Source organism: Echeneis naucrates, chromosome 20 (genome assembly GCF_900963305.1).
Source record: "Echeneis naucrates chromosome 20, fEcheNa1.1, whole genome shotgun sequence".
Lineage (NCBI taxonomy): Eukaryota > Metazoa > Chordata > Actinopteri > Carangiformes > Echeneidae > Echeneis > Echeneis naucrates.
Window position 1 is genome coordinate 11,180,294 of NC_042530.1, and position 142,990 is coordinate 11,323,283.

General features: G+C 41.0%; 8 protein-coding genes across 12 annotated transcripts; 3 read left to right on the forward strand and 5 right to left on the reverse strand.

Annotated features, from left to right (window-relative positions):
• Positions 1–2,226: 2,226 nt before the first annotated feature.
• Positions 2,227–2,877, forward strand: pkia (cAMP-dependent protein kinase inhibitor alpha). The gene is made up of 3 exons (XM_029529671.1): positions 2,227–2,422; positions 2,630–2,692; positions 2,834–2,877. The coding sequence occupies exons 1-3, from the start codon at positions 2,272–2,274 to the stop codon at positions 2,875–2,877; spliced, it is 258 nt and encodes an 85-aa protein (XP_029385531.1). The 5' UTR covers positions 2,227–2,271.
• bco1 (beta-carotene oxygenase 1) lies at positions 2,820–14,615 on the reverse strand. Its single transcript, XM_029529249.1, has 11 exons — positions 11,762–14,615; positions 11,540–11,668; positions 11,265–11,394; positions 10,780–10,927; positions 10,546–10,696; positions 10,213–10,433; positions 9,836–10,093; positions 9,641–9,746; positions 9,411–9,505; positions 7,885–7,996; positions 2,820–7,623 (listed from the first exon to the last, which is right to left on the reverse strand). Exons 1-11 carry the CDS (start codon positions 11,910–11,912, stop codon positions 7,469–7,471), a joined length of 1,656 nt encoding a protein of 551 aa, XP_029385109.1. The 5' UTR covers positions 11,913–14,615; the 3' UTR covers positions 2,820–7,468.
• A 216-nt stretch (positions 14,616–14,831) lies between these two features.
• On the reverse strand, positions 14,832–33,737 carry tlcd4a (TLC domain containing 4a). Its single transcript, XM_029529179.1, has 7 exons — positions 33,403–33,737; positions 27,616–27,785; positions 25,072–25,161; positions 24,170–24,228; positions 23,812–23,906; positions 19,164–19,237; positions 14,832–18,926 (listed from the first exon to the last, which is right to left on the reverse strand). The coding sequence occupies exons 2-7, from the start codon at positions 27,774–27,776 to the stop codon at positions 18,608–18,610; spliced, it is 798 nt and encodes a 265-aa protein (XP_029385039.1). The 5' UTR covers positions 27,777–27,785; positions 33,403–33,737; the 3' UTR covers positions 14,832–18,607.
• A 1,448-nt stretch (positions 33,738–35,185) lies between these two features.
• phldb2b (pleckstrin homology-like domain, family B, member 2b) lies at positions 35,186–70,107 on the reverse strand. Its single transcript, XM_029528874.1, has 24 exons — positions 70,092–70,107; positions 66,000–66,099; positions 64,573–64,629; positions 64,375–64,498; positions 62,570–62,668; positions 61,924–62,007; positions 55,934–56,053; positions 53,863–54,047; positions 52,390–53,595; positions 49,853–50,233; positions 48,823–48,984; positions 48,517–48,654; positions 45,574–45,729; positions 45,139–45,249; positions 44,939–45,013; positions 43,378–43,530; positions 42,430–42,573; positions 42,138–42,237; positions 40,713–40,863; positions 38,468–38,558; positions 38,185–38,331; positions 37,505–37,724; positions 37,236–37,321; positions 35,186–37,049 (listed from the first exon to the last, which is right to left on the reverse strand). The coding sequence occupies exons 2-24, from the start codon at positions 66,081–66,083 to the stop codon at positions 36,909–36,911; spliced, it is 4,215 nt and encodes a 1,404-aa protein (XP_029384734.1). The 5' UTR covers positions 66,084–66,099; positions 70,092–70,107; the 3' UTR covers positions 35,186–36,908.
• A 5,571-nt stretch (positions 70,108–75,678) lies between these two features.
• On the reverse strand, positions 75,679–80,765 carry plcxd2 (phosphatidylinositol-specific phospholipase C, X domain containing 2). Its single transcript, XM_029529469.1, has 8 exons — positions 80,663–80,765; positions 80,288–80,424; positions 80,064–80,183; positions 79,465–79,518; positions 79,231–79,386; positions 77,771–77,881; positions 77,420–77,550; positions 75,679–75,838 (listed from the first exon to the last, which is right to left on the reverse strand). The coding sequence occupies exons 1-8, from the start codon at positions 80,763–80,765 to the stop codon at positions 75,679–75,681; spliced, it is 972 nt and encodes a 323-aa protein (XP_029385329.1).
• A 3,255-nt stretch (positions 80,766–84,020) lies between these two features.
• Positions 84,021–95,177, forward strand: mak (male germ cell-associated kinase). The gene is made up of 15 exons (XM_029529399.1): positions 84,021–84,371; positions 85,611–85,665; positions 86,053–86,174; positions 87,184–87,266; positions 87,946–88,078; positions 88,164–88,335; positions 89,112–89,279; positions 89,599–89,874; positions 90,046–90,254; positions 90,779–90,918; positions 92,344–92,490; positions 93,269–93,367; positions 94,137–94,256; positions 94,481–94,573; positions 94,766–95,177. Exons 1-15 carry the CDS (start codon positions 84,268–84,270, stop codon positions 94,921–94,923), a joined length of 2,079 nt encoding a protein of 692 aa, XP_029385259.1. The 5' UTR covers positions 84,021–84,267; the 3' UTR covers positions 94,924–95,177.
• Positions 95,178–95,589: 412 nt separating this feature from the next.
• On the reverse strand, positions 95,590–97,518 carry tmem14ca (transmembrane protein 14Ca). 2 transcript variants are annotated; one of them, XM_029529328.1, is made up of 5 exons: positions 97,444–97,518; positions 96,948–97,032; positions 96,676–96,777; positions 96,476–96,563; positions 95,590–95,763 (listed from the first exon to the last, which is right to left on the reverse strand). In XM_029529328.1, the coding sequence occupies exons 2-5, from the start codon at positions 97,021–97,023 to the stop codon at positions 95,706–95,708; spliced, it is 324 nt and encodes a 107-aa protein (XP_029385188.1). In that variant the 5' UTR covers positions 97,024–97,032; positions 97,444–97,518; the 3' UTR covers positions 95,590–95,705. The 2 variants fall into 2 exon arrangements, with proteins under 2 accessions (XP_029385188.1, XP_029385187.1); XM_029529327.1 differs by lacking the exon at positions 97,444–97,518 and adding an exon at positions 97,122–97,437.
• Positions 97,519–101,220: 3,702 nt separating this feature from the next.
• Positions 101,221–115,715, forward strand: tfap2a (transcription factor AP-2 alpha). 4 transcript variants are annotated; one of them, XM_029529326.1, is made up of 7 exons: positions 101,221–101,253; positions 105,925–106,344; positions 107,564–107,615; positions 109,340–109,565; positions 110,477–110,595; positions 112,556–112,697; positions 114,042–115,715. In XM_029529326.1, the coding sequence occupies exons 1-7, from the start codon at positions 101,221–101,223 to the stop codon at positions 114,328–114,330; spliced, it is 1,281 nt and encodes a 426-aa protein (XP_029385186.1). In that variant the 3' UTR covers positions 114,331–115,715. The 4 variants fall into 4 exon arrangements, with proteins under 4 accessions (XP_029385186.1, XP_029385184.1, XP_029385183.1 ...); XM_029529324.1 differs by lacking the exon at positions 101,221–101,253 and adding an exon at positions 103,096–103,177; XM_029529323.1 differs by lacking the exon at positions 101,221–101,253 and adding an exon at positions 103,881–104,412.
• Positions 115,716–142,990: the final 27,275 nt, after the last annotated feature.

Here is a 142,990-nt window from a genome sequence, read left to right on the forward strand (position 1 = left end):
TACAATAAATTCCGTGTCTTGTTGACATCCTGGCATCTGACAATTTGCAAATTTGATATACTAAACTCTTTGAACAGTGACAATCTGACTAATATATCATATCATATGGTTTTGTAAGGGAAATTAGATTTATTTATTTTGACTTATTACAGTAAAATCCTGTCATTTTTGTTTATTCTTACAATAGTATATACAATGAAACAGTTTTGGATTTTTGTTTTACTGGTCTAGCCTGTTTTGGATTTTGACTCGTGGCTGAATAAAAGGTAAACATCAGACAGTTTGCAAGTTAGAGTTTTATTTTGAAGTAACACCCGGAAGTAGTAGTATAATGACAGTGGCTTGATGCCGGGAGATCCACGTTATGGAGCGGAATGAAAGAGGTGTAGTTATATTCAAGCTTATGTGATTGACCTCTGCGATTGTTTGGGAATCCCTCTAAGATAAACAGGTACCTGCTGATAAAAATAATGTGTGTAGGAGTGGAGAGTGGCTGGCGTCGTATTTCCATGCGCTACGTTAATATTCGTGCAGGCTGCGTTTACTGAACTCTGTGGGGGTCTTTGTCCTCAGAGAGACATACAGGTGTTGAGTTACTATCAGATTTTTTGGGCATGACCAACCTGCATCATCAACGGCACGTCTTAATGTAAAGGCTGGGTCTAAACTATGTCAACAATGTAAGTGATTTATTACAGGCATTATATGGTCTCTCATCACAGTGCAAGACTAGATTTGATGAGCAGCAGCGCATCCACTAAACCATTAATAGATGATAAATGTTGGAAGACCTTCATTATTGAGAAGATGCACTCATAATGGACTTCAATGGACTTAAGACAATTCAGGGCAAGGGCAGGGTCACATAGTGCATTACTTAACTAATCCTGTCATAATCCTATCCTACACACAAAATGGGATACTGTAGTGAGAAAAAACACAGAAAAGAACATTTTAAGCTTTCATTGATAGAGAGTTGGGATTCCACTGATATAATATTTAGGATTAAAATTTGTATAGTTATTATTTTTGTTTGTGTGTATGAGAGAGAGCGAGGGAAAGAGACAGTCAGGCATCAGTTGTATCCCCCCCTCAGTCACCTAGAATAACATTGACAGAAGTTTTTGGGACTCTTATTACTGCACTGCTCTCATTACCCTAAATGTTCTGTTTGGCAGTGAGACAAATCTAAGGGTTGCAGAGCAACAGCTGCCAGAAATGTTTATTAATTTATTTACTTTTTTTTTTTAAATACAATTTTTAGTCAGTGACAAAGAGGGCAGAGTGGCCTTTTGTATTATTAAATGACTACATTATCTGAATCAATGCTCAATATATTGATATTCAAATGACATTTGCACACATACACAAACACACTGCTGAACTGCTGATGTTCTACTGGGTGAAAAAGTGTGACTAAATAATGTAAGCTGACTGTTAATATTTTATTGAATATGAGCAAAAGAAACAGATTTTCTGCTCCATGTAAAATCATCCCTTCAGTAACAACATATCTACACTCAGCTACAGTTGTCATTGACCTAAATTAAATATTGGTAACAAGAAAGCAGTCAGCATTTGAGCTACACAATTAGCTATGTTATCAATGTAAAAAAAATGTTGGAACATAGTCATAGTCTTGAAAGTCTTGCTTCCCCCTTGTTGACACAGTTGCCTGCCAGTTGTAGATGGACAACATCTGTTGGGTCTTTCCCATCCTAACACAATTTTTAGAATGACAGTTGAGCGGGAGAGTGCTCGGGTGATGACAGAGGAAGCATCCAACAATAGCCCCAGTCAATCACAGCTTGTGTGGCTCTCACAGTAGCCACGAATGGGCATGGGAGCGCATTTCGTTGCCCCCCCCCCCACAGTTTCTCTGGCTCAACTCTCCTCCAGAGTTCAACCCTTGAAAGGGCTCATATTCAAAATTGAGTGGGTTAAAAATCTCAGGAGGACAGATTTTAATTTGTGGGAAGAGGTCAGGGAAGCCAGAGCCCAGTCAGTGAAGGGCAGATTGATAAAGAGTATTAGAATGACAGCACAGGGGTTTAACCTAAATCTCTGTGGCAATACAACTCACATCATGCTCCATTATTATTCCAACAAGGAAGTCATTTGAATACAGAGCTGTCCTTTATACCATGATTACTTCTCTGAGTGCGTGTTTTTCGTTGCTGTGTTGCAATAGTTCAAGAAAACCCTTATTTGTGTTGCCCAGTGGTAAGCTACTGCGTGTGCCAGGTCCTGCTATGGTGAGGTGTGTCAGCAATGACGGATGTGGAGGTGACCTACGAGGAATTCATTGCCTCTCAAAGGTCTGGTCGCAGGAATGCCATCCATGAAATCCCAGCAAACCCTGGAGTACAGGGACCCACTGATCTGTCACAGGGTCTGGCACACGTTAATATAAACAAATCAGGTAAGAAACATCACTGCAAACAAAGTTTTTTTTCCTCATTGAAAACACTTTTATGGATGAATTGAATCCATGCTCAGCCTACCGTGCTAACTTAAATTCACACATTTTTTTCATGCTGACTTTTCACATCAGTGATTTCACAAGTCATATTTTATGCATGAAGTTTCCTGTCTGTCTGTTTCTGGCTTCATCCACTCCGTCTCCCAGGTGATGAAGGAGAGAACTCTGAAAAAAGCCAAGACACTCCAGCTAAAGAAGATGAGATTCAAAGTGAGGGAAACTGAACAACAAGGAGTTGCAGACATTTATGGACTCAAATAATCACTTGTTTTTGTTTGCATCATTCCTGTATGCTAGGCCTCTACCCTAACCCCAACCCCAACCCTCCTCACCCCCACTGCCATGCATCAGTCACAACACAACACTTCCAGGGAATCCAGCACTTTGCATCATGACTGTCCCGCAGCTGCACTGCAAAATAAATTATATATATACTGCATTTTCTATTTGTCATGGGTAGACAATACTGACTTAATTTTCAAGGAAGGTGGTTAAATATTTTTATAGTCCGGCATTTCAACATCGATCATTCTGACAGGGCCAGCTCTATTCAGCTCTAAACAGTTGGAAAGTGGTCAAAGCATAAATTGTGTTGTGTTCCAGTGGCTGATGGTGCTTTTTTTGTTTTGTTGTTTTTTCCCCCCTCACATACCGACCCACAATCTGTGCTGGCTCTTTTAGCGTACACTGCCAGGCCTTGCTGTCTGCAGATAATATATATTCCTCCTGGAGTAAAAAATGTTGTTGCCAAAGCAAGCCATCTAAACAATTACTTACTGATTTTTATATATTCAAAAAATTTTAGAGTTCTTTTTGCTCAAGGTCTTTACATGGCAAATAATTTTCTAATATTCACCATTTTAAAAATTCATCATACAAATGATTTTCCTTACAATGATTTACAATGTGAACATTTTGTAACTTTGTATGTGTTTGAGTTTTATTACTGGAGTATTTCAGATGGTTTTCTAAAAAATCTATTACCATACATCTTAAGTGAAACCAAATGTTTGGTTAGTAAATTGTTAACTCTTTCATTTCATTGTCTGTGGAAAACATAGTAAAGTACACGATGGCAATGGAGGCATCAGTTAGTCATGTAAAAAGTTAGCATTCTTCATACAAATGTCTATTTTAATGCTGTACCTTTGTTAAACCAACATTAGATAAATGCACTGCACTCCATTAAGCATATCCAAATGTATGTCTATGACTGTTTATGATGGTGTGTTTTTTAAATATTTTTTGTTCATGGTGAATGTTAAGACATAATTTATTTGCTGGAGATTAGAAAAAAAAAAAATCACAATACCAATTGCACTGAAGTCCATTAGTGTGCTATTTATAATTATTATACTTTATCATAGAATTGATGCATGTGTGTACATACATCATGTCCTGTGGATTGTAAGGTGTCTGTTAGAATGATTAATGTTGGGACTGTACCGATGATTGAGTAATTCTATTTTTCAATTTCCAATTGTGTATGGTCTCATAGTGACAGAGCTACCATTTTCAAGACGACAGTGATAGTTATGGTACACTGACTTTTTTGTTAAACCAATCAAAATATGCACTCTAAAATGCCTCTTCTATTCATACTGCATAACAAACACATATATGGCAATTTATTTTAAGCCAGTAACATTATCTGTTAATTTTATTGGCGAATTTGTCTTTTGAGAAATATTACTCATTATAAAATTTGACTAAATCAAAAATTAAATGATATTTTTACTATGATGATTTCTACATTTCGTAACATAAGTACTTTGTAATGTGATTTACCAACCAGCACTGTAGGTGACAGAAAGCATCCAGGCCCTTTTGAGATTCTTTGTACTCTTATTATTTCCTGGCATTCATTCATGAGTCATATTACTGTGCCGTCACAAAAATTGTTGTATAATCCCACCATGTATAACATTAACTTTGTTAGTTTTGATGTACAATTAAAACTTCCTGGTGATAAATGGACTATTCTAAATAAGAATTTTGTGATGTCTGGTCCACTGATAAGATGGCTGAGTAAACTAGGTCTTTTTCTCCCTCTAGTGGTCTTTTTTTTTTTAATAAGTTGTAAAACGGAGGGGTATGGCCCGTAGCATAGATCCTGTGTTGGAATCCAGATCACTGATAGGATGGCAGCCACACAAACCACTCAACCTCCTATGCTGCCAATTTTTGTTCTGTTAATGATAAAGTTCTGTACAGCACTAGTTACTTTGCCTGTTATTTTGTAACTGTGAATGCCTTAAACTGTGATTTTAGGTGATACAATAGATTTTTCTGATGTTGATCCATTTGCTAAAGGGCAATTATAGGCATTTATTTAATCCACCAAAGATTCTTATTGGGTTGGTGTTGATGATTACACATTGATCAAGGTCATGCTAGTCATTAAAAAATATGATTATAGTTTAGAGTGTAGGCATACGTCAAAACCACGACATCAGATACAGTGTGCTTTTTCTTTAATAGTACAACACTGTTGAAAGCAACACAATTAAGCATTTCGTGAATAGACCTCAAATGCAATACAGTACTGTTAGTAGAACTCTTCGAGTAAAAGGTGAAATGCCAAAGAGCTGCTGGTTGGGCCTCAGATCGGTAGCAATCTCTTCAGGGCTTGCATATTTTGTCATGAGATTTTTTCCTCATCAGTTCAATTCTTGTTAGTGGCTTCAGAAAAAAACAATTATTCAGGAATGTACATGAGTAATCGGAGATGAACCCAATTTGGCCAAATTTTGCGCAGCTTGGCGGATTTTCTTTTAAATCAGTGGTGAAATCATCTCATATTATGAAACTCCATATTCCGGTCCGGTAGGTGGCGGTATGCACCAGAAATAAACCCAGGCTACCTCTGTTTATAATGTGCACCAGTGATTGTTTACCAGGTCACACATCAAATTACGCAATCCCCTCTGCGCTCTGTCAGGCTGCAGCCAACCCGGGGTCGGGGTCCACACAGGTGCTGTGTTGCCAGGTTCGTCTGTTATAAGCCATGTTAGGCTTGTTGTTCTGTAAATTCTCGTCAAATATAGTCTTTTGTGAGTTTTTGGGCTTGTTTTCTAAAGTGTAGTTGCTTATTTGATGATCCCCCCCCCTCCCCGATTCTCCACAATAAAGCAAACCGCAGTAGTTTGTCCTTTTCCAGGTGTGCTCTGTCTACAACCGCGGTTCATTGGTTACCGCACACCGGAAGCGAAAAGTGCCAAAACAAACAAACAAACAAACAAGCAAAAAAACTCGACAGCTCTCAGCTTAAAGGGACATCAGTGTCACTATGTTAAAACAACGTGAGCTGAAGGTAGCCTGTCACACATCCATCAGTGCTGTGGATTATCTCGGTGAATTGACTGGGTCAGCCTCGACCGATGAAATGCCAAAAGCAGTAACCGAAGAAATGATGTTCAGAGACCCCATGAGTGATACTGGAGGTGTCCCTGTTTGCATCCCCCTGTTATAGTTGAGGTGTATTTACTGTCAATTTTCTGTTGTCTATTCAAACTACATATATATTTTACCTAATGTGCTGGGTTTGGACCCCAAGTTGGGCTTTGTTTTTGTTTGTTGTGTTTTTGTTTTTGTTTTTTTTTTTTGAGAAGTTTTTTTCCTTTTTTCCATGGACCTTATTGCTTGTTTCTGTCGCGAGATCTGGCAACACAGGCCAGGTAGCCGGTCCGCCATTAGAGACAAACTGCCGTTCACACCCACAATCACACTGATAATGGACTCACCAACTCACCTAAAAGCGCACATCAGAGCACCTGGACGGGATGAAGTGAGAGCGCTCACCACTGGGCCACCATGCCGGTTCTACGTCACCCGCCATGTACGAAGGCATTTGTCATCACGCCCGCGCGGCTTTGCGTCGCACGTCATCATTTTAGTGCGTACCCGAACACGGAAGTAATATAAACTAGTTCCGGTCATGGCCGCTTGGGGCCGGTTCCGAAACCAACAGTATTTACATAAAATCCCTACCATAAAGTATACAAATTCTCAGGTGAGATTTCTGTTGTCAATTTATCCTTAAAAATAGCTTTTAGGCATTTTTTTTCAAATGAGTTTTAAAATGGCTTCAAGTCATGTGTATGATCTAATGGTTGCTTTTAGTGAAAGGTGAGAGCCATCACAGTTGGCTAGCTGCTAGCTGTGCTCTGCCTAGTCTATTTAATGAGTTTTTGGTAATATGTTTGTTTTTTATGCCAGTATCAGCTCGGGATATCTGGCCAACTAGCTCAGCAGCTTAATTAGTGTAGTTGGTGGCTTACTTCAGTGTTCTTCTGCATATCTACTGATTTCACCAAGGTACACCAGATCATATAATCTTTCATCACATAGATCACTAAACTGTGACACAAGAAGGCAACACCCTGGAGATGATTGTGTCTTCAAGCAAACGTTTAACTCATATACCTTTCTTTCATAAAAAGGAAAAACTTTTAAGTTGTTAACTTGGCATTCTAATACAGGACCAGCTAGTTCATATCGATAGATTTTACTTTCAGAAACTTGGTGTATGTAGAAACAAAATGTAGAAAATATAACCACAACAGCTCCCTGTTGATTCCTTATTCTCGTTCAACAAAGGCTGGGCATACATATGAAAACATTATGGGTTTCCATTTTTGTGAGTATACATTTGAAAGTCAAGTTCAACGACGTTCAAAACTGTGCTATGGAGTAATGTCAACCACATAAGAAACACGGCTACATTCTCACGTAATGTTCCATACAAAATTATCTGCACATTTCATAGAAAACGCAGAGTGAAAAAGAAATGTGTTTTCACACAATCCATAAAATTTCACAGAGATGAGGGAGTCCATGAATCTATGTGGATCCTCAACACACTCTAATCAGCTCTAAAACATGATAATATTCAAAAGTATGTTTTCCATTGTTCAGATTCCTGTGCCAAACTATTTCAGAATAATTTGTTTCAGGGCTTTTTCAAAGGCACATGTACACAAATGCCTAATTTCCTTGTGGAATAAAAAATCCATGTACATCCTTGTGGAGCTCAGTGTTTACATATGCTCGAGCTACTTCCTTGAAGGTCTTGCCGTCAAGAACCAGCATGAAACAAGATTGGCCTGGATTGGAGTTCAAAACTGACACCAAAACCACACCTGCAAATAAAAAAGAAGGGATGCAATGTAAAGACAAAGCACCAAAACTCTAAGGTACCACATCAGATGATGGAAGGTTTGTCTAATTTACCTTTGCTTTAAAATTTACAGTAGACAATTAATATGCTACCATTAACGGATCGTGTATTTTTAGGTGGGTATTCTTTTCCATGTGTGCCCAAACTGATGCTGTATGTAACAGCATATATGATATACCATACGTACTGCATATGCACCATACATATTACACAGTATTCTCACCATCATCCTCTGACTCTCCATTTGGCCTGGGAACAAACACTGGCTCCGATGGCCAGCAGTTGTCTTCACTCCAGTAGATCACTTCCTTGGTTTCTGTGTCAAACTTGGCAATCTTCAATAAATAAATAGATTAAGAAAAATAAGTATTACTAAAGTTTATGAAATTTACTTTGTTTAATGTTAAATTGTTTTGGAGCTTTGAGTATAATATTATAAAAAAAAAAAAAACATGATCTGCACGTCTTGTATTTGGCATATTGTGTTGTCACTGCTTGTCTGTTATACTAAGGAGAATTGGGGCTGGTTTAAATGATTTTATTATGCACTAAATAAAATCCTGCGTTATTATGTAGAGGCTCACTTATCACTTAGACAACACTTTTGTGGTAAAAGAAAAACCACTCACACTCTTATCTGTCTCGACATTATCTGAAAAGAATTGATTGCACTTAGAAACTTTGATCACAGAATTGTGTAACTGTTTGGCCAACACAAAAATGATTAAAGGGCAGCTTTTTAAGACCAAATATATGTTGATATAAAATATGCAATTTCCGATCAATTGTTCATTTATGAAATTATTTCTCACTCTTTTCACTGACGTTCCAGGTCTCTTTATGTTGAATAAGGGAAATCCATCTATTAGATAAGCACTGTGCCATCATAGTACTTTGTCCCAGCTAAAGGCCATGCAAAAAGCAATAAAGTTGTCAAATAATAATTCCAGCTCTATATGTAAAGAGCCTTGATGTAACTTTGTTATGATTTGGCGCTATACAAATAAATCTGATTTGATTTGAATTCTGGGAATAGAAGGAATAAAGGAAAATCGGCAGCAACTACTTCTCACATGGTTAGCTGGGTTAACAGGTCAGTGTGATTCTTCATTAACTGACGCAATAAACCTCAAGTTGTCATGGACTTTGAGAATATGTGTACATATTTAGGTCAACGAAAACATTGTCTGAACTCATCATCACAAGATTTGCTTTAACTGTTGCTTTTTTCCTTTTTTGTTCATTTCCATCCTGTATTACATATTAAGTGGAAATGAATAAAAACACAATTGTCCAAATCAGGATGTTTCCTTTGGTACATTCCCCTTTGCGCACATTATACCTTTGGACTGTATGTGCAGTGGGACACAAGGGAATCTTGTTTGATCTATAAGACCTTGCTTGATAGTTTGAAACTTTATTGTTTCTTTCCGCTGTTTCTGGTTCCTTGCACAAGTATGCCCAATGGAGAGGATGTGCGTATTATGGCCAGAACCATTATGTGGTTTGGTCTTTGTTTGGTGCAAGTAGTGATTCCCACTTTAACAGTGCTTCCTATTTCCTATTGTGCCAGGTGGTAATTATCAGCTGGGCAATGTGCTTCCTAACTCTGTAATAACAATGCTTTCAGGACATCCATTTCCCATAAGCTTTGCTTGTAAAAGCTCTATTCTTCAACAGTTCGATAAGGCAGATGTATCCAATACTTTTGCTCTGTAATGGCTAATTTATAAACAATTGGAATGTTACCTGTCTGGATAGTGCAGACTCCTCCACGCAGTTCCCATAGACAAACTGCTGCTTCTTGCCATTGAAGTTGTAATTAATTCTGGGTAATTCAAGGCCTGGTGGAAATACAATGAGAGTTTTCCTTTTTGCACGGACTAACGTTGTTTTCCTTAAAGTGCAACAGTTGCAGTTGAATTTAACTTGAACTATTATAATATGATGTGTGTCTATGAGACGGGTTCTGGTTTTACCTTCATAGAGCACTTCTGCCTGGCAGGTGAGTTTGCCTTCTTTCTCCTTAACAGCATTTGCTGTTGTGTATTTGAGTTTCACCAGGTCCTCTCCCACTGCGATACCCTGCAAAACCCAGTCAAAAAACAAATTCTCAGTGTCCCAAGAACATCTTCCCCAAGCCGTCGGATGAAATGATCATTTAAATATCTCACCTTGTCCGAATGGACGGGAATCACAAATCTTTTGTAACTTGGTTTAGAGTAGTTTTCGTCGGGGAACCCGGTGTTTTCCTTCAGTTTGCTCAGGTAGAACATATCATAAAGGCTGGTGTCTTTGTAGGCGATGACATCAAAAACCACATGGCCGTCATCCTCAAAAGCATTCACATGATGGTAGACAACCATTGCGCCTGTGTAGAACTTTGTCTCAACTTCTTTGCCAGTCTTTCTGTCTATCAGATGGATCAGAGTCTGAGAAAGAAATAATTATTGGGAAAGAGATTACCCACCATAATGACATCTTAAATACATTATATTCAGAGCTAGACTCAATCCCACATTGCTTTATATAGACAGAAATGGTCCCTTACATTTTCCTCAGGGCAGAACTTCAGGCAACTCGCCCAGTTGACTCCCCTCATGTATGCAGTGGCCATCTTGAGGATGTCCAGTTTAAAAGGCTGCTCAATGAAGATGAAGTAATTGTCCGTCATGCCAAAGCTGTGGTAGTAGCTGGGTGTGAGCATGGAGCGGCAGGGAACTGTGCAGATCACCTCTGTTTTCTTCAGAACAGGGACATTCTTGCCTCTGTCTGAAAGACCAAAAACCCAAAGACACAAAGAAAACAAACGCACTGATTAAACAAGCTGCTCAACATTTATGCATTAAATGGGGTCCAAACACGCATCTCTTGTGAGATTCACCTCTCTCTGATACTGCGGGGACTTTAAACAGAATGTATTTGGTCTTGCCCTTCTCTGCTATTGAAGTTCCCATGTTGTAAGCGTTTCCCTCCTTATCATAGTGCACATGGGATGAGGCCATGTTTACAGGCAGGTACTTCATGTAGTCCACCTGTGTGTGACAGAAATATGTGAGTTTTTACACATGTATTTCATTGTGCCTTACCAGTGGTTAGCATCAGCGGATGGGTTTACCTTCTCCTGAGTTTCCAAGGTCTCGGGATCAATCTTTCGAATGTAGTTAGTTTCAGAGGTGGCGTAGTAGTCATTCCCATATTTGATGAAATTGCTTGCGCCGTTGTCCGTAAAGTCAGGAACTGTGTGGTTGAGAAAGGTAATTGCCCTGTGGAGTGAAAGAAATTATTGTTTAAAATCGCAGTGAACAGAATTTAGGTGGATTATGAAGTAGACCTAATTTCCTCGCCGTATGTAAGGAAAAATGTAGGTTATTTGTATCTCAGCAAAATCAAAAGACTTGCTATCCTCATATTGCAGATCCTTTAGAAAATGACTTGTTAACGAATTAGAAATGTTGCAAAAGAACTACATACAGCCCTCACACTGAACTGAAGGATGAACTGGGAGGCCTAATAAACACTGCAATGAAATGGGAAGTTTGTAATGAAGTCCAATAAGCCTAATAATGAATAAATAATGAAATTGTGTTTGAGCATACTTACTTCACAATGAAGTTCTTGCTTGGGTCTGGATAGGCCATTGTCCCCATTTCAGACACAACTATCCTGTTTGCATCCATGTTAGCTGTATAGGTGTCACTTCTGAGGAATCTGCTTCTGTGGGTCATTTCACCTGTGAGAAAAAAGAAGAATTTACACTTGTGGCCTTTGTGCATATTGACAAAAAAAAAAAAAAATAGTGCAGTCAGATCTTTTCATCAGCTGCAATATTTCTAACTACACCTGAATTCATTAAAGATAGGAATTGCAAGACCGACCGTCTTTAAAGGTAAAGCTGTGCATAATGGCCATCCCATCAAACCAGTGGTTATAGCTGGTGTCCCCCACAGAAAAGATGCCCGGGCCATTGCGAAGCAGTATGCCTTGAAGCCAGCTGGGAATGGTCCCTATTAAAAGGGAGCAAAAAGCCACAAAGCCCTCAGAGATGTGATTTCAATCAGTATTCCTGTTGGTTTATGTCGTGCAAGAGCTTGACCTACCTTTTACTTCTGCCTTGAAGGGCTCCGGCTTCTCCACTGCATTCTTTGAGAAGTCTGTGGCCATTTCTGCTAACAGAACAGTGAGAAGCACTTGGAGGTGTCTGAATATATGTTGGCCAACTCCAAACATACCATGAAAACCACTCCCCATGTCTTTCTTGGGATTTCTCAAAGGACATATTATCTTATCGCTTGCGTGCAGATCACTGCCCTCTGTAAAGCCTTTGAGAGCTCAGATCAGAGAAATGCTCCACTAGGAAAGTGTTGATGAAGTTGCAGTTTTTCTCTTCCTGCACATTTGGTATTCTCTCCATTGACTGCATTATTTCAAATGAATTTTTATTGAATGCCACATTTTTTTTAAATTTTACTTCTTTTTGGATTCAGACTGTTGATTACGATACTGGGCAGCTGGAATAGTTAACTTTTTCCAACAGGGAGTTTTAATGTGATTTGAGAATGATCTGGGTGAGTGATGCTGCTAATAGTACTTTATGGACTTTATTTGACAATTATCACATAAATACATGTATTGTTTTTGTTTTCTAATAGAGGGTTGTGTAGCAATTCCAGAAAAAAAAAACTTACTAATGGTGAATTACTATTTCAAGCTGCATGACTGTTTGTTTTTTCTCAATCTCCATTTGTATGGTCCGGGTTCTGGATTACTTGTCCAGTAATCCCTTGATTACTTGACCTTTAGCTCAGAAAGAGATAATGACCCATATCACATTCTGAGCAAAAAAAAAAAAAAAAAAAAACAGCTTTATTCTTTTATTGCATTCCTGTGTTTGTTTCTGAGAACAGCTTACTGCTGACATGTCTGTCCTGAGGTGGAGGGTGCTGGAGGGCAGGAGCAGCTTCTTATCTCTGCTGTATGGGTAATCAGTGGATTCCATTTAATGTACACAGAACAGAACATATTTTCAACTCCTTCATCACAATACATTGGTCAGATTTCTATGAAAGATTCACTTCTTCCATTCCCATTGACAGTTCGTTTCACAAGAGATTCTTCCGTGTTTCGTTCTGCTTTTCTTCTTTTTTTCGAGCAGCATTGGTTCATGTTTTTTTTGGAGACTGGGTCTATTTTTACATTATTCGGTTTCAAATGATTACGATCATTTAATTAAGAAGCGAAATTCAGTTTGAGAGGAGGCGTTTTCTGTTTCCAAACACACGAAGGGGAGAAACTGAAACGAAACTCTTATGAGTCAGAGGAAAGATGTGACATGTTTTGTTTTCTTCTTTTGAAATTTTTTTTTTTTAGTTTGACAACACCCAATGATGACTAAAGGGTTCGTACTCACATAACACTATTGCATAAAAAAAAAACATCAGCGTTTGAAATGAATGAATTGACATTTATATTTCCTTTCAAACTTAAAGGATACTTAAACTTACCACTTTGCAAGAGTAAATCCAAAGTACAGACCTGGCAGCGTCCCCACACCGGACAGGCACACCGGGCAGGCGGAGAAGGATCATTGGAGGCTCTCACAGTTTAACGGAATGCGCCTTGTGTGCCGGAGGTCGGAGATTCAGCTGGTGGTCTGCTGGGTGTCCACACAGGCACACTGTATTTTTCCCACCTCCCCCAGAGTCCCAAACACACTAAAGCTGTCAAGTACCAATGTCACCAAAGGTGCGCCAAGTCTATTTCCTGACATTATTTCATTTGCTCATAAGGCGCTCTGAGACAATTGCGGGGTCGTCTCATTTTAGCGTTTAACCACAGAAAGTCTAATTTCTTAGTTATCCGGCTGTCTGTTTTCAACAAGGCTAACATGTTCTTTTGTTTACTTTTCAGCCTTAACGTGAACTTCCAGGGTTTGTGTTTTCTGTGCTAACAAACTGCTTCAGTTAGCAGTATTGATCTGTTTACTGTTTCAATCCAAAATAATCAGATACCCTGCAAAGTCAATGTTCAGGTGAACAATACCATTCATTCAGTTGATGGAGTCATGTTTATGCTGAATTATGTCAGTTTTACAAGCATGACAATAAAACGTGCCTTTGACTTTCTGGCTATGACTTTTTTGGGACTACTGTGGGCATTTAAGCTTTCCAGTTTGCTCTTCCCAAAGTGAGTTTCTTAACCACAAAATTTTCTTTTCTTTTTTTTTCTTTTTTTTTTTTTTGTCCCATTTAACCCCACACGTGAGCTAGAAAAGTGTGACACACTATGTTGCAGTGTGGTACAGCAGTTGTACATGGTCTCTGGCAAGTTAGGCAAAACAGAATGTAGCCCCATTAGTGACATTACTCATTGTTGATTCAGCCGCTGCCTGCCTACAGATTTGCCAAAGAGAGTCCACAGAGCAGAAACGCAGGACAACTGTGATCTGATAGCTCTGGTAAGACATTACTGAATGTGAGACTGAGCCATTCATTGAGATTCATACAGTCGATCATTATCATGATAAGAATATTTGATCAATATAAATATTAAAAGGCTTATCTTGAGCATTTGCACATTCTATGGCATAAATAAAAAACCTGAAAGTGAAGCAGCCGTTGTTGCTGGCAGTGTGTAACTACACTACTAACATTATAGACTGGAATAAAATAAGGCAGCAGATGGAAATGTGTGTGCCTCGCTTTTACCAGCAGGGGGCACAAATTATTTACTGTTTTATTGGGTCTGGACATTTTCTTGCAATTTGAAAAACAAATTGAAATTGATGGACATGAACTACATCATAAGACCTAGATGTGCGTTGGTCATCTGCAGTTCCCTTCAAATATGTAACAACTATTCAGTGTGATAGCTTCCAGGAGAACAAATAAAACTAACAATGAAATGTTTTGATGGCTTTCTTTCTTGAAATGGTATTTCATGTGAGCGAAAAAAAACAAAACAAAACAACACCACAAAGTGTGAAATAATATCGTGTTTATAGTGTTTAAGACTGATTAGCCTCTCATGTCAACACGTCCTGCCGAGATAGAATAACTTTGATCACGTTTTTTGCAGCACAAAAAAAAAAAAAAAAAAAAAATCCATATAAAATATTCAGGGCTCAAATGCAGCAACTAACCTTTTTTTCCCTTCATTAATATACATCACACCAGTTAATTTTGTATTTATTGTAATAAACAAATGAAAATTTAAGTGACAAATATTTTCTCATCTCCGATACATTCATAGAATGTCACTTAACACTTCACCTACTCAGCTATCTCCTCCATATAACATTCAGAGCAACAACCCTTAACTAGCTGATAGCAGCTGTGTTACCATGACATCTGCTGTGTTTCACTTTTACTTTCCTGGGTTTAATAAAGTAAAAGTCAATGGTACCCAGAAGATGCAAAACGCTCAAAGTGTTCATGTGTATTTGCACTTGCCATGTTAGAAACTGCGCTGATTAGTTTTCAAGTATTTCCTTAGTCATCACATCTCTGCTGGATACTGTACTAAATATTTGCTTTATGATGTTGTCTTCACATCACCAACTTCGTTATCATCTGTGGATTACATTATGCTGCACAGTACAAGAATAATGTTTAATTAAACATTATGTTCATGTACTAAGAAAAAAAAAAAAAACAAAAACAAAAAAACTAAACCAAAGAACAAAACTTGTCTTGCAAATGTATAGAATATTTTGTTTATAGTGCAGTCCTCATGCAATACTACATGCAGTTATAGAGGGTGCATGAAGATGACCATATTGACCATGCATGACTTTACATATAGAGCAGTAGTCTGCTGCTGTCCTCAATCCCTTGCCTGGATTCCAATTGCTTCCAGTGAAACACTGGCAGGCTCGACATCCTGGCTCCTTACTGAGATGTGAGATAGTGATATTTTTTTGTAATGTAATTGTCAAACACGCATAAATCATCTGTCAAGTCCGTTGTGTTCCCAACACACTGGTCTGATGGCATAACTGAGAAAGGTTTTACCAAAGCAAGCTAATCATCATTACTATTGTGACTATCCACAGCATGCATTGTGAACAGAACTGATGGGATGTATTGAATCATAATTGCAAATTGGCAATCAAGGATTAAAATCCTCACGGGGGGTGGGAAGAAGAAAGAAACCACCATCATCTTATGACAACATTTTTCACCATGGAGACGTAATGACTCAAGTATTGGCACAAAAACTTTTTTTTTTTTTGTTTTGAGAGTTTAAATAACAAAAAGCAAAAGCCCCCAAAACAACTAGCCTGACCAAGCTTTCAATCACGTTAGATGGGCATCAGACATGGAAAACACAAATAAATCACAGTGTTTTGAGGAGTTGGACAAAACATATTCACTGTGCAATCAAAATTTGCTGTAAAAAAAAAGGCAACAAAATCAAATTATGAAAGATGAAAGGCAAAATGTATAAACTAGCAGTCCCTTCTGAATCGCAAAGATTTGGCAGCGTTTGTTTTCCAGCTTGGAAAAACAGAAATTTTACATGAGAATTCAAGTAAACGTTGACTAATTTTAACTTTTAATTTGAACAAATGATACATTTGCCTGAAATTGCTTCGAGCTGAGTTTGTCCGGGTGATCAGTTTCATGAGATGATTAGCAGAAAAGAAAATTTAAGGGCACAATAATAAAATGGGACTCTAAACAGCCTTTCTGTAAAATCATACCCACTAAAAAAAAAACATAATCTTTGTAAACATCTGGGGAATATGTCAGCATACAATGTGTTTAAAAGATAACTGGGAAACAATTGTTTCTCAGATGAGCTTAAAACAATAATAAAAAAATAATAATAAAAACCCAAACCTTTTTGACATGATTTTTAGCAATTTGAAAACATAGATAGTTCTTTGCCTGTAAAAATAAAATCTGCCAGAATAATTCATTCATATTAGAAATTTATGTAGTAAAATGATCTATTGGATAGAATTTCCAGGCTTAACCCCTCAACTCGCCCTTCATGGAAAACATAGAGCAGCATGCATTTCGTTGGCAAATGTTAAACAGGGTTTGTGTCTCAAAAGATATCATAAGTGAACGTGTGAATATTAGATCAAACTCAGATCAACCCATAATGAGGGAAAAACTGTAAGAGCGTCAGAATCCCGCGATCATCTCCATTCAGATCTCTTAAGACATGCAGAGCAGTCTGTTTTTATGACACTGCCTTTGTCTCAGTTTAAACCCTGAACATGCAATGCACAATGTGAAATAAATATGCTGTTGACTCACACATAATAATGTCAACAAAATATTTGTTTGTACTGTGAAACTTTGTTTGCATTCTGTGAATATCGGGTTATACACACGTTATACTGAGTATTCTTTTGTTGCTTTATGTCAAAATAAAAACACATATTAACATTTAGTTTCCCTTTTAGCACCTCTGTACTGACGTATCCTGTACATCAGTACAAAAAACCTGTCGTGCATTCAGAAAGTACTCAGACCGCTTCACTTTGATTTGCAAAAATAAATTAAATTATCAATCTACAGTGGAAACTGACACACAAATCCAATTGGATGGGCTTTAACAGACACACACTCACAAAGGATAAGTGATGGCTTGGCGTGAACTGCTTGTAGAGCTCTGAGACAGGATTGCATCAATGCACAGATGTTGGAAAAGCTCAAACTTTCAGGACAGCTATTACTGAAGCACTGATCTTCATGGCCCAATGGAAGTGTCTCCAGTGAGAGACATATCAAAGTCACTCAGCGCTAGCGAAAAAAAAAAAAAAAAAAAAAAAAAACCTAAAGGACTGTCAGCTTGTGGTAAGGAAACGGAAACCAAAATTGCACAGTTTGCCCTTAATTCCAAGTCTCATGTCCGGAAGAAAACAGGCACCTCTCACCTCATCACCTGACAGGGAAGCTTCAAGCTGCTTGGCTGTTTTGTCGCGGCAGGGACAAAAAGGCTGGTCAGGGTTGAGGGGAAAGCTGAACAGAGGTCAAGAAGTACAGTCATATACTGAAGGGAAATTTAAGTATGAAGACCTGAGCTGCCAAAGGCGCTGAGTAAAGGATCTGGACTCTTGCGGCAAGAAGACATTATAGATTTTCCTTTTTAATAAACCTCAAATAGTAGAATTATCAAAGTCAAGCAAAACAACGTGCAGCATCAAAGGAAAGGTCTGAATATTTGCCGAATGCACTTGATTCTTTCCAGCGCTTCATTATTCAAACTAAGCACTCTGATGTAAACGCAAAAAAGACCAATACACGTCTTGTCACGTTTTTAAATGCATCTCGAAGGGCAGTGGATGAACAATGAGCTGAGTCATACATGCTATTCTGTGATCACACATTTTCAGATCTGATCGTTATTCAATTGAGTCCCTGCAAATTTATCTGAAGAACGAGGAAAAAAGACAGTTGACCTTTCTCCCTCGACAGGCATTTGACTGTGATTTGATGGCACTGACCACTGCAATGAAATCAATAAATGTTTCCCTCAAACCATTGCTTCATCATCAATATGAATTACATTTTCCGGTCGTTCGTTGACCAATAAGTATGTAAAGAACAGTAAACTTTTTGACAATTGTTGGGCGCACAGTCCACTGTTCCAGGCCAAACTCTTTTGTGTTGTGGTAAATTGTTCAACAGAAAAAAACTGACCATGCAAACAGGGTATTGCTAAGACGTCATTTCATGGCTTAGGGATGGCCAATTAAATGGTCCATCAGTACATCTCAGTGACCGCCGCCTCTTGCCAAGAAGGGGGAAAAAAAAAAAAAGGCTCAGTTTCCCTCATTCCATCTGTCCTGTAATGTCATAAATCCCGGTTGTGCTACTACCAAAGCAGCTCAACATGTAAGGGTCCAAAGCGCTGCTCACCAAACACACCGAGAGTAACGTCACTTTGTCCTGTTGTGGCGTTTCCTCGCCACTGACACCCTGGTTTCCTTAATCCGTCTTTCCGTTCTCCTGAGGTGTGCCAGCTTTGCTCTGCTGCGCCGAGCGCAGCACCTTGTAGCAGCCGCGGGCAATCTTGTGCATCCACATAACGTTCATGATGTCCAGGCAGATACTGGAGAAGATCCAAGCCATGCGGCCACCGCAGGGCACAAGGTAGAAGGCCTCAGTGCCATAGACTGCATACATACGGCTATAGTAGACTGGCATGACAGCGATGCGGACCATGAAAAAGACTACTGCCATGGCAACGCCATTTGCCATGTTGGGCCGGGAGGACTTGGGATAACCTAGTACCTCAAAGAACCAGCTGAAACACAACACATGATACTTAAAACCTACACAAAAATAAAATGCTCGTATTTGTTTCAGCCTGGATCTGGATAAATGGTTTCAGGAGAGCCATCTTAATACAAAGAACACACAACCAGCAGTGGATTTCCTCAATATGATTAAAATTCCGACACAGTCTTAGATATAATCTGCAGAAAAGCTGTAGAGTTGCAACCATAAACCTGTCCGTGTACATTAGTGAGCAGGTACGTACCGCTGGTTCACACACGGTGTAGAAAACTCAGCGAGCAGACGGAAGTTAGCAAAATAAGGCAACATTCCTTGGCCCTGGAAGAACAAGGCAAGAACAGGAAGACAACAAAACATGAAAGGTACAAAAACAAGACATTGAGTCATTCGGATCAGCATGCATAAAGCCGATGCACCGTCTGCTCATCAGGGTAACACAAAGACAGTTTCTTATCAATGTCGTAGAACAACAGCGGTCACACTTCCTATAACAGCAAAGATGAAAAAAAAAAATATATATATATATATAATCATAATACTATCCAGACGCATATCTACTATTTGTAGGCTTTTAAGGTCCTAATCACACAATATTTCAGCATTTCAAAATGCAGTTCACAAATTTAAAAAATACTTTCTTAGCATGGGGAATACAGGTCTAAAATTAGATGCAGCCCCCTCCAAATTTAGACCTATTTGGCAGCTCTAACAAAGTACTGTTCTCTGTCAGGGCACATAATTATTCCTTCAAGTTTTTGCAAGCCAAAATTAGACTGTCGTCTCCAATTTCCTTTCCTGATGATTCATTCTCTTCATTTATTGTGAGCAGAAACTCATCCTACACTCACGGGGGCGTCGAGAACATGCAATGTACCAAATGATACACATCTTCGGAGGAAGCAGATATGAAAGCAAAACAGGAAGGTCTGACAGTCCAACTCTGGCCTTGCTTCTAATGAGCCCACAAATGGTTTTGCCTCAGTGGTTCTCGACTTTTTCCAACTCATGCCCCACTTAAAAATCTCAAAACCTTATAACAATTCAGAGATAAACAAAAAGTTTGCCTTTAGCTATAAGAAACAAACAAAAAAACAAACAAAAAAAAACAAGGTTTCTTGCACTGGCTTATTGTTATCTGTATATTTTAAAGGTTTGCAAAGATTTGTTTTTAAAGCGCATTCTGTCCATCTTAAAAGATTTAATAACGCCGAAAAATAGCAACTACCTGTTTATCATCATCTAACCTTTAAAAACAACCCAACATGCACACATGATCAGATAAAAGCATGAAGGTATTTTCACATTTTACTAACGTAGTCATCACCAGCGCCTCCTTACAGCAAACTATAAGTCAACTACTGCTAGACCTTTCACCCTGAGAGCAGAAAAACACTGTTAGGACCTCACAACAAGGTGATTCATACACATGAAATGCCAACTATAAAACAGTTTGGAACACAAATCAACACAGCTCAGGCTTTGATACATACTGTGCAACCATACGTACATTTATTCAGCCAGCCACGAGTTAAGGGAGCAACCAAAAGCCATGCGGAGTAGAAAGCAGTATGTTTTCACTGCCGAACATCTCACTGTTTAGAGGATCAGAGCCTGAAGTCTACAGTCTTAGTTGTGAAAATAAGCCATGATATCTGATTCTAAAATGTGCAGACAGTGGTTTGCCACTATGAGGCCTACAATAAGTTATACTGCTATAAAATTATTTATTTCCACTGCACAATCCCCAGCGGCTGCTAAATACGAAGATTAAAGGAAGGATGATTTGAAACCAAGATGCTTTCAGGAGATCTGATCCTAAACACTGTTGCTCTTTTCCTAACCTTCTATATCAACATCGAACACTCAGAGTCAAAAGATGCTGGTAAAACAGTGCCATTAGCCAAGTGGTCTCAATAACATGGCGCAATCCAGAGTGAGTGTTGTCATTTGTATTTTGTATTTGAGTTTGCCTCAGGTGTTCTGAGCCAAATCTAACAAAAGTCAAACACCCACAGAACACAGAACACATTGTTACTTGGCTTGTGGCCCGATTAATAGAGCACATAAAGGAAGACTTACCGTCAGGGCTGAAACAAAAGCTGGTTATCGAAACATACTTACTATGTGACACAAACGTGGTACATCTGGATTATTTTTCATTTCATTTCATATGATGTGAACTTTCCACCCAGCATGGGCATGCTAGTACCTCTAGGAACTGGTAAGTCCATACTGTGACTGGGCATCACATCTGCTCAGTGCAACACAACAGCAATAACAGCAGACAAGACAGGAATAAGGAGGTCCCCATCTAGATCAAGACCTGTTCTGGGTTTTGCAACGATACACAACCATTTTGGTAGTTTTTGCATGAACGGGGATGACACAACCCAAACTTTTGCTGGTAGTTTTTTTGCATACTGGGTTTAAAGAGGGGCAATTTATGTTAAAGTCAGCAGAGGACACAGAGACAGACAGACAAATACATTAGAAGAAAATCAAAAAGAAAAAGAAAAAAAAATAAAATACACAAAACAAAGATGCCACCACATTTGGAAGTAAATAAGAAGCAACACCTACAACACAGAGTAGAACGCATGCATCTAATGTTCCTTTTTTATTTTTTTTAGTAAACTGCACTTGACTGTCAAAATCGACACAAAAAAACAGATTAAGCTACTATTTGCAAATAACTTGAACACTATTTTGACCAAGATATCAATGGCCAACCAATCAATAATCAAAATATACCAACAAGCTCAGGGAATTATTTCTTTTTTTGTTGTTGTTGGTTTGTTTTTGTTTTTTTTTTTTTATACTTTTTTCCCAATTCCAACTTCAGCATTTTACTGCATTTTACTGCATGTCTCATGGGTTGATACTGACAGCATATCATTTTCTTTGTAAATTTGACGTTTACACTTCCACAAAAAGAGACTCAACACATTAATTAATAAGACTAAGACAACATATGACAAAGTTGACTGGGTACAAAACTAAAGAAAATGAAAATCAAATCAAGGATTAGCCAATTCTATTATGGTTTTTACTGCAAAAACGCTACAGTAATAACATCTAAGATTTTTCTTTCAGTCACAGTCAAATAATCGCAGAGCATTCATTCTGTTATCCCACATGAATTTCAGATCTAGCCTGAGGTAACAGTCATGAGTGTCCAGTAACAGTATGGCCTACTTCATCTCTTTTAGGTGCTTGCTCTGTTTCTCCAGGTGAATGGCTGGATTTATATTCAACAATAAATGATAATGTGACACTGTTAAAAACACAGCGTGTCAAAGTAATAATCCATATTAAATATGGACTGAAAGATGCAAACAAGATGAGTGTCACATTTAAGAAGAAATCTGTGAAACCAGCCAGAGCCTGGACTATTCAAAGGGACAGGATGCAAATTTCACTGCAGCATTTAAACTAAAACTGTGGTTGAAACCAAATGCATGTATTGCTTTAGTTCTTTTAATACCAAATTTTCTTCTTGCCAATGGTAGCATAAAACCAGAAACAGAGCATAAGCAATGTTGGAAAAAGGGGCAACAAATGTAAATCCCCCTTAAGGCTGTTTAACTAAAATAAAGTGGGAACAGTTGAAAAGAAAATTTGACTTTTAAGAGCGGTGACAACAGTAATTCCATAAGATACATCTTACACGGTACATTCAACAAGGTTAACACAGCCTCAGCTATTTGGTGACGCTCTGTATCATCTGGATGACATTTTTTTGAGTGGCTTTTTCAGTTTTCCCTCATCAGGGAGTCTGAGGAGGCGTGTGAGGAAGAGAAAGCGGAGGCAGAACTAGGCTCTGTCACAAAAACAGACAGGATGAAGGTACTGTAGATAGGCAGGTAATTAATTAGGAGTGTTAAAGACTGTTTGTTGGCATGCACAGTAACAAGAAAGGAACCCTGTCTGTAGAAAACGCTTCAGAACTGCCAGCATGCACACAGTAGTTACACTTCAGCATTTGGCTGCGCTAAGCTCAGAATGGCTTGGTTTTACGTCACATTCACACAACATTAAGAGGGGTCAGTAAAACAAACAGAAAGCACAGATATTGTAAGGGCAAGGTGAAGGGAGGGGGGGGGGGGGGGGGGGGGGGGGGGGGGGGGGGGGGGGGGGCATCAGCCAGTACCATTATTGAGCATTCCATGCAAAAAATACCATAGTCATTCATCTCTATGATAATAATGCAATAGATCCTGGCCACCTAGAGGGTTTCAGATTGAACCAAGAGTGAACAGCATGACTCATAAATGTCAAGTACACTTAATCTCTGTGTCTAGATAAGACCACCAATAAAATTGCAATGCAGGAATAACCAATGAGTTACTAATTCATATTTTAGATGCATTACTCATAGCTGATGTTGCGAAATTCTGTAAAATGGCACACCAAATAACCAATCTGGTGTATTATGAGGGTCAACCACTGTGTTGTTTGGCAACAGGGCTTTTACAATGCAGGTCACCTAACTTCTGAAAATATCGAAATGTCAAACTAACTCGACACCTATGATTATCGCTGTTGCCACAAACCTGACAACACAGTTTAAACTATTTCTTTTTAAAGTCAGACATTTCCATGTAGACCACAGAAGAAGTACCAAACTTCTTAATCCAAATCTTAAAAGTCAGGACAGAAGGATTTTCTCCATATATTTAGTTGTACACCTTTTGCACAGTGACTGACTGTGCTGACCTTACCTTGTACACGTTTCACTAAGCTTTGAGAGCTTCAGGTTAGGACTAGGACAAACACGAACACTTAATGTATAATGGTTAAACAGAGAGCTTAACAAGACAGAGCTGTTCACCCTTGGTTGTCTCCTTCCCATCTTGCCTGCACGTTCTGCTATTGGACAATAGGGCACTCACCAGTACATAGTAGTAAGCATACAATGCTGCCAGATGGTGAACTACAAAAAACTTGTCGCCTATCGCCTTCCAATAGTAAAATATTAGCAGCAGATCTGAAAAACAAAAGTACAAAGGAGAGAGAGACAACACATTCTTAGTAAAATCAGAGCATTTAAAGTACAAAATAAAGAGGCTGCCAATGTTTCATGATTAATTTCAAAATGACCAATGCATCTTTATTTCTGATTAGCGACTAGCACACAACTTCACGGGGTGATCTGAGCAGTAGGTTCATTGCATTTACTGACAATTACGTGCATGTTTTGGATCTTACTTTTACAACTATTACCTGGGTTAAACAGCATGTTTCTCTTACCAGATATGAGGTAGCCTGTTGTGATGGCAACATTAGTCTTCACCAGTGTAGGATCTCCCCTATTGGAAATACACATTTGTTTTCACTGGGTTTGTGGAATGAAACTTTTACAGGGCTATTTGTACGTTTTATTCAATTGGTTTCCTGCCAGGAGTGGGTGGAGGTGGTGATTGTTGCCTGGCAGGACATTTAGCCATTGTTGTTGTAGACAGACAGGAGGCTACACCGACTCTGTATTGGAAAGTGATGAGATGTTCCAGAGCTAGCTGTGTGAGCATGCTAAAAGAAGCAGTAGAAATGATATTGATGATGCTGGGCTCGTAGCGTTCCCTCTGCTAACACCAGCTATGTAGCACCGGCAAAACCCACTAATAGCTCCTGTGCTGCTGTTGAAAATGTCTGACTCTACCAAAAAAATGAAAAAGTCTTAAAGGCAGCACCTAGAGATTTAAAATATAAATCATTCCATTATAGCACAAGGAAGTTGTTACAAAAGTTTAAATTATTGATGGCAGAAGATTAAACATTTTTCTTTTGGGGTTTCCCCTCTTTCTGGTTCTGGACAAAGAAGTGAACAAAAACATCTCATAATTATTCAAGATAAATTATTTTATAACTGGAATAATGTCAAAAAGATCTTAAATATTATATTAACATTTTTTACTACATTATTTATTACATTATTGATATAGTGACAAGAAGTTAGTTCCAATATTGTACTCCAAATTAAAAAACATTATCAAAACACAACATACAGATCGATTTTAGGGGCGAATCAAAAAGAAACACCAACTTCAAAGCTCTTTGTACATATATAACCCTACAAACTGATTCGACGTGTGCAAAAAACTTAGTATGGAGAATGCTGGTTGGCAAAAAGTGATTCACAGCCAAACTCTCACCAGACCGGGTCTTCATTGACAGCGTCGTCAAAGAACAAGATGTACAGACAGAATATTCCCACCAACAGTGCGTGAAACGTTGACACTGTCCTGAAAAGAAAAACAAGACACACACACCCAACTGTGACTTCTGTCTTGAAACGTGTCCGAGATGATCTATTCAATAAGCTGATCAGAGGAATGGTGCATATTTATCTTCATTCATGAATAGAGCCTTTGAGCTGCTTTGTGGTGCTTTGCGCTGAACTTTTAGTATTCACTATGGATCAGCTGATCCCCTGTCAGAGCAGCACAGATTCAGACCAATTAGACTCAGAGATTAAGCACTGCTGAAGGGTCAGGCACAGTGGCGGCACGCAGTCCCAGTCAATCATGCCAGCAGTGCAACAGTTCTCAGCAATCAGTCAGTAAGACAGAATGACAGCCTGACAGTAAGACATTTTTATCCCCACAGCATAAATCCATCTCACTGAATCATAAATATTTATTTACTCATAATAAACCAGGTGACTGTATCAATTTCACAAGTGCTGTCATAGTAAGCAGATTATGCAAGAAGATGAAAAAGAATGATTCATGCAAGTTGGACCAGGCTGATGCCCTCAGAGACACTATGATCATCCTGGACATCCACTTTCCTTCAATCTACTGGCGCACTTTCATTGTTTTCAAAATGCTCTTAGATCAGATCTGCCTGTGTGTCTGTCTCCTTCTTTGGGCAAACCGCTCCATTCTTTTATTCCAATCAAGCTTTTCTAGCCCACATCTGCAATGTTCCCATTGCTAGAGTGCAGACAAAACAAAGCAACATGTCCAATCAAACGGTGCATTCATCAGTACGACCACGGCAGCCCTGAAGCATTTCTACTTGTCTGTTCGTTTTAACTCAACTGTGAAGATAAAATAGTTAATATTGATTAAATGTGATAAGCATGATCTGACTGGAGGAAAATTATACTTCATTCTAAATTTTAGGGCCCTCATTTATTAAATTATTGCTTCAGTCTGACGTGATGTCCACAATGAAATCTATCAACACCTGAAACTTAAAATGGATGGAAATTCCACTTAAAATCATCTAATGCGCATTAAAATTGAGACTTCTACTGTACATAATCTGGCTAAAAATCAATGAATAGGACACCTCATAAAGATGGTCGAAGTTGCACAAGCATCAACAGGCTTTGATTATGAACTGGTTCAGCAGTGTTAGGAGGTACAGAAGAGCCAGCGATCAATAGCATAATCTTTGACAAATAATACAGCGCAGAATGCACTATTTACATATCCTCACATTAAAAAAATGGGTAAGTGCCTCTCATTTGGAAACAGGATTATCCGTGGTAAATTTTGCTTCAGTGATGGTCTGACAGTACAAAGGGCTCTGCATGAAGTCAGCCTCAGTGGAAAGCATCCAAGAGCAAAACAATTGCTCAACAAATAAAAAAAGATTAAACTACAGATTAAACTTTAAAGTAATAAAGCAAAGTGTAAACTATGACCTGGCCATGTCCAACAACTTCAACTTTTGATGTATTTAAAAGCAGAAGGTAGGACAAAAGGAAAAAAATCCTTCCAGCGAACTGCAGCTGAAATGAATCATCAGCGCAGAGTGAGAGATTTCTCCACAGATTTGATGGGTTGAATCCGTCATTAAAAGAAATGTAATTATCCATCCATCCATCCTCTACCGCTTCTCAGTTTTCAGGTCACAGGGGGTGCTGGAGCCAATAACAGCCCACACTGGGCGAGGGCGGAGTACACCCTGGACAGGTCGGCAATCCATCACAGGGCCAACTCACAGAGACAGACAGAGACAAACAACCACTCACACCAGTTAACCCAAACATGATGTCTTTGGACGGTGGGAGGAAACCGGAGTACACAGACACGGGGACAACATGCAAACTCCACACAGAGAGGCCCCGGGCTGGGGACCAAACCTGTGACCTTCTTATTGTGGGGCAACAACGCTAACCACTTCTGAAATGTAAATATAATTAATTTAATTATAATTAATTATATTAAACTATTACAGAATGGAATACCACTAAGAAGTGAGGAACTGCCCTCTGCTGCAGTTGGTTTATAAATAGAACACAGTGCCATAATGAATAGGTGACAACGAGCATTAAAAATATAAAGAGATGCAAATATGGTTTCTCTTCTTTGAGAAATATAAATATTCTAGTTACATGCTCCAGGTTTTTTATGTTTTTCGATTTAAAAAATAAGCTTTTACTGTGTAAGTCAGAGATGCACAAAAATGTTGCACAGCAGACAATAGGATGAATAAAAAGGACACTCAGAAAAGCATTGCGTTGACTGCACCATGCTCCCAGCACCTTGAAACTGTGCCATTTAGCGCAAACATTGCAAGATACACGATGATTCCTACGTGTGAGTCAGATGGGTTGACTGTCAGTGGTTATCTTTGGACTGAGCTAAAACAAATCCCCTCTGGCTAAAATCTGAGTTCAGCTCTCGGTGCCTGATGCACCCAGTGTGCAAATAATCAGACTGAACAAAATCAATTCAGGTCACCTTGAGTTCCATTCCACCTTCTGCTTGTCACTGAGGCCCAGGAAGCTGGGGCTGATGCGCATCGACATCCATGGGCTGACTTTGTGGAAGAGCCACTGGAAGGTGAGGAAACTGGTCACCGAGATGACGAAGATGAGCTGGCTGAATGGGTCCATGGCCATCCAACCCCACTGTAGGAGGAGCAATGGGAAGCAGGCAAAGGTTAGAAAGAACACTTGGCGAGTTGACTTAAACCTTTTTTCTCTCTGAAGAAAATGCAAATGACCAAACAAATACGTATTAGTCATGTGTTTTAGCTTCAGGTTGGACAAATCACAGCTGGTGTAACAATAACAATACATCTGGATCATTCTTGTGCTGTTGGCTTGTTTATGTCATAAGAACCTAAATTAGAATGCCTATGAAGACATGTTGGCCGAAAGAGTGTAGCTGCAGCACACAAGGTTTCTAAACTTTCTGTCCTTGGAAGCTGTACAACAGTAAGACTCAAGAACGTGCAATTGAACCCACCTCGGACTTGTATAAATGCTTTCGACCAATCAGCACAATCACTGTTTCCCAGAGTACTACTACAATGTGTGTGCACTGTAATTACATCCTGAGTGACATAAAACAATTTTACCTTAATATTACAGGGCAGAGTACATTCACATTAACAGCACATATCTCCACTGTTAGTGAGTGACAATTTAAGAGACCTTATCAGAGCTACTTATAAAGCACCTCTTAAATCTTGAACAAAATAAATATAATCTAGCCAGCGGTCACAGTCATTATGTCATGCTGACACTGGAGGGAAATAAAGAGGATGATTAATGTGAGCGGTAGTAATGTTAATAGGGGTGTGGCAAAAAATTGCTTCATATAAGAATCGCGATTCTCATTTACTATTATTCAGAATCAATTAAAAAAAAAAAAAAGCTAAAACAAATCTGCAAGCTGTCTGCCTCCATTTTGTATGTGGGACATACTGACGTCACCACAGAGCCGGTTCTGGAACATACTCATGTGCGGTAAGGACCAAAAAAGGAAGAAACTACAACAATAATGGAGGAAAGAGAGATTCAACCGGCCCCCTCCTTGTTGAAGGCAAAGATTTGGACTCATTTTAGTTCTTACATTTTTCCCATATTCGTTTTTCCAGTTTTTCTATGGAGGGGTCTGGTCTAGTCTCTACTCTCTGTAGGCATCCAGTCTCTAGTCTATTCAGGTCTGGTCTAGGCTCCAGTCTCTGGAGGGGTCCGGTCTCTGCAGGAGTCTGGTCTAGGCTGCAGTCTCTGGAGGGGTCCGGTCTCTGCAGGAGTCTGGTCTAGTCTCCAGTCTCTGGAGGGGTCCGGTCTCTGCAGGAGTCTGGTCTAGTCTCCAGTCTCTGGAGGGGTCCGGTCTCTGCAGGAGTCTGGTCTAGGCTCCAGTCTCTGGAGGGGTCCGGTCTCTGCAGGAGTCTGGTCTAGTCTCCAGTCTCTGGAGGGGTCCGGTCTCTGCAGGAGTCTGGTCTAGGCTGCAGTCTCTGGAGGGGTCCGGTCTCTGCAGGAGTCTGGTCTAGTCTCCAGTCTCTGGAGGGGTCCGGTCTCTGCAGGAGTCTGGTCTAGGCTGCAGTCTCTGGAGGGGTCCGGTCTCTGCAGGAGTCTGGTCTAGGCTGCAGTCTCTGGAGGGGTCCGGTCTCTGCAGAGGTCCGGTCTCTGCAGGAGTCTGGTCTAGGCTCCAGTCTCTGGAGGGGTCCGGTCTCTGCAGGAGTCTGGTCTAGGCTGCGGTCTCTGGAGGGGTCCGGTCTCTGCAGGGGTCTGGTCTAGGCTGCAGTCTCTGGAGGGGTCCGGTCTCTGCAGGAGTCTGGTCTAGGCTGCAGTCTCTGGAGGGGTCCGGTCTCTGGTGTAGTCTCTACTCCTTGCTATTCCTGGTCTACGGTGGCTGTGACAACACGATAACGGAGGCTACAGATGGTGCATGTAACCGACGCTTTCTCATACAGTTGGACTGGCTGTGAATGTCACTGAGTCACTGTCAAGAGACTCGCATTAACACACGTCTAAAGGGAAAAGGCTCGAGGGTGTGCTGGCAAGGTCAGCTTCGAACGGATTCTGTCGTGCTCTTTCACATCACGTCACTCATGGATTACTTTTTTTATGTTGTTAAAGAATAATAATATACAGGTTACAGAGTAAAAAATGTGACTCTGTTTCGGTTCAATGATGACTCGATGAGCTCCATGTGCTGTTGTATGAACGGGCCTCTGGATTCCTTGAGGCAGCACAGCAGCAATAAAGAAATCTGATGCGGGACACTTTAATAGTTGCTTCAGGCTTTGCGGTGGCACCCAAACTGGCAACAGTGTTCTAACCCATTGTGGGTGGGGCTGCGTGACACCAGCAGACACAGCCAATAAGATGCTAATAAGAAAGATGGCATCCAAAATAACAGATACCAAGGAGGAAAAAAAAAAAGTAAACCTCAATCCACATAAATATTATGACAAAGAGCAAAAATCGCACAAGGACAGGACGTTGGTAAGAGTTTCTGCATCTGCCCTGCTGAATAACAAGCTTCTCTTTTGATTTAAGTCTGAGCATGAGTTCGTCATTATTTACCAACATGTAGGCGTCAAGCACATGCTTAGTGCTGTGCTGAGTGTACAGAAGCTATCTTATAGTTGGGCCTGCATGAAAAATGTAATAATACATAGACCCATATTTGTCATTGTCACTAAAGCTGCTCCATTATTTACTCTGCATTACTTCCAAAGTACAGAGAATTTTTACAGAAACAAATAGGCCTACTGTTACATTTTCAGAGGATTTTAGTAATGCAGGTTGAGGCTGAGTCACACTGTTAAAATATTATGATACGGTGCACAGAAAGTTGGCAGCCCCCTTCAATTTTCTTTTTCCATTTTTAATTAATGTTGCAGCCTTACATTAATCATCACACCGTAATGACAAAGCAAGTTTTAAACAAATTTATTAAACATCTAAAAATAAGATGTCACGTTGCCATAAGTCTTCACTGTGGCAATTCGAAACAGGATAATCAGAGGAAAGAGGTGGCCAACAACCTGCTTGTCACCCTGGCTGGGCTCCAGAAATCTTCCGTCAAGATGGGAGAAACTTTCAGAAGAAAAACAAAGTGTCACGTCTGGTTCCCTTCAAATTTGACACATCAAACTGCGGCCAAACAGTTCACTCTCAGTTTCATCACACCACCAGAGATTCTCACAGTCAGAAAGTCCTTTAGGTGCTTTTTTTTTTTTTTTTTTTGTACATAGAGGGTTTCATCTGGCCACTCTGTCGCATAGTTCAGACTAGCAGAGTGCTGCAGTGATGGTGGCTCATCCGAACGTTTCTCCCATCTCCACGTAAGATCTCAGGTTCTTGGTCATCTCTCTTTTCAGAGCCCTTCACCCCGATCACTCATTTTGACTGGGGGGGGGGGTAAAAGTTCCTCTATTTCAGAGCTGATCAGCCAGTGTGGGAACTTTCAGTTAAGCAGAAATGTTTCTGATCCTTTCCCAGATCTTGGCCTGACCACAGCCCCCCTCTTGAGCTCCACAGGCAGCTGGTTTCCTGTCTGAGCTTGGTTTTTGCCTCTGATGTGCAATCTAAGCTGCGAGACTCTGGACAGGTGCCCAAATCCTTTGATCTGACCACAGGTACAAGGTGCAGACACGTTTCAAGGATGGTCGCGAGAAATGGGTGGCACTTCAGCTAAGTTTTCAAAGCAGTGTATAAATACTTGCGGTATTTCAGTTTTCCCTTTTGCAAAACAAAAAAAAAACAAAAAAAACAAACAAAAAAACCCCTTCTTTTTTTTTTTATTTTACTATCACGCAAGATGAAAAAACTAAAGATCTTTCTGTATACACTGTGCATCACCATAAAGCTAGAATATTTGCATCACAATGAGTTTTGAAGAAATGTTCTTTAAAATCTTTTCACCCCATCTATATAAAAAAAAAAAAAAAAGTGTGCACGAGCTGCCGTGTGTGTGTGTGTTCTTGAAGGAGTGTGAGTGTGTGTGCATGTATGTGTGTGGTGGGAAGTGGTTTTTAACTGTAAAGCGCTGTGTTGTATCTTATGGATGAAAATTGCCATATAAATAAAGTTTGATTGATTGATTGATATATTTGGATCAAAAGTGAGTGCCCTCGATAAGAAAACACAAAGATCCAGAATTAGCAGCTCCAAACGCATCCAGTAAATGTATGTCAGTGACGGAGGTCCAGTGCGAGTCCACACAACTGAACAGTTTTATGAGCATTGCACTGAGCTATTTGCATCGGGCTAATTTGACTGTTCCAGCCTTTGGCACAAAGTCAAGCCTGTTAACTTCCAAGACATATTTACATCTCCCAAAGTAAGAGGACACAGTTTCTTCCAAAACAGGCACATATACAAAAAACAAACAAACAAACAACAACAACAACAACAAAAAAAAAAAAAACCTGCTGGTCCCTGGAGCTCTGGCCTTGTTGATTTTATACCTGCCTCTGTTCCCGCATTATGCCTAAGAAATGCTTGAGGACTAACAGAGTCCCTCATGGGAACATGGTAAACAAGAGGAAGTCACCAGAGAAATTGAAAGGCCAGTTCCACAGAGCCCTCTCCTCCTGCCTGTCTGTAATGCGTTAGTGAGCTCCAGTACTTAAATGAAACATGCTGAGAGGCAGAGATGCTGTTTTGTTTTTTGTTTTTTTTGTTATTGTTATTATTGGGGACACATTAAGAAACCCTCAGGTCATTTCAAGCCAGGAAACATCTCACTAATGCTTCCCTCTGTCATACCGACAAACCACGTGGGTTTTGGGTACACACATGCATGTTTGTGTCGCACACATTACACTGCTGCCAAGGGCAAACAGTTGAAAAGCTTGGCTGAAGGATAAACTACAGCTTAAAAGCCACAGAGGTCTAGGCATGGTGAGCGCACAGGGCCCCACTTAGTGAAAGAAATCAGTAATGTTTGGGGGGCTTCTGTTGCAAAAGATTTAGCAGATCAAGGCAGCACAGAATTGACTGTGCATGGAGTTAAAATGATAAACCAGTATAAGAATGTGGTTTCGAGGGGGAAATCACATTTTTTTTTTTATATTTTCATCTAAAGGAAACCAACCTGCTGGGGCACTTCCTGACACATTGGTGTAGCTCTGAGCCAGTTTTCACTGTCACCAACTCAAAATGCCCTGCTGAGAATCGATTATAAAAAAAATTATTTTTCTTTGCCATAGCTCATAATGCATTAAAGCAGCTGTAACAAGGTGGGGGAAGATGAATTAGCCCAAAACTCCCTGGATGGCTTCAGGAAAATGTGACTCTGACACAGACTGATTTATTGCTATCCCAGGGGATGGAGAATGGTGTGTTTGGTCCCAGGATGAATAATGTGGACATTTTTTTTTTCCTCATGGAAATGAAACAGGTTACTTCCTTGAGGACTGTTGTTGTCAACCTCGCATGTTCCGACAACGACTTGGTATGTCTGCTTAATGCGCCTGCGTCTAACGGATGGACCCTTTTTCATTTAAGGGGGAAACGAGAGCGTTTGTTAGAAAATAACATCAACCATGACGCCGTGCCCACAGATCGGAGGAAATTCTGGGTTTATTCCGCCTATTTCTTTATTTCAAAGGGGCCGTGAAGGAGGAAAAGGGGGCGCACACATGAGGCCAATTCACGCCGCATTGCCTTGTCGGCTGCTGGGATGTGTTGAGGGGAAATGATAATAAAATGAAATAAAGAAAGACACCGGAGGTTGTGTTTCGTTTACAGCCAACAGATGTGACAAGACACGATCACTCACCTTGTGGCTTTCATGAAGATGATCTCGGCCCCGCTCGGCTCTCTCAACTGCTTCTGGTTTCCTGGGTTGCTCGCCGAGCCGTGCGTGCCGAGTCCGAGTCCGAGTCCGAGCCAAACCGAGTCATCTTTGGTAAACAACGCGGTCCGCTTCCCTCCTCCCCTCTCACACACGGCTACTACAAACCTGCGGGGGCTGCCGCTGCTGCTGCTGCTGCTGCTGCTGAAGAGGGGCGGCCGCCGGTCCGAGCCTCCGCAGCCTTTGCGGTGTTTACAGTCAGTCCCGTCCGACGACGGGTAACGTGCATTATTGCGGAGGCGCAGATCGGAGAGCTCGACGCTCGATTATATGAACAGGGAGAGAGAGGGGGGGCGGGGGGGCGGGGTGAAGGTGTTGAGAGGGGAGCTCTCTCTCTCTCTCTCTCTCTCTCTCTCTCTCTCTCTCTCTCTCTCTCTCTCTCTCTCCCCCTTTCTCTCCCCACATGGAGATCAAATTTCAACTGAATTCTTAAAGACACACACACACACACATCTTACCATCAGGGTACCAGTCATGGCCGCTCGGAGTCTATTTATAGCCGAGGTTTGTTGGAGCGATCCGGGCTACTTCTGAACTCAGAGTCCGCTGCTCCTCATGGCAACGAATCCACCCACTTTATTATGCCCTGCACACTTCAGACACTTTAAACTGTGGTGACAACAGCCGGTTTGATTGTTTGATTGGATGCACTCCACCCCCCAGGCTCATTAAATAATAATAATAATAATAATAATCAAATCAAAACAGATCATAAAAAATGGGAGTGTCAGACAGCATCAGCAACTGCAGCTCCCGATGTTAAAGCACAGCTAGTTACGGGCAGCGTGCTTCCCCAGCACATCATCCTTCACCTGATTTACTGTGGTGCAAGCACCCTTTGCTTCATGAGCCCCCTTCCACTCAACCAAAGCAAATGCTGTGTGCTCTCTGAGCAGGATGAATGGACTATTTTCATAACATTATGACCACCTGCCGAATATTGTGTTACTGCCAAAACCGCCCTGATGGTGCTGTGGAGTCTAGTCCCAGCAGATCATTGAAGTCCTTTAAGTGAATTGGGGCCTCCATGGATTGGACTTGTTGGTCCCACACAGATGAAGGATTGGATTGATATCTGGGAATTTGGAGGCCTACACCTCAACCTCACTGTTGTGCTCTTCAAACCATTCCTGAACCATTTTTGCTTTGTGTTAGGAACGCTATCCTGCTGAGAAGCCACAGTCATCAGGGAATACAATTTTCCACGAGGTGTCACAATACTGAGGTCGGTGGCTCAGCAGTTATGGAGATGGTTCGACCCAGTCCTCTACCCATCAGCATTTTGGTCCTTTTTCAACTTTGAGTACAAAATGTTCATTTGCTGCCTCATATATCCTACTGAAAGGAACCATGATGAAGAGCGAATTAGCCATTTACTTCAACCGTCAGTGATCAGAATGTCATATCTGATCGGTGTGTGTGTATGATTCCTCGGGGGGGGGGGGAGTGCATTTCTTGTCTTATTTCATGGTCTTGATTTACACTGCACTTAGATTAAAATAGAAGAACTTTAAGCAGCCACTCAAATCGCACACAGAAAATTTCCATGATATTCCAAATGGGAATAACAATCTGTTTGGTGGTATTTTTCATTGGTTAATGTGCAAAGTTTGCTCTCATCTAGTGTTGAAGAGATAGTTAAACATTTGACAATTTCAAGCTCGCATTACAACACCTGAGATACGCTGCTGTCAGAGTCAAAGAGGTCTCAACTCTCGCCGTAGTTTATTTTGGGAGCTAAGCAGGCAGTGTAGTTAGAGTATGGACAATATGAAAGGTGACATTTTTTAATAGTCATATAGAAATACAAAAGATACATGCACTGGTATTTACATAAATATAGTAGTATAGTCACCATTAAAAAATAATTATCAAAAAACAGAAAAAATGGAGCTCATTGAACTTCCACTCAAACAGCTTCTTTTGTTAGAAAAGAACACATGCTCAGAGAAAAGTTTATCTACAGATACAGGTTTGATCTTACTGCATTTAAGAGAAGTAAAAGCAAAGACAGCAAAGATATATTGTACTACAAGTACATGTACTTTGGCCAATAAAACAAAAAAGACAAAATGATCAATACCCTAATGAAACAGCTGAATCTTTTGAGTATGAGACATTTAAAAGCAGCTTTAGTATTTAATATGGCATAGACTGTTTAACCAATACATTAATTCAATAGTGATAAAAACAATGCAATGAAAGCTGATGGACCAAAGCAGCACAACTTTCAGTCTGTTTTGATTAAGCAATGCTTATTACATGAGCATGTGTACCACAGATCTCATCTTCCTGAAAGCTTGAAAAAATAAAAGAAAAATAAAAAAATAAAAAGCAACTTTACCCTAAAAAGTCCACTCAGGACCATGCTTCAAGAACTGCACGTTTTCTCACCTCACAGTTTGGCATTTAGTAGATACATGTAGCTCTTAAAAAAAAATCTAGAAAATACTACCACACAAAATATGAGTTTTAAAAAGGCACAAGTTGATAACAGATCATGAACTATCATAACAATTTTAAACTGAACTACAACTTGAACACAAAATGTACAAATACAACAATTTGTTGTCTTACTACTGGAAAATAATGAGTTGGCATCAACTCGCAACATATTTTAACAGTCAGTAATCCATTTTAAAAAGGACTGGTTATAACTTCAACTTATTTTAGAGCTTCACCCAAACTAAAATCTGTTGTGGCTTGGGCTATTAGTATCATTCATGATGTAAAAATAGCACCTGAAAGCGTCATTAGATATGTACATCAAGTATGTGCATCGAGCAGGCACTTCTTTAGCACACACGTTTATGAAGTCACATGTTCATGCGCCATAAAATGTACACATGAACATCCATGGACAGTCAAGATATGAGAATGTGGCAGTTAATGATGCATGAAATTAGATGAAAGATGAAGATGAAAAAAAAAAAAGAAATTTAAAAGACATTTACTCAACTTCCTTTACTAAATTATATTGCATTATTTATTCTGTAGACATGAAATTGAATAAAACGTGATACTGAAACAGGTGGCATTGACCATAAGCCATCACACTATTCAGTTTTTCCATAATTTAGGCAATTAAAATTCTTCTGGTACTTTCTGGTAATTTCTGAACCTCAGCTACTGGTTTCATTGTTTTGGCTTCCTGGTTGGTTTTGGGAGATGATGTGTTGATGTGGAAATAACAGAGCTCAAACCAGTTGGTCAAACAGAACCAGCTACCGAGTCACAATCTGCTCCTCTCATAAGAAAATGGGCTGCAATGAGCTCAGTGAAGTCAGGTCAACATTTTTAACGTTAACACAAACATGTTACTTAAGGCTGCTGTCAGCAGAATCTGTTTTTCACCCCTCAGTAAAAACTCTTTAAAAAAGGCACAAAGAACCATAACATGTTGCCGTATCCTGTGGCAGTAACCCACTTTGCTACACCATGAACTGGGTGTATCCCTCGGCACCTGTGACGATGACATCCATCCAGATCCTCATGGCCTCAGGAGAGGGAGCCACCATGTAGTACACTCTGTCGTGAGTCTTCACACTGAAGGTGAGCGAGGGGTTTGGACTCTGAGGCAGACAAAGAGGACAACATGTGGATGAGAGAAAAGTGAGGGGGGAGGAAAATGACGAGTGGGAGACAAGAATTTACAGGTGAGGACACAAAATTACTCCTTCATAAAGTATGTTTCAAGACTGAAGTAGCTTGCATGCATAGCTTTAGTAGTAATACACAGTATTTACACATGCACATACCTTATGGGCATTCTTTAAGTGGTCATAATACACTTCTTCAATAGCTTGGAAATAGACGACTCCTTTCAGCTTGACTTCATGCTTGTCTATAACAAAATAAGTATTTTATTCAGAATTAAAATTAATATAAAATATACAAATGACAAAATACAGCATATATATATATATATAAAGTTCTTACTCTGACATTATGTGCGACAGCCATGTGATTACCAATGCTTTGTGCTCAAATTCTGCACTATGTGACTCATGGGAACTGAGTGTCCTACCTGCATAGTAGGAGAGTGTGCGGCGGTTGCGGTCAAAGACAAACCACCGTTTCTTCCAGGTTTTGATTTTGCCTCCCATCTTGACCAAGTAGCCTCGACAGGTCTTTTCAGAAATGGACAAGTGGAAACACGTGTCTGCACTGTGGCCTGCTGACTCAATGTGAGCACGCAGGTCAAAATCGTCCTTCCTCACTGGCAAGTATCGTGTTAACGGCCGGGACTGGATGGAAGAGTGGGTGAAATTATTAAAAAATAATAACAATGATCAAATAATGATGACGATGTTTCAATAATCTCTGTTATACAACTCGGGCAGATGTATGCAATATGGTGAAATTCTTTCTTCTGCTGCCAGGAGCCGATGGACCAGGCAAAACATGACAGATGATACTAAACTAAAAACAGTCATGGACATGATTGAAACCACACATTAAGAAAATATGCAAATATTGGCTACAGAAACAAGATGGAGAGATTTATCGAAGGAACAAGAAGTTAACTCTTTAAAGACGTAGACTTCATGTTCCAAATTATGTTTAGGCCAAAAAAAAACCAACAAAAAAACAAAAACATTCTGTATAAAAGAATAATCTCATTCTAATAAATATTGCTGTCATTTTCCAGTCCTAAATGAACTTTCCATGGGGTCAGAGAGCTTTCGTGTTGTATATCTGTCTCACCTGGGCTCTTTGTTTCTCTCGTAGTTTCACCTCACGGTCAATGAGTTTTTGCCGTCTGCTCGTCTCTTCCTGTAACCTTTTCTCCAGCTCCTCCCTTCTTTTCTTCTCCTCCTCCAGTGCCTGTTTTCGCACTTCCATCTCTCGCTCCTGAGGAACATTTTTTATAATCTTTAGGTTTGGGATTTACTACAAGGGCAAGTTTGATATTGGATTTACATATTAGCCCTGTTTCTTATGCACCAATTGAATAATTGCAAATATGTTTTTTTCCCCCCATAGTGACCTTGTGTTCGAGAAGCCGGTTCTTTTCTGCTTGAGCCTCTCTCAGCAGACGCTCCATCTCTTCTAACTTGGCCACATTTGATGTACTGGCACTGCAAAACACATCAGAAAAAGAGTGGACATCTATTTATTTTGTACAATCAACCATTTGCTGTACCGTCATAGAAAAACAAACACTGGATTTCATGTTGCTGAGCCTGAAGTACATTGAAAATGTGTTGCTGTTGAATCAACCTTGATGTTGTTACATGACTGAAACATTTTGACTTTTTCATACTTTGCTATTCTGGGGTCAGATAGATCTTCAGAAATACTCAGCCTTGCACTAATAGTGTTACTGAGATGGCAATGCAATACATATGTATATCTGAGAAAATAAGATGACCTACAACGTTTACCTTTCACATAATATCGCAAATGCAAAAACTTCTGCGTAAATGATCCTGAGGAAACTACTGATTATGAACAAATTATATATTATTGGTGTAATCAAATATATTAGGAAAGGAAGCCTGGATGGCAATGATTCCAGCCAGTCCGCTCTGTCTGTCATTAACCCCAAGCTGCAGGTCCCCTGACTTCAGATGGATATAAAATCATACATTTTTGACCAATGCCAACGCCACAGGAGTAGGATTTGTGTGCATTTTGTAATTTCAAAACAGTATTTTCTCTCCCTCTGACACACACTGCAAACAGACACACATGCGCGGCCGCTCTTATCCGTAGCCAGAAGGAAATGGATACCCAGTCTTGATTATATCACAACATTGTTAAGATGAATGCTAGACATTAGGCTCAGTCTAAACAAATCAGGAAGAGAGAGAAGGAGAGGAGAATATGGAGAGCTGAAGTAACAGAGAACAGAAAAAGAGGATTCGTGGGGAAAATCAGTTTAGGAGTTTAATACAAGAGCAAGTCTGAAAAGAAAATTTTTGTTCTCCAGTTATTTTTCATAGTACCTTAAGCAGTTTCCTTTTGGAAGTCACAACACCACAGCTCTGACTCTGGTCTTAGTTTTACCACCAGCAGATACATACTACTTGATTTTGAATGTGAACATTACATGAATGTTACATCTTTTGAATCATTTTCACCATAAAATGACTCAGGTGGAGATGACCATCAGAATGTCATCCGTTTTAAGATATATTATACTTCACTAAATGAGCGCTTTGTCTGCTGACGCTTCCCATTAAGATTCAATAGTAGCAAAACTTGTCGACAACATCATTCAGACATCCATCAGTTCATCTTTTCCTCACGTAGCCTTTGCTGTTCTCTTACCTTAGTCGATGAAAGGGAATTGCACTCATAGTCATCGTAGACTAGTCCAGTTATAAACTCTTTATACATATACTTGGTCACTTATAACTCCAGAACATGGGAGTCACTGACAAGATGATAGCTATCTAGTCCAATAGTGATCCAGGTTTCACTAAAACACAAACTTATATCGATTCTGGTACAACGCCATCCACAAGGATCACAGAGGCTGCTTATTCCAGGAGAATTTACAACGCAGGCAGATCAATCTGCAAGTAGTTTAGGACTGCAAAATCTATCTGCAGAAACAAGACCATACCGGAGAAACAAGAGAAAGGGAGACAAAAGACAGATGCAGCCACTGTAAGAATGAGAGAGGGAAAGCGAGCACACATGGTTTTAGTCCAAACAGGGGGCTGAACCCCCAAATGCACCTCCACAGTTATACTAGTTTGCTCAGTTCATTTGAACCTGAGGGGGTTGACTGTGACCACACACACCTTCAAGTTTTCCCTCTTCCGTAACCTGACCCCAACAACACTAATCAAGAGTTCCCCTTACCTCTAACACACACACCCACCCCCATGGAGGCACCACGAGAGGCGGGAAAAGTTTCCACACACTCTTTGCATTAATTCATGTTCTATTCTTCATGTCCTTTCCTGCCGCTCGTTCCCTTTTCAAGCACTGATGTTTCACATTATGAACACAAGGGGACATTTTTGTGTTCTTTGATATTCCTTTTGCCTGTCTTGTGTGATATTTAAATCTCTTTGTCTTCTCTTTCAGAGGCCACCCCCCCCGCCACCCCCGCCACCCCCCCCCCCCCCCCCCCCCCCCACAGCTCTTATTTCAAATCACTCTAAAGAGTTATGTCCAACAACATATCTGACAACAGACACATACAGACTACAAAAGGTTTACACTTGACCTACTCTGTCTACAGCAATACAGTGAGCACACACTGCAGAGACACTTACCTGGAGACATTGTCAGGAGAGCAAGCAGAGATGCTGGTTTCAATAGAGTCAGTACTGTCCACACTCATTGTGTCAAAGGCTTGGTTGTCACGGTACCCAAAGGCATCGAGGTAGACGTTTGTCTGGGACGCAGCTCTGGAGCCAGGCTGACCTGTAAACACAAGCACACAGAGCAGATAAAAAAATATCACACCAAGTTTAGTACCATCCAATGTTAGTTACTCCCCTCAGGCACAAACTCTGTGCTGTACCTGTCTGTGCCACATCCTCTGAGACAACAGTTTGCTCAGACAGCTTCAATGTTGGATCACGATGCCCCGCCACTGTGAACCACACTCATACGAGCTCAGTGAAAAATATCCACACCTTGGCGGTGCAACTACTCTATTGTGTCCAAACAACAGAGCTTAGTACGTGTAGTGAGAGGGCTCTTAAAAGTAGTTTAGTCAGACCAAATATGTCCAGGAAGAAAATTAGACATCTTCAAAATTACAAGGATAAATGTTGATACAATTCCAGCCCAGACACTCAGAGAAAATACTAACTCAATGTCTGGGTACAGGAAGAAACACACAAAAAGCCTGATACCATCTGCTCCAAGCAGCAGACCCACCCATCTGATGAGCAAGATCAAGGGACCAAAGGGACCAAAGGGACTGAGGGACCAAATACACCAGGGGGAAAACAAAGCAGCACGATAGCAACGCATGGCACACAGTATCCTTAAAACAAATATATTTTAAAGCCACTAACAATTTTTTTCTGGATCAGGTCAAACCTCACCCAATTTCCTTCAGGTAATAGATCATCCTTCATCTTTCAGCAAAATCTGGGTTCAGAAGCACATATGAGCACAGAGGCCAAAGGTATAGTACTATAATACAAGTGAACAGCAAGTTGTTTTTTTTATGATGTGAAACGGCAGGATGTGGGTTTATATCAACTTCCAAGAGTTTTCTCAACGTTACAGTATATTGCTAATTCAAATAAAACACTTATATCAGCTAATATGTGCTCATACTCAAACCAGCACATTGATAAAATGTTCTTTAGTCCTTCACTGAACAGTCTCACACATAGACACTACTCTACATCATATGATGCCTCTGCCTCCTACATTCCTCTGCTATCTTTACCAACAGATAAACAAATGAAAAAAACACAATGAGGTACAGCGGTATACACCCACACCTCCAATGGGGATACTGTTACCATATAAGGCATATTCTTGTGTTACAACCCAGATATGTGTTAGTTTGTGTGAGACACAGGCACGAAGTGGAAGGGAAAGATAAAGAATCTATGTAGGTGAAGTTGTATGTGTTGTTCCTGCCTACATGCTCCATTTTTGTCCCAATGTTTGCTTTTTACATAAGGCTGTTAGTGATGTGTGAGGAATGGGTGTTCTGGTGTGTGTGTTTGCACCTTTATGCAGACGTCGGGATTCTGTTTCCTTGTTGGACAATGACAGCATTCTTGGAAGAATACTACCACAACTTGCACTCTGAACCAGGGGCTGATGGGACTGTGAAGATCCAAGAGGAGACAAATGGCTTTCACTTCCGTTTAGAACAGGACATGTAACTTCATATTATGTTTAATAAATGATAGTTATATAACAGATTTAAGAAAACTAACTGCAAATAGATCAAAGTAACAACAACATATGGTTTCTACGTCTTTGTGTCATTAATCCATAAATGATCAATATTTGTACCTTGGTAGGGAAATTACGTCCGAGGGTTGCACATGTGAACTGGCGTGTCATGGTGGGAGTGACTTTCTTTCTCGGTAAGGTGTCACTTAAATGGGACCCCGTGTCTTTCTCAGACCTTTTCCTCTCCTCCAGTAAGCGGAAATGCTAAGATTACACACACACACACACACACACACACACACACACACACACACACACACACACACACACACACACACACACACACACACACACACACACACACACACACACACACACACACACACACAGAAAAGGGAAGAGATGTACACAGTTAATTTATTACTGTTTATTTATCATCAACATTCAACTGAGATGGAATTAGATGACACTGATCTCTAAATTTGATTGAGGCCATGTAACACTGCCCCATTTTTTAAATAGGTGCTGATTGGGCTGTAACATTTCTTTGGTGACATCTGGTGGTATGTTGAACAAAATGAACAAAACAAAGTAATGTCAGTCAAAATAAAATATATACATCTTTATACATTTATATTGATTATCCGTATCGATAAATGCATTCATTATCATTTCTAATTGTGCACTACAACTGACCTGAACAATTAAAATGCATTTATATTTATAATACACTTTACCTGCCTGTGTCGGTGATGGTGTTTTTTGACAGGAAGGGGAGGAGGGGGAGAATCAGGGACTGGTGAGGGGTCTCGATACGACACCATATTCTCTGGCCAATGCACAGAGGGTGTTTTAGGGATGGGACAGGGATTTAGATGGGAGGAAGAAGAAGAGGAAGAAGAGGAGTGACAGTCGGCAGATGAGGAAGAATAATAAAGCTTTGAAAAGAAGAAAGGAACATGTCAGAAAACTGAAAGAGTGCAAATAAGGGAGGGAAAGTCATGACGCACATTTACACTCAGAGTGTGCTGAACTAAACACACCAGCCCTTTTCACCACAACACACACCTCATCCTCTGGTGGTTTGGGGTTGTTGTCCTCAGGGGAGGCGTTTGCCTCAGACTCAGGGGAGGCATTGGCCACAGCAGGGGCAGGGGCAGATTTAGGATCCCCCTTAAGCTGTGAGTAAAGCTCATTGATTTCACTGACTGTGACATAGCCCTGGAAGGTATCATGGGGATATGGGGAAGAGAGAAGGGGTGAGGCATAGCATGAAGTGAGTCAGCCATATTAATATGTTATGGTAAAATTAGTTGTTAGAATGATGCAGACTTTGGTGGCAATTTTAGCACTTTCAAGGCAAAAATGGAGCAAAAACATGTTACATAGACACAGACTGTAAACAATGAATGAGTGGAGTACAATAAACATTTTTATTAATATATGAGAATACATAGTGCATAGAAATGGCTACATAAATTTTAAAGCTTAAATATCTGTAACTGCTTCTCTTCCTGTGTTGTAGCAACCAAGCAGGTACAGTGCTGTAACCCAAGAAACAAAAAGGAGACAAAGAAAACAACCAAGAGGAGAGGAGGAACAGAATGGAATAGAGATGGCCTGAACCACAGGGACCAGGATCAGGCATAATTTAAGCTATTTGTAATGAAAAGGTGTCAACTAACACAAAATGCACCAAAATATAAAAGATGCTTCAGTTAAAATTCAAGAGACCTGAGCACTACAGTGCTGTATAAATCTGCATGAACCAGTAAGAATTAGTGTGATTGACTAAATGGGGATTCTTATTTGGATGCAGTGATGATTTACTCTGAGTTCTGGATAGGGTCATCAATTTCCTATGCTGAGGCTCATCAGCACAGCAGTGCAGAAAGCATTCAGCTATCAGCTTTTCCATTTTAGTCAGTGCTCAGCATATCATGACCTGTATATCTTGAACATATTAGCTGTCACTAATTAAGGTGAGTAATCTGATGCAGGTCTTAATAAAACTTGTCTTCAGTTGAACTTTCATCTATATTATTATTATTATTATTATTATTATTATTATTATTATTATTATTATTATCATCATTAATAATAATAATAATAATAATATAATGATTTGAACTTGGAACACTTTTCAAACCATTTCAGTGGCAGTGAAATGCACATAATAGGTTATTTAAACAACAAGTAACATGAATACAAGTATAGAATCGAACTTTGAGTGAGTAGATTGGGATCAAAGCCAGAAAATGGCTCACCCGAAATTGGAAGAAAGGATCAGATGACTTTAAACAGACAATCTGGACAAAGAGGAAAAGAGAAAGGGATAAATTCGTAGAATAACAAAAAGCTACCTTAGCATTCCCAAGAAAAACAGGAAAACAGGGAAGAGGAGTTTGCAACTTGATTGAAATGGGAAAAATTGAGGCAGTGGTGGCTTCTTGCCAATCAGTGCTAATGGATGCACATCAGCCAAAAAAGTCAATTTCCAAGCAAGCAGAGAAGGAAACCCTAGTCAATTGAAATAATGGAGGACCCTGCAGACTTTAAGAATCTTACCAGATGCAAAGAGAGAGCTACTTATCAGTCATCTTGTCCAACGGCCACCAATTTAACCTACCTCTCTTAATGTGAAACCTCGGCCACCAGTGAGGTCAGCATGTTTTCCTTCCAGTGTGGAAAGGTTTTCTCTCTCCTAACAGACAGTAACGGAGAGCATAAGATGTTAAAAAATAATAAATAAATAAATAAATATTGATAGTTTTTTGTGTTTATTGACAGAGAGGTGAAAAAAGTTGGTATGCACTGATCTCCTCATACCCTTTGCAGCATTGACTCAAGGTTGCGTCTCTCTTTCAAGAAGCTTTCCTTCTCTCGCTCAGCCTGCTGGGTAATCTGTGCTGCCTGCTTCTTCAGAGTCAACAATCGTTCCTGAAAGAAAAGGAAAATAAGCTTATGCCATTTTCATTCATCATTCCATATGATTTACGTAACCTATTTATATTTTACATGCTTTATTTATCCTTTGTGCATATGTCTGGGATTTGACCAAGACTTAATTTAGTGTTGATTCTATTAAGCTTTTTAATGGTACCATGTCTATTCTAGTCTATTCTTCTTATTTATTTTCAAATTTTTAGGTAACAATTCAACTTAATAAGTACTTCAAATATAATTAGTTATTTTCCCCAAAAAATTTTCCTTTTTCTTTTTTTTTTTACAGCATTTGATATATGAAAAACAGGCAGTGGTTACCTTGCGAGTGACTGTGCTGCGCTGGTAATCTGCAATCTCCCGCAGAAGCTGCTGAGTATGGGTCTCCTTCTCCTCATCCTGCCGGCTCTCTCTCTCCAGCTGCTGAAATTCCAGGTCCTCAAAACGCTTTGTCTCTGCTTCAAGCACCTCACAGTCCTGACACAGACCGAGAAAATAAAAATATACTTGTACACAGAAAAAAAAAAAAAAAAAAAATCATCCGGCACACACTTCTGAAGGACAATGTGCATGCAAGTGGCAATAAACAATTTCAAGATAAATACTGAACCCCTTTTTTATTTGCTCAGTGTCACCTGAAAAGGCTGGAATGACAATTTTTCCATTTTGCTTTTCAACTGCTCAGGGACAGGAGAAAAAAAACAAGTCTGCATACAAACAAGCATCTTCGCATCTCCAAGTACACCAACACACAAAGCGCAAACCTGATTCACAGATCTGTGAGGTTTCATCTTGACAATCATGGCATGAAACAGTGTGTTCAACATGCAACTAGCATTTCCCCAAAATACAGATAAGTGAAAGAGTAAGAAATACGTTTTTGCCTTTGTTGGGATAGTAAAATTGGAGACACAGGTAAAGCAGGGGACACAGACAGGAGATGACATGCGGCATACAGCCCAGGGTAGATTAGATCCTAGGTCACCACAACAAGAACTCAACCTTAAGGCATGGAACTGCTTAACTAGAAGAGCTACTGGTACACCCAGAAAACTTCTGAAACAACAGCTTATGTCTGCATTTTACTGTCAGATTGGCTTTCCATTGAAGTAATTTATAGTCTTACAGACCCAAGATTTTAAATTAAATAAAGAGCTGTTTTGACAGACACCTAAAGCAATAGACATTGAGAGGGAAACGTGGACCACGTTAACATCCCAGGTGGAATGCAAGTTAGTGCAGGAAAGAAAATGTGTGGAAGTTCACATGTTCAAGAGGTTCAAGAAGGCAAGCACTTGGTCTTTTTCTAAAAGACTAACGCTGTTCATGCAAACATCTGTTGTTTCATTCATATGGTTCAGTTTGTATAAATATGTTCACATTTGTGCAGAAATATGTTCTTTAATTCAGATTTTCTACTATCTACTACTCGAGCTGCTCGTATGCTTTTGCTTCCTCCATGTGTGTGCGTGAGGTGTGAGTGTGTACTGACCCTGGCTAGTTGCTCCTGCAGGGGGTCCTTGGTGGCCTCAGGGCAGCTGTCCAGCTGGGAGCGCTGCTCACACACAATCTGAGCCAACCTCTCTACTCTGCCCCTTTCTGCCTGCAGCAACTCACACGCCTGGCATACGCACACATAAAATGCACACATGCCCGCACAGGGACACATATACCATGTACACATTTGTTTATGTGTACAAATAAAAAGAACGTCACGTACACACACACGCAGGACAGAGAGAGGATGGCGGCGTTAGTTGGACTAGGGAGCCAACGTTAATTACTATGGTGACCAGGTCAGCAACATCAGTCAAGAGGGAGGGGAGGGAGGGAAAGCTGGGAAAAAAAAATATCTACCAAAGGGATGTTAAAGAACATTAGGAATTAAGGCAAAAGGTATGGATATTATGAATTCTTGCCAGTTTTTTCTCTTTAATTAAATGGAAATGACTGAGGTGAGGACTGATGAGTACAGGAGAAGCGCAATTGCATGGGATGTCTCAGCAGAGGATTAATTAACACATGAATGGTTTTCTCTAAAGATACCATACATATACAGACATACACAGGCACCAAAAATCTGGACAAACAACTCAACTTCACTTACTAACACCAACATCTATCTAATTGTTTTGTTCTTTCACTGTCCATCACACTGTATCTGTGATGAAACCCTGTCACGATAGTATCCACTGCCTGCGGGGTGCGTGGGAATTCACAGGAGGACTCCAACAGAAGGGAGAGGAGAATGTCACGGTGCCAAACCCAAGCATATGCACATAAACACACACATACATCTTCAGAATTTGCCATTCCCTGAGAGTGGCTTCCTTTCAGTCTCTATGATAAAATGATATGATAAAACATGATAAAAATGGCACTCCCATTTCAAGTTCTGTTAAACTGGCTGGTTGGGTTATTGGTTGCCTCCCTGACAAACAGCAGACTTTCCATAACAACTTTCCATAACTGTTGAGTAACTGAGTTCCAATGAACACCCAAAACTTCAGAAATGGTTTAATGTCAGAGCCCTGGTCTAAGCTTTTATACACGTATGATAGATGCCTACAGAAAGTAGTTGGATTTAACAACATGGTTGGGATCAGATTGCATCTCCAATCACCACTTGTCATTAGACTTCACTTACCTGATTCATACACAGATATGCACATGTATATATTGTTGTTTTACAAATCAACCTTGTGAACCTGTGCTGGGAGTACTTAGACAGTGGCAGAAGAATTTAATTCAATCAGCAGTCCTTAAATTTGGCTCAGGACACATTTGGTGTAGGATCTGGCCACATGTCAGCCAGAACAACTCTGAATGTAGTAATAAACGGTTGTTTGAATGGGCAGAAATGGCCATTTTAATAATTTACAACACAATCAAGTGTGCAAAAAGTGAGTGGTTCTATATACTTTCTTTAGTCACAGTAAATTCAGCCACAGCCACATGTGCACTTCCCCCCTAAAGCAGTATGTGTAAGATGGGATCACTTGCTGACCAGTATACCCTGGGCAGTATTAGTGTATATATATTTGGACGTGAGACAGTGTGAGAAGGATTAACACCTATGAGTAAGTCCTATGACCCCTCAATGTATGACTGTCTTTGAGTAGCCTATGTGCTCTCAATATCACCAACACACATGCACTTTGGAAAGGGAAATGTGTGCTGCTGGTTAAAACCCATATTTAGTGTGAGTACCTCAGAGGCATGCTGCTCACTTTTATTGTTTTAGAATGGAGTCTATTAAATTACCTTTTCTTTTTCCTGCTGGGACTTGGTTTCTAGGTCAGCCATCTTGTTGTGAAGTGCTTCCAGAGCCTCTTTCTCATGCTGCAGAGCAGCTTCCTCTGACTCCTGCTCAGCCTCCACCAAAGCTTGTTCAACCTCCACCTATAATAAACACAGACCAATTAGTTAGCCATATGTTTTGATTCTCTAGATTTCATTTATATCAACAGAATTGACAGAACTTTAAGTCCTGGATCATCTGTACTTCTACCAAAACCTATAATAATGTAAATTTTTAACATAAAATATCAGTCTGTTCTCTCTCTATACCTCTCGGGCAGATTCCTCAATTTGATTGTCCAGTTCTTTGATCTTTCTTTCCAACTCTTCTATGTTGTTCAGCACCTGGATCCTCTCTTCCTCCACTTGCCTCACCTCCTCCTCTGAGGGCCTTGTGTCCTGTCGACAGCGGCGAGCGCCATCATTTATAGCCTGGCATCATTGACAGAGTCACAGATTAGTAATTGTTAATACAAGAGACAAACAGAGCCCACTTTATTCAAACCAATATTGGAGATTCATGGTAATTTGTTGTGGTATTAATCACTGACAAATCATTAAATCATGTAGAATGCTGCAGGTGTGCATCAGTGTTCATAATTGTTATAAATTATGATAGCCCTCTGCTGGTGGACATGGTAACAAAAAACAAAACAATAGCAATATCATAAAATAATACAAGTAATAATATAATAAAATAATTAATTTAATTGTTCTTAATTGCTGTTTTGGTGAAGCATAACTTTTACTGGGCAAAGAAAATTTTACAGTAAAACAAATATGAGTGGACAACAGTGGACTAACCCCCATCGACACAAATGAGCAAGCACACACACGTGCCCCAATTAGCTGTCAATTTTAGATGGAAACTCTTAGCCTGGTCTAATCTAATAAATGGGCTGGAAATATCCACAGCTGTGTGTAGATGACAGATGTGTATGTTGAGACTTTCCAGGTATTAAGAGGAGTGATCCTTGTCACTCATGTTTTTTTTAAAGAAAATTAATCACAATTAATCCTGATTAATTTTTTAAGAGGCTGACCAAAGTCAAGGGCGCTCTTCTTGCAAGCTTGTAGCCCACTTGAACCGATGTAGCAGAGATTATCATTAATGGCAGGTGATAAGTTGACTGGTATGTTTTTATGCACCTGTGTAAATTTAAATGTGATCAAGTAACTCAGACATAACATACCGGTGTTTGGTTTGTGAATTCAGGTATGATTCTCCCAATTCAATTGTCATTGCCTTCTATGCTACTATGCTCTATGAAGCATCCCAGCAGATATGCTATTTTTATACCTCATTGGTCCTGTGCATACGTGGAGAAGGTGAGGGGGCAAAGCTTCGCAGACTGATGGTGGGAGATGCCGCCCTGTTGTCACAGTGACCGCTTCTGCGCCTTTGGCGTAACAGTGGCTCATCGTCGTAGTAACCATTCTGCGATGCAGGGGCCATTATTTGTCCATTCCCTGTTGTTTCAATAACAGCTGAGAAGTCTGAAAAGACAGATGGCGTGTCATCGTCATCATCGTTCAGTTGGAGCTTCTCCAGCTCCTGGTTGATCTTTTGGAGGTCTGCCACAGCTGAAGTGGTACTTGTAGTAGCTGTGGCACCCTCATCCCTGTCCACCTGGCCCAGCTCAGAGCATAGAGAGAGTATGGTCTCGAGCCGCTGGCGCTCCTGTGGGAGAATCACACAAACACAAGCATGAGTTAATGCATTCATACCAATTCCAACCGTTTCTTTATGTTAATTCTAAAATTAACACACAAATTCTGTTGTATGTCACACTTTCGGCAGAGAGTCAGAACAGCTCTGTTAAATTATTGATTTCCACCATAAAATAAAGTTTCCAAAATTCGGTTTACCTGAGGAAGCATTGCAGAAATCAGTCCCACTTGTTTAAAAGTTCTTCTTTGGTCCAAAATATACTCAGTATCATAAGAATTTTCGATGTCAACATCTAGATCTTTTGCATATTCTCCCTAGGAATTCCTGATCATAGTTATATAGGGAGCTACAGGTATAAGTATGTAAGCCACATAGACTGCCTGTGTGAGTAAAATTGGAGAGGGAAAGGAGGAGGCCAGAAAAAAGATGAGCATGGGATAGGGGAGAGAGTGTGAGAGAGAGAGAGAGAGAGAGAGAGAGAGAGAGAGAGAGAGAGAGAGAGGAGAGAGAGAGAGAGAGAGAGAGAGAGAGAGAGAGAGAGAGGAGATGAGAGAGAGAGAGAGAGAGAGAGAGAGAGAGAGAGAGAGAGAGAGAGAGAGAGAGAGAGAGAGAGAGAGAGAGAGAGAGAGAGCAAGCAAGCTAATGAGAAGGTGGACAGCTGTCAACTATGATTGGATGTATACATGAGAACAAGCTGTGACTCCAAACACAGGAATGTGTGTGTACAACCACTAAAGAAACAAGACACTTCCCAGGGAATTGTACTGTTAGAAGAAATCTGAACAAAGTAAAATTTGAGTGCGAAATTCTTCTACAGTAATTAGCTTTCCTGTTTCAACAAAGGCGTTATTGCAACACATTAAAATCCTTTCACCCAATCCTTTGGAAAACTTTGTATAATTTAAAATGCTGCTACAATTTATTGACACACAATCCAGTCTCACAAAATACAGATATAGGCTACTTGAATAGCACAATTGGTACTTCAACCAGTTACCATTGCTGTGTCTCTGTAGTTTTCCTGCTTTACCACTAGAGGTCAGGCAAACTTAAGACAATGAGAAACACTCTCTTAAGATTCAGGATTGGACTCAGTGGTAGCTTGTTTACAACACCCAGCCATATTTGATCTACACATCATTTTATACTCAAAAAATATTAACCAATACTCATTTGGACATTTAATAATAGAAAATGCATAAATTAATGTGTCTGACAGGAGTTTGATATCTTTCCCATAGGGGTCCAGACTGAAAATAGTTGGTTGTACATCAAACCAAATAAAAAGGAGTGCTGTAGGGGTCTAAATAAATATTCTGTCTCAATATTGTGCAAAGTGCAAATTCTGAAGTTTGCCAAAGGCCACTGAGAAGCTTGTGAAACATAGTTTGGCTTGTACAGGATCCAGAAACCAATTTCTCATAGCTAAAGAGGTTCCAGTCAACTTAGCAGATTATGACTGTGTGAAATAGAGGAGCAAATAAAATAGAGTTCACTTTTTGAGTTCACTTGTCATTATATGTTGAGCATCCGTATGTTTATCCACCTGCTACACTGGAACTCTGCTCTCTAATCTTTAGTTTCTCTGACCAAAATATGATTGATGTGTTTTGTGGATCCTCAGTGGGCCGAACCGCGCTGGGCGGTTCTCCAGATGATTTGACATAAACACACGCTGCACATACACAAAAGTACAAATACAATCCAAGCACAGAGTCAAGAATAGTTCTGTTAGTCTCGGTTAACTGCCATCTGTGTGAGTGGTAAACCTCACTTTGGCGTGGGGGTGTGTGTGTGTGTGTGTGTGTGTGTGTGTGTGTGTTGAGCTCCCTGCGAGAGTAGGAGGTTAGTGATTCAGGGAGGCATTCCTAAACTCATTCCATGAGTATTAGTGTGTGACAGCATTTGTACACAATCACACAATCTTCCACTGCAAATCATAACAGATCTTCTTTCAATAATCTTAATGACAATAAATGTTAGTCTGCCCGTGTTCATAAATAATTTAAGTTTTACACAGCAATGAATGCAGTTTGTTAGATATTTAGATGCTGACCAGAATGAATTCTCAATGATGTGAATTGGCAGATCTTGGAGAGCATGAGGAAAATATCTTATTACAAATGGAGACAATATAACATTGCCAAAAATGCACTCAAACTCACCAGTCTCTCCACCTCCTGCTCGCGTAGTCTCTCCTCTTTTTGACGCTGGTGGTAGTCTGTCAGCTCCTCCTTTCCGCTCAGTGAGCTGATACTACCCCTTCTTTCCCTGAACGGACCTGGTGGAGTCACACCTGCCTTTCCAAACGACGACTTCCTCTCCCCCAACCCCATTCCAGGCTCCAGCCCTGCCTTCCCAAAGGACGATCTCCTCTCACCAAGACTAAATCCAGAAGTGCCGATGACTTCTTGATCTAGCCCTCGTCTCTCTTTGTCCCCTATAGGCAGCTCCATTCTCTGTGAGACTCCATTGCTGGTGAGCCGTTCTGGGTCCGCATGGCTGGAACTCATAGAGCTGATGGAGCTCACTGAGCTAGAAGAAGTCAGGCTGAGTTTTTTGGCCACACGGGGGGAAGAGGAGCCCCCTGCTCTGGATGGGATGGTCACATCAGGTGGAGCTGCTGTGGAGGAAATTGGGGAAGTAGAAGAGGACAAGTTCTTAGTAGAGGAAAGCGAGATAGACACAATGCCTTCTCCATGAGTTTTGGTTGAGCCTTGACTCCCGTTGGACATCTGCTGGGCAGAGATACTAGGGTTGTGGTTTATATCAGAGCTGGCATTCAGGCTGCTAAGTTTGTAACCCCCTGTAATATCAGATCGCCGTGGGGGAAGTGTTGACAAGGTTAGCACTCTGTTGTTGTTGTCATGAGGAGATGGGGAGGGGCAGAGGCGTGGCAGGGAACGGCTGTGCCCTCCTGCCATCATGCCACTCAGTGAGCCTGCCGAGTATTTCCTGGTTCGACTGCTGGCCGATGGGTCTTGGTTGCCACAGTTACGGCGTCCTAGACGGGGGCTTGATGGCATGCTGACAGCTCCTCCTGTTGATGGCACGCGGGATGAGGAGGGAGGAAGAGAGAGGAGGGAGCTCTCACTACAGGCAACAGAAGATGAGGAGCCTCCACCATTCCAAGTGGAAAGTAGAGGAGAGGAGCTCTGGTGGTGCAATCGCTGGCTATCGCCAATGCTGAGGTTTTCCTGGTTGCGGCTGAATGATGTGCGGGTCAGTGGGTCAGATCTACGTCCAGGAGAAAGAGGGGGGGCAGATTTCAAAGACATAGGTGGACGGTCTGAGCCATACAATCTTCTTGCCTGTTCCTGATAAGCTGATGTGGACATGGCAGGACTTGTGATCGGTGTTGTGGGTGGAGACTGCGAGATAGAAAAGAGGAAGAAAAAAAAAAAAAAAAAAAAAAAAAAAAAAATTAAAACACTGTCTAATCACAACAACAAAATGCACATAAAATGGCTTTTACTGGACAAAAGTAGAATGTGCAGTAATGTTCATTGCCAGCTAAACAACACTTTGGCAGAGTTCAATTGGCCCCATTTAACCCGAGACAAACGTCAAAGTTAACTGCACCCACTCTTGTAAAAGCAGGATTATTGACCCTGTTGTAGAGCTAAAAGATGGCTGACCTGTGTCACACTGAAGTAAGAGGGGTTAGCATTCCCATTGGCTCTCAGGCTGTTCTCCAAGGCAATTTTCTTGCGCTGCAGGGTGTCCATCAAGTCCCGGAGTTCGGAGGCTGATCGCATGCCACGAGCACTGCTGGTGCCACCAGCCACTGCATAGCTATAGTCGCTGCTAAACTTCAGGTAGTCTAGAGAGGGAAAGGAAAATAAACTGATAAACTGATAAGATAGTATGCTTATACATATACATATATATATATATATATATATATATATATATAAAAAACAATGAATAGAATGACATGAATAAACTATACACTTGTAAAAAGAAATGGACTTACATTGACAAGGAAAATGGGAGGAGCAAAGAAAAATAAACTGTAGTAGAAAGAACAGAGAAAGTAAGTACCTGAAGTTGCATCTATTCATAGCTGTGGTCTTTGGCCCAATAAAACCAACCTAAACAATTCCCAACTGCACCAAGTCCTAAGAATAGGACTTAACACACACATGTGGTAGGCAAATACACGCATGCACAAAATCATCTATCTTGTTCCAAGACAAACAGTCCAACTCTAGCTCTAGTTCTTTTCTTTAGTACAGGGTTTGAGAAATGAAAAAGACCACAAATCTTCTGGAATACCTTCAAGAGGCCCCCCACCCTTGCCAAAGCCTTTTATTTGAAGCTGTCTCAGCAGAGAGGGGGTCTTTTTCCAAACCTCAACTCAGTCAGTTTTTACTTTCCCCTTGCTAATTTCAATGAGGAAATATCAACCAACTTGTTAAAATACAGCTAAGATCAACAGAAGTTTGTTTGATTGATGGCTCTGGTAAAATTTTGCTTCCCAAAGCCTAATCCCTAAATAACCAGTCACCAAAAATGTAGCTAAAAGCACTTGAGGAAAGGAAGAAAGACATGAGAAACCTGCTTGGTTATTTTTTTATCATCTGTGACCTAATGTGGAAAAGGAGCCATTACAATGTTCAAGCTTAGACCACCCAGTGTTTGACTGCAATACACGCCCACACACAAAAGCTGTGGCTCCGCCTGACAGAAACACATAAATGTGTATGCTGCACATGTCCAAGTGTGTACATATGTGTTAAAGAATTTAAGCACAAAAGTGAATATTCAACAACTGATGCTTAGCTAAGTTACAATACAGGAAATTAAAGTACTTAGAGGTGCACGTCATGGCTAAATATAAGCTTGGTTGGGAGAAATGGGGCAGAAAATGAACATCATAAGACCAACACACACACGCACGCACACGCAGACACGCGCACACGCAGACACGCAGACACGCAGACACGCAGACACAGAGGGTGTTTGTGTCCATACATGGGCAGATTTATACTGGAGGCCTGGTGTGCATAAACTCAAGACCATTTTCTGCAACACTTGTCCACTCTTGCTTCGTTTTGAGGGTCTTCGCTTTGGTTAACATGTGAGTGCGTGTGAGTCTTGGCAATCTTAAAGGGCAGTAGGAAAGGCTGTAGCTCGTGCTATTAAGGCAGAAATGAGTGTGTGTGTGTTTGTGTGACTCTGTGTATAGGAGAGATGAAAGTCATTTCTATGAAAGCATCAGACAGGCTGAGGGAGACAAACCTGCATTCCTCATGTCTAGGAGTTTAAAAAGCAGGGATTCTCCTTATGGCATGCATGCACGCATGCTCCCACACACTGACACATCTTGCACACAGTCAGATCAATCACAATGGAGACAACAGAGTCCAGCTGAATCCCCATGGAAACAGAGGGCAACCAGATGAAGAAACATTCCATCATACTTTAAGTTTTAGCATCTGTGAATGGACCCACTCAGGAGTATCATCACAGTCTCACACACCTGCTTGGATAATATCCACCTGCACCTTAAAGATTTCTGTGGGGGTCAGATGTCGCATAAGAAGAGAAGCTGATGGAGGACTATGGGTGAAGAGGAGGAGGTGTTAAAAAAAACAAAACGATGTGGTAGAACAAAGGCAGAGAGGAAGAACAAAGAAAGAAGGGCAGGATTAAATACAATTCAGGGATCAGTGAAGGGTTTTACCAGGCCCTATGTCTATCTACCTGTGTTGTAGGCTAAAGCAGACACAGGGCTTTTTTGTGGAAGCATGCTTTTCATTCTGCTTGCCTCCTCAGGATGGTTGAACCGGAAAAAGGTGGATTTACCCAGACACAGGGAATAACCTGAAGCGAGAAGAAAGACAAAAAACACAGACACGGAAGGCGAGATACAGTTGAAAAAAGTCAACACAAATAAGTCCATCACATTAATCTACACCTTGGTTATACACATACCAAGAAGACACATATGAAGATATACAGTCATAAACACAGTTTTAAAATCAGTCGAAGGCTGTAATATTTATTCACAGCCAGACAGACACTTGCACTTGCTCGCACACAGTTGACTTCGCCAGACCACAGTATTTACTCTGGCCATCAATTAGGCTGAGAGGGCCAGGTATTAAACAAGACGTCAGGGTCACAACCTCTGTAATACACATGGCCAGCCACAGCTGTCCAAATACTTCAGAAGTGAAGGGAGAGAGACGGACGCAGAGCTGACACACACAAAAAGTGGAGAGAAAGCAAAAGAAATGAAAGGACTATGCCAGTGCATAATTTGATGAGTAGACAACAAAAGAGGATTGACAAAAACACTCAAGGATGAAAGGAAAACAATGAGTTCATCATATTTGACTGTTTTCTCACACTCATGTAGTATTTTGCTCTCTTTGTTCTCCATCTCCTCAGCTAAGCGTTACAGCAAACCCCCACAATCATTAGCATGTGTTTAAAATGACTAAAGAAAGGCACCTCCTTATTGGCTCCATTACAGATACATCAGATTCCTTGGACCTGAGTTCAACACAACCTCTGGAGCAAGAGGGGGATGAAAAAAGACTGAATGGAAAAATGTGGAGACCATTTTTTCTTTTGTTTCCCTTTACTCATTTTCATCTTTAATGTACTCTTTTCTTTCTTATTCTACACTGGACGTACAGTTTCATGGACACAGCGACTGAGAAGCTGTGTTTAGAGCCTAACATGATATTGTAGCTCTGCTAAAAGACGCCATACCTCTCACGACGTTGCCTTAATGTGCCTATAGAGTTTCTAAAAGTTGGGGTGTCTCAGCACAGGGGGAGACCTGGCTATCGTGGCAAGGTGGAGTTAACACTGCACACTGCGCACAATGCATAAGAATGAATGCATAGTCTATACAGCTGAAGTATAAACTTCTCAAATATACTTTATGTAAACATGATCTTGCCAGTTTGGACACAAACTGCAAAGAAGTGGCTTCATGACAGAGAGCTAGAAAGGTGTGGAAAGGAGAAAAAGCAGACGAAAACACACAGGAAAAAAAACAAAAAACAAAACCCAGCCTTGTCAGCTACTGAGAGCAATTTCATAATGTGTTTCTCATTGCCAGACAGGAGCAATGTGAGTGTATGTTTTCAAAATGCTCTAAGTATCTGCATGCGTGGGAACATGCCTTGTAACGATGTCTGCCTAATGACTTCCAGTAGCTCTCAGTATTTCGCACAACAGCAAACACAAACGCATGCGTGCACACACACGCACAAAGGAGGACAAACACACACAACACCAACTCCTGTAAAAATCTAATTTCCTAGCCTCTATAGTCTCACCATGTGCAACTTTAAAGTTCAGGGTAAAGTGGAACACCATGATTTGTTCACAGCTCTCTAGCTTTTTATTCTCATCTCCTTACACAAACACATGTTGCTACTTGCTACTATGTTAATCCTTTCTTCTACCCTTCCTCGCCATTAATACTAATTAGCAATATGTGCGACTATGTGGCTGAGAGAAAAACACAAATACAGATGCATAAAAAAAAAAAACTGCAAAAATGTCAACACCTGACATTTGAAACAGTTTTCATTCTTTTTCAGAAGCAAACACCTTTTGTGATCCTTTCTTCAAAAAGAATTGTGAGGCATTTGCAAGCAAGCACAGAGCATCCCATCTCAAACCTTTAATTGTAACTGCTTTGATTCAGAGTAAATGTTAGTGCTAAATAACTTTTTGAGCATGCTTTCACCCCACTAAACAGAATCGCACAAATTCACAAAGAAAAACAGATGTTGAAGTGTTTACCTTTTTACTAGGAAATTGAGTGTGCCTTCCATATGGGAGCATGCACCCACCCCCAAAAACACATGCAAAGACCATGTTCAATAAAACTTTAAATTAGTCTGTATATACATTTATAGACTAATTGAAAGTTTGCAATCTACAAAGTCAAACCTCAGGTTCTTTGAGGACACAGATGTAAGAGTTGTATCACGTCTGGAGTCAATTTTTGTTTCTCTGTGAATCTGAAATGAACCAAGTTTCACTCTCGCCACAATGTTATGGGAGAGGAAACTCAAAGCTGTTTCTCTGTTTGGTTACATAAGTAGATGAACAGCCAATTTGAGACCAGAAGGTTAGAACGAAAAATAAACCAATTAAGGGTTAGGACGTTTTAATTGGTCCGGTTTGACATCCAAAGTGATCCCAGTTGAGAATTTCAAAGTGCAGGCAGCAAAGTGATACCCCCATTTATGCAATCTAATTGTAGGTAATGTTGTATATTCTATCAATCCTGACAGTCTGCATGATTACTGAACCAAAGCTGGATTTATTCAGTCATGAAAGGATGCTTGCACACTTCGGTCGCAGTAGAAGTGTAAATTGGCCTCAAAACCACAAATTAACCCTCTCTGGGGAGCACAGGTCCAGAAGAAACATCACATAAAAAGATAAATAAAAAAAAAAAAACAAAAAAAAAAAAACAGACAAGTCTTTCTCAGGGGAGTTGGTGCAGATTAGCTCAAGCATTCACACTTGTTCATTCACTCATTACTCTCCCTCTCCCACACACACACACGCGCACACACACACTCCGTCTTGTTATCAGCCCAGTAGCCATCATCTCCCTGTTGTCTCTCTAATCTTAACTGCATAGCATCAATTCATTGACCAATCCTACCTTTTTCAAACAAAGGTCACAGGACTGGACAACAATAGATTGTCTGACTATCTACAAATTCTTATCTATGGATAAACACGGATTGAAGCCTTTATCTTTACAATATAAGTAGGGAGAATTGCACAAAAGTAGGAGAAAAGAAAGCAGCACATGAACACAAAACACCCAGAAAAATGAATCAGGTTTTGCTTTCAGGTGTCAGGTATCCTAAGCCCATTTTCGTGGCCACAGGCCATAGTTTCCTTTGTAACATCAGACTGCGAGTTTGCCAGTTTATATGGCCCCAAGGCATGCAAACCAAAGTTATTTCAAACAAAAAGGTACTGGCTGTACACAATAACTACCAGTCTGTGATTTGTTTGGCAAAAAATAATACATTTCACCGCCTAGGGAAGGTTGGATTGTATTGAGTCGCTGCACTGATTCACTGATTGATAATGCTCCTGCTGCTGATCAATTATGTTTTACAGTTTTCTACCACTTCTACCAAGGACATTTTTTATAATAATAACTGGAAAAAAATAAGCAGCTCAAAGAAAGCACTAATTTCAATCATTCGACATCAATGGTATCAAATTTCCACTGCTCTATAGGGACAGATGGGACTTAATATACATTGCTCCATTGCAGTCAGTGGGGTTTATGAGAAGAAAGTCAATAACATCAGGCCTTAGGTCTATTCTGGCTTGTAGAGGATGCTGACACTTCTTATTCAAGTGTCACAAGTCAATAAGCAAGAGAAGGGATTGATGATGGCTCCAGGAAAATGGTGGAGTAATGAAGTCGCACAACAAGTGAAAAGTGCAGCCTTATTTGAATATAAACGAGCATTAAATATACTAATGCTAATGTGAGAGAAACATGCTTAACGTGGAAAATAAGCACAGCACGCTATTTGTTTTTAAAGCTGTTGTAGCACAAGCTATAACTTAGCACGAAGCAGATACAGAGCAAATGCAATGCTACTTTATTGACTTTTGTTTGAGGAGATGAAAATTCGTCACAAACCTCTTGATTTCCATTCAGCAGACGCTTATCGCCAAAAGAGCATCAATTTTCTGCCTTTCAGCGCCTTGTGAACTATTCTGACAAGCCCTCGAAATAACTGAGAGAGAGAACAAAAATTAAAAAAAATGAAGAGCTACAGTGTTGCCGGTGTCTGTGTTACTGTCTGTGACGTCTCCTCCGCCGTCCGGACTCCGTTTGGAATTAAAGTTCACACATTCACCGTCCATGAGCCGGAGCCCCGGACTGTACCACTTTTTGGTATAAAAGGGGGGTCGGAGCCTCGGCAATTACGACAGAAAACCGTACAAGATAGTCTTGAAACCCAATACCGCAATTAAAGTGTAAGACCTCGATATGATATGTAAGACAATAGCAACACAACTTTAGCCAATTAAAAAAAGCGCGCGTGTAGTCACAACAAAACACGCCGTTACCCCTCTGTGTGTAGTTGGCAGATTTAAAGACTATTAGATAGGGAGGTATTTGGTGGACGCCCCGTGAGCTTTTCTTTGTCTGCCTACCTACTTTCCTTCTTCTCTTTCAAATACCTTGGACCAGTGTAACTCCAGCCCCGATGAACTATGGCGCCTGGCTGAAAAACCTTCGAAAAGTGGGGAACCCACTGACAGTGTGCAAGCTTTATGTGCGTAGAGAAAGAGAAAGGAGAGCGGCTATTAGAGCAAGGTTTCGTTAAACGGATTTGCATTCACTTCATACCAGTGTGACTGCTGGGAGGTTAAGTTATGTACAAACTACCAACCTGGAAGACACAGCATGTAAAACTTACTGATAGTCCCATATATGCTAGATGTTATCCAGTAAATAGTCTATAAAGATGAATTAACAAGGCCGATAGAAGTTTTACTTTTTGTTTTTCAGATATGTAATTGGCATGTAAAGATTTTCATTGTCATCACTCCTGTTATTATACTGTATGAACATATAATTATGACGTCTCATTGCTCGGAGTGAAACTGATGTGATTCCAGGTCAAGCTCCAAATACAGAAGAGATCAATTCCTAAACATAGCTAATCATCTCCAGACTGCCAGGCAGTGTGTTTGTGTGTGTGGTTACACTAACTCAACCCAGATCATATTCCTCTCTCTATATATCTCTTAACCAAACCATGCTCTTTTGCCTTTTATAAAAAAAAAAAATCCTTTTATTCCTTTTCCCTAACCCTTGCTACTTCACAATCCCCTGGCCTTGTGTGATGTCAATATTTGAATCAGTAAAGGCACAGCAGGAAGGTAAATAAGCTTGTCAATATTTAACTGAAAACAGCCAGGTTGGATGCACAGAGAAGGGAAAGGCACGGTCCTGCGTACTCTATGAAATAAGAATGAAAACATGAAAAAAAGAAAAAGAAATACAGAGTGGAAAGTGAATAAAAAAAAACTTTGAATAAGGAAAACTGCTGTAAGCCAAGGAAAGAGGGAGGAGAGAAAAGAAGAGAGAGGACAGATGGACAAAAGGTAAATAGATCAGGATGCATGCAGACACAGGCACGTGGGCAGAGGCGGAGAGAAAGATAAGAATAAAGACAATTTGTGAGGCTACTCTGTGTGTGTGTGTATCTTTGAGCGTGGGTTTGTGTGTGTGTGTGTTTTCTGCAGTTTAACTAAATTTGCAGCGCAGCGTATCCTCTGCAATTTCTGGAAGCTGTGACTCATTGGAGCAGCTATCAGTTCCAAACCATGACAAATTAAACCAAAGCAGAACCAGAAGTGCACACACATGCAGCACATTATTCAAAACACTTACACAAAGATGTGTTACTTCTCACAGTCACACACACATACACGTGCCTATACATTAATGTGCGCGTGGGTGCGCGCATTCTGCTACGCACAGTGTCAGCTCAACATTAAATGTGCTCATATGACTCATCAAAAGGAATGCAGGTTAACCAAACCACAAACTGACCACACACAAACACAGAGCTTATGAAATCATGCAACAACATACACTCATAACCGTGATGAAATTCAACAGCAGGTGGCAGCAGCTTTCAAAGTTTGTACAGTGGAGGTCTTACCCTGTGTGAGTGGTGTGGGTACGGTGACTTGGACGCCATCCAAACTGCAGAGGTGACCGCAGGGGTCAAGGGTCACCACCCCTCCTGTTATATTGGTAATAAAAGGAGTATCAGCTTTTAGTTTATACTATCTGCTACTAAAATTGTATTACTGATGAATTATGACACACATAAAGCCATCCTAATTTAAAGACTTTAAGGAACATTAACCACATTAAGAGTGTGACTAGCCATCAGCCTCTCCCTGCCTGTTCAAAGATCCTTTTTAACCAACCCCATACAATGAACAAAATGTATGCAGAGAAATACCCAGCTAAATAGCCAATTAAATCACACAGTCATCTTGATTTTATTTATTTATTTATTTATTTGCAAAAATTGAGACTTATGTCTATGTATTATGATAATCCCTTATTATTTTGTTGTAGTGTTGTTGGATCCTCTATAAACAAAACAGAAGCTCCTTACAATTTTCTCTCAAATTTTATATAATCTCACTATACTGGCAGATTTCAAATGAACAAATTTAGGGTTAAGATCGGTTGCTGTTTAAGGAGGAGTTGTTGCTTTTCCAAACTTGGCAACGTAAAAATGTAGATTCAGAGGAGTGCTATTATAATTTCAGAGAAGGGGAAATGACACTAACCCTCACTGATGATGAGGCAGTGCTCTGCCTCGATGCCTGGACCCTGGACGGTGATATCTTGAGGGATTGGAGCATCTTCTCGGCCTATGCGCGTCACGCCTGGCGCATCAAGACATGCATGTGATCATCCGAACAATAAAAACATCGACAGCAATGAATTAAAACCAAACTTGAATCAATTAATTTGAGATCATGCAATGGAAATTTTAATGTGAAATCAAACACACAGCATCTTTCAAAGTTTCAAACTAACATAAACTAATGTCCAAACGCAGCTGTGTCCTTTTGAACAATATGTGTGTCCTGTGATTAAAGGGGATATGCAGTGCTATGAATTTAAACTGGTTCTTCTTCAGTAGACTCATTGTGGAAAAAAACAGACCCCTATTTCTCCCTACATGGCTTACACACATTGTTGGCATTCTGCGCTGAAATGAAAGGGCACACCAAAAGGGAAGGTTGTCAGTGTGTGGCAACAGTTATACACCAAACAATGATAACACAAAATTTTGAATGTCACTGTTCTCTCTCATAATCAGTCTTTGTGTGGTATTTGGGAGCATTTTTTCGATAAACTGTCTCAAATTACACATTTAGAATAAGCCATAGAATATGCTTTTCCATTTAAGCAAATGTAGAGATCCATTTAAAAGTGGTTGCTAGCATAGTTTTTTATTACAAGGAGGAGACAAATCAGATTATCTGTGTCTCTGTAAATACAATGAGGGCACTGTTATCCATATAAGACTAATAGAATTATTCATTGCCTCCAACTATTATCAGACAGATCGTCCCTGTTTTCTAACATTTCTGATCTACTGTCGCTCAGTTTATATATGTGTTTATATTTTTCCTTGTGCCACTGTATCTGCAGATGGCACTTCTAGTTCTCACTTAGAAATCCTTCCATCCCTGCTCCCATCTCTTCAGTATCATGCATAACTGGAGTAGTAATGATATGGTAACTGATCTGTTTAAATAATTCTAGGTTGTACAATGGTTCTATAAACACTTTTCTCCAGACCTGTCCCATATCTATAAAGTGTATTGGTGTTAATCTGTTATGATTTGGGGCTATATCAATAAATTTTATTTTGATTTAATGAAGCTGTGGACCTGTGGCTTGCTGAGCTCATGAATATATGTGCGTGTACTGTAGGAGGGAGAGAGCCAGTGATTGTGAGAGAAAGTATGAAAGACAACCGATGACAGAGAAACTGTAAATATACTCGTATTAGGTCTCAAACACGAGACTTTCACCATCTTCTGAATTTCTGCCTTTCAATTTATTGGAGCCAGCACTCATACTTGGTCCAAGACACTGTCATTGAACCATGCAGTGAGTCATACTCACTTTAATCCTGTTTGGGTTGTGGTCTGTATTCTCATTTTTGGATGGTTAACGGTGGGTTCAGGCAGTGCATTAACTAATAAGTGGATTAATTCACACTGCCAGTGAAAATAAATAGAAATTACCAGGGACGTGAATGGTGTAACTTGTTTAAATATGGGTTTTCAGCCCTCTTATGTGATATAGTAGTTTACTTTAGTGTGACACAGTATGACCGAGTATCACTTTCTCCAAGCAAACCCCCCAATCAGTCTATCCAGCGGTCATGGATATGAAGTGAAGGGCAGGCAGAGCAAGGGGGAAAAAGGGGGGGGGGTAGAGTGGAAAAGGGAGAAAAGGGCAATGAGGGGACTGATGGGTGAGCCTACAGGACAAAATTAAAAGTGAAATGGATGGCTTCTGGTAAATCTACCCTTTGTGCCATATATTTCTGTACAGCAAAAGTGTGTGTTACCTTCTTTTAGTGGCAGCAGTGTGATTGCCACGCTCAGCCTCCCGCTGCCAAGGCTAACTAGATGAGGGGCAGCCGTCTGGACCTTCAGCCCTTTCCCTGTGTCGATCAGGTCCAGTGGTGGAGACTACAAGAAAGGGTAGAAACAATTTATTCCATTCTTAGATGACATAATACGTGTGACTACGTGCATTCTCTCACTTTGTGTTCAGCTGGAGACATCTGGTCCGACTCTGGCTGGAACATCATCTCTGAGCCCTGCAGTGAAGTTGATGGAAATAAAAAGAAATCATATCCAGGAACACACGTGGGGACACAAATATAGAATCAATATAGTACATGTAGACATGAAATAGCAGGGTCACACAACTACATAAAAGTCAAACACATCTGTTCAGCTGCCACATGACAGGAATTCTCTGTGTGAAAGTGTTCCAACGGGAAAATGCCACTGGAGAGGAAAAACACACACACACACACACACACATACACTAAAGCTGGTTAGCAGTGGGAAGAACTGATCCAAATATTCCATGAAAACACTGTTCCCACAAATGGTTAGTGACGGCCTTCACGCTGCCTGGTGCTTTGAATGTTTACGTGTTTCTGAGCAAGTGTAAGAAGAAGACAACATATGAGGTATGTGTAAATGTATAATAGTTTTTGATATCAAATAAACAAAAATGTAGATTTTACTACAAATTTTTTGATCCTCTTTTTCAGTAGTCCCATTCAATTGATTTTATTTTTAAATAACTAAGCTCTTAACAAGGTGCTGTCACAACTACGCCACATATTATCTTTAAAGTTGAAAAGATATTCCCAGTTAGCAGAGGATGATTCTTATCAACTTTGATTGCCCCCCTGATGTTTTCAGTGCCACCTTAGGGCTCAAATCTCATTAATAAAGTGGAAACTTACCATTTAATTATCCGTGACACTTAGATAGTGCCAGACAAACCCGTAGCATTTCAAATACTTTTGAGCCTGGAATTTTTCTCATCCATATTCTTTAACTCAAACATCTTCAGTGTTGATAACTATGCTTGTTGAGCATTGCCACTGAGGTCCATGATAAAGATCATTTGAAGACACAATGGCTGAAGGATTGGAGTATTTACAGGCGATGTGAAAACTCAGAGGTAGTGGGGCAGGATTAGACTGGCATAAAACCATTAGGAGGAATGAAAATAGAAAGATTAAATCAAACAAAATCAAAGGTTTTCTCAAATTTTTGCGTGTTTAAGTAAACACAATAAAACCCAGAGTCTAGGACAATCCCTGTTTTATCCTGTGATTCAAAACAGCCATAATAGTCCTGCTTAATCCTATTTCTGGCCGATGTGTATAAACACCCATTCAAGGCACATGCACGCACACACTCCAAAACAGAGATGATTGCATATGGGAAACCACTCAACCACACCTCCTTTGGCACCTTCAGTCATAGCTTTCCTTCTTTTCTCTTCTCCCTCCCTTTTTAATCGTCGTCTTTATTACGTTTCTCATTCTTTTATCTTCATTAATCTTGCAGCATTTCAGATTTTTTCCTAACTCTCTGTTGCCCCCTCTTATTTTCCTCACCGTCTTCTATATTTTATCTCCTGCCTTTTTTTAGTATCACTCACCAGGAGAGGAAGCACAAAGTCAGCTCCCTGCCACTTCCTGTAATTCACGCCAGCTTCCTTTCTGAGCTCACTTCCTTTGTCCATTTGACACCCCTGCTGCCTTAAAACACAGGCACACACCACCCCTATGACTTAGGGTTAGGGTTAGGGTTAAGTCACACATCAGCTCTTTTTGCTATCACATGTAGAAATGAGGGCCCACATTCCACAGATTTTTTTTTCCTTCACTGGTGTAGACAAAGCAAACACAACATGTATGATGGCAACATTAGCTGGAGCTGGTGAAAAATGGGGGTCAATGTCAAAGTTTCAAAGCTCAAAGGTGTAAAAAGACTGTTCTGTGGTCTGCTGGTCTCCCTCCCATTCTGTGTCTCCTGTCCGGTTTTCTCGACCTTCCCTTTCCTTTACTGTTCCTCCTCTTTGTGTTGTGGTACTTCTCTTTCTGTGTATACCCCCCACCCTCCTTCTTTCACCTGATGATCTCCGGTCTGGGCAGGTCAAGACAAGTCTTCGGCCTGGTTGTGCTCTAGTTGCAGCAGCCAGGTGGGATAAGGCCCCATCTAGATTATCAGATTGCAGACGTCCTGAGATCCCCCTTAATCTTGAATCAAAACACCAAACCTGATGCTATCAGCTCCTCTGGACTGCGTGATCTAGGTATTTCTAGGTATACAGGTGAACACACTTCAAAGCTGATCTAATGAATATGTTTTGACAGTTTCATAGGTATTTGTTCCTCATATGGGAATGTCAACAAATTGGAAATTATCCTAAAAAGATGGCCATGCTCTACCCGTTAAACTAAATCTGGTGTACATCTGAACAAATCTTTTAAATTATTGCAGACTAAAAACACAATGGTTTTACATCTGCAGAGACTCAAGTACAGACAAGAATGGGTACGCAACTTCTTTTTGATCCCATGTGTAAAACAGCTGAGTCTCCCCAAGCTCTTGTTTACCCTGGATCTGGAGACACAGATGGAAGGAGAAAGAAGCGGAGAGATATATGGAACGATGGAAAAGGTGAACGTGACGGAGGACAGAACGAGGACTCAAAACAAGAAGCAAAGCACTTGTATTCTCTGACTGTTTCATCTTATCTTTTCATTTTCTTCAGGCTCTGATTTCCTTGTGTCTGTTCCCCCCTCTCCTCTCTATTTCCTCTCCATCTGCTTTGTCTTGGCCTCTGTTTCAGTTACCTTCTGTGTCATTTTATGTCTGAGTTGCATTCTCATAACCACATCACAGGATAAATCCCATTGTTGCTTATGTTACTGGTTTGGAAGAGAATTATTTAATACACGAATGGGAATAATTAAGTCATTTGTATGTCTGTTTTTATTTCCCTGGTTATTTTATTCTCAATGGTAATTCAAATGGTGGCGTGGGTACTAAATGGGACCACCATTTAAAAGAATGAAAATCATGTTGTATTGAACGAGACCTGAAACTAGAGACTGAGGCCGTAAACCCACTTGCAAAATGTTTACTGAGGTAATAAATCATTTGAGAAGTGGGACCATTTTCACAGACTGGAATACAAGGTGACTTAAGTTTGTGGCCACTTTCGTCGCCCCCTGGTTGTCATCAGAAAGAATGCCGGTTTAAGTCTATGTCCATTTTTATAGACTGTCCCTGGGCTGCAGTCAGGAGCAAAGGAGAGAGTCCCGAGCTGCTGCTGTGTTGTCCAAGTCCATATGGGGAGGAGGCCAGAGTGGATGGATAGTTGTATAAACGCTAGACATAAAGAAGACAATGTGCCAGTCATCATTTTATTTTAACCATGACCGATTCGTGACCTTAACCACTGTAGCCAAGGCAACAAACATCCCATTTATTTTCACCCGAACCGCAATCTTTCCCTTAAACCTTGCCATGTGTGCTTTATTTCCCCAACAACTTTACCAACCAAACCGAACTACATCACCTTATAAAAGGGTTTGTTTTGTCATTCCTCAGTTTATCTGTGTTCATCGACTGCTGCTGCTGCTGCTGCTGCTGGGCCTGTTTCCGCAGATGTTCCTGTGGATTATGTCGGAGAGCTGCTCTGGGTAAATGGAGTCACTTGATTGCCATTGGAACTAATTTCCATTTGTCCCACTTTCTTTTTTTAATTGATATGAACACAAAAAGGGAACGTGTTTCCATTTCCTTTGTTCTGTCTCGTCTGCGTCCATTTAATTTTGAATAAGATCATCTGCTCCTGAAGTGTTGCGTCTTGCCTGCCTCTCTGTCTTACCAAGCTGCAGTCCTCCTTCTGTCTTTATCTCCCTCTTTTTTCATCTCTCTGTCTCTCCAACATCCCCTCCCCTTACATTCCAGCGCGACCCTCTCCTCCCACCTGACAAAGCCAGTATTGTATCACAGATTCTGTTTAATATGGTGCACTTTCAGAGTGGCCCTCATATGGAGCAACTCACTCCACTCTCTGTTTTGTCTGCAATAATGTCTTCAACAAGACCTTGATTGGTTTGATGTGTGAGTTAAACATACATACAACACACTCACACACACAGGTGGGTACACATCTAGGATATAAACCTTTTACTTCTCAGTAACTGACGCCATATGAATCTCTTAAATTCACTCCTGGATTATCACAACCTGACCTTGAATCCCTGCTGAAGCAAAACAAATATCCGCCATCATTGTTCAAACAAAATCGAACTCTCTCACACTTTTCTATCTTTTCCCAAAACGTAAGATCCTCACAGGAAAGAAAGTCCATTGTTATTACAGATGACTCAGAGTTGGAGGAAATCTAACTTGAATTTCTATTAAGGGTGTGTGTGGGTCCTTGAAAAGGCACAGATTACCTTAGCTGGTGCTGCTGCCTCAAAGGCGATAAATGAATGTTTGAGTTGCGGAATAGGACAGTGACAAGAAGGGACAGTGAAGGGGTGAAGGGACGCAGACGCAGAACATTAGTCGCACAGTTGACACGGTGAAATGACCTGTGACTTGTGGATAGAAAAGAAGAGAGCATGGCAGAAAGATGGGACTCCAGATAGCAAGAGAAACAAATTAAGAGTGTGTAGGGGGCATTCAGGGATGACGGAAAACATTTTACAAAAGTGAAAAAAGTTTCTCTAAGATAGAACACAAAACTGTGTTTGTATACAGCCAAGATGACACATTGAATCAGGCAGTAAACCTGTTTTGTAAGCTACTTGACTGTTCACTCTCAAGAGCGAGTGAGTCTGTGCTGACTGAGACATTTGCTTAAATTTTTTCCAGCTGACACATGCTAAGTACCCACTCTTGAGACAATCTGGAGGATTTTTCTTTTGCTGAATGCCAAAATGGAAATAATTCTCATTGTAGTGACGGTGTGTCTAAATTTGTTCACACAACAATGCACGCAGACTGTCTATCGGATGTTTTCAATCTGGAATCAGTTCAGCAGCTTTTATTCTGAAGAGTTGTATCCTCCTGGTTTTATCATCATGGCCAGATCCAATTTGACAGTTTGAATGGTTTTAACATGAGCTGAGCATTTAAATGCAGCAGTGCTTTTATTAAACACAGCTGAATATTTAAAACTTGCAGCAAGTTTGAATTTGACTATAAATGTTGAACCCTGAGGTAATGTTTCACTGTTTTAAAGGTACTACTGATCAAGGTGCTGTGGTGGGACAAATCCACTTCCAATGGAATATAAATCACCATGACCAAGCAGTCAAAACGCTGCTCTGATTGATTCCCTTACAGGTCCTGTCATATGTCATGTGCCTTTCATTGTTTACTATTGTGATCATTTGCAATCTTGGGGAAATATAACAATAAAATATTTGATCCAAAGTTAATCATCTTGTTGGGTTTGTTTTCGTTTATTTGCTGTGTCTTTGTTTTGTTGTCCTCAGCAGGCTCACTAATGATAACCTTTATACCTGCACAGGGCAAAGGAACAAATCTTCCTCTGTGTTACATTAGCTAAAAACAAAATCTGCTGTTAAAGTGCCTTAAACTGCTCACATAAGAAACAAAGCCTGGAAAGAACTCCCACATTTGGGATTAAAGATTAATAACACAGTAAGACTTTCTCGCACACACTCTCTCACACACTTGGACCACAAAAAGTTGGACTTACCATTATTAAAGCAGGACTAGCCACTTCTGTCATTGTGCCTGAAAATTACGCAGTTAAAAAAGCTGCTCCAAAAGTCCAGGATTATATTGTCACTTGTCCCTTGTGCGATCACAGTCTTCTTCTTGACAACACATACATTTCCTGTGCCGCATGAGCAACCTCTGGATGTCCAGGAAAGACTTGTAACCTCCTGTCACTTTGGCAAACACACACACACACACACACCACAAGCATAGCACATACAAACATAAAAAGCCGGCGGCATCAGCCAATTGCAATGACTAGAGGAATGTACCAACAGCTGGAAGTGGAGCTGGACTGGGAACAAGGGGAGGGAGTCTCTCTCTCTCTCTCTCTCTCTGCCTCTCTCTCTCTCACTCTCTCTCTCTGCCTCTCTCTCTCTCACTCTCTCTCTCTCTCCTGATTCTCACTCGCTCACTCAAGGTGCAGGTTTTAGCAGACCACCTACACTTGACCTCACGCTCTTACCAGTTCACAGAGGGAAGCCTTCAGGCTGGTAGAGAGAAGGTGAGTGATATAAAGAATAAGAGAGAGAGAGAGAGAGAGAGAGAGGGAACATGCTTTTAGAGCAACTTGGCAACAACGATAAGAAATCATGATAAGAAGCAAGTTTAGCTAATGATATTACAACAGGAATGTAGTCCAGCCTCCTTCCACAGAAAACAGCTCAGTCTGTACTGCAGGTCCCGATTTATTCACTTACATGGGGAAAATCCAGAGTGGGGAGCAAACTAAGTGGCCCAGCACAGACAATGGGAATGCTGATTAAAGACCAAAGCATTGGCAAATGAAAGACTGTGATGTTAATGTATGTAAATATCTGTGACGGGTCTATTACATCAGAAGAAGTTATAATAACAAGTATGGATGCATGTTTGGGGGCGGGGGGCAACTAAAGGCACACTTTCCAACTACTTATAATTACTGTCCTTCGGCAACTAGATGCAGTTTATAATGATCTTGAGGAAAAGTAGGTTGAGCAGGTTAATCCCCGGAGAGGTTATCACTGGGATTTGAGTGAGAATAAATTTAACGGAGAACACATTTTCCAGCAAAGTGAAACTGACAGGGCCTTTAATTTGATCACAAACGGCCCCTACATACAGGAGCTGCAACTTATGTCTCACATCCACCGTCCCCCTGACAAGATGACACTTGAAACAAACAATTAACAATTTCATTTTGCTAAATTTGAGATCCCAAGTGATTCTAGCTTTCACTAGATCCATACCTTATCGCTGAAATATGTTTTCATAATTCATACAAATAAAAATGTGTGTATCTGCAAGTGATGGCACACTGATCTTTGTTCTTTTCCAAGTCATGTTTGTCATCTGGGAAATCTCATCAGCGTGTACGGTCATGCAACAGTCTGCAGACAGCACATAGGAATGCCAGCAGTTGTGTATCAGGAGTGGGTTATTTTATTTTGGAAGAGGTCCACACTTTTTAAAGGTTTCACGAAACAACAACAGCATGCTCAATGCAGAGCTGAAATGATACTTCCGTTTGGGCTACAAAACAGCTGAAGTAAAGTTATGTAGAAACGCAGATGACTGCACTCAGTCAGTTCTGTGAACTTGACATCAATAAAAAAATGACATGGCATACAGGCCAGACCCATAGTGGAGTAAGTTTGTTAAAATCATGGCCATTATGATTTATCAGTATGTGGCAGCCAATGCAAGAATCAGAACGTCATCTAAGGATCGAAATTTGCTTCTGCATATAAAGATATTAGCTTTGTGCCCATTTTAGGTCATGACTGGACATATACTGATGCATCTCTGGAGTTCAAATCTTAAAAAAAGGAAGGAGCCCGCTAAATGTTCTGTGTTACACTCTGAAAATGGTCTTGCAATTCTCTTTTAAGTTTCTTTCTTGTCAAGTATTTCCATAAGCTATTAAGCGATAATCTCCGCCGATGCTTGCTTGCAATGAGAGCTGGTAAACTTTCCCAGTGACATCATCTAACAGCCTGTGGGTTTGAGAGGGCCGCCGAATGTTTGACAGCATTCCTGAGTCAATTCCACAGCTCCCATGTGATCCCAGGAGGCTGAGCAGGAATTCTGGAGCTGTTTGGAGAGGGATTGGGTTGTTAGTCCCTGTCGAGGAACTAATTTCATTTGGATAAACCCCCTGCCTGCATTTTGGATAGCTTTTTAATAGCTATTACGTTAATGCTTTTCCTCCTCTTTTGAAGTCACTTTTTCAGTCAACAGTGCAGAAAATCTGGAGAAATTGAATCGGAACCACTAAGCATCTATACTCTAAATTGAAACCAGTAAACTTAGTAAATTGAATTCCTTTTCATTATCTGGCAGATCATTTAATCTCAGAGGGATCTCTTCTTTTCAATGTCGATGTGAGGCTTTGAGCGTTTATATGGGTACAACTGTTCAAACCATTTGCTTTGAATAACATCTTGATGACGGATAATTGGATGAAATTGACACTATTTGTGGCTCATGGGTTAAGTGTGGTGCATTTTCATCTGCCAGCTTCAGAGCTCCACATGTTTCGTCAAGTCTCTCTTTCTTCACCCCTGAGGTGGGAGACTGCCATTTGCTTTTACAGCTGTCCCAGCACTGTAGTCGTCACGGTCTATAAGAGCACACTAATAAATCTGTATATAATGGATGTTAGTGACCTGGAGGGCTCTGCCCACTGACATCACTTCAGAGAGCAACCGGCACCCTTCCCCTCGACCTTAAATGTGCCAGTTTTGCCCATCAACCTGCACTCACCAAGCCATAATGCTTATTTTATTAAATCAAAAACCCATCTCTCTAGGCTCATTTAAAAAAGTATTTGGGACCTTTGCTATGGCTCTAAACTGTAGTCAGGAATGTGCTGTTTACTTTAATTATCCTTTGAGATTTGACGAAGGCCCAAATCCAGCTCCAGCAAATTGAATTAAAGTGCAAATAGTTTAAAAAGACATGCACCTGTGTCTATAAAGGCCAATAATTCACACTGCGTGTCAGGATGAAATCTAATGGTCTCCACGTGCACCTAAAGCTTTAAATCCAGGAGCATGGTGGCCTCAAACAGCGTGAAATAGAAGATTGAACTCTTCCTTGAGCTGACCACCGTTCCAACATAAATGGGAAAGAAGGGCCCGTGCAAGCAAAGTGACAGTGAAGCTAACAGTTGTTTTCATGAGGTATAACTATATATTTTTTAATTTTGTTAAATTTGCCAGAATTTTTTTCAAAACCATTTGACCATATCATTAGGGATTACTGAGTGGGCTGACATGAACAACTTTGAAACAGCTTGTCTTCACAAACATGCCGCACAACCAAAGTGTGATGAAATTACTGCCATCCACACGATAAACATCAATATTTAAGGCTGAAAACTTCACCAGTGCCTGTGATGTCTCTGATTTGTGAGGGAAAATGCCCCATCTGGACTTCTTGCTGTAATTTCAGGTGTGGGAAGCCCTGAAGCGTTGAGTTTGGAGCTCACTGGGAGAAGCCAAAGTGCAGCGGCTATTTCGTTGTCCAACAGGAAACCAAGTATTTTTGTAAAACTCTGTGTTGCCGCACCGGTGTTTTGCAGAAACCATGTGCATGTACAGTTTGAGTACTTGAGAACTGTATTTACATCTGGAAGATCATACTTCAGTTGCACTCTTCTCCTTTGAAACCAGGGAAGCATGGAGGGTGGTGCAGAGAAAGGAATGCTAGCCATCAATCAAAGCGCTCTCTTCTCTCTACTCTCTCACTTGCATACCATGGTATGTGCAATTACTGCACAGTTTAAGTGTGTGTGTGTGTGTGTGTACTCTCTTTGCAGTGCTTGGTTATCAGACTCAACTGTGTTAACAATATGGCCTGGAAAGAATAGGCAATTTCACACCAGCAAATCAGAGATTGACATAAAGGACACGGTTGAAATGGGGGGAAAAAAATAAAATAAAACCCAACTCCATTTCTACTTTGAATCTGACTAAACTTCCTCAAACTAATTCCTGCTTTTTCACCTTCCAGCTGTTTCTTTCAGACAACACAACCAGGGTCTGTCATCTTTCATTCACTTCCCTCAAACTTTGTAAGTTCCTTTCATATTCTCTCCTCCTCCTTCCCCGCTCTGACCACAGGAATGCAGGTCAACTGTCACCGAACTGCTGTCTCTGTCATGCATAGTAATCACTGGGCCCACAGTTTGGACACAGAAACACCATAACACACCGAGACACACACAAAGCATTTCAGTCTACGGTCTACCCAAAAACCTTTGTGGTCTGTGTTATGCAGCCCTCAGCTTGGCACATGGCGGACGTGGCCACATACTGTGACTGTATGCATCCCCCACACCCATGCCCAGTTACTTAGTTAGATTGCTGCATATCTGGTTAAAGAATGGAGGTGAAAAGCAATACAGAGCAAAGGATTTATAGCTGTGCACATTACATGTGTGAGTAAAAGTTTTATGGAACTTGCGGCGCAAGCTCGACGCATATTTGGCTTAACTTCTGTGATTTATGCAAGTCTGTGAAATGTATAAAAGGTGCCAGTGTTTGTGCCTAGTTAAACTATATAGTCAAACTGTGTGTGCTAAAACTGTTGGCACATGAAGCTCTTCTTTCACAAAGAAGACTTTGACTTTGTTTATGAGAGAAAAAAAAATATACAGAAAAACTGCAAATGCTACTTCAGCGTCATGCTGGTTTCATTATTGGTTAAAAACATCAAGTGCACAAAACCAACTTTGCCATGTTTACGTTGTTTAAAAAAAAAAAAAAAAAACGACAAACATCTCATGCTTTCTTTCATAGACAAATAAATATATTAGACGCTATGAGCTTTCTGAATATTTCTCTCAATACCTAATTTGTTCACAAATTCCCATGATGTTGATGTCTAAAATACCTAAAATTTTTGAACATCTAAGCTTGGCTTTCACCATTATTTGAAAAAAAAAAAAGAATAATAATAATAATAAATACATAACCTGATTAGAATATTTGAAAATATAAAAGTAACTTAAAGAAATTGTTGATATTAATTTGTGGAAAAAAATGAAGTCAAAGCATTGGAGATTTGAAGTGAAATGCTGGTCCATCATCACAGGCAGATGAGAATCTGGTGACCTGTGGGGCAGTGCCATACCAAACGGTCAACGTGATTTGTTTCCATTTTACCCCAGAAGGGCATGCAGGGACTGAAATCCCCAAACGAAGCCAGGCCTGTGGTGTATTTGTTTGGCCTTACAAAGATGGTAAAAATGCAACTGGGAGTTGTTGTTCTTCTCTGTGGCTGTGGCTTTGTTTCCTCCTTTGGACTTTGAGCATGATATTATGGCTTTTGGTTCGGCTGAAATCAGAAATTGTGATGTTCAGAATACCATAAATGAGTTGATGAAAGTTGGCTTCTCGAAGCTTTAACGGTTTTAAAGGAAACCTTTTCATCAAAAGCTGAGGTCCCGTGTGATGTAATATAATACATAATTATCAAAATTAACTTAACACAATGTTTTCAGTAATGGAATCCAAGGAGTCCAGCTATCCAGCCTCAAGCACTGAGGCTCAGTGTTAGTCCTGTGGTGCAAAGATGGGTCATCTTAGTTTGTGGTCCCGTTCGATCAGTAGCTGGTTATTGAGTTTGATGACAATGTTTGCAAAGTCTGTGAGCTCCACAAAGTCAGAGGTGATGATGTTGACCCCGTCTGCCCCGGGCCTCTGAGCCTCAACCCAGGACATGATGGTCGGCAGGTTCCTAAATGAGAGTCATAGATTCCATTAGATTTCGGTGGATTCAGAAAGGAGAAGGTACATAAAATTAATACATGGTTAACATTGTGTGAATACAAACCGGACCAATTTCTGTTAATCCAAAAATATTTCTCACTTAAAGTTTAATTTGAAGCGTTTTCCTCACACTGTAAAAATTACAGAAACACCTATCGGTGCTTTTCTTTGGCTTGTTTTCAGAGTAACAGCCATAACAAAGAGTAATGGAAGAACATTCTGATTCATGAAAGGCTGCTGATGATGGTTGGAGAGGTTTTGATGAAAACGGTGACTTGATGGAAAAAGTTGAAGGGATTGATGTTTGTGTCTGTCTGTCCGTGAGAGGCCACAGTGCCATTATTGTCTCCTAATCAAGTCCCCAAAATCACTTTCTGTTTTGTTTCTGGGCAGAGACATGCACACATGCACACACCAGGCATGCCATGACTTTAACTGTACCACTTCTAACCCTCGAAGTCTCTGCTATGTTTGAGGCCACCAGCAGAACAAAACCAGGAAGTCAGAGTGTTTATCCAGCGGTGATAAACAATCTCGTTTCCTCAGAAGTGTAAAATTAGGCCACCTCCTGTCTCGACAGCACTTCCATTTGGGAATTTTACACACCCAGCTTCATTGGCTGTTCCTCTCAGATTTAAGGCAATAGTGGGCTGTCAGTCAATTTACGTGTTTTTGCTGTCATTTACGAGAAATATCAGGCTGTGAGAGCTACATGTCTGAAAAGGTTTTGCCAAAAAAAATAAATAAATCCTTAGAAAAATAGATCTCTTATTTGAGAAATGACACGATGTCATTTGAAGCTCTGTGGTTGGGAAATGGATGCAGAGGATTACGGCTGTTTCCCGGTGGAATAAAGCAGTGAAGTGACTCAACATTGTCCAACACTGTAACAAGAAATGAGGCTAAAATTTTTCAGTCACCCCCCCCAATTACTGTCTGTCTTCACCATGAAATGAAACACACTCAACCAGACTGGTGCTGCAGAAACACTAATATATATCTATCTAGAGGAAAGGGGAATATGTTGTGACAGACAGAATATTTCTTCACGCTGTGACAGCTCTGTGGAAGCCTGTTCTACCCTGACACAATGTTTTCCTTTGTTTTTTCAAGGGCATGTGCAAAACTGGAAATCCTCTTTGTTGCATGTGTTTGCTGTTGCTGTTGCTTTACTGCCACCTACTGACCACAGATTGGAGTAAATACATGGAACTGAGCAGAAAATGATGAAGGCAGGAGGCTGAAGTAACTTTAGTTGGCGTTAGGGTAGTTGAAGTCAAGTCGAGGATAAAAATGCATTAATGGTTCAGGTTAACATGGAGGTTGGCTTCAGGCTAAAGTTCGTAAAAACAAATATCAGCAGGGAATAATGACAGTCAGTCACAATCTACTCCTGAGTGTTGAAAGTAGGTTAAATGTAAAGTTCACGTCTCAAAACCAATAGAACAGTTGATATGCTGGTTTTTGTTTGTTTGTTTTTTTGCATATCCACATATATCCCACAATATTGCACCAGACATATTACTAACCAGAAGCAAACTTCACTGACCTTTCCACAAGGTAGTTGCGAAGCCCCCAGACCAGGCCTTTGGCCACAGTGTTGACTCTAGGTGTGAGGATGGCCTGGGACACGTGGAAGGAGCCCTGCTTTGCTCTCTCCCTCAGTGTAGTTTCTAGGAACTTCATTGAAAAATTACTTCTTAACATCCTTTTCAATGGGGAATTTTTAACAAATTGATGATGGAAGTAAATTGTAAAATCAACAGAAAATGCTTTGTATGAAGCCCAGAAAGTATTTATTGCTCTTTGTTTAATAGCAAGTAATTGTAAGCCATAGATTTCTGGTTTTATTTTAGCCTGTAGGAAACCTAAGACTTCAGGTTGACTGCTGTTTTCTGACCTGTATGAGTTTGTTGGGTTCGGTGGTGTTTGCCCAGGGAGCAGGTATCTTGCTGCCGGGCCACATGACGGAGATATCCTGAGCCGAGGGGTGGTGGTAGAACACTATGACCTGAGAAGTGCAGCGAAGGAACAACACTAAAAATAAACCTTCATTTTGACAGACAGTACAAACAATGCATTTTCAATTTAATAAAGACATTACCCCCAGATAACATAAAAATTTACTATAGGCCAATAGAACATTAGTTTTATGACACCTGGGCCATAAAATAAAACATGTTGTCTGTCTTTTCTTCACTTCAAATAAGAAAACTGCACTCCAGTCTCTGCTCACTTGTGATTTCATGATTGTGAAACAATTTGCCACATGCCATCAGAGCAGGAATGTCCATCTATACCTTCAACTCTCATCTCTTCAGAGAGCCCCTCCTCCCCCAACAACATTGAATGTGCACTATTGTTGCAATTCTTAAACAGATCTCCTTGCACTCATTGAATAATACATTCACACCAGCATTTTTAGAACCAGTGTTGTAATATCAGCACACGCAATGCAAAAAATATTCTGCAGTAAAGGATTCTTTACTTTCGGTAGTGAGATGACATGAGAGCAGTTTGGGTTATTGTATTATTTCCAGCGGCAACCGGAGCAAGGGGAAATGCTGCCCTCTGCAGTTTGGAATTGTACATACATCTTCTCCTCTGCTTTCCGCTTTGTTCTTATTGTCTGTGGCTTCCTATCTCTCTTTTATCTTTGCCAACTAAACCACCCACAGATTAGGGTCATTGCAGCAGAGATTTTACTGATAGCAGGATATTTGAATGAAATAGGCAAATAGGACAATGCGATCAGTGTTACATTATCTGCACCAAAAAGCAGGAAGTAGACCACATATACACATAGGCACATTTGCTGTGCTGCTTATCTACATACATAGATATAGACCCAGAAAAAGATGAGAAAATAATACAGGACTGTGTGTAAAAGTATGACAAAATAAACAAAATGATAGGAAATGCAAAAGAAAAGAAGAAAGAGGGAGAGAGGGTTTGCTTAAGTGGAAGAAGGAGGAAAGGCAGCTTTGGAAAAAAGAAGAAGAAGAAATCATTTCAATAAATGAAAGAAAAGCAGCTGACGGGTGGAACAAGTGTTAACTGGATGACGCTCACCACTAATTCTTGGAACGCAGAAAAGCTACAGGCAGCATGGATTACATGACCACAAGGGTTAAGTGGGCTGTCCAGTACACACCTGCACACCACTTTTACTTGTACTTATTGTACAGTAAGCACATATTCAGAATACATTGCCATGCAGCCAATTACAAATGCTGGTGACACTTAAGTAGTCAGTCTATAAATTACAATGTGCTTTAAGCGTCCAGTGTTGTCGGTGAAAGCATTACTGGGAAAATGCAAACTCTCTACCAAAGTTTCCCTAAAGTACACTGATCTCACCTGATATTTCTTTTCCCACAGGTAATCCAGGGTGACGCTCTCCACCACACAGTTCTTGCAAAGCTTGCTGCCAAACACTTCCTGGAGCATTTGGATGAGGTACACATGATGCTCAGCATCCATTGCATAGTAATGGTTGAAGTCCAGAAACACAACCTAAATTAATATCAACTTTAATTAGTTAAAAGTCCAAAACACTGTCGATCGCTGTGGTCATTTTCCTGTCCTTCTCACCTCTTTCCTATGTCTGCTGAGGAAAGAGTTGATTTCCAACAGGCCATCACTCACCTTTTGGACACAACAGAGTAAAAGTTGGAGGTCATTTCAACGTAAAATCTGTATTGGCACTAATTAACCAGATTACAATTTGTTTTGTTTTTTTTAATTCAGATCCTCAAAGATTTTCCTTCAATGTGCTGTCTGTCATGCACTGGCCAACAAAAAAGAATCGCAATTTGAACTTTATGATATAAAAGAATAATGGTGAATGAGTCAAATAACAAATGTACTGAATATATTTATAGTACTGGCACGCAAGTGTTAGAATAACCCATGTCAGAGCAGAGTTGTTTATAACTAAACACACAACCTTTGAACCCTCCACGAGGCCATCTCCAGACCACTACTGACATTATCAACAGAGAACAAAACACAACACTAGAAGAAAAACAATTGCTGCCCACATCTGAAATATTTGATTTTACTTTCAGAATAAAATTTCAGGGATGGAATAATCTGATCTAAATCTGATCTGTGACAGTTTAAAAAGAAAAATATGAAAATAAATAACACAAAAAAGCAATAGAGACCATCACAGGATGATCTCTGCTTACCTTGTGTCCAAAGAGGCCATGGATGAAGTAAATCTCCTTACCAGACTCGCCTGGTTTGGAGGAGACCCTGAGATCAAAGTAACGAATCCCTGCATCCAGTTGCTCCTTAAAAGTCAGATTCTAGAAATAGAGATCATAAAGTTCATCACAGCTGACTGAAAAACCCAACACATCTTATAAATCCGCTGCAAGCTGCTGGTTTGTCACTAATTTGCCAGGTGTACCTGGGTCATGGACCACTTCACCATGACCTTCTTGGCTATGACGCTGAAGATGGTGGCCAGATATTTGACATAAGCCTTCTGATCAGGGCCCACGGGAGCATGCACATCTACCCAGTAGGTGAAAGAATCATGGGACCCTAGAGAAAAAAAAGACAATGATGGTGATGGAAAATATAAACTACAAACAAATTATCGCAGGGAAAATGAGTGTTACGCAGGTTGAGGGGAACTGAAGAGAGCACAGATAGGACATGCAAGAAAGGAAAAAAATAAGACAAGGAAGCACAGAAGCGATTAACTCCACTTGCGATGCATTTAGACAAACCATACAGAGAGAATATGGAGATCTGGCGTCTTTACGCACGACAGGCTCACCTGGCACGGCGAGGTGCTTCAGGGGCATGGCACTGAGCTTGGAGGGGAGCGAACCCATCCAGTCAGCATTGACATTGCCAATGCCCGCGGGTCGTGTCTTCATGTCAGAAACAGACTGTCAACAAACCTCGTCCCCCTCAGGAAACCGCTCTCCGGTGCAGACACACAAACACTCCCAGAAAGAGAAACCCGTGCGCTCCCATTAGGTACAATCCGTCAGAGGTCGTGTCGTACCGGTGCAACATTTAGAATTAAATATTTACATCTACCTACCTTTCGACTGGCATCACTGAACTGTAGCCCGATTTCGTGGCCCGGTTTCAGGTAGGCTGTCGCATGGCGTCCCGGTGCGCTGCGCTCCTGCTGGCAAACCGGGCATCCGTTGAAGAGACCGGTGGCTTGTTAATGACCGCAATAATCCTCTTAGAAGGAAATCCAACTTGTTAAAACCTTTCCCCTGCCTACCCTGCCTCATGAGTGGGCGAAGACGACCCCCTGGACACACACACAGATTGTAAGGCTGGTCCCTCTGGTTATTTATTGTGGGTCAGGGTCAACACACAAAGTTGTGGGGGCGGTCTGACAGACTGAACTTCTCAGACGATACTCTTCATCAGCTGTGGCCAGTTAGTCCTCATTCTTACAGTAAAATTTGATTTTCTTGTCAAAATTAAGTAAAAATGTACGTTTATTTGACAGTAGCCGACAGTTATTAAACATAAATCTTACTATGCGTTCGCTGTGGAATGTGAACGCAGTTCTCTCCTCCGGCCGCGAGGGGCAGCGATGATCCCGGCGCTGCTCGGTGCACCCGACAAGGTGAAGAAGCCGCTGCATTTGAAAACATGCTCAGACAAGTTAGATCCAGGTGAGCTTTTAACGAACGTGTTTGGAAACGACACATTTTTTCTACTTATATGAAAACAACGACATTAAAGACGATTACCAGGTAAGTCGTTTTTGCTAATTACGTCTAGCTCATTGGGCTGCGGCAGTTGAAAAGCTAACCCTTCCTGTGTGAGTACCAAAACCAGTGCGCCGACATTTTTAAATTTCTTGTGTTTGCGTGTTCATTGGCCGAGACTCCATGACACGTCATCGCCGTCTACCGGAGCCCAAAGAGCTCAAACCTCCGTGTCCTTAAAGCTTCAGAAAACGGATATTATTTTTTCACTTTGATTCTGACACGCTCGGATAAATAACTAATTTGTAAGTTTGTTTAAACGACGCTACCGCACCAAGGCCAACAAATCCCACAAAGCATTGCGGCCGCCTCTTGTCACCTGGCAGCCTAAAGGACCGTTTGTGCCTACGTTGCCATAGAGAGCATTCACGCGCGCACACATACACACACACACACACACGCGCTCCAGAACGTGAGAAGAGCGAGGATTAAAAGCTGCAAGAAAATTAAGCAGAAATCAGACGATCGGACAGCCGAGGCAGAGGAATAAGCTGCACTGTGAGTCTCACACTTTAACTCGATTCCAAGAAGAACGAGGGAAGTAATATAGGAACTGAACTGCCCAAACTGACGAGGCAGCAATATATGTCAACTCAAGTGTGTTTCTTATTTGATAGTGTTTTAGAAAGTTTGATGTGAGATTGTTTGTATTGTTGAGTGAGACAATGTTTTTGTTAAAAGGAAAGTGCAGGCAATGTCAATGAGGTTATTAATATGCAGCAAAGTGAAATAGCTTTTTTTTTTTTTACCAAGAAATCACATGTAACATGATCAAACGTGACTATTTGTTTTTCACTACCAGTTTGGTATCCACGTCTTTTTTCAGTCGAAGTGACCTTGAGTAGCTTCCGAATGTCATGTTGCTTGGACAAATCTTAATTCCCTTTAAATCCCCCCACAGCAGGTTGCCATATGTGAAAGCTGAGTGCGGACCAGCAGTCCGCCGGCTGACCTCTTTTCTTGTCTTGCTGCTTATTATCTCAGTGAGACCCGGACATCAAATAGGGTTTGGTTGAGAAAAATCACCTCCAGTCAGAGGAGGGAAAAGTCTACATGCAGTGCTGGGGAGCATCTTTAAATGTAAATGACACATATTCTTTCAATAGGTGATGATCAGGGGTCAGAGAGCCAAATCCAGTTTGGACATTTTCTTTGGATGGGAGTTCCCGTCTCCATCCAATGAAATAAACACTAATCTCATTTTGTTTATCTGCCCTTGATTCCCCTGCAACTGTATTTCCTTTAACCCAAATACAGCAGGTCAGCACTTGTGCACAGGGATTTTATTTGTTCCCCAGTCTTGACTGAAGTTCCACTGAAATGGCTCACAGATGGAATTCAAATCCTTACCTCCTAATGCGCTCAAGTATTGGGCTTATGTTGCTTCAAATATTGGTATTCAGCTCATTATTTGAATATATCCATTAACATTTGTTTATTCAAAGAATAGCACTACATTGCCCCACATTTAAAATGTCAGAGTATTCATTGTTTCTCTCAGTCAAGCCCTGCAGCTACACACTTGACAACTGCTGTTTAACCAGCTCCACCTGTGTCACTTGGCTCGCTCAAGAGAAACTAAATGGTGAATTGATGGAGTTTTCCGGCAATGTTTGGGTCACCCTCACTTCTATAATCTGTTCTTATAATGGTGCTCCAACCACAATCAACATGTTTAAATAATGTTTACATCCGGAGGATAATTGATGGGGCCAAAGCAACCATTGTTTCATGGACTAAATTGGAGAACACTTATTGCACTGACTTTGCCTGTGAAGCTCTGCATGTGCTATCAGCATGTAATGGATGTAGCGCCACAATCTAAAAACTGTAGGTTATAGATTTCCGTTACTATGTTATAGTAAACAGAACTATAAAGTATTTCATGGGAACTTAAATATCTGCCTGAGTCTTTGCTTGTTTTTGCTTCTGTAAAATTGAATAAGTCCTTGTGGATATTTATTTACAGCAGTGTAGGCTGTAGTGTCTATCAAATCCTTTTGCCAGGCAGGGTGCTTGGGGAAGGTAGTGATGTCGCTAAGCATGACAGTGATGTAACATCCTATTTACGTCCCTGTTGGCCTAATCTGACTAGGGCTGCCGATGTCATTTCCCTTAGGTGGCTATGCTGAAGTCTCTTACTAGTATGACACGCAAAAAACAGATGGACCTAGCTTTTCTTTTCTTCTAAGGATCACTTACAAAAATCTGCTTTGGTAGGATTTTCAGGGGTCAGACAAATACCTGGCATTTTTTGTGTATTTGTAGTTAGAATGATTCTGTCTAATGCTGATAATATTTTTCTTTCCACTGTAGACTTGCATTGGCCAGTGTTGACTGTTGGCTGACCTACACCATCAGGAACCAGCCTTTCTAACAATGGATCAGTTTCTGCAAGATGATTTTTGACCCTCAGAAATAGGTGACTGCTTGGGTACATGGGCCAAATCAGAATCCTTCTCCCTCAGAAAGAGCAATTGACCCCTTCATTAGAAGAGGCAGATGAAACAAAGACGGAGCATTCTTCGGCTGAATACAACAGGAATTAGTAAATACTATTGATAAATGAATCAGATGTGCATTTACACAACTGAAGTTGCACATTAATAAAGTTCAAAAGCTAATGAAACCATCTTAAGAGATGATGAATCGCTACACCACCCTGAAGCAGCTCGGTGATGGTACCTATGGCAGTGTGCTGATGGGGAGGAGCAATGAATCTGGAGAACTGGTTGCTATCAAGAGGTGAGGAGGACGAGCATTTAATTATTTTTTTCTTTAAGATTTAAATATTGTCTCTGCCTATTAGAATTTGACAGTATATTTATGTAAAATGCCTGGTGTTTTCTTGAAATAGCTCTGAGTGTGGTTATTTTTAATGAGATATGGTTGAATAGCTGTCTTTTTTTTTTTAGCTTTGGTTGCTTTACAGTATACGGAAAAGAAACAAACTTGATACAAAGTTTTTCTAAATCCATCCTGTGCATCACTAGTCTGCATTAAATATTGTATAAAAGCATCACCATTCATCCACAAAATGACATAACAATATACACAATTCTAAAGTAAATGAAAACATCCGATGGCTAAATGGCAAAACTTAAATTCTAAACTTATCAACATAAGTATGTCTTTATCTTTCATTATCATGTATACATTAAGGTAAGGGATTCTGACCGATTTTAGATTAAGGTCAAAACTTCAAACTGATGTGTAACAATTTTATTTATGAAGCAGATATAATGAATATTTTAAAACAACACTATACTTAATGAATTATACTTTGCCTTGGATGAATATCAAACTGTAAGAAATTCAAAATTTCATTTTGGACTGTGGCTGTTGGTTTCCTGCCAGCACCAAGGCAAACAAACTTTCATGCCTTTGTCCCAGCAGCGTGGCAGTAGGGTTTAATAATAGATGAGAAACCGGGGAGATGTGTCCACTGGTTGATCATTTCGTTGCTGTGCAAGACAATACGTGCTGTGACGGTGAAAGGGAGTGAAAGTAGGGGATGTGTGTCAGGTTGCTGACACTGTGGATGGAATGACCGAAACTGGCAGGCTCCCAGAGAGTAGAAAAAGATATCTGCGCATTCTGTAACTTACATAATTCCAGAGGGAGGGTGAGTTAACGCTGCTCAGGTTAGACAGCCTGTTGTACAAATGGCCCTGTACACCAGCTGTCGTGTGCTATCCAAACTGGAAAAACAGACTTAAGGCATCACTGTGCCAGCAATGGCTGTAAGGTTCAAAATATCGATTTTTATTACTCATGACAAATGCATAATTGCTTTTGCAGATTTACTCATGAAATGAAATGGCTGAGTTATTGATACAGACACACACAATAATTTAGCCAAGAGAGTGACACCCATTTGTGTTCAGGTGTAACAAACTGCAGTCATAATGTATTCTCTTTATTTTGACACGTACAGATATTTGAGGTATATTTCCCTCTTATGACATTCTGTGTCTTCTATAGGATGAAAAGGAAGTTTTATTCATGGGAAGAATGTATGAACCTAAGAGAAGTGAAGGTAAGCGCACTCCCCGTAACCCACAACAGTGAGAGCCAAAAAAATATATAACACACAACAACACTTTGAAATGCATTACTAGTGCCAGTTGTATAATATTTGGAATATTATAATGTAAATGTGAAACCCGTTCTTATAAATGTCACAGACTGAAAAGGCGGTAATTCATTAGGATAGGATTTTTTTCACTTTACCCTTTACCATAGGAAGGCTGTATACAGCAATCCTATCAGTTGCTACACCACTGTCAGCACTTTGTCAGTGGTCCTGCTCTCCTGCAATATACCTAGTGGTAACCATTTGATGCTTTAAATGTATTGGTAAATGCACATGTATCTGGTATTGAACACTATCTTTCTTGCCTTTTGCAATGGTGTGTTGCATCAGTCCCTGAAGAAGCTGAACCACGCCAATGTGGTGAAGCTGAAGGAGGTCATCAGAGAAAACGATCACCTCTACTTTGTCTTTGAGTACATGAAGGAGAACCTCTACCAGCTTATGAAGGACAGGTAAGTAGTGAAATGTCACACTATGATACCAAAAGTTGCATAACATAGTTGTGTACTTTTATATCATTACCACAACACATAGTTTCCAGATGTCAGCATCTGGTCAGACACTTTCACAAACCTGATGTGGACAATTTTCAAACAAAAGGATATTAACACTGATATCAATGGCTTTTAGAATAATATTATATCTGTCACCGCACTATGTTCAAAATAGTTTTCCTGTACACTGAATGAGACACTCCCTCGTACACTGGTGTACGAGTTCCCCTTGCTGTACATCTATACACCTGGGTTTGTTATCTGTGAAAAGCAAGAAAGCAGAGGAGTCAGAGATGGTGCTGATGTTTATACAGATCTATTTAGTGGTTTAATGTTTTAGAAAGAGTCCTTGTTTTTTTTTTTTTTTTTTTTACCTGTGCGTATATGGTTGCATGTTCATGAGCCTTCTATCCATTTTATGTTTCCAGAAAAAAATTGTTTCCTGAATCAGTGATAAGAAACATAAGCTTTCAGATATTACAAGGCCTGTCCTTTATTCACAAACATGGTAGGTGTGCCGTGTTCTCTTGGCACTCTGTAAGTATTTTGACAGTGGTTGCATACCACAAGATTTAAAAAAAAAAAAAAAAAAAAGAAAGAAAAAATAAGAAGTAAAATTCATGAAAATGGTGAATTTCAGCAAGTCTGGATTTAGCAAATTGGTGATTAATTAATCAGAATCTTGTAGTTTGTGAACCATCTACAACTGCGTCATTTAACTCTCTTGTCTGCATTTCTACGATAAATGAATGTGTGGATGCCTGCAAGTTTTTAAAATCTTACAGAAACTTTTACATACAAAATCTGTACCAAACCAACATCTAAAGCCTCCTGGCAGACATACCCAGGCGTCCACATTTCCAATAGAGATGCATGCAACTTTTCTTCTTGCTTCTAACTGCTTTTCTGAAATGAATCTTCTACCCTTATCTCCTGTCTTTTTCTGTATCTCTGGCTTGCCAACTAGAGAGAATAAGATGTTCTCAGAGAATGAAATTAGGAACATCATGTTTCAAGTGCTATCTGGGTTGGCTTTTGTACATAAGCATGGTAAGAGGCTTTACTCTATCCTTCCTTACTGAAAAATTAGCTTAACCTTTGGTTTGGGTGGTGTGTTTTTTATTTTGGAAAAAGCTAGTATGAACCTCAGACCATAAAGAATATGCAGCATATGTGCATATGTTTGTTTTATTGTGTATGGACACTGTGAGTGTTAAATAAGCTGTATCTTATAAAACCTGGGCCAAAATACATAAACTTTTGTTAATGACATTTAATATTGTAGCTCCTTGAGCTATACCTGATAAATCAGTGGTTTACTTCAATTCTATGTGCGTGAATAATGGCATTAAACTCTCAAGTCTCTTTGTGAATAGAAATTGGATCATATTACATGTTTTGCATATTCTTTTTGCATATAAGACAAAATAGATTTTTCTGTAAAGCTGTCTTGAATTCCTTAGTGTAGTTCTAAAAATATACTGTCAATTTGTGGCAACCAAGGTACTGTAGACTGTAGAAGATTTATTGTTGTGAAATAACCAGACCTTCAACCCTGTTGGTGTTCTGGACATCTGCAAATAGAAACCCATTTGCAAACTCTTTGAATGCACTCTTTTGAGCTGAATTTTATACATTTGCAGTAAATGTCAATTGTTACTGCACAGTCACTGTGTATGATTGCAGCTGCAGTTGTGTGACTAAAAACTTTATATTAACTGTTACATAGGTTTCTTTCATCGTGACATGAAGCCAGAGAATTTGCTGTGCATGGGTCCAGAACTGGTGAAAATTGCAGACTTTGGATTGGCCAGAGAAATCCGCTCCAAACCTCCTTACACAGACTACGTATCAACCAGATGGTGAGAGGGTTTTTCCCCATGTGGCCATAAAATCTGAGTTTTTGTCTTCTCTTTTAACTGCTGTTGTGCATTTTTTTCTGCCAAGGTATCGAGCTCCAGAGGTCCTGCTCAGGTCATCAACCTACAGCTCTCCTATTGACCTGTGGGCTGTCGGCTGCATCATGGCTGAACTCTATACACTCAGGCCACTTTTCCCTGGAAACAGTGAAGTGGATGAGATCTTTAAGATCTGTCAAGTCCTGGGCACTGTCAAAAAAGTAAGAAGAAAGTGAATGTGGATTGATGGATACGCTTGACCTTAGTATTTAGGTGCTGATGTGAATGATTTGCCAGTCAAATTTGTCAAAAGTAATGAGTTTAAATATGTTGATCATAAAATAAATAAGTAGGCAAGAAGCTGTGTTCCTCTATCTATGTGTCATAAAGCAGCTGAAGCATACCCCGTGCTCATTTGGATGCCACTTCATTTCAAAGGCTTTCCCCAAATCCATCACTATTAACTGATTGCTAAGCAAGCAGAAATCCTTTAGAGCCTATTGGTGAAGAACTGGGAGTGTAACCACAACCATCAGGACAGGCATTCATTGCTGCTTATGTGTTCTAGTTGACACACGGTTTCTGAGACTTTCAAGAGAAGTCTTATAAAGGCTTATACATTTTTTATGATGTATTTAATAGCTGCATCAGGGTTTCTTTCATCAAATTAATTGGTGTTGATTAGCACATGTGTTAAGGGGGTGTTGGATTTCTTCTGCTTTATGAAACATGATCTACACAGAGTAGCTGTTGAGCATGTACTGTCACAGAACAAAGTGACATTAAAATATAGAACTGCAATAAGGCACTTTAACTTTGACACAACCTGCCATTTTTTTTTTTTTTTTTGGATCAACATTTACTACTGTGAGGAATAAGTTAAACGCTTATGCTCACCCTTTAAATTTTTTTTTCTTAGACAAATAAACACCAGCAAATCAAAATGTATCAATCTATATCTCAATCTGATTAATAAATATAATTTATCTTCCATTAGATGGATTGGCCAGAGGGCTACCATCTAGCTTCTGCCATGAACTTTCGCTTCCCTCAGTGTGTGCCGACCCACCTAAAGACACTCATCCCAAATGCCAGCAATGAGGCTATTGCCCTGATGAAGGACCTGCTGCAGTGGGACCCCAAAAAAAGACCCACCGCTGTTCAGGTAGATGATAACTAAATCTCCAATACTGAGATTACATTAGCATTGTAATCCCAGTCATTTTTAATAGCACTTAAACCATACTTCTCTGCCTCTGCAAAATGCTGAACCCATTCATGTTTGCTCCATGTCATCAATACTGCCCATATTATGCACGCATCTGATGATTGCAGTTGTAACTGCATATACAATTTTAACATCTTGTTCAATTCTCCTGTTGAAAAACTCCTGTTTGTACATTCAACCTCCCTTCAGGTAACAAAATACAAGTTACTTTCTGAATATATGGAATATCAAAATGTATGCCTTTCTCTCTGGCTAGGCCCTGCGATATCCATACTTCCAGGTAGGCCAAATAATGGGGCCTCGCCCACACAGCCAAGAGGTCAAAAAAGTCCAAGCCAGGCCAGTAGTCCAGAAGCAGACCTCGGAGTTCAAAACCGATCCCCAGCAGTCTTCTTCTGAGTCCAAAGCCTCAACACCTTCCTTAAGAAATCAGCAACAATATCATCATCAGCAGCAGCAGCATCAGCATCAACCTCTTCAACAGATCCCCCTTCCCCAATCTGAGAGTAAACCAGAGGGTGTCAGTCATGCAGTGAGTGTCTCTGTGTAAAACTGAACCTGTTATTTTGTGTGAAATGCAAGAATTAAATGAATGGTTGAAGAGTTGGCGTTTGGTGATTAATGGAGTCAGGGTTAGGGTTAGGGTTGCAAATCCAAATGTAACCGTTTGTGTGGACACTTATTGTGCCATCCTATTTTGCAGAAAGGACCATCCCTGGGCAGTGAGAACAGTGTTGGTGGTGGCACGATTGGAGTCCTCAAGAGCAGTCGTCGGCGCTGGGGCCAAACGGTGGCCAAACATTCAGATAGTTTGGAAGAATGTGATCCTTTAGAGACCTCCGCCTCTAATTCCAAGAAACCTAGCTTGAGGAACACAGAAGAGGAGAGGAACCCTAAGGACTACCACTCACAGTAAGTGTAGAGGACCAGTGTATGGGATCTTTTGGCAGTAATGGATTATGATATTATATAATATAATATTCAGAATGATATTTCATAAGTATTTAATCTTAAGGAATTGTGCTATTGTTAGCTTAGAATGAGTTTCATCTACATAGAGAAAGGACCTTCTTCAACAGAGCCCATCATGCTGCGATGTGTTTTCTATATAGATGAACCAAGCACTGGCTTTTGAGAGGGCCTTTAATTTTTTTTATTTTTTTTCCAGAAAGTTTTCAATCAAACTGTGTTAGATATTCCTGTGTCGTGCATAATGCATGATTTAACATGTTAATGGGTTGTCTGACTTATGAAGCATTCTATCATTGTCCTGTAAATTATTAATTTTTGTATGAACTTGTAATATTTTTAGTCTTATTTATCTAAATCTAATACATTTATAAACTCACTGCCATCAACAGCAGCAGGGCTTGCATTCAAGACTTTGACTCACTAAAAAATATAAGGTCTGGTAAGTGTCTGCTTTCTGTTTTCAGCCCCAAGGAGCAGAGACCTCTTTATGCCTTCAGCACGGTTACCAAGCTACCCAACAATGTTAAGACAAGCCAAATGGACTACAATCTTCCAGGATCTGCTGCACGGCAGCATTATCTCAGCCAGTCACGCTACTTGCCTGGTGAGACAGCATATAACAGCCAAACCATTGTACCACTATTTGTAACTGACCAAATTTCTTCAAATTTGGTACAAACTCTCATAACCTGATTAGATTTTGGTGGGCAAAGGACAAAGTTTGTTATGATTTTCAGAACAAATTAGCCCATAAATTATGAATTCATGCACCAATTGTGACACACATTAATACCAATGTCTAATAAGAAAACTGATGACACTGATTGATAATTTATTGATTGATAGCTACTATCTCAAAAAAACATGATGAGTCCTAATATATTTCACAAATGCAAAATTCATGTTAATCTACAGTCTGCATATAAAAATGGACCTTGACTCCGAGTCTGAAAAGTAAAGCCAATACTACAGTGCCTTATAGTTGCATTTTATCTAATGACCATCAGGGGGCACATTCCGTGGGTAGAGAAAGAAAAGAAAAGAAAATGGCCCTACTTCTCATTTTGTTTATTACCACAATAAACTAAACTAATGGGTCTCACTCTCTAGTTTGAAGTCTTCTTTAATTAAAATTATGTCATTTTTTTAAGTAGTCACATTAGAGGAAAATAGACCGTAAAACTGTTTGACAGGCTGTAACATATATGGCAATGTGCCATACAAAATACAGAACAAGTCAAACTCACCTTTCACAGCTCCTTGGGTCCACTTTGTCCTCCAAATATAGTTTGATTAGGATGTTGAACAAACCAATGGGTGGTGACATGTTGGCCTGCCACACACACATTGTTATATGGATAAAAAGTCTGAATTTTCTGTAAAGTTGGTTTGCAGGCAGTAGAGAATACTAAACTCTTTCTTTGTCCAACTGGCCAGTTGTTCCATCACTCTGATGCCCACTAGCTGTGTGATTAAAGGGTGCCATTACTTTTGAGATTTACCTTAATTGTTTTAATACAAGAATTAAATTAGAGGGCAGGGCGGCAGCATAGTGGTTGGCGACCACAATAAGGTCGTGGGTTCAGTTCGTGGGCTGGGGGGGGCTTTCTGTGTGGGGTTTGCATGTTGTCCCGTATTTGTACAGGTTTCCCCCGGGTACTCCGGTTTCCTCCCACCATCCAAAGACATCATGTTTCGGCTAATTGGTGACTCTAAATTCTCTGTGAGTGTGAGCGGTTGTTGGTCTCTATCTCAATGTGTTGGCCCGGTGATGGACCTGTCAAGGGTGTATCCTGTCCTCGCTCAATGTGAGCTGGGATCGCCGCCCCCCCCCCCCCCCCCCCCCCCCCTCCCCCACTGCAACCCAGAAATGGATAAGCAGTACAAGATAAACGAATAGACCTTTGTAATCAAAGGACCATCAGTAAAGCGTTGTTGCATTTACAGCCATTTCTCTTGTCAAGCACAGCATGGCAGCTTTAGCGTTTATGCCCTTCAGTTTTCATTGCGTTATTTCTGTTGCTTTAAGGGTTAATTGGCAAAAATCAGACTTCCTCGGGAGAAAAGGAGTTGAGTGGAATGACCTTGCGCGATCTGTGGGAGAATTCCTCGAGCGCTGTGACCAAACCACTTGCTCCAATTGGAGGAGGATTAGCTGTCACCAGAACCAACGCTGGTAAGCAGCGCTGATGTCCAATGTAGAGCTAGAGGTTTGATGGAGTGTGCAGTGGAGTGGGCTGTCTTCCCTCTCATGAACAAAATCAAGGAGAATCTATAACCCAACTAGCACATTATGCTTGGTTAAAAATAGACAGTAAGGCTAGTCCTTTAGTGTTATAAATAATGACTACACTGTGACTTGCCTCATTTTGCCATGTAGTGGAAACCTGGCAACTGTCAGTGTCATCTACTGTTACATAACAAACAGGAAAATGTCCTCTTTGTGTGACAAAAGCTTTAAATGATAATGATGCTGCTAATGTCTCCCGATCAGTAGTTATGGGGTCATGGACAAAGTGGTGTTAGGAGTGAGTCTAAGTGTCTGCGAATTTAGAGATAGGGAACCTCTAAATATCATTTGTCATGGAGACAGACACACAATACAGGTCCCCACTGTGCTCCCTCCTTCCCTCTCTGCTTCTGTCTCTTTCTGTCACCTTGTCTCTCCTTCCCCATTGCTTATTCATGAGGTTAAGATTGTCGGTATAAGATCAAGTGTTTTAATGTTCCTCTAGAGCCCCCCCCCGGCTCATTTGTCCCACCCTGTCATTTACACATTCAAACAATGTTTGTTTTGATTGCATTCACATAATTCTCTCATTAATCAAGAAATCTATAACCAAGATGCCACTTCATCAGTCCTAACATGTTCACAATATTAGCTTTCCTCTATCTTCTCATTCATTTCGATTTTTCTTCTCTTTCTGATTGCATGAACTGACTCTACTTGTTAGCTGTGAGGGTAGAAGAAAATGCCTCTAAGTCTGTGGATAGCCGACCAGAGCAAACTGTTGCAAAAGAAAGAAAACTGGAGAAAATAAATGTTTCCAAAGGTACTTCATTGAAAGAAATTTGTATGAACTCTTTTGCTGTGTTTTACACTTAAAAGCAATGGTACAAAAGTAGCTCTCCGGCTCCTTAACACCATAATATACCATATGTCTTTTCAAATGCTCAATATCTTTTGTGTACAAAGATTTTAGCTGGTGTTTAAGTAAATCTGAGGCTAAAATGCAATAAAACTAACAACCACTGGCTGATACAGGGAGCTCCAGGTATTCAGGCAGTGATTTAACATGTGAAAGAAGCTGGCGTGCTAAAGACTCTGCAGGAGTCGAGGGTGTAAATACACAGTTTAACCTGAGAACTAAGACCTCCAGTTGCTAAATAGATGGTAAATTGCACTACAACCACATCACCTTCATGTGAGAACAATGAGGCTTCTGACTAATTGTACTGATAAACATCTGACTGCTGTTGGAGTAGATTGATGGTGTCACGAGACGCTGAATGACTACAGTGACTGGGCCTTATTCATCTGTTTGGGTCCTTTGTAGTTTTTGCATATGCATTGGCTACTTCACTTACAATCGCTCAGTTTATTATTATCATCAGTATGTGAGTGTATGTGACATCTATTAGATCTTCATTTGTACATTTTTGTTTTTTTCCACTGTTACACATTATTGTTACTTATCTTGCGTTGAATGGAGCCCATGCTGGGTGGTGTACCTGAGGAGTGTATAGGAATCAAATTCAATTAAAAAAAAAAAAAAAAAAAATTAAAATACAGACCCATGATTTGTCTTTCTTCTCTTACAGGAAACTTTGTAAGCACCAAGTATAACCTCTCCAGTGCTTACATTCCTTCCTTCCAAAAGAAAGAGGTGGGCTCAGTCGGGCAGAGGATCCAACTTGCTCCTTTGCCTGGGCAGCACACAAGTAAGGCCTAAATTCATCTATACAAAGCCAACAAAATGATTCTGGATACACTGGCAACATAGCCTTTATAAGTCATGCTTCTTTGAGATAAAAACAAAACAATTTCATTTCCATGTTGGACCGCTGCTCAAATCTTGTTTTTTCCTTCTGTAATTTTTGCCCCCTTTCCTGTATTTACCTCAACTTTCATTCACTGGCACTATCTTATTTCTTCACTCTTTCAGTCAATCTTTCTTCTCCTGATAATAAAAAAGATAAACCAAAAGCTGCAAAGCCCAAGCCCATATCCAACTCATCTTTGAGTGAAACCAATGGAGGTATTTCATTCTCTCATAGGTTTTTTGTGTTATTTTATGGCTGTAGCCTTTATCACTACTGACATTTTAGCTGACATCGCTTGTTGCCCTTTGCATTAAATATAAGATAGCTCTGCGTTGGGACAAACGTTTTGCAAACTGTAAATAGACAAGCTGACACAGACAAGCTGACACACTGGTGTGTTCCTCCAGATTACGATGGCTGGAAGAGGAGGAGAGATGGCACTCAGGCAAAGGGAAGCTACTCAGCTCTGGGGAAAACCTCTGGAAATCTCATGACCAGAGCTCCCACTGTACAGCCAGTCCATGGCAGGGTGGACTGGACGTCCAAGTATGGTGGAAATCGGTAGTTTTGTGACGAAGGCTCAAAACTTCTGCTTGTTGAGCAGGGTTCCCATGGATACACAACTTTGGCTGCGAAAATGATTCCCGAGCAGAATTGAAACTCGTATGTGCAGGAGATATATTTAAGCTGTATTCTGGGACATATTGCATCTAGATGCGCTTGAAACATTCAACTTTTTTCAGAATGTTTATGCTTGTAAGAACAACTTTAAATGTGCATGGAATCCCTCACCTTTGGAGATGGAGGTTGCCATGACCCTAAACCAACACTGTCTGCAAGACTATCCCACTGTATCCCAGCGTAAGGATCCAGTGTGAGCCAATTCTACTCTTAGTGTTACTGTTTGAATAGGATTTAAATGTAGCATAGCTTCTTTTTTTAAGTCTAGTTTTTACTGTCAAGTATTGTTTCACTACCCATGTGCAGAACAATGAGAGCCTTTTATCAGCTGTTCCTGCATTCTCTTTTGTCCACCACAGTGCAGTTGACTGACAAACATTTTCAACGTAATGCTACAAGGACTACATCAACTCACCCTAAATGTTGTAAAGCAACTAAAAATGTCTGATATGTGATGCAAAAAATGAGCATTTTGTAAACATTTTATACGAATAAATGTAAAATTCAAAGTGTATTAATTTAAGAAAGAACAAAACAGCCATTCCTTTTCATATAAACAAGGTACTATATTTTATCTTCATTCTCTCAAAAATGACATTAATGTTCAACATTAGATTACAAGTGGACAGATGATTCTGAAAAAGATGCTTCACAATCCTCACTCCATTAGGCCTCGTGGGGTTTCTGGAGCAATGCCATGCTGAGCTTCCCCACCATCAGAAGACTGGAACAAGAGAACAGACTTCATTCGCACAGTGACAGAAGTTGTAACCACCATAAAAGAAGAAAATGTCACTTTCCTGTTCTTGACTTTTAACTCACATGAGTTGAGGTTTTGCTTTGAGTATTAGTGGTGATGTGGGTTTAACAGTAAGGGTCTGCCACTCAATGCTCATTCACAAGGTGTTTAAATTCCTCCAACTTCATCATTTTTGGATTATTTTTACACATTGAATTGAATCCATGTGTGGTTAATTCTGTCACTCTGGCTGTGCCTATGCTCCACCACAGGGACTTTATCGCAGTGGCCAGATGGAAGCTTCTTTTCAGTAAAAGAAGATCTTTGCTCTGATTAAAAACCAAGCTTGAAACGTCTGGTTTTCAGCTCTGTGGCAGAACCCTGACTTGAACATCTCCAGAGACACCTGAAAATAGCTACCTACAGTCCCTATCCAGCCTCACAGAGCCCAAGAATGGCTGCAGAGAAAAATCCCCAAATCCAGGTACACAAAGTTTGCTCCATTGTATCCAGAAAATTAATGGCTTCAATTACACAACTTCAGTTTCTGAACACTTATGACAATGTGGTATTTCAGCTTTCACTCGTTAACAAATTCGCACGAATGTTGCTTCCACAGAGCTTCAGTTTGAGTCACCTATAACAGAGGCCATTGCTGCTTCACCCGGATCAGTGTAGTAGTGTGTGAGAATCGCACCTTGCTCCAGCCATCAGGCCGGCAGGCATGAACTTCCTGGAGCCATAGAACCTCTTTCCCATTATACCAGTCAGAGCTCCTGATGTGGCTGGAAGACACCAAATGGTATTTCACATTTAGAAGACTGTCGGAGGACATAAGATAAATCTCCACTGCAACTCTTCATTCAGTAACTCTTTATCCTAAAATATAGCACCCACCGAGGGACACCCAAACATTTTGGGGGTCATTGGAGATCTGGTAGGCACCAAAACCTGCAAGGCCACCAAAGAGAAGACCAGCAGCCAGGGAGGGGACGCTGCCTGAAAGAGATAAGACACAGGAGAGCTAAGTGCTTTGAATTTAATGCCTATGAAGATTCTCATTCATCCAGGTCAGGTTTGAATTGAATGACACATATTCAATGCATATTTTCTTCTCGCGAGACTGTATAACTTCATGACGCAGTTACCCCGTTTGAAATAACACACACCTGCTCTGGTGTAACCGATCACTCCTCCGGATGCGATCAGCGCTGCGTATCCATACCCGATCCAGTCCACAGACATGTTGGACACCTGTCAGACCAACAATACATCACAACTCTACAGACACACTAATGTTACCGCACAATAACGACGTCCTGCAGAACGGGCTAAACACCTACAGAAAACAATGCAGCAAACCACGAAAGTATCCGGGCCAAACACGAACACATCTGTTCCTGATCAGAGATCGTTACATTGTGGCTCCACAGGGGTGGGTGTGTGTGTCCGTCTGGTTTAGCCGATAAGAATAACTGCTCCACTGAGCCTGGCCCTGAGCACTGCAAGCATGAACTAGCATCACTGTTGCTACAGCACACATGCGGGGTTCACATGATCTACTCTGCCTGCGCTCATAAACAGATCGAGCCACCGTTTGTGTAAATGTTAAAGAACAACAACATATATGACAAATAAACACACAAATAGAGAGAGACATACGACCTTGCTCCGACTGTCCTCTGTCACTGGCAAGACAGCTTGTTCACTGCCGAGCACAAGTTGAAGGTGCACACTTCATTCAGCAGAATGCATGATGGGAAATGTAGGCCCCAGTTCCTGAGATCTGAGAGGCGGAATATGTAAGGCTATTCTAAAAAATGTTGTTAAATAATTAACATATGAAATATTAGGCCGTAGATGACACACACACGAACAGACCACACACTCTTAAAGTTCACACTTTCCATCAAATTCTGTTGTCTTTATTAATTACTGATGACAATTTTGTCCATTTACAAGTGGGTTTTGGAACACAGGTAATTAGATTTTTTTAAAAGCACAGTGTGTATAAATGATGTGTGTTATGGAAATGTGAAAAAACCTTAATTGATCATAATCGTTTGTCTTTAAGAGATTTTTCATTTAAGAGATTTTTCATTGATGAAATGATTTAGACTAAATATAAACCGTTTGTTGATATTTGGCGACAGAACACAGTGTCAGTAAGTGAGCACAGTTGATGATAAGATGTTGGTACATGTTGGTACATGTAGCCTGAAATTATGATTCTTGTTGACATAGTTAACATTGTTTCCCCCTCAGACCAATTAGGAGCTGGTATCCCTGGACTTTTCCCATTATGCTGTTTATTATATTACACACCTTCGCTTGAACACAAATCTTCAACAATTTCGTCAAATACCATGTATTATAGTTACAGTCCGTGTTTTGATCATTCTAAGTGATTGTAATGAGGCCTCAGTTTACTGAGAACCCAAGGGACAAGTGGAAAACCTGCTGTCACGGCGGTGACACAAACCACAAGATGGCAGTAGAGGATTAGATTACCCTGTGTTTGTTTACACAACCCCCGCCACCCGCCCCCACGAATATCCCCAAACCCAACCTGGACTTGATCCCCCCCTCCCACACACACACACACACTTTCCCCTGCGCTTTTCTAAATATATTTCATCTTGAATTCATTCAGGACTGAAGCTGTTATTTATATGTTTGGCTGGGGTTGGGTCATTTCCCAACACGGTTCCTGTCCCACCTGTGCAGGTGAGCCTCTGTCAGTGCGACTGAAGGTGAGGAAGGACAGGTGGGCTCAACCCAGCCCAATGTCATCGACTGTTTAAGTTTTCTTTATTTGATAAACGCCTCTGAATATGACCCTATTTTTACGTCTCACTTATTTTGAAGATCTTGATTGCCAGCTTCATTTTTCTTTGGTTTGCATCGTTTTGGCAGTTCCACTCACCGCAGCAGTGCTCACATTGGCGTTTGATTTTAGTTACATTCAGTATTGTCTGAAATCCATTGGCGGGGTCTCCTCACGCGCTTCCCGAAGAAAGATGGCGCTAGAACACAAGATATTTTCCTCCAGCAGCAGCTTTCCTCACAAAAGACCCGAATCCCCACTCAGAAACTACCGATTCTACCCAATTTTAACGAGGATACGTGGGACTTTTGAGCCTTGACAGTCAGTGACGGGATAGTTCTCGAGGCAGCCGGTCTGCAGCCCCCCCCCCCAAAGAGGCTTTGTGATAAATCAAACTGGAAATCTTTTTTTCAAAACATGGTATTCTAAGTTCTTCTCCATAACTTGGGGCTAAAGAATTAGTGCCATTACCGATCAATATTTCTAAAACTGCAAGGGAAAGAGAAGAGACTGTGAGGAGGAAAGTTTCCAGAATATCTCACATTTTTCTGTTCTTTTTTTCCCCCTTTTTTTTTGCAACGCGAAGGACGCATAAATTACGCACGGAGATCTGTTTATGTCTCAGCAAATTTCAGCTTTCCAAGAAGATGCGGACTAACTAGGGCCACACAGACGATGCCACCAGTAATAATTATATTAATAACAGTAATAATAATACATCAGTGTAATTTGTTTAAATGTGAATGGTGGTGTCTGGTGCAACCGTTGCGTCGCCTATTAAACACAGTTCGCAGTTCTAGGAAGCTGAACGTTGCCGGAGGCCCGGTGCCGCAGTGGAAGTGGTTGAAACCAAGCCCTAGACAAACAAGCTGGGTACTCAAAGGGGACCCCGCTCTTGTCTGACGCTAACCCGCTCTTCCACAGCTCTGCTTTAAAACTTACTCCTCCCTAAGTGCGCAGAGCCCCAAACAATATTTCTGATTCCTCGCCCCCACCTCACCTCACCTCACCACCTCCCTCTGCTTTTGTCCAGGCCTGGTAGCTGCAGGTACTGTCTGTGCAGTTAAATTTTTTTCACTTTTGAAGTCAAACATGAAGGCTTGTTTTAAACATAAACACCATCCCCCCAAAAATCTATAGATGCTGTGTGGAATTATAAATATATATATATATATATAGGCCAAGAGAGATTTATTTATTTATTTATTTATTTTGTACATATTTGGGGCGCGGGGGTGCAAACCGGAAAAAAATAGCTAAATGTTTGTCCTGTGATTCCCAAAGCATGCATGGAATATGTGTAATCTCAGGGTCTGGGAGAAGAGTCCTTGCAGCTGTCTGCAAGCAACCTGCACCGCAACTCTGCACGTCCCGTTTGCAGCCAGACTGCATGTGTGTGTGAGAGTCTCTGCCCTGAAATTTGACAGAAAGAAAGAAAGGATTTTTGGGATTAGAGATCAGACCATTATCACCTATGTGAGCGCGTGTTGCACTCGTGTGTGTGTGTGTGTGTGTGTGTGTGTGTGTGTGTGTGTGTGTGTGTGTGTGTGTGTGTGTGTGTGTGTGTGTGTGTGTGTGTGTGTGTGTGTGTGTGTGTGTGTGTGTGTGTGTTGAAGAGACAGAGAGGGAAAGCTCATTCGCTCTTGGCCCGAGGGGTCTACGTAAGTATGTATTAGAAATAAACAGTGGATAAATAAATAATGACCCCCACAAAAGCAGAAGGAGCTCTCTGTGCACAAGTAATGATGTTGGCAGTTAACCTTCAAGTTTTTAACTTGACACACTTTCATTTGCAGTGAGAATTCATGTTTTCTATCGAGACAAAACAGTTAAGGGGAACAAAATAATGGAAAGGTTAATTGTCTAATAGAACCAACAGATATGTCATTTTTACTTTCATGTCAAATGAAGACAGAATATAACCCTACATAATTTAGTACATTGTACTTGGCTTCATGCTCTTTAATTTGCTGGTAGTTTTAGCACATTTTCTAAAAAAGGAGGGGAGAAAAAAATCCATATTAATTATTATTTCTTACCGGGAATCAAGTGTAGGGTAAAACCACTTTTAATACATGCAATACTCTCTCCTCATTTTCTATAAACGAAATGAATCTTCCATGTAAATTTCCCTCGTGCAAAGAAATAAGGATTTTATATACTAAAAGTTTAAATTCACCTTTAGTTAGTGATTTTTATATATATATATATATATATATATATTCATAATTGGAACTATGATTGATGGCTGATGTGATTGTATCACTCACTCCTAATAATTTACCATTGCTAGCTCGTTATTTCATTTAATTTATTTTTAGTAGAACTTATTAAATTTAAATTAGAGACCAAACTTTGCCAGACCTGTGTCGCACACAGACAAATAGGCCATTTCACTCTCCTCCCAGGTAGTTTTTCCCTTTCCAGTCCACACCCGCAGCAGTGCGCATGCGTCACCAGGTGGCCTAGCACCGTTTTTATGGCCAGGTGAGCCGATCCGGTCCAGGTGGGTGAAAAAAGTAGGTTTACTTTGGGATCGAAGACTCCATGAGAACAGAGACACAGCGCCGGATCTTCTAAAAAACAAAACCACCAAAGGTAGAAGAAGACAGAGAATGTCAATTATGGGCAAGATGGGGGAATGGCAGGTATGTGCTGCTTACTTTTAAGACAAAAGTAAGGCTGTGAAAATCCATGAAGACTGTCAAAATGTCGACTAGCTGTAGGATGAAGCTGCAAAGGCACCGTGAAAGCTTTTTGCACAGAGACATGGTGCGGGGTCTCCTGTAGCAGACGAGCAGCTTATAGATTTTATCAGTCAGGGGATCATACGAAGCACTTAGAGTTGTTTTATTGTCAACCCCAACTGCAATTCATCTCATTGCTTAGCTCTGAAAACATGAGGATGTTGATCGCAAGTAATGTTTTCATGCGCCTTTCAGTCGGACTCGAATCTGCAGGTGTGCTTTCATACAAGTTAGACATCGATATAAACATATAAACATAAGAGGATACAGTTTGGTCAAAGTGGAGTGTTGCGGAAACACTGCCCTTATCCAAAATGGTGTAGCTGGCACTTTGATTGGATCTAACTTTTCATTTCATATCAAAATTAGCAAAATCACAAACTTATAATTCACGTGTCCCACGGCATCCTATTCTACTTTCTTCTTTAAATCGCCTGTGTGTTCACTGACAACCTGGCCTGGCTTTTGAAAATATGTGTGAATTTGTGGAAATGTGTGTGTGTGTGTGTGTGTGTGTGTGGAGGGGGGGGGGAGAGAGAGGGAGAGAGGGGGTTTAAGAGATGACCTGAGCTTTGTTGAAACAAAAACCATACTTAAGTTTCAGCTCGTTTAAAAAAATGACTAAAGATCACTAACACAGACACAGGCCACGTTTCTAGAAAGACAACCCAGCGAGCGTAGCTGTCATTGACAGCCAGTTTCATCACTCCATTATCATTAATGACAACTGCTGGGTTTTTTTTTTTTTTTTAAGGCACTCCGCCAAAAATGGTAATCCAGGTTTTAAACCAGAGGGGCCAACGCCTTAAAGATCTGGCGACCTGTCCGCTGACCCACGACCTGCTGAGGTGAGGGCTCGGCCGGCGACAGGGCAGAGCCAGGACCCCTTTCCCTCCCAGCCGCCCATTCACATGAAATAAGGCCATGTTGTTGTGTTAATTATTTACACCGCCGCCCCCCCCCCCCCCAAACTCAGCGCCCTTACATGTAGTCAATGGACCTGTAGAGCCGCTCCGAATGGCTCACCTTTTTACCATAACATTTAAAGAATAGCCTCTCAAGGTCTCCGCTCTCAATGGGATTAAAATAACAGTTTGGGAATTAAGAAAAAAAAAAAAAATCAAGGTTGGCAAAAGAAAAAAAAAGTGTGTCAGAGTAGGCAAGTATTTGCATAGGAATACTGTTTTCACTCCAAGCACTGGAAGACCAATCAACAAGACACTGAGTTGTACAGGAACGACCTACTGCAAAAAAAGTTATTTCCTAGAACAGACATCTGCTTCCTTTTTTTTAATATAAATCTAACTCTGTCCTTAAAATAGCATTTCTGGAGTCTGTCTGTGCTTTTCCCTGGGTCCTGAAAGACATGCAAAATTCTACTAGAAACCGTCCCAGGTGCATGCAGGTCCCCATGCATGAGAATACCCACCCCTCCCCTCAACAAACACAGACACACACCTCAGTGAACAGTAGAAATAATAAGCATGTGTAGCGTCTTGCTGCTTTAGTTTTTACCTGTGCGCTGTCCATTGGTGTTGTGTGAGCAGATGGGGGGAATCAAACGGCTGTTGATATGCTAATGAGGCCCTGTGCCAGTGTTATTACAGAGCTGCTCCAGCCCTTTACTTCCACCATTAGAGGGAGACCTCAGAGCGCAAGACAGACAGCAGCCCACAGCTTCAATAAAAGTAGTTTTTCTGAGCGGGGAGCACAATTCACTGAGTGAAAACAAGACTAAGGCGATACCTATACTCAATATCCACCCAGGCAACCCATGAAAATGCTTTGGAAATTAACAGATAACATTAAATATGAAGATTGCGAGGTAAGGCGATCCTTTTTGATTTGTCTAATTTCATTTAATTAAAAAAAGTTTACTCAGATAATTATTTCAGGCATGTGTTTTATTGTTTTGATGCATAGATGTCTTGCTTTTGACAGATAGCAAGCACATGTAATTGAACTTGATGAGCACATCCATGTCTTTATTAATGTCATGGGTAATTTTATCTATTTATGTACTCGAGTAGTAGTAGTAGTAATAAAAATAATAATACAAAAGAATTATTGGAAGATCAACAGTATTGAATATATTAGTATGAGCAGTAAATTCACACTAGTGATTTTTTTATTTTAAATTTCCTGTAAAATATCTTCAAATGTTAATATATATTAAATATATCAAATGATAAGCCATTAAAAAATTATAGCACTTACCATGCATTTAATTCAAACAAATAGTTGGATTGAATAGCAAATGTTAGCGCTGACAGTGAGTTTTATTTATTGCTTAAATATGCATGGACATTTACCCTTCACTTTTAACATCCGTGCAATTTGAGCAAAAAATAAAAATAGGAAAAAAAAATTTTTTTTCTTCTTGCATGCAGCTTTAATGTATGTGTGCGGTGCATACACAGTTTGATTGTTGATGTGGGCAAAGACAAAGTTTGGCAGCAGTGTCAGGGAGTTGTTTAGGAGTGGAGGAGCCAGTCGGACGTGTTTTCACTCGAGTGGGTGGATTGGGACGGCCGTGCGCACGAAAAACAACAGCCGGCCACCTCGGCGCTCCTGTTGTGGTTATTGCAGCAATTTTAGTGGTAAATGTATTTTCCCCCGCTAGTGTCGACTGAATAAAAACAAGAGAAAAGAAACGTGCTGTGGAGATCCGGTGTTTCGTCATTTTAAAATGCGTGGTTAGGCATTGAGGGGAGTTGGAGCTGCACTTAAAAGTTGCTTTAGCGCGCCGGATCCGATCGGCCCTATTGGAGCGACACTGGCTATTTATTTTTTCCTCCGCGTTTCCGGGTCAAAGTTAAAAGTTAGTCGGTGTGATTCTCGAGTTTTTGGAGTCGCGGAGGAACCGGTGGCAGAGGAAGGAGAGAAGGAGTGAGGGAGTGACAGAGGGAGAGAAAGAGAGAAAGAGAGAGAGAGAGAGAAGCCCCCATGGAGGACAGCTCGCTGTCGGAGTCTGAGGTGGAAAACAAAGGGATGAGCGGCGGAGAGCGGCCGGACGGAGTGCCCACAGCGGTGTCTGCTGGATTTTCACCCAGTTCAGAGGTGCACATTGTTCCCCTTCCCTGCCTGTGGTCCACCTCTCTCCATTCCTGTCTTTCTTTCACTTTTGCGCTTTGGCCCTGGGACCCTTTTAAAATGCCCCCCCACTCCACCCCCCTTCCTCCTCCGCCTCCTTCCTCTCTCTCTGATTCGCCAGACGAGAGTGAATATCCCTCTTTTTGTCTCTCTCTCTCTCCACTCCCTCCACACTCTCTCACTCCCCTCTTTCTCTCTCCCTCCCTCCCTCTCTCTCCATCTCTGATTAGATATACTGATTCCTCCTTTCAATGGACGTCATTTAAGCGCAGACTCCTGCCTTGAGTTGCGTCCTCTGCTTCACACCCGATTTCCGACCATTCTTTCCTTATTATTAAGTATTCCTGTAATATTAATAGTCATGAATGCGCGCTATTAGGAGTCCAAGAGGGAGACGAAGAAGCGGCTATTTTGCTAATATGAGCGAAAGCGAGGGGACGGCAGCAGTGTGATAGAAGCCAGGAGAGCCCGGAGAAAAAGAGGCTTTATCCAGAGAAACTTTTCCACCCAAATCATCCAGCACCGCCGAAAATCAGCATTTCATAGAGCCAGATGAAGGGCAGCGGGGATCTAACCGTTTCTTTCTGATGGATTATCGTCCAGCTACTGTGGCACATATCTGATCACCGGGGCCATCGTGATCTTGCAGGAGAGTCTTTTCGTGGGCAAAAAAATATTGTTTTTTTTTTTTTTTTTTTTTTTTTTTTTGCCTTTTGTTTGTTTTGTTTTTGTTTTTGTTTTGCTGGTTATTCCCTTCGCCCACCCCTTCCCCAAAAACACTCACGGTGTTTTTTGAACTGATTATTCTTTCCTTGAGTCGCACTAAAATCCTTTCAGATGTTAGTGCACAGTTTTTCCGCGATGGTAAGTTGCTGGAGCCTCATCGTGTCTGATACTTCCACTTGTGTTTGCTCATCAGATTTCGTAACAATATATACATATTTTTCTTTTTCTTTTTTCCTTTTCTCCGTTTCTCGGCTGAATAATGTTTTGCAAAGCTTGCATGCTTGAAACCCGCGGGACATTGTGGAAAAATGATGAAATAATGCCAGGCTTGGTCGTTTGTTTGAGGGCATTTCACCCACGGATTTTCGTTGTTTCATTTTTACCACGAACTTCTGCTAATTTCCTATCAGGTCATTAAATCCAAAAAAAAAAAAAAACAAACACACACAACATAAACAAAAACAACAAAAAACTTAATGGACTTGTCGGTGTGTGGAGTGGGTGTATTTCTTTTTCTTTTCTTTCTTTTTTTTTTTTGGTTTCAATTTCATTTCTGGACTAATTGTAATAACGATCGCCTCCACACTGGGTCTAATTCCTGTCATCTACTTAGGCCATATTTGATAAAGCCCCAACATCATCCCGCTGATCAGCCCAGCGGTTAAAACAAAGAGGGAAATACGCACTTCCATTGTGTCTTTTTTTCATGTGCTGACTCTAAAATACACTTTAACTGTCCTTTCCCCCTGCCAGGATCGTCACGACGGTACCAGCAATGGGACAGCCAGGCTACCTCAGCTGGGCAGCGTGGGCCAGAGTCCTTACACCAGCGCCCCTCCGCTCTCCCACACACCGAACTCGGACTTCCAGCCCCCGTACTTCCCCCCGCCCTACCAGCCCATCTACCCGCAGTCTCAGGACCCTTACTCGCACGTCAACGACCCGTACTCCCTCAACTCCCTGCACGCCCAGCCGCAGCCGCAGCACCCGGGCTGGCCGGGCCAGAGGCAGGGTCAGGAGAGCGGCCTGCTGCACCAGCACCGCAGCCTGCCTCACCAGCTGTGCCGGGAGTACCGCAGGGAGGTGCTCCTACCGTCCAGCCACGGCATCGAAACCGGACTGTCGGACTCTATCCCTATCCATGGAATACCTCACTCTTTAGAAGACGTTCAGGTGAGACAGCGTTTACCTGACTTCTTCTTTTTTTTCCTGGGTTTATTTTGTGGAAAAAAAAAGGAAAGCAAAAGCCAATTCATTAATAAGTGAAAAATAAAAAGTGTTGTAATGCTGCCATTATTCATTTAAGGCGCATTAGAGGACTACAGCCATTTTTATTTCTATTACCATTAACTACAATTAATGATAATAGCAATGTTAATGGGATTTTTATTTTCAACTCTCTTTATTTTTACAAAACCCCATTTTTTGATAATTGGTAATAATATGGGTATTATCAGGGTGTTAAGAAATATTTGTATTATTACTTTTGTTTAGTAGATGACACGGGTTCAATCAGTTCTGTTCGGGTGCGTCATTGACGCTCTTAATGCGCCCATTTTTTACTGCCCAGAAAATTACCATTAAAAAATGTTTTCAAGATTATCAAAAACATAATGGTGCAAATTAGCATTGTTTTTGTTCTTTTAAATTTTAAGGTGTAAAGAAAAATTATTTAAAACTGTAATGTTGCCAGATTCCATGTGTTTTTTATGATATTATAACTCAATTGAATTAAATGAAATTGATTTAAAGCAATAACACACAACAACGCACACAACACACTTGTTTTTCCACGGGGGTTCTTCATGTCTTCTGACGTTATTTGATTTAAGAAAAGATGAAGCTGGCATCAGTACAGTGTAATACATTGCACTGAAATGAATTTGGTGCTTCGAGTTTAGGTAAACGCTACGATTAGTAAAGTTGTATGACAAATACACGCCAAAGCTGTCAATAACCGGTCTCATTGAAAGTATTCTTCTCAGTTTTTAATCAGAAACAAACACCAATAATCCTCTAATTAGTTCATAGGCCTTTAATAGGCTGCGCTGCCGTAATTACTACCCAATCTAGATTAGAAGTTTCCTTGTGAGTAGAGCCAATATGAGGGCGAAATTAGGTCAGGATTATGGGGCGACATAGCGTCGTTATTTAAGTCTGAGTTTGTGATCTGGTGTAATGCGTCCATCAGTGTAACCCCACTGAAAACACCCATGGACAATAATAACAGGAATGGGCCTCAAGAGCCTCCATGTTGGGCGATTCTGTCAGGCTTTGTTCGTCCTGAGGTATATTTTCTGACAGAGGATTGAGGCAGATTTTTTTTTGTGCCTTTGTGCTAAAATTGTCTTTTTTTTTTTCTTTTCTTTTTTTTCTTGCATTTATGTCATAGCCTGTTGAGGATCAAGGAATTCACATTCCCGACCAGACTGTAATTAAAAAAGGTAAGCAGTTTCCTCCGAGATATCATGCATGTTTCTGCAAGCTGCACACCACTAGGCTGCACACACACACACACACACACACACACACACACACACACACACACACGCACCATTTCTGCTGGATAGAACTCGATGCAATGCGGTAACGCCTGACTGATCCTAATATGCAGTAGCCTATTTTTCATTGCATGGTTTCCAAGTGCATCAAACTGGTTGCACCTTCCCCACCACTCCCCCCCATCCAGACCCCCCCTCCCTCCCGCTGATGGAATTTACTGTCAGCGTTTCAGAGCAGCTCGGAGATGAGTAGGGCTGGTGGGCTTTGTGGGCCCGTGGTATTGATGGTCAAAGATACAGGGCCTATAGACGATCCCGACATTTGTGGTGAAGGCCAATGGCTGCAATCACTGCTGCATGGTCAAATCTAAAATGGAAGTTGGTGCCGCTGGATGGAGCACAGGCCTGGTGTGCCCAAGAAGATAGTCTGTCACTGAGAGAGGGAATCTGAAGTCGTCTTGGGGGAAAAAAAAATCACTGGCAGCCTCTTTAATATCTCCAAATGTAATTGTCATATTTGGAGTACTTTGGTGAGGGTTGTTGGATTATACTGCTTCCATATTTTTGCTTGTTTGCTGTCAAAACATTTCCAGCATAATGCTACAACACTAGGAGGCCTATTTTTACATGGTCATGTTTAAAAGCGTTTTGTCGGTTTAGATTAGAACTCAGTCGATCAGATATGGAGTGACTTTTCTTTCCTTTTTGGTCTTTAATTCCATTTTTATCCATTCTTTCTTTTTCGAGTCCGTCTATCTGCGCATCAACATGATAATTGGCTTCTTATATTAGTAATCTCAAGAGTTCGTTTAACTCCTATTGTCTCTATTAGGCTCCCCTGAGCCATTAATGTCACAAGTGATCTATCCAAAGACGCACAGTCCCCTTTGTTACTGCACACCAAAACGGTGTAAAAGCCCGGTAGTGTGGAGCCCTACCCCCCCCCCCCCCCCCCAACAGTGTGAAATCACACACGGGCGACGGTGTTTTGCTGGAGACCGAAGATATTGTGTGTCAGACTGGCAGGACTTGACCAAATCTCCCGGCTGAGCCTGTACGTGGTGTGGCGAGCGCAGAAAAATAGGCTGTTCGAACGAAGCGCTCAGACACCGGAGGCTCTGACTGCCTGCTGCTGAGAAGAGTGGAGAAAAATACTGGCTGGTGCCTTCTCAGATGAAGAACAGATGAATGGAAATATTCTATATTAAATATAATATATTATATTTGAGCGGGAATTGTGCCTCACAGCCCTGCTGCTGCTGTTATTGTCCTTATCATCGGGGCTGTTATTGTTATTAATAACAATGTAATCAGTTTGACAAATAATTGTATTATTATTCATTATATTAATGGCTCTTTTAGTCGCCTGTTCTGCGTGTCCTTGTTGCTGAAAATATACACATGTGGTGCTAAACTCTAAGTCCCGGGCCTAAATCCCCCCTTCTCATTTAGTTAAGGCTCTGCATTGCATGAAATTCACTGAGCACGATCTCTCTCTGTCTCACCCCCACCACCCCCTCCCACCCTCCATCCCGCTCTCTCTCTCTCTCTCTCTCTCCATCCCACCATCCCTATCCTCTCTTTCTCCCCCACCAACCACCCCCATCTCCCCCTCCTCCCTCTCCTCCCTCCCCTCGCTCTCTCGCTCTCTCGCTCTCCCTGACTAGGTCCAGTGTCTTTATCCAAGAACAACAACGTTTCCGCCATCCCCGTAAATAAGGACGGTCTTTTCGGAGGAGTGGTAAACCCCAATGAGGTGTTCTGCTCAGTTCCGGGTCGCCTTTCTCTCCTCAGCTCCACATCAAAGTACAAGGTCACGGTGGCGGAGGTGCAGAGACGCCTCTCGCCGCCAGAATGCCTCAACGCCTCTCTGCTGGGCGGGGTGCTGAGGAGGTGAGTCTGGGACTGGAGGAAAAAAAATCTCTCTATATACCTGCCTGTGTGTGTGTGTGCGTGTGTGTGTGTGTGTGTGTGTTATATCAGTGTGTATAAACTCTCTCACTCTACTCCAATCCATTCTCTCTTTGAGCATGCACCTCTCTCTCTCTCTCTTTCTCTCTCTCTCTCCTCTGTAGCAAGAATAATTAAAATCGACCAACCATGACACCTAGCTCCTGCATTTAAAGCAGGAGGGGTCTGTTAAATTCCATATTAACTTCCCTAGCTCAGTGGATCTCTCTCTCTTTCTCTCTCTCTCTCTCTCTCTCTAAATTAATGTAGGCCTAGTCTGTTTCAACCTCAGCTCAATAGGCCCAGTGAAGGCATTACACATGAAAACATTGGTCTCTAGTGAACTGTCTACTGAAGTGCTGCAGACACGCAGCCTGCCTATTAAGTAGGGTTTTATTTATTCATTTTGTACAGTATTTGTCTGCTGGTGAAAAGACTGGGGCTCCTTTGGTATTAGTTATAGTTTGTATCAGAGATATTTAAACCCAGCCAAATTCAGTCCAGCTGCAGTTTCACGTGGGAAAAAAAAAGAGGTGAACAAACCTCACTGGCTGAATTATGTTTAGACAATATAAATATCAAATCTGTAGTTCAAAGAGAGCATCATAAAAATTTAAAACGTGCTCATTACAATGAAGTGACTTCCTGCTTGTAAGCCTCATTTTGACTGTCCTTAAATTCACTGCTCACCATATAGGCTACAATCCTTTACATGTTTGAGTGGCCAGCATTTTAATAATAATAATGATAATACTAATAAAAAAAAGACCCTTCCTCAAATATTATCCCACTGAGGGAAAGTACCCCGCATGAGCAGCTCTACAATGAATTTGTGTTTTGTTTCACTGTCACAGGGCCAAGTCTAAGAACGGAGGAAGATCCTTAAGGGAGAAGTTGGATAAAATCGGCTTGAATCTACCTGCGGGCAGACGCAAGGCAGCCAACGTCACCTTGCTGACGTCACTAGTCGAGGGTAAGTTGGTATCGTAAATCACGTTCTCAGTTTTGTAGCTCCCGCGATATCAGGTGCTCTGAAACTGGGATTTCTCTCTCTCTCTCCTCCCCTCGCTCCCTCTTTCTTTCTCTGTGTTTGAAATCAGCATATGCGCTCATCCGTGTAATGTGGACCGACTTTGCCTCGCAAGTAATAAACCATGAAGGATGCGTGCGTGTGCGTGTGTGCGTGTGTGTGTGTGTGTGCAAAGGGAAGGAGAGAATGGTTGCTGGTGAATCTAGTGGCTTTGCAGCGTTGGCCTTCGCTTTCAGGAGCACACTTGCAGGTCCGCGGCTGGCCTAGTTTATACGCTGGATGAGTTTGTGTTGAAGTCCAGTTAATTATTGAGTGCGGCTTGTTTATTGGGCACCGCTGAGCTGTTTCACCTCACGGATGAGAAGTCGATTGATTTATTAACCCTGCATTGTTTCAAACATTAATACAGGCTGGATATGGCAGCGCAGGGGCTGATTTTTAATGGTGACTTAATTCTCTCGTTAATAGCTTCCCATGCTTTGGTTTCCAGTGAAGATTTTTGTTGCATGCAAATGGGAATGGCGCTGACCTATGGGGAGCTATATGTTTTGGACCTATTACTGAATAAATTAGTCAGTTATGGTGCAGAAAAAAAAGAAGGCCTTTTTCCCCCTCCCGACTGGATAAATCCATTTTGCTTGGAGTTGAACGTTATTATTCAGTGCAGTGGTATTTGGTGTGCTTTGGGTTTCCAAAGGTGAAAGCCTGCGATGGTTCATTGGTCCCTGTTAATCATTATTACAGAGGAGGACCGAATGCAATATTCATTGTGCTTCGTCGAAATTTGGTGCTGTATTTTAATGAGCCCGGAGAAATGTATAATTCTGACTAACGGGGGTGGGGGGGCTGGTGGTGGAGGGGGTAAAGGCAGCCGGTCATTTAGTGAAGAGACACTGCGTTTTCTGGAGAGCTGTCATTCTTTATGGTCCCCTCCATTTTATGGAAACGAGTTTACTGGACTTGAGCTTTGATGCTAATTGGCGCATGCCTTCTTCCAGAGCAGAGGCTTATGGGCAGGAAGCCCCGCAGTCAAACTCAACTGCTTCAGGAAATTAAAACCAAAGACTTTGGAGAAAGAAAAAAAAAATCAGAGCGAGCTCAGACCAGTGTCAGACTGACCATCGGCAGCCGCACCAGTGGCTCTTCATAGAAAATACTTGTGATGATGATGATAATAATAATAATAATAATAATAATAAAGTTGAACCTGTCAGCCTTCCTCACCTGTGCCTGCAGTTCAGGGTGCACTTGAGAGCTTGTTCCAGGACTGAGCTCACATCCAAGTCTCATCTCTCACAGACAACATCCCCCAGGCCTCTCCCAGCGGATAAGTCCGAGCTGCATATCTTTCCCAGTCCAACCCTGCCTCGGACCCAATGAAACCTGCAGTTCTCATAGCTGAACTATGTTTTTAAAAAAAATAAGCAAGAAAGCAAAAAGAAGAAAGTAAGATTTAGACATAGCCCTTCAAAATTGCCTCCCCATGCCTCTGTGATCTGCTGGACTTTCAATAACGTGCAGCCATTGGTAATCAATGACATGGTGTTAAGCATGATGCTGCGTCTATATTTCAGATCCACTTATTGTTTCTCCTCCACATTAAAGCGCTCTCCCGGTGTGGAGGAGGAGGAGGGGAGAGCTTGAAGTGTATTGACAGCTCACAGGGCAGTTTTATTATTATTTCTGGGTTGTTATTGTTCTCATCGTCATTAATGCTGTTAGGGAGGCACAGGTGCCATAACCCTGCTGTCTGAACGCATAAACAGAGTGGACGCTGCGCTCGATCAGATTAATCATTTGTTAGTACAAAACAAGGAGTGCGAACTGCTCTGAATCTGATGAAACCATATTTAATAAGCAAACACATTCAATCTCCATTCTTTTTTTTTTTTTTCTTTCTCAGGCGAAGCGGTACATCTTGCCAGGGATTTTGGTTATGTATGCGAGACTGAGTTTCCAGCCAAGGCAGTAGCTGAATATGTAAACCGTCAGCATTCCGACCCAAACGAACAAGTCCAAAGAAAAAACATGCTATTGGCCACGAAGTAAGTGCAATTATCACATTTCACCGTGTCACACCGAATGCATCCCAGTCTGTGCCAGTGTGTGTCTGTTTATTTGACAGCTTTGACGCACACACACACACACACACACACACACACACACACACACACAAACACAGAAAGCTGATTGAAATCGTAGCCTTGTTTTTAGTATATATATATATATATTTACACCCTATGTTTGATGTGTAATCATACTGAAATATCTTGTCCACGTTGCTCCATGTCCACATCAGTCTAATATCCTGATTTAATTAATGTACATTTTTAGCCTCCCACTTTCAAAATGTGGGCTACTTGACATCTCTGTTAATTATGGATTTCCTTCCGACGCGTATTTTATTTATATTTAAACGGTATAAATATATTATCCATTATAGCTCATATAGTTTGAGCGCAGTTAAATATAGTGCTGTTGGCTGGGCCTATTCCCTCATCCACACACACACACACACACACACACACACGCATCAGCATTTTGTTTGCCCTGAGACTTCAGTGACACTGATAGATAGCTGCTTCTCATCCACAGCTACCATTGGTTAATTTTGCTATGCGTTAACTCAAACATGGGAATTCCTTACAAGCCATAGAAAGGCACAGGCCTGCATTTAATATTAATGATGGGCCGCTATAATCAAACAGCTGTCAGCTATAACCGCTTATTATAGGCTTTTTGAATGTTATTAAGATACCAATATATATATATAAGATGATGAAAGAGCCCGGGATACAATTTTCTATGTTATAATTAGTTTTACATAAACTCATGATATTAGAAAGGAAGTGAGACCTAAAGAATAAAAACATGGATTCATGTTTTGTTTTGTTTTGTTTTTTTTTTTTTTTTTTTTGCTTTATTTATATTTTAGATTTTGGATGTTAAGCTCAAAAATAAACACTGACAAAAATCAACAAGTCATTTCGACTCTTGTCGTCTCTTAAAATTTTATTTTTAAAAGTAAAAGTTAAATATCCCGTTGCAGCACTGAGGGATGAATTTCCACCTGTTTGTGGCTCCAGGGCTTTTTTTTTTTTAAACCTAAGTTTTAATTTCGACAAGCGAAGCACAATAAGAGTCACAGTTTCATTACTCATGGAGAGCCCTTTTTTTTAGATAAGATATCGCAGCAAGGTATTTTTATATTTATTTATTTCATTTTTTACTAAAAGGAGGCCGCTTATATCTCACTCTTCACTTGGCTCGCATCTGCAGGACTGACTGGTTTTGTTCGTTGCCTTTTCTGCTCGTTTTAATGATGACGGACAGACAAGAGAAGCGGGGCTTTGTGGTCCTCATTAACACGCTCCTCTCTTTGTTTTCAGGCAAGTCTGTAAAGAGTTCACAGACCTGCTGTCCCAGGATCGCTCGCCGCTGGGAAACTCACGGCCGCAGCCCATTCTCGAACCGGGAATCCAAAGCTGCTTGACCCACTTCAGTCTAATCTCGCACGGTTTTGGGACCCCGGCGCTGTGCGCGGCCATCACGGCTCTGCAGAACTATCTGACCGAGGCTATCAAAGCCATGGACAAAATGTACCTCAACAACAACCCGAACAGTCACTCAGATAACGGCACTAAAGGCGGAGACAAAGACGAGAAACACAGAAAGTGATGTTCCCATCCCGAGGGCCAAGTCCCAGCGCCCTTCTTCAACAGCGCCCCCCCCCCCGCCCCCCTCACACCCCCCACACCACCCTGCGCCTCTCCCCGGCCCCACTCATCCAATATAAATATTATAAATACCTTATAAATACTATTGATAAAGTTAATCGTGCCACTTCCTGATCTTGCGTGGTTTTACTATTTTTTGTTTTTGTTTTTATTTTTAATTTTTAATTTTTTTGTTTTGACATCCCACTTTGGATCAACGAGGAAGCGACGCAAGTATTTTCTTCTTCTTCCAAAACACCTGAACCACATAAAATGTTCTAAAAAAAAAAAAAAAAAAAAAAAAAAAGTATGAAAGAAAGAAAAGAAAAGAAACGAAAAGAAAAGAGGCTGCAGAGGAACAGCTCCAGGGCCAGGAGGAAAAAGGTGTACCGCCTCAGCCAGAGGACTTTTTATGTACTCCCTCTTTTTATGAGCTGCAACGAATGGACTGAAATCCAGCGACCCCTCTATATCTCAATTTTACGATTGTGACAAAAACGAAGCGAAAAGAGGACGAATTCTTATCAGTATTGTGAATAATAAACTTGAAAACAAAGAGAAATTCCACAGAGCTCCCTGTCATGACTTCAGTTGTAGACTCTCACTCTTCTCTCTCTCTCCAAGCGACCAACTTGAACTTTTTGAATTTCAACACGATTCACGGTTATATAAGGGAATCAGTGTTCATGTATGTATATATTTATTTATGTGTAATTTAATGGGAATTGTAAATATGGTGCGTCTGTTGAAACTTCTTTTTTTATTTATCTGGTGCCTCCTGTTTTAGTGGGTTTGAATATTCGGTTAGTTCTTAATGTGATTTTATGGTTTTTAGAAAACAGAAGTTTGGGGTATTTTTATTTCTCTGGGATATTTCAATTCAGCCCTCTTGTAGCATGTTGAGGCGACATTGAAGCAAGTGAACAAATTTAATAGAAATAAACTTCCATTTCTCTCTCTATATATCATATTTTTCAGTTTTTTAATTTGAGAAAGAGCATAAGTGAGACCCGGAGGAGAACTGTTTTTTCCCCCGTTTTTGTGTGTTTCTATTTTCGTTTTTATACAAGCTTTTATGTGTTGTGCCAATCAGAATACGTTTCACCCCTGTTCTCCCCTTAAAGCACCATAAAAGCAATAAATGGAATATTGTCTTTTTTTTTTTTTTTGTATTGTTGGAAGACATTCAAAAACATTTTTGGGACCACCTGATATCTTGTTATGTCCGATCATGTCCAAAATTGGAGGCGGTTTTAGCTGTATTGTATAGACATGTGCTGGCAATAGTTCCCATGCCTGTCAATGTATTATAGTCCTTTGTTGCCCTGAAAAAAAAATAAATATTTGATACGCTTCATCTCGATTTTTATTCGTATCTTTTAATTTTTTATTCACTGCTTGATAGCCTGGGTGCTTTTTCTTTCTTTCTTTCTTTCTTTTTTTTTTGTCTTGGTATTTTTTCCCCCTCTTCTGATCGGCTACAGTAATTGAGCTTAAGTCTCCCCTGACGATTGCTCCTTGCAATAAGCAGCTGAACTCATTGTTTCCCTCAAGTATAATAATATAAAAAAAAAAATCTTACTTTAAACTCCCTAGTTCAGAGCACAGGATCTTATGCAGGCCAAATGGCTCACAACAATGGATGTATTCGCGTTTGAAGTGTGCAGCACCACCCCTCCAGCTAAAACCCTCTGAGATGTATATAGGCCTGGTGTGCAGTGTTTGGTTGTTGTAGGCTATATTTGGCGCTCCCCCGTTTATTCTGTGCTGGAGTCTTATTCAAAGACATGCATCAAATATTTGTTAGGCCTGTGTTGTTTGCCTCTCAGTGTAATCAATGAACAATCAGTTCTCAGTGTGCTGGATCTGTATGTCTGTATGGATATTTTGTGATATATAATCATAACACTTTGCCTAACGAACCCCCTCTTCTCTCTCTCTCTCTCTCTCTCTCTCTCTAACTGCCGTTTAGTGGGATTTTCGTTGTGTGGCTGGGTGACTTTATAAATGTGGCTACCTCGTTGACTGTGATGGCAAATTGTGATGCTGGCCTTTGCTTTTTTTTTTTCTTCTTTTTTTTCCGCATGCAGGAGCTGCTGCAGAGAGTAGACCGTTGCATAACATTTGAGCTGAGTTTGATTGTGTATTGATGGCGTGGCACCTATAGCTCGAAATCAATCTCATCTGGAGCATGAATCAGTCCAGTGATATATGCATCTTGGTATTGTTTCTTTGCTTTTCCTATTTCACTGTCTGGTAACCATGCACTTTAAAATACTGTAACACTGGGAGATAGAGCAATCTCCCCCATCACCCCCCCCCCCCCCCCAACACACACACACACACACACACACACACACCCTTCCCTCGCTTTCTCTCCCTTTCTCTTTCTCCCTCCTGTGTCCTCACCCATATTTATTATCTGCATGATTTTCGGCCCTGCTTTCTGAGGCAGTTGTTTTGCAGGAGGGTGAATGAAACCTAACTGTACATGTCCTTGGCATAATTGCGATGCAGAGTGCTGGAGCAGGTGAAGCGAAGCATTGTCTGTCAGGCCCTGTTTTTGTTGGCTCAGTCCTCAGATTGTGTGTGGGATCCTGTCCTCAGGCACAATAGCTCACTCATAAAGGGGAGAGACTACCCGGCTGCTCCTGCTGTGGTGGATGTGAGGGGGGAATAGCATAAATAGTCACTTTAAGGGAAAACAATCGTATTAAAACAGCATTCATTGGTATTAGCTGGAAAGGGAAGCACCTCACGTGTGTCATTAATGCTAATGTTATTTAATAAATTTATCGGGGTTCGGTTGAATGGAAACAGGTTTTTTTTTTTGAGTAGGTGAAACGAACGCATTAGGAATAGTGCTATCTGTAACAATGGTGCATATTTGTGGGTATTATTAGTGTGAGATGAGGAGGATCCCAGGGCCTATAATTGTGTCTGTTTGTGTAATAGAATTGTGTTTAAAGAAACTCCAAATCCCATTGTCTGTCGTTTGTTTACACCGATGCTGGCCTATAATTTGCATACATCTTTAAGTACAAAATTGCATTTTTTCCCCCCATCCCTCTTACCCTAATTTGATCTTAAACAGGTAGAGCTAGTTTCCCAGAATGCCTCACAGCAAAAATTCATTGGCCAAAAAAAAAAAAACAAGGACTGAAATTTGAAGAGGCAGTCAGAAATACCCAGCTGAATTTGGTTAATTCAATCCATAGCTGCTGCTTGTCTCAACTAAACCAATTACAGCTGGTTTCCATATAGTAATTAATAAGTGTGAGGCCTGTTGTTACCAAATATTCTCGAGAATATAGGGAATGAAATATATACATGAGGTTAAATCGGCGTTTCTCTGCAGGCTCGATGAAGGTTGCGCGCTTTTACATTTCTTCGGCCTTTTTCTTTCTGCCTGTATTTAATGGCGTGTTTTCTGCTGTTAAGGACAGTTTCAACGGGCTCTGTTGCACAGATGTAATCAAGGACAAGCACGGACAGACAGACAGACAGACAGAGGTGCAGCGCCTCTGTGCACAGAGCAGTATGTGTGCAACAGCATCTTAGAGCTGCAGCATCGAACCACTGACGTGAAATATATATATATATATATAAGAGAGATCCTCTGTTTGTTGTGAATTAATTTACAGGAAAAATGGATGTCTGTGTGCTAATGGTCCGCTCCAAACATATTTATTTTCCCATGCTGAACAGTGTTTGTCAGCCTACAACGCAACTTTTTTTTTTTTTTTTAATCTACAACCAGCTGCGCATTAATGCTGCGCTCATCAGTCCTGTGCAAAATGTGCCTCCGTCCACTGTGCACGCCAACAGTCATGTCTGTGGTCAGGGAGTCTTTCGTCGACATCACTGCTTGGTGAAAGAAGTGTCTGCATGGCCTAATTACCCCGCAGCACCGCCACTACCACAGTCTGCACTGTAACGCTCCCAGGCAGTGCTTTGGAGCTGCCTGCCTGCATGGGAAGATATAGGGCACCGACCCACAAGGCCCAGATTCAGATGATTTTTTTCCCCCAACTGCATTGCTACATATGTTGTGTTAGTATGAGTGGAATTTGATTCAGGCCCAGCTGTGTTTCTCACATTTAAAACAAAGTGTGACTGTTTGAAGATAGTCAGCTATTGCGCAGCACTTTGGAAAGAGAAAAGAGAGAGTTAAAAAAAAAAAACAAAACCAAAAAAACATTAAATAAATTACAAATCTCGGCCTTTGCAGGGGATTAGTGTCCACACACAATCCGGGAAAGTTTCCCCCTTATTAATGGCGCGGAGATGTTTTGATAAAAATGATTTGATGGACTAAACATGTTGATGTTCTCGGAATACTAGTGGAGACAAAGTCCTAAGTGATGGGAACCAGATGGCCACTTTATCGACGGACTTTTCTCCAAACGCAGCGCTGTCAGTCTGCGCTCCTCTCATACTTTTACTCCTTTCAATCTGCTGCTTTTATAATAATAATAATAATAATAATGAGCGGGCTTAGGGGGTTCCACTAAACGACACCTGATACGGTTATTGGCGCAATCAAATTATCTCACTTTAAAGTTTGCAGTGAAGCTCAAAATGGCTAATTGTCCTCAACTCTGACATCAGCCGTCATTTTGGAGCTTTGGTCCCTCGCCTGGCGCTGACCCCCTATGGGCCCCTCCTGCCCACACTGAGAGCCCGGGCTCAGAAGCCAAGAGGGGTCAACGACTCCAACCAAATCGCCCCTGATTACTTGAGACATTAGGTAATCGATTAGAACACATTAAGTCACTTTGAATACACAGAATGACTCCTGATAGACACCGGAGCGCAATCATTTCCCCCGCAAAATGGTTCATTCACAAAAAATGAGTTTTTTTTTTTGATGAGTCTTTAATAACATCCGCACGGGAGAACGTGTCACGTGCACCTCTTTCTAAACACACACACACATATATAATTATATACGTTCAAAGTTTCCTTTTTTAACGTTGCTCCGTTTTGCATAAAAAAAAAAAAACCAATAAACCATATTTGGAATCATTGTTGTCCACCAGCCACCTATCAGGCACTGAGGTCTGACAATTTCACGGGTTTGTGTTTCCCCAAATATATGAAAAAAAAGAAAGGATTAAAATTGTGTTATTGTTTCTCCACTCGGTTAATGCAGTTTATATTCTAGATGTAGTCATTCTCTCTGTCTCTCTCTCCCTCTGCATCCTCTGCAGTCAGCCAGGGGGGGAGTGTCGCCCCGGGCCAAACATATGCTTCTTTCCATTGCACTAATCCAAATGCAGCGTGGAGGAATAATTGCTCGAGTGGCCGTGGCTTCGCAGGGGCTTTGTCCCTCACTGGCTCCCGTCAGCCAGACACACGCCATTTCAATCAACTCTCTCTCTCTCTCTCTCTTTCTCTCTCTATCAAACCTCAGACCTTTTATCAAACCAGACCCCCACACAGCCACATCCCTTAAAAAAAAAAAAAAAAAAAAAACAGCGACAGGATTTTATTTATTTATTTGATCTGATTTTCTCATCGCTTGTTGTCGCTGTCAGGTCATCACATTTGGGACACCGTCCTCTTCTATGTTGACACTGCGGCCTTTTATTCACTGAGCAGTGGCACCAAAAAGACTTCTCGGTGACTTTTGTCAGTGCACCAGTATTTTATTTATTTATATTTGTTACTTTTTATTTTTCTGACATTTCTTCACAGACACCGAAGCCTTTATTCAGTCAGGGAGGGAAAATCAGCGTTGTCATCCAACCAGCAAGCTGACGTGGCTGATCCTGCAGAAACATGACTGTAGTATTGTCGAAAATTACAGTTACATTACATTGACTCATTAGTCTAAACATGTTGTTGGAGCAGTTATTATTATTATTATTATTATTATTATTATTATTATTATTATTATTATTATTATTATTATTATTATTATTGTTGTTGTTGTTGTTGTTGTTGTTGTTGTTGTTGTTGTCGTAATCAAAATTATTATTATTTGGGGAGCTATTATGTTTTGTTCATTTTGTTTAGATTACAATATAGATGGAAATGTTTGATAAATATTGGCAGGCCTGTATCACAGCAGGTGGACAAACAGCTCTGTGCCAAGTTTCGCAGCCTGACTCATTCAATGGGTGACAAAAGGTGATTCGATGAGGTAACAGGAAGATGTGTTTTTCTGTAATGAATGAACACAAACACACAGTCCCTGCTTCCAGTAAACGAGGGCTCACGCCAGTCTGTTGTGTCCTACACACACACACACACACACACACACACGCCCGGCGCTTTAACACTCCGTGTCACCCTTTGCCTTCTTTTCAACGATGAAAGATCACTCTAGTAAAATGTAGAATTTGCTAGGAAATCACATATTTCCACGGATAAGGGATGGAATAAGACAGAGCAAGAGGCGGGGGTATGGATGGGGGTTGGTGGGAGGTGGGGGGTGGGGGGGGGGGGGCAGCGGAGAGCCGTGGATGTCTGACTGAATTAATAGACATGATAATTTCACACTATTTCATAGTGAGCTATCTGTTCCATCACAGGAAAATAAAAGGGTCACTGCGCAGCTGTGGTAAACCCCAAGCGTTATTATGAAGTTTGATGATAGACCTCCCCTCTCCTTTCTTTTTTCTCCCTCTTTTTCCCCTTCTCCCTGGTACCTCGCTCCAGGCCAGCCATAGCTCGGGGCCACGCCGGTGCCTCCCCATGATAAAGGACTTAGACTCTGTGCGCAAAGAAAGCCGCAGCAGCTTCTCTCTCTCCCTCTCCTGAACCTAATCAACTCACTGGCTTGGCCCTTTAGCGACTGGTAACCAACCCCCGCCTCTGCCTCTCTCTTCCTCCATCCCTCCATCCCTCTCTCCTCTCTCCTCTCTCCTTCCTTTCTGTTCCTCTCTATTTCTACTAGTTACTGCACATTGTGCTCTGGATCTGGTTATTTATCATTCAGCCGAGTAAGTAAATGTTTTCCCACTCTAACAACAACAACAACGATAATAATAATAATGCACAATGTCAAGATTTGTAAATTGTATAGAAATAAAAACTCATTCAAACCGGAATAATTATTATCCATTTCTACATAGCAAACTTAAAAAAAAGAAAAAAAAAACATCCTTATACACAATGCAAAACATCATAATGACCATTTTTGTAATTTTGTCTTTTTTTCTCTCTCTTTTGTTGCAGGGAGGGAAGCCCAGGTCCATATTTGTGTTGGAAGGAATTCAAAGACAAGAGGGTCCTATCTTTAATGTATGGCTGAAATTTGTTATGAAATATTTCCTTATGCCCTTGAAGCACTGAAGGGATCTCAAGCTGTGATACCAGGAGATGGGCGCCATTCTCTCCCTTTGGGTTTGCTTCCGCCTTCAGGTCAGCCAGTTTGAACTTCATCCATGAGGATGAAATGCATTTATTTATTTTCCTTTCTAAAAGGACAGCAGGCCACAAATACCATTATTCATGTTTTGTTGTTGCTTCTTTATATTTGACCTCCAATTACATATATAAGGAAAACAGCACCAAGAATAACTGTCCACTCTATACGGAGAACAAACTGAATCAGGTTTGAAGGACGCGTGGCTACGGTCATCATGGAGGCCCTATGAGTTTTGGGAAGCTATATACTGTCCATATCATCATCTCAGAATGAAACATAGATAAGTTGGGGTGAATCAATATAAAAGGTGACAAATGTGGATTTTTTTTCTCTTATTGAATTTACTTTAACCTCTCTCACATTATTGACTGCCATTCTTTTCTTTCTTTCGTTCTTTCTTTTTTTTTTTTTTGACAGCACACAGTCAAGAGTGAGACGGAAAAAGAAGGGGGTGTGTAACATGTGACAAAGGTCAGTTTCCAGCCAACACTCCTGAAATCACATGTCTCAACCTATGGAGCTAACAGAAGGTTGTGGAAACTGTAGTCTGTTGTCTGCATACCATCATCTGCTCTACACCGGGTCTGACTACAACCAAATCCCCATACTAATCCTCATAGAAATAAACACACACCCAGTGTGCAGCATTTGTAATGATGATGGAAAGTCAACAAAGGGTTTGGAGTGTTGATAAATTCTAACGTCTTGATCATAACGCTGAGTTATATTTGTTTTGGCTGTGTTCAGCATCCTTCTGTTTTCTGCTATGCTTAAAAATTGCAAGGTTTCATTGTTTAGTCTTGAATCCTGCAGATAATAAGTTGATTTAAAAAAAAAAAAAAAAACGACAACCCTGTGCATTTGTAAGTGAAAATCTTTCTTGAAACCAAATCTAATGAAACACAACAGCGCTTTAAGGCAAAATGAGCATCAGGTATGTTTCATGAACTTACAGTAAATCAGCATTTGCGAAATAGGACAGTCTTAAAATTTAGAAAAATAGAAATCCTTAAAATATCATATAGTTGTGGGTTATACACAATTAGTCTTGTAGCCGAATTCTCATGATGGTATAAAGATATTGATATTTGTCGACATAACTTATATTTGGTTACACTTTGTTCATTTCTTTTGGTCATTAAGGCCTCGATAAATAATTTGTCAAATGAAATATTCCCTCAAACAATCTAAAATGCCTGAAATCCTTAAAATAAGAAATCTACTAAGTATAAAAGGCTGCATGCTATGGATGACCATTCAAACGTTTAATTTGCAGTTTATCTTTATTGACTGTTTCAACTTGTGAACGGCTGTCATCACCGTGCAAAAACACCAGTTGGTACCAGCAAATGTTGCATGAATACGAATAACCCCTTACGCTAAAAGAGAAGCTTCAACTGCTGAGACCTGTCACACAAAACGCGCTTAAAACTCACATGGCATTTGTACGCCATCCCATGACATCACGTACATGAAATACAAAACCGTGTTTTATGTCATTTTCAGTCAATTCAGTGACCAACTGATAATAACATATTAGCTTTATGATAAACAGCCACATTATTAGCTTAAAGGAGAGACTTGTGTGGTTGAGAGAGTAAGAGAGCTTGGTCTGGCCTCTCCGAGCCTGTGAAGAAATGGTTTTGATCTTACCACAGGCTAAACATTGCCAACAGGACTTGACATTGCAGAACAATTTCCCAATTACCTTTTGACATGCATATTGACACAAATGTGCAAAACTGTAATTTTCTCTCTGAATTTGTTAGCTTGAGGGGCTCACTTTCATGCCAGTGGATTGTCAGATGTGCTGCTCTCTCTCTTCCTCTCCTTCACTTAGTATCTCTCTCTCTCTCTTCCCAGTGTGCTTATATGTGAGCGTCCGGAAAAAGGATTCCCCTCCTAACAGCTGGAAAATGAACTAAAATAGTATTATAGGAAAATAGTCCTGAATTCATATATAATACATTTTCTTTGAATATTTCAATCTGGGTGAAGTTTGCATTCAAGCTATAATACGTGTTTCCTTTTCATGTTGGGTCGCATCTTATCAAAACAAGAGTCTGCATTTTTCACTTACGGCTCGTGCTGTTTGGAAAGTTCATGGAGATAAATGTAATCTGATTGTTTGCTTCCAGAGATGAGTTTTATTTAATGCTATTGATGACCTGCGTGTCAGAATTCCCCAACCTTTCTCAATAACCTTCACAAAACTCACAAACATGTTGTCTCCCCATCGTCAGTCTCGCAGTTCTGGCCAAACTCAACGTGCCAGTTGACACTGAAATGCCATAATCACTGGGATGTTTTCTTGCTCCTGAGATGTCGAGGCAGCAAAGAGGAGAGAGCACGATGGCCATGTCATCACGAGCTTGTCATTGTGTTTGGTTTGATTGGCACATGCTCAGCCAGATTACAGTAGTTGGTGATGATGGAGGGTTACCCTGTGACTCCAAGCCGCCTGCTATCAGGAACCCCTGAAAACTGGGTCAGATTTGGGCTTGGCTCTGCCCCTCTGGCCCAGCGATGGTCCCAGTGAGAGTGCAGGATCTAGCCTTGGGCCTCGGATGAAGGCCAAAGCCAGGCAGTTTCTCTGATGGCCATTTCCAAAAAAAGTATTTGTAATAACCTTAAATATAGAAATATATATAGATTTTCAAATTCAAGCAATAATTGATGACATGTTTGATTATACATGACATCTGCTTTGTATTTGTCAGCTCAGGCAAGGGCAATGACACAACGACACACAGTGTGTAACATGTTATTGCTTCTTACGTTTTCTCATTGATTTCATAAGGATTTCAAGCAAACTGATAAACCAGCTATCTGTTGGGTGGATTTGGTGATAAAAGGCAAGAAGAAGAAGAAGAAGAGTAACAAAAAAGCTAATTTGAACAATTCAGTTGTTCTCACATGTCTCATCTCGTGCCCTTCACAATAAACCTCTCGATTATCTTTCTAAACTCCTTCCTATTTGGTTATCCTCAGACAGCGCGATGAACGTGAAGAAAAACATAAACACACCAACCGAGGGTGTCAATCAAATTTGAACTGACAATCTTCAAAGCGCAAAATCTGATAACAAGTTCAAGGCCTTATGATGACGCGTTCATGACCTGTCAAAAATATTTATGAAACGCGTATTCCACAGAACAGAAAAAATAAGCATTTTGAAAGGGTAAACAAATGGGTTGAATACAGAAGAGAGGGAACTGTGGCTAGAATATTATATGTGTATAAAGTTCACAGTGTGCTGTTGGAGCCCTGGAACAACCCAACAGTTCCCATAACCCATGCAAATACATGTACCAGATTCAATCCACACTATAGTCAATGGTAAAACAATTAATATGCCAAAGTTAACAAATTGACACTTATTAATGGAGTTACAACTTTAACTCATATATTGCATAACAAGCAAGGAAACATTCTACCTTTACAGTGGAGCACACGGTGAATTTGAGAATTTTCCTCGACAAAGCTATTGCTAGTAAATTTCATTCTGATAAAATTCCTTTATATTTTTATGTTAATTATAATAATCGTAATAAATGCCGCATTTAACTATGTTGCCACAGATGAGTAAATGTGCTGTTATTTGCTGGACACAAGTAGGTAAATCAAATCGCTCAAAGTACCAAGTTGTGTTCATTCACCTAAACTACGCCACTTTTGATTCATGTTTCAACCTGCTTGACTTCTTAGATAAGTATTTGGCCACTTAATATTCTTCTCGGTTAGAGATGACTAATGGATGCCAAACTTGCTGGTACAAGAACACGGGTGAACCTTCGCAACACCTTCCTAGTTCCCTTAGACACTCCTCAATCAAAATTTCATCCCATAAAAAAGCGTCTGTGGAAAAAATCTTCATAAGCTGTATGTTTTATTTTTCAGCTACCTCTAGCAGCTCTCAGGGCCTAACCATGATCTGAGTGGAGGAGGAGGTTAGATGGTGTAGTATTTGCCTTTGTGACCATTTATCCATAATCAATCACTCATAACCAAGTTTTTATGATTGTAACCATTCAAACGCAGCTTCAATCTAACCAATGTGTTTTTTTTGTTAAAGGCTAACCAAACTTTTGCAACCATGACCATGCGTTCATTGCGGTTACGTGACAACAAAGTCCAGTAGGCGTGCCCTACTGGTACACAACTGCCGCGGATCCTATGGACCTACTGAACATGGTGTTTTCCGCTGGCGAGCTTGTTGAGGAAACCACATGAATGGCTGTGGTGACAGTGGGTGGAGTTCGAAAATTAGAGTGACATTCAACCACAAGTCATTTAAACCAGCACGGCTCATTCGCTGTGGCCTGGAAATAGCTGTACAACAGTATGTCACACTCTGCGTGCCGCTCAGAATGTGTCCCTCTCCTCCACGCAAAGAAAAGCGTAGGATAACTTGCAGGTGATTTACAACCCCTATGATGCAACCTGAACGAGAGAATTTTAATTCTCAACCTCAGTCCCGAAGAAGTTGCAAAACAGATGCAAATGAGAACATGCAAATGCGGCCTATATGAACTCCGTATGGCCTTCCTCTTTATCTCCTCCCATGGCCTTGCACAGTTTCAAGCCCAAATGAGCTGTCTTCTTTCAGCGTTCACCCAAATTAAAGCAGCCACAACTAAGGGCTGAACGCCAAAGCTTTGCAGTGGCAGCACCATGTTTAACACAAGTTCCATTAAAAAGAGCCCATTACTACTACTGAAGGAAACAATGCCCCGGGCTTCACTAAAGTGTTGCGAAAACCTCATTGATAATTAAATGTTGGTTACCCCCGGTATGCATCGCTCCCACACTTTGCTTACCAATCAAACCTGTGCCCACCACTGCTGCGGTTCACTCTCTCCTCTCAGTGTTTGTCAAGGAATCATACAGCTCCCTAATAGGTGCCAATTAGAAGCAATGGGGCTCTGAGGTTAATTATTCCTAACACATTATTTGATTGAGCATATTTAGAGCCGTACAGTGCCAGGGAAGGACGGTGACGGGGGTAACACTAGATAACGCCTTCGTCTTTGTTGATGTGCTCTCACAGTAATGGGCAGGCAGTGACAGACACATGCGTGCTAACATAAGTGCTTGGACACGCACACACACACACACACACACTTCAAAATCCTGTTACTAGGCAGATGAGACTTTGTTTTTTATATTGTACAGCTAATTCATCCACAAATACAAGAAAGGGTCTCTTGCTGCACTTCCCTTATTTCAAAACTGCCAGTTGATTTGATTAGGACCCTCACATCAAAGTGTGTACTTTGCACGCTCGCTTATAACAGCTCGCGTCGATCTCCCAAAGTACTGTGAGAATACAGGCAGCGTGATGAAGGAGGCAACTTGTTAATAATTTGTATTGTTGAATAATCTCGCTTGCGCAAATAACAAATGCCCCAAATGTATTAGATTTCATCGCGGAGGCAAACAAACAAAAACAACCACTGAAAAATCGTTATCCCTTTTGCAGGTTCTTTCAAGTGCTACGTAGAGTGCATTGCCATCAATAATACAATATTATGTGAAGAGGGAGAAACAAATGTGGATTCAAGCAGCACTCCTTGAACAGTAAATACTGGGAAGAGCAAGAAAGTAAAGAGAGAGCAAGACAAAAAAATGAAATAAATAAAATATACCCGGTGAGCGGTATGTATCTGAGTTATGTTGGGCAAATAGATAACCATCGTTTTGCCCAGATAGCACCTCTCCTCTGTCACACTGCAAAGAAGCAGAGGCATAAAAGTAAGTTGAGAACGAAGCTTTTGACAGGTTGCTAATGGATCGCTGTAGGCCCATCTGTTTCACTGCAAATAGAGAAATGGTGGGGTTTTTGATTTGGGTGTTGAAACTGTTACCACTGTCACTGTAAACAATAATTGTCAAACATATTTACCCCACAATCGCTTTAGCAGATGTTCTGCTTTTTGTTTCAAGCGGCTTTTTTGTGCGTTGTATCTCCCCTCTGCAGACACACCACATGCCCCACCACCACCACCACCACCACCACTCTCGCACCCCCAACTAGAATATTGAGCAGGTATTTGTAAAAGGTGCTCCAGGGCACAGAGTGCGAGGGATTGGGTAGGGTGGGGTGGAGATGGGTTGGTGGGGAGAGGGGAGGAGCAGCGAGAGGGGAGGGCGGTGGGAGAAGGGAAGAGAGAGACGGGGAGAAAAGGAGGGAGGAAGAGATTATCTGGGCTCTTCATCAGCGGTTCAGCCCACACCCTCCTCCTCCTGCTCCTGCCCATCGTGGAAGCCTGAGGGCCTGGGGAGGCGGCCCCGTGCCTTGCAGCCATGCAACCTCTTTATCACTCTAATCTGCTAATTGTAGGCACTCAATTGGCACATGGTGGCTTTTTATTAGAGCCTCCCAACATTAACTAGACAGAGAATGTAGAAAAGCTGGTGTGGCCCTTGCTTTTTCTTTCTGTGTGCTTTACTCCTTCTGTCTACCTTTTAAAACCAAAGTGTTAATACTCCATACTTAGCATTCTTCATTGTGCGGGACCCGTGGTATACTTCTCCTTTAAGCCCTTCAAAATCTGATTAATATTTATTCAGATTAACATTTGAATGAACTGAGAATTGTTTAAAAACAATGAACTGCAGTAGCATAAAATTCCGTTCACTTTACTTGATGTTTCCACTTTATGGGCTACACAATCGTATTTCAAGCAAAAGCAGTTATGGCTATCAGAAATAAGAGGCACGCTGTATTACTTTCTCTTTTTCTGAAACCCCTTGAAGTTTTTCCCCACCACAATGGAGGCATGGCTCTTTAAAAAGAGAATGAATGAATGCAGAGATGACTCTTTACTTCAGGCAATTGATCAACAGATTTGATCTCAGGTGTTCAGCTCCTCCGCTCCTCCTGCTGTCTTTGTGCAGCTTGTTAGGGAGAGCCGATCCCCCTACGTCTGAGGAGAGTCTGAGGGACGACCGGTGGGAGGCCAGAGGTCTCCCTCCTGTCTCGTCCAGGCTTGTCTGTAGCGACTGCTCTTTTTCCTCAAGCCCCTCCCCACAATTTCTCTGCCTCCTCCTTTGTTTGTGGTGTATCAGGCCCTGAAAGATGTCCACAGGTCTGTTTTAAAAATAAAAAGGGGTTGAGGATTTACTTACTCTGTCCAGATGATAAACACACACATGTGAATGCGCTACTCACAAATGCACACTCACATACCTTCAATGCTTTTCTTTGGTCCAAACAGCTCGTGTTTGTTGTCAAAAGGCTGATTAGGATAAAGGCCCCCTCAGCTGGCTTTCTCAGACCCGCACAGAAGGGCAATAGCAGCTAAATGCTGATAAATTCGTGTTTCGACTATGCAAACATTAATCTCAATATCAGCATTGCACCAAAAAGTGTTTCCTAAATGGCTGTGACTAATCTACAGTATAGTCAGATTGTGAGTGGCAAAAGAAGACAGCAATTTCTTCAATTCAAAATTTTCAACTCTTTTCATGTAGATTACATGAACAGAACCAAATTGCTTGCAAAGACGCTGAAAGTGCGTGGGGAGTAGAGGGATTTGCATGTCACAGCTCAGAAGTTGAGTTTCCAATTGATGCCTCTAGTACGGGGAGTAGAGGGTGTGTGTGTGTGTGTGTGTGTGTGTGGGGGGGGGGGGGGGGGGGGTGTACCTTTCAACAAAGTTTTTTTTACCTCATGAATCCTTCAGAGAAATGCAACCTGGTGACAGAACAATAGAGTGAGCGATTTATGGCCGGCTATTAACAGCTCCGGCTTTCAGGCCCCTGTCCTGCAAACAGGTGTTTTATGAGTCCGCCCCCACACCGACACCAATCCTGCTGTTTATTTCCACCAGCGCTTGGTCTGACTCTCCGTTTCTACTCCCGAGCAAGGGTTAACAAAATTCTGACAGTGTCAAATCACATGGTTTACACTTGCTTTCATATATGCCTGAGTTCGAGGGGGGAAGACAGCTTCTGAGAGGAAACACTGGCCCCTTTGCAGCTGAATATTATGAATATTTTCCTTGTTATGAACAAGACTTTTCGCTGTTTCTTCACCACAGAGGCAAAATTAGTGCATCAAGAGCATTGAAAACTTGCATGAAAATCATAAGACACATAGACACTGTCTGAGTGCAGATAGATTCAAGCATAAATATGTCAGGCTCACAATAATATCACAAAAATAAGAGTCCTGATTATAAATTGGATTTGGACAGACATAGATTTTTTATTTTTTTTGGCCTCTTGTTCAATGAAATCCTTGGATTTTGTGAAAGGAGGATGTGTACTTGTTAATGTGCTTGTCTATGTGCACTTACGCGTCTTAAAATATGTGTTTCAATTCGTAAATTGCATTTTAATTGCATCTGTTTGGGCTGTTTGCTTCTCTGAGTGGAACAATTTATGTGTTTGTGTCAGAAAGGTCATATCTTGACTCTGCGGCCTGGTCACAAGGCTTCATGTGGCAGACAACAGTGGGGATGACAGAGGCCTAAATACACCACAAATCTGTGGATTTTGGCTTACTGGTGCCACACAGTGCAGCTGCAGCAACCATCCAGGGGCCTGAACCCTCCTCAATCACATGTGCTTCCACTCTACATTGACTTCAACAGTCAACGTACAGCTGCATTTTAAACACGTAGCTATGCCCGAGTGCAGAAGAGTCTCTTAACATTTCATTTCAGTCAGATGATAATGAAGAGAACGAGCGTTAACAGCACAGTTACCCGACAACATATGCAGTCCAGTTCTACTTCTTCCACCTGGCCATGTCATTTAACACACAGAAGATTTTATTAACGTCTCAATTTTTGCAAAGAAATGGCAGAGAAATCTGTGAGAAAGGAGGGAGAGGATGTGGAGCATTTCCTGAATGGATACACTTTCAGGTCAGGGCAGAAGACAGGGAGTTACTCTGCCATCCTCTGTGGAGTGAAACTAATCTAATTCACTTTGAGGAATGTAAGTGGGCCAATGCATACAAGGTGTGAGGAGATGACCTGTAAACAAAACTCTTGGAAGGTTTAATTAGAAACTGACAGACATACAATATACGTTTTGAAGTGCTAAATATAACCCAAAAGTGCTACCTTAGCAACTTCAGCTAATTGCTGAGGTTTTACTGTTGAGTCTGTGCAGGTTTTAGAACAGGCCTAAAGATGACAGCGTATGCCCGAAGTCCACCAACACTGACTGAGAGCAGATTTGGTCCGTCTCCGTGCTTAGTCATAATCTTTATGAATGAGACTGTTCACAGAGGATAGACTGGCTGGACAGTAACAAGCCATGCTTATAGTGAGGGCTACTTTGTTTCTCAATCGAATAAACACGTGCTGAAGTTGAAACGGCAAACGAGCCAATCTCCTCCACTTCGCCGATTTTTAGGATAACTCCATTGCAAAATAGAACTGTGACGTTGCAGGAAGAAAGTGGGGACTTAAGCTGCGTCTATATGTATACGTGACGGGCTTAAACTGATTGTCGATGTTGGCTGTTTCCTCTTCTGTTGACAGCTTTGTCATTGGCGGTCATGCCACGCCACAGACCACACTCCAATTAAATAGCTTTTATTGGGTGACTTTTCGACAGGCTGAATGGGGATACGTTTTTATTTGTAGTGTTTGGGGAGTGCCTGAGGTGTGTAAGACCAACATAAGTGGAAAGGCTTTGCAACTTAAAGGAGCCCTTACCTTCCGGCGCTGTTTTATTACAACTACTGTTTACATCTCCCAATACATCCTAAGTATTTCCATTATTAAGTTTGGACAAATCATTTGCCTGGGGTTCAAGGTAGTATGCCATTGAAACATGATCCTACTGTTGATCTTATTACTGCCAAACCAAACAAGCAGAAATCAATTTCAGCAGGAAAGGTAAAGGAAGAGGGGAAAAAAAAAAGGAAATTAGATCAAAACGATCGGGGTGGTGGTTGCAGCTGTGGGTGCAGGGGAGAGGTGGGGCTAGGGAGTACAGTATACAGTATGTTAGCCTGAGCGTTTGCTCATTGCTCAAACAAGTCGACAAGCAGCGAGCAGTAATTTTTAAGGCATTAAAATATAGTTGTACCTCTCCACAGAGCTGCTCACCCCTACCTCCTGCCCTGGAGGAGAAATCAGACACCTTGGATAACTTTTTTTTTTTTTTTTTTTTTCCATATTCATTGCATACTGTGCTTCGTCTTTAAAGAGTCTCTCCGCACTGTGAGAAAGTACGTTCCAGCTCCTTTGTTACTAACGATGCCTAGAGTCTGACAGCTTAAACGTTTTTATACACTGTTGTTTCATTTCCTAGTACAACTTAATAGAGTGCTAATGGAAATACAGATGCTATTACTCTTGACTATACATCCTGTATTTATTATTCACTACTGGGTAGGACTTTCATACACATGTTCTGAGTTAATTAAACACAAAATTGATGTCCCATAAACAGACATTTCAGATTAAATCATCAGAACCGAGTCCAGCTTTTAGTCTGTTAGTGTAAAGTTGAAGCTTGAAATTTTCTTTTTTTAATCGGGCAAAAATATTGAGTATATATTTGTTGAAAAGTATTTAGGCCTCTGCCTTATCGTGAAGTCAGTGCTGCGTCCCACTGGACACTCCTTTAGTTTGCAGTGGTCTAACCCAGAACTAGCACCCCTGGAGAAGAATGAGTGCGAAAAGGATGTGATAAATTAGCCCAGGGAGGAAATGCAAAGCAGAGGTTCTGGCAGCGGGCCACTTGGAACCCCAATAAAACAGCAATGTGCGGAGTCTTTGCTCTATTCCTCTCATTTGGGTGGCACTGCAGAGGAGAGGAGCAGAGAGCAGAGCGATGTGTTAACACTCTTAATACCAGATGAGTGATGTCATGGAAAAGTTAGCCACGTTGCGTAGCTTCTACCAGCACTGCCTCCTCGTTTGTCCATGCAGGGGGATGACAGTTCACAAATACACATTGCATGCAGTTTATGTTTGTGTGTAAATAAGCTTCAGTTTTTTGGGTTTTTTTTCAAAGAAAGTTGAGAGAATCCTCTTTTGTTTGTGTACGTGTGTGAAGATTTTGCCGGCGGATCTTGTTGTGAATGTGATCTGCCCTAAATAGACAAGAACAGACACAATTTTTTGAATCACAAAATTCAAATTTCTACGCTTATTATATGAAATGTTGCGATCCAAAGCTGGCCATTTGCATTCTGCTTCCACATGCCTAAACCCAGGGTTGCAAAGCCTGCTTCTAGCATATGGCATATTTCTGAAAGAGCATACATTTTTCAGATATGTTAATATGGAATGAATTACATGCAGTGTGAGGTTACAAAACACACATTAGAAAGCCATGAATTAATCTCATGAAAAACGCGAACCTGTCTAATTATTCTAAGGGACAATCATCAATTGCTAAACAAAGACAGAGAAAATAATCAAAAGGAAATGCCCGTTCCACTCTTGCATTAGCATTCTTGCGTTAAGCACTGCAGTGTTTCCAGCACGGGTCAGTCACGCAGGTTCATCAAAACCAACCAGACTTAACAGGGACTTTCGTCCTCTTACATCATATAGCAGACACAGTAATGAGTGAAGAAGCTTTTTCTCTCTTTATGTTAATCCTTGGGAATGTGCAGAGGCCCTGAATGTTACACATAGTTGATTTTCCAGCTTTACTGCTTTAAATAGCTCCGTGAATAGGGCAAGGATCACTAGTATACTTCTCAACATGTGCACACACATTTGCGTGCCAGAGTGCACGCTCACGCACAAAAAGTTACAAGAGAGCGTGAGCGCTGTGGCATGCAAGCCAGGAGTTTCTTTTGGCCCGATTTGCATAAGGGATCAGCTGAAAATGTTTGGGGACAAGAGAGCAGAGGACAGAGCAATGATTGATAAGAAGGGCGAAGACAAGCCACATTCAGCGCTGCACTAAGAACTCACATACTCTGCCAAAGATTAACTTGAAACGTTTCAGAAATACTGTTGAAATGAATTGTGTCAATCAGATGCATGTTCTGAATATTGAAGCTCCACGGCTGCGGAAACTAATTGCCTGTTATCTTTGCAGAAAGCTGTGGTCTGTCTTTTATTACATTCAGTTGTACGTGCTACTCTACTGTGGGATTGTCAAAGTAATCAACCTGTTTGTTTGGATCTGTCACTCGGTGCAGTCAGTAAACATAATGGCACGCCAACATGCAGTATGCTCCGTCAGAGAAATAACAACAGCATCAACAGGAAAAAAACTTATCTTGTGTTCACACCAAATAAAATCAGAAAGCAGGGCGTATCTTTAATTTTTTGACAACGCTCAACAACGCACAACTTGCGGGCCCAATGCTGTTTATCACAACAACAGCTAAATAACACAGAGCAGCGACTTCTCAAGCTAATACATCTCTCTACACTCAAGTCAAAACATATTTATCTTAAAACTTTAAAGAACAGCTGCATTTCATCAAACAGGAGCTGGGCCTTAAAAGCTACGCTCTCGCTGCTCCTTTAGCACTCACAAATCTAAGACAAGACAGCATTTCTTTGATGCCAGACAACCTAAATGACAAAGATAATACTGTCTGCAAAGTGTGAATATTTGTATCTTTTTTCTTTTCTTTTTTTTTTTTTTTCCTTGCCTACCCTGCTGTCTGCCTGTGTTGTTTTGAAGCAGTGAATAGATTTAAAAGATGCAGAATGACAAGACAAAGAGCTGGGGAATAGCCCCCGGGCGCTTGTGCTTTAAGTCATGCCATTTCCTTGCATGGCAGGCAGCCCTAAATAAGTTACTTATAAGCATTTATTGATGCACAAGTATGGCATCTGTTCCTAGGCTGCGGTTCTGGATGTAATTAGCTCAGAACCTTACGCACTTCAATCAAGCAACACATTTAAAGATCCAGCCCCCAACCCCCCCACGCCCTAACATCACAGCCCCCCACAGCCTACCCGGTCTTCAATGTTTCCTCCTCATTCCCTCTTTCAATCTCTCGCGCTTGGGTGTTTTACTCATTCACACTGTGTGGAATCTTCCGTGCACAGTAATTACTCCACGATAACTTCCATCATCATTATCATTATCCTCTCCAGCATTCAGCCGGCATAGTGGGGACTGCTTAACTGTAAAGTGAGGGGGTGGGTTGGGGAGGGGGGTGGGTAAGCATTCTGTTGACATCATCACAGATAAATGGACACTAAACAATCAAGTGGAGCACGTGGAACGAGTCGCTGGTTCAGGCAAGAGCTCTTTTCCGCAGAGCCAGATCTGAAACAACCACTGAAATTCTTTTACCAAGGTTTGTTTCACTGCGTCGCTTTGTTGCCTTGTGTGCACACGCTGAGCCGTACCACGGTGTGTGTTTGTCTCTGTGTGTCTGCGTGTATGTGCTTAGGCATGCTTTCACAAAGAAGAATTAAATTTGATTAATTTCGAACGGATTCTGAATATATAAACTACTCATTTTGTTACATAAAACAGAAGAGAAGGTTTAAACCTTGCCCTGGGGTAGAGCCTTTGTGTTGAGTCTTCTTTGATATTAGTGAGGGCTTTTTATTGAGCGCTTGACATGATAGATAAACCATACAGTGGATTGAATGGGCTGCCGTTGCAGCACCCTGTAAATGCCATTTTCCATTAACAATTCTGCAGTGGGGTACATAAACCATTAATATAACCTTTATGACCATGCGGTCTAACTGAGCATGTCTCCTGTGCAGCTCCTCTTCTGATGGACGTGTTCGCTGCGGCCTCCTCGCAATACTACTAAAGGAAGAATTTAATTGCACCAAACAGATGAGATCACAGACATTAGATTTTTAAGGGCTGTCGTAAAATGGAGACAGGATGAGACAGGACTGGTTCACCTAGCTCCTGCAAACTCAGCCAATTCAAACTGTACCTTACTGAGGCGTAATAAAGGCAGCTTGTTGTTTTCCTTTGACCTGATAAAGCCAGAAACCAGTAGCAAAGGGACTATTTGGATTTAACTGAGTGGACCACACGAAAATCTCTTCCAACCCAGAGGTGTGGACAGGGTGTAGAGTGACAGGCGATCAGTCACAAGAAGAGTGGGCCCAGCAGTGAGACCTGTGGGGTGCCGCAGACCCTCAGCCACTCCAACAGGGCTTGGTCATTGATCATCACTGGGCGCCAATCGAGGAAGGGATGTGACTAAAGCAGGCATGCATGTAACAATGGTTCATAGTTTGGCCGACGCGCTTAAGCAGCTGGGTGTCAATGCCTTTAATAGGAGCAGTAGACTCCCTCTAAATGGTCTACAAAGCATTGTCTGTTTCCTCCCTTGGACAGAAAAGGTGGTTTTCTTCGAGGGGGTGGACAAGCTTTTTCCCCCTGCAGTCAGCGGTCTCCATCAGTTGAATAGACTTTGTGGCTGACATGGTCTATATGTTTGTGTGTGGATGGACGGGGGAGGCTACAGAGGAAGAAAGCAGCCCATTGAGTCACATAGCAAGGGGGGAACACACACAGCATATCACAAGGGAGCATCTGGTAGGAGGAATGTGTACATGATGTCAAATAATTGTCCAAAGATAGGCCACCCTTCATAAAAAGTAGGGGTGGGTGATAAAGGGCAGCCCAGACAAGAGAGTCAAGAGAAAGAATCTTGTTTGCATTGCCTTGTTGGAGAGTTTTCATAATGAAGTTTGTTGGTAACATAGGGCTAATTTGGGAGAGTCCCCTAAGTCAAACAAAACTGGAAATATTTCCATGACAAACTAAACTGTTGTGCTCAAAACGTGTGATATGCCCAGAGAAGAAAGGACAATAGCATCATCTTTCCAACTGTGTGGAAGGATGAACAAAACGTTTTGAAGTGTAAATGCTCAGATCCACCTTTTTGTGTCCTCTGAATGTACATTTACTGTCTGTGAAGGCTAAGGCGTGTTCAGACACATGGAAAGTATTAAGAGTCCTGCAAACACCTGCTGTAATGCTCTACAGTTTGAGTACAGCAATCAAATCACCACCTGTCTGGTATCTGGGGAGACAAGCCTTATTCCATGAATGTCTTCTGGTGTTCTAACAAGGTGCTGTATGCATCGCTTATTCGGCTGTAGGATGTTCAAAGACAGATAACCCTTTAGGTTCTAGCTCCAAAGTCATAAAGAATCTTGTGTCCTATAGGAGCAACTTATCCCTATATACTCATTGAATTATATAAAGATACATCTGGAATTGTTACGTATTTGGTCGTCTTTATTTTTACAACTGCAAGCCTTACATTTCTAAAACGATAGTACTAGTTTCAGCCCCCGGCTTGGGGCCTTTCTGTGTGAAGTTTGCATGTTCTCACTGTGCCTGCGTGGGTTTCCTCCCACCATTCAAAGACATCATGTTTGGGTTAACTGGTGACTGTAAATTGACCGTAGGGTCTGAATGTGAGTATGGGTGATTGTTGGTCTCTGTCTGTCTCTGTGTGTTGGCCTTGTGATGGACTGGTGACCTGTCCAGGGTGTACCCTGCCCTCACCTGGAACATCCAGCACCCCCTGGGACCCGGAAATGGAAAAGTGGTAGAAGATGGATGGATGGATGGCCAGTGCAGGAAGCAACCTTCCCCATTGGGCAACAGGACATTAAGGTATGAAGGTTGGGGTGGTAGATATGTCACATCATGCACTGTACGTTTTTTTTTTTTTTCTTAAACCACCACTATCTTGCTCTACCATCTTAACTATAGTTGCCCCAGTCCACAACCATGACATTATTCATAAGAAATTGAACATAAGAACATTGTAATTAATGGTAATCCATCATGCAAATGTCTGGGAATAAGGCGAAATACGTATATTTGTTCTTACAGCTGTGGGTAATGTCCTGTGGAGTAAGAGAGGTACCCAGACTTTATGTTTAGTTCATTGTATAAGAGACAATGAAATGAATAACCTTTAGAGTTTCATAATATTGTCTCACCAACTTTATTTAAAATGTTGGAATTAATAAGATTTTTTGAAAATATGTCATCAGATAATTAGAAATGCCTGCACGTCCTACATCCTGCAATAAATAACTTGTCCCGGCCACCCAGTCACAGAGCTTCTTACAGCCCGAGTGGAAGAGGGAAATAGAGGATCAAGTGGCCATTTATCATGTACTTGTCAGATCTTGACCTCCTTACCATTAGCAGACACATGTGGCCCAGCATTCATAAGCATTCTGTGACTCGGTGCCCAGTACCAGCAATCGGTTTGTATAGACAATTTCCATCCATACGTACAGAACGTGTGTGTGTCAATGGGGATCGAGCCTGGTTAGTCACAGGGGAACCGGCCCTTTAGCTCTGAAACCCCTCGCTGGTTGACCTATCCACCTCCCTCCTTTAGTTTATCTTTTTGCCGCTCTCTCTCTCTCTCTCTCTCTCTCTCTCCATGTGTCCTTTGGGGTTTGCTGGACTGGGATCTTCCCAAAGGGGTCCTTTCAGCCACCTGACTATTACCTGTGGAGTGAGCTGTCACAGTTAGCTACCTGCACAGGGGAGATACAGGACACACATAAATTCACACACTTTCGTGCACACACTCTGGTGGTGACACCCTCAGGGAGCTTTGCGGCGTGTGCATGTTTTTTCTTTTTTTTTTTGGGGGGGGGGGGTGGTTGGACTACCAGGGGACTCGGCAGCTCTGGGGAAAGAGAGCATGCCATCAGTCAAGAGCTGGCCATGAGCTGGCAGTGACATGAGCAAGATAGCTGTGTGGGTAGCAAACAAACTATGGCTTAAGGTGGTAGATGTAAGAATGCTTTGCCAGTAATGAGCAATGAGTATGAGCCACAAAGGCTACGGTAGCCATGGGCAAAAGAGCAATTTAGGGACAGAAAGAGAAAAAATCAGAGTGAATAATTTCTGAAGGTATACGTGAATAGCTGAATATCATCTGCCAATGTCAATAATTATCAATGATTTGCTAGAATCACAAAGTTTGAATATCTAATCTCCCATTATGCACACGAAAAAGGCTCATATGACTGATTTCATACCACCATGATTCAATACACACTCACAGGCCTTTTTCTGTCGTCTATATAAATATGACTGCTTGGTCATTGATTAACTGATGCTAACTCTTAGTGGCCTTTTATCGTTTATCCAGCTTTTATCCATTTTTGTTATGCCAGCCTGCCTCACCTACCACCCTCAAAAGAACAACAGTTCTGCTTGCATTTCTGCAGTTCGTCACACCATCAACCCCCACCCTCAAAAGAAGTGACACAAGGCACCTGAGGGCTGTAAGGTCAAATGAAAGCTGAAGTGAATCATTAGCTTTCTTTGGCCAGGTCTAACTCATTAGCTACGTCAATGACAGGCCCTCCAGACAGAATCTCCTTTAGTTTTAATACATGAGAAATTCACCATGCAGCAAGGTTTTCAAATGATAATTGAATTTCATGGCTTGCTATAATCTCACTTGGCAGTTTTGGTCATAGTCCTACGCTTAGTCTGGCATTGGAAAAGTGGCAGTTGAGGTCTTTTGTCCCAATTTGTTAAGCCCTCAAAGTACCGACTTTTTGCTACCCAGGGACGTCAGACGTCCTAAGGCCACTGTAACTTTATTAAGCACAATGCTAACCCTATGTAGTGCCCAAGAAAAGGCAGGAGGGAAGTGAGGTGGACAAAGCCGACCATTGTGGAGGACTGGTGTGGAGAACCACATGCTCTTTCCCACACTTATCAGATAGGGGGGCAGCATCTGAAAATAATAGCTGATTGCTCATGAAAGCAAGACACAGTGAGAATTAACAGTTTTGATAAAGAGAGCATGCCACTGTTGTACATGTTTAAATCCTGTTAATAGGCAGTATATTGGGCATTTACCTTTATTTGAACTGAAAAAATACAGTGTTTGCTTGCTACATTTATATTTATTTGTAGGGACAGATAAATACAAATTTACATTTAAAATTTGTATTATTTAATTTGCCAAATTGTTTTCAGTCAGCTTCTTCCTTCTTCCAAGAAATTAATATATAAATACTATTGCAAAGCGTTACATATGGCCATCTGATTAATTAACTCTTCAAGTAATTTCAGAGATAATATTCAATATTTAAATCTGTTGCAAATACTATCTGTAATCTGTAGCAGATTTCTGAAGCTTGGAGAGGGGGCACTTCACTCCAACCGCATCAAAGTCAGTGAGGTTTTCGTTTGTATGCATACTGCAATGAAAATATATTTCACCATGTCTGGCTACAAAACAAGAAACATAGTAGCAGAAACCGGCTGATGATGCTGTGCAACGCAAGGTAAATTGATCACTGTGCACTCGCTTCATACTGCGCAATTCTGCATCCGAAATACCACTTTAATGTAGCCTGCCAATATTTTATTATTGTTTACAGCACTTTTGTACGGAAAGAACATGTTGTTGCAAGTGGGTAGTGTTTACTCCCTGAAATGAAAGGTTGTACCCTGACGCAATGCGCTGACCGGTGGGGTCTCTAGACAGTGGAGGAGAGAGCGATGTAGAAAACAATCTGCTGCTTGTTTCTGCTTTACCTCTTCTCACATGACCTGACCCCTGCATCGATCTCTGCTCTGTACAATGGGCTTCTTCCTGAAGAGCAGGCCGAGTGTGTACGTGTGTGTGTGTGTGTGTGTGTGTGTGTGCATGTCTTTCTTGCTGAAAACATAGTTCATTCCCACCAATATGCTGAAAAATCTCTTTCTTTTTTTTATTATTGTAAAGCGAATCTTGTAAACTGGAAAATTTGTAAATATGTTAAAAAAAAAAAAAAAAAAAATAGAAATTTTGAATACAGCACTGACAATGGATTTTCTCATATACATTTTAAATCAGTTGCCGAGGTTCTTGTGTTACTTCTCAGTATATTTTCAGGAACATTCTCAGGAACAGGTTTGTGCTTATGCATGATAACATCAATGACATAAAGAAGCACACACACAAACACTGACCACTTGTTTTTCTTGCACCACTTAAGAAATAGATATGTTTAGTAAAAGTTATTACAGCGCAGTGAGTGACACTGGGACTTTCAAAAACATAAAGACGGTGTGTAATAATTTGTAGTAAGAGAAAGAGAGAGAGAGAGAATGAGGAAAAGGGCTGCAGACTGAGCTGTTTGGGCTTAGAAAGTGACTTGAGATAAAAATAACTAGTCACACGACACAGAACAGATCTGGGCGCTGCTTCTTTTGCCCCAGGGCTCGGCCTGCCCAGCCACCACTGCAACAGAGGGAGCGAGAGGAGGAATGGCAACAGAAAGAGAAAAATAAGAGCAAAGGTTTGGGGATAGAATGGAGGAGGGACAGGTTGAGTGAACAGGGTGGTGGTGAGGGGCAAAACCTGTAAAGCTTAAAGAAAGAGCTGGGGGGCAGATTACAGGGGTGATGGGGGGAAGAGAGAGTGAGGAAAAGAAGTAAAGAATGATAGAGAAAGATGAAGGGCAAACTGACAAAAGAGAAAGAATAGGTTGCTTATGTTGGGTGTCTCCTTGAATATGCTGCAGGCAAAACAAAAATCTTTTGTGATTAATTGAAAAAAAAAAAAAGCAACAAACATACAGGTATATAAATACCAAATGAACCACACAATATGATGCAAATATCTTGCGAGAGAGTGAAAAAGACAAGAAGTTTTCAAAGCTCATACCAACCATTCATCTTAATCCATCGCGGCTCTTTCCATTCTTCTATCGGAAGGTGTGTACTTTTTCTCGATCACTGAAATCAACAGATGAATTTTTCAAACAATGTTCCCATGTTGGACGGCTCTCTTGCTGTATAACCCTTTGTACCTGATCGTTTCTACTGTTTTTAAATATCAAGTTGGACATCTCTCCCAGACATGTTCCAAAAGGGAGGTGAATGGTATTTGGTTTTTAATCCTGAACGTCCAAAACCCCATTAATGGGTCTTCCAGAAACAACATTGTTGTAAAACAGAAACAGATCTTATTGACAGATTAGAGACTCGTAGCTTCTAGTACAACTGCATATGTCGGTGAGGATCTGAGATCCTCGCCAAGTAAAACAGAATCTATGTGAATGCCTTGATATTACAAGGAAAACGTTGGAAATATGTTTAAAACTATTTGAAGTCACCCTTTAAAAAAGAAAAAATCCCATCCAAAAAAACCCTTGTGACATATTAAACCTCTCCCACAGAAGGGGTCTTGGCGTGAGAACATTTCTGCATGTATTGTAAATCTTGGGAATCCTGTGTCATCAGGTCTCGGGGCATCTGACACAGCTAACCTGAAGGACGGTTCAAGCATCTCCCTCGCTGAGAGACATGCAGCTAAAGCGCAGCAAATTTTAGTCCCTCCTCTCCAACAACATAAAAACTTTTCTGTTAATGCACAACTGACTGACAACAGCGTGTTTCCATCCTGCCACCATATGCCCTCCATGCTGCTTAACAACCTCGTCAGTGGAGTCTGCAAAGGACCATAAAAAATAGGCGACCACGGATAATGCCTGATGGCCATTCTTGACATCAGGAGGGGGGTCCCCTCCTCCTGAAGCAGGGCTAATTAACTGACAGGCTTATCTAATGATACCCCTATCTCTCTTTCTGTCTATCTCTCTCTCTCAGCCTATAGGCTCCCCGTAGACACGTCTCCCTGCACGCTGACATTGTTTTCTATTATTATTCAGGCACTGATGCCTCACTAAGTAGTAAAAAGCCTGTTGACCATTCAGCGGCCAGTGGAAAAAGAGCTGGGGCTGCGGATAATTAAAAGTTCCCCAGGTCTTGGACCCTCAGGGGTTAGAAGCTGGGGGTTTGAGGGGCTGAAACAGGAACCTTCAGTGCGAGTGATGTACAGGCTGCTCTTTTGGGGGGCTGGTCTACACCGGCACAACGAATCAGAGGATCAATGTGATCTCACGAAGTTCAATTAAAATGTGTTGTCGTTTTGCCCAAAGGCTGACTTGTAAAAAATGCATGTTTTATTACCTCTATCTCTACTAAATAAATGTCCAATTAATTGTACATAACAGATTATTTACATTTTAAATAGTTTATTGTTCGCAGCTGGAGCTGAGCCGCCGTTGTTATCACCTTGTAAGTACAGATGTGTGCGTGTCTCACCTACAGGAGTGGCAACTACCGCAGAGCTGGTTTCGAACGCACAGGCAGATGTTTGTGAATTGCAAGATGAAACGTTAGAGGTGTAAAAATGCCATGAAAATAAAGGCATTTGAAGACAAGTGAATATTTCCAGCCGATACCTAAATAGTACTTTAGAATCACACCTGAGTATACATGTAATCAACCGAGAAGTCATGTAACTTGCGGCATGCTCCTGTTG

What these genes read in the sequence shown, in the direction of transcription:
- pkia (XM_029529671.1), top strand. Translation starts at nt 2,272, where the DNA reads ATGACGGATGTGGAGGTGACCTACGAGGAATTCATTGCCTCTCAAAGG. An exon ending in CGTTAATATAAACAAATCAG is followed by an intron (nt 2,423 to 2,629) that starts GTAAGAAACATC and finishes TCCGTCTCCCAG; the next exon opens with GTGATGAAGGAGAGAACTCT. An exon ending in TAAAGAAGATGAGATTCAAA is followed by an intron (nt 2,693 to 2,833) that starts GTGAGGGAAACT and finishes GCCATGCATCAG; the next exon opens with TCACAACACAACACTTCCAG.
- tlcd4a (XM_029529179.1), bottom strand. Translation starts at nt 27,776, where the DNA reads ATGGCCATGGACCCATTCAGCCAGCTCATCTTCGTCATCTCGGTGACC. An exon ending in ATGCTTACTACTATGTACTG is followed by an intron (nt 19,238 to 23,811) that starts GTGAGTGCCCTA and finishes TTGTTCTTCCAG; the next exon opens with GGCCAAGGAATGTTGCCTTA. An exon ending in ACACCGTGTGTGAACCAGCG is followed by an intron (nt 18,927 to 19,163) that starts GTACGTACCTGC and finishes GTTGTGTTTCAG; the next exon opens with CTGGTTCTTTGAGGTACTAG.
- tmem14ca (XM_029529327.1), bottom strand. Translation starts at nt 97,172, where the DNA reads ATGTGTTCGTGTTTGGCCCGGATACTTTCGTGGTTTGCTGCATTGTTT. An exon ending in GATCGGTTACACCAGAGCAG is followed by an intron (nt 96,778 to 96,947) that starts GTGTGTGTTATT and finishes TATCTCTTTCAG; the next exon opens with GCAGCGTCCCCTCCCTGGCT. An exon ending in AAATGTTTGGGTGTCCCTCG is followed by an intron (nt 96,564 to 96,675) that starts GTGGGTGCTATA and finishes GGTGTCTTCCAG; the next exon opens with CCACATCAGGAGCTCTGACT.
- phldb2b (XM_029528874.1), bottom strand. Translation starts at nt 66,083, where the DNA reads ATGGACAAAGGAAGTGAGCTCAGAAAGGAAGCTGGCGTGAATTACAGG. An exon ending in GACGTAATTTCCCTACCAAG is followed by an intron (nt 42,238 to 42,429) that starts GTACAAATATTG and finishes GGATCTTCACAG; the next exon opens with TCCCATCAGCCCCTGGTTCA. An exon ending in CACACTCTCCTACTATGCAG is followed by an intron (nt 37,322 to 37,504) that starts GTAGGACACTCA and finishes ATTTTGTTATAG; the next exon opens with ACAAGCATGAAGTCAAGCTG.
- tfap2a (XM_029529323.1), top strand. Translation starts at nt 104,299, where the DNA reads ATGGAGGACAGCTCGCTGTCGGAGTCTGAGGTGGAAAACAAAGGGATG. An exon ending in ACTCTTTAGAAGACGTTCAG is followed by an intron (nt 106,345 to 107,563) that starts GTGAGACAGCGT and finishes TTTATGTCATAG; the next exon opens with CCTGTTGAGGATCAAGGAAT. An exon ending in CTGGGCGGGGTGCTGAGGAG is followed by an intron (nt 109,566 to 110,476) that starts GTGAGTCTGGGA and finishes TCACTGTCACAG; the next exon opens with GGCCAAGTCTAAGAACGGAG.
- mak (XM_029529399.1), top strand. Translation starts at nt 84,268, where the DNA reads ATGATGAATCGCTACACCACCCTGAAGCAGCTCGGTGATGGTACCTAT. An exon ending in TGAACCTAAGAGAAGTGAAG is followed by an intron (nt 85,666 to 86,052) that starts GTAAGCGCACTC and finishes GTGTTGCATCAG; the next exon opens with TCCCTGAAGAAGCTGAACCA. An exon ending in TACCAGCTTATGAAGGACAG is followed by an intron (nt 86,175 to 87,183) that starts GTAAGTAGTGAA and finishes CTTGCCAACTAG; the next exon opens with AGAGAATAAGATGTTCTCAG.
- plcxd2 (XM_029529469.1), bottom strand. Translation starts at nt 80,765, where the DNA reads ATGAAGACACGACCCGCGGGCATTGGCAATGTCAATGCTGACTGGATG. An exon ending in TGTGGGAAAAGAAATATCAG is followed by an intron (nt 77,882 to 79,230) that starts GTGAGATCAGTG and finishes TGCACTTCTCAG; the next exon opens with GTCATAGTGTTCTACCACCA. An exon ending in AACCCAACAAACTCATACAG is followed by an intron (nt 77,551 to 77,770) that starts GTCAGAAAACAG and finishes TTTTCAATGAAG; the next exon opens with TTCCTAGAAACTACACTGAG.
- bco1 (XM_029529249.1), bottom strand. Translation starts at nt 11,912, where the DNA reads ATGGGGAGTGGTTTTCATGGTATGTTTGGAGTTGGCCAACATATATTC. An exon ending in CAGCTTTACCTTTAAAGACG is followed by an intron (nt 11,395 to 11,539) that starts GTCGGTCTTGCA and finishes TTTTTCTCACAG; the next exon opens with GTGAAATGACCCACAGAAGC. An exon ending in TGGAGAGTCAGAGGATGATG is followed by an intron (nt 7,624 to 7,884) that starts GTGAGAATACTG and finishes TTTTATTTGCAG; the next exon opens with GTGTGGTTTTGGTGTCAGTT.